Source organism: Phasianus colchicus, chromosome 14, assembly GCF_987193195.1.
Source record: "Phasianus colchicus chromosome 14, bPhaCol1.hap1.1, whole genome shotgun sequence".
Lineage (NCBI taxonomy): Eukaryota > Metazoa > Chordata > Aves > Galliformes > Phasianidae > Phasianus > Phasianus colchicus.
Genome location: NC_143449.1, coordinates 11232687 through 11375899, shown reverse-complemented (window position 1 = coordinate 11375899; position 143213 = coordinate 11232687). Strand labels below are relative to the sequence as shown.

General features: G+C 39.4%; 4 protein-coding genes and 1 long non-coding RNA gene across 22 annotated transcripts; 3 read left to right on the top strand and 2 right to left on the bottom strand.

Annotated features, from left to right (window-relative positions):
• The first annotated feature begins 20945 nt into the window (after positions 1-20945).
• HDX (highly divergent homeobox) lies at positions 20946-64615 on the top strand. 7 transcript variants are annotated; one of them, XM_090150254.1, is made up of 12 exons: positions 21357-21617; positions 21712-21802; positions 23003-23129; positions 25601-25747; positions 29410-30531; positions 34556-34609; positions 42065-42211; positions 46448-46655; positions 49721-49800; positions 52553-52636; positions 55360-55482; positions 56492-64615. In XM_090150254.1, the coding sequence occupies exons 4-12, from the start codon at positions 25601-25603 to the stop codon at positions 56615-56617; spliced, it is 2091 nt and encodes a 696-aa protein (XP_090006380.1). In that variant the 5' UTR covers positions 21357-21617; positions 21712-21802; positions 23003-23129; the 3' UTR covers positions 56618-64615. The 7 variants fall into 7 exon arrangements, with proteins under 7 accessions (XP_090006383.1, XP_031450176.2, XP_031450177.2 ...); XM_031594316.2 differs by lacking the exons at positions 21357-21617; positions 21712-21802 and adding an exon at positions 20947-21098; XM_090150253.1 differs by having other exon boundaries at positions 21357-21802.
• A 15283-nt stretch (positions 64616-79898) lies between these two features.
• On the top strand, positions 79899-120633 carry RPS6KA6 (ribosomal protein S6 kinase A6). Its single transcript, XM_031594319.2, has 22 exons — positions 79899-80217; positions 88545-88604; positions 91949-92065; positions 95610-95691; positions 96359-96439; positions 97387-97466; positions 100252-100358; positions 100616-100653; positions 101679-101821; positions 102606-102676; positions 103707-103795; positions 104274-104338; positions 106247-106349; positions 106847-106971; positions 107274-107399; positions 107886-107975; positions 108625-108783; positions 109189-109350; positions 109820-109896; positions 111539-111656; positions 113799-113939; positions 114961-120633. The coding sequence occupies exons 1-22, from the start codon at positions 80137-80139 to the stop codon at positions 115084-115086; spliced, it is 2241 nt and encodes a 746-aa protein (XP_031450179.1). The 5' UTR covers positions 79899-80136; the 3' UTR covers positions 115087-120633.
• Positions 120634-121860: 1227 nt separating this feature from the next.
• On the bottom strand, positions 121861-128825 carry LOC116229680 (uncharacterized). 4 transcript variants are annotated; one of them, XR_016471076.1, is made up of 5 exons: positions 128742-128825; positions 125665-125820; positions 124464-125262; positions 123630-123995; positions 121861-123157 (listed from the first exon to the last, which is right to left on the bottom strand). XR_016471076.1 is itself a non-coding variant. In XM_031594324.2 (4 exons), the coding sequence occupies exons 2-4, from the start codon at positions 125708-125710 to the stop codon at positions 123963-123965; spliced, it is 891 nt and encodes a 296-aa protein (XP_031450184.2). In that variant the 5' UTR covers positions 125711-125820; positions 128742-128825; the 3' UTR covers positions 123800-123962. The 4 variants fall into 4 exon arrangements, 3 of the variants coding, with proteins under 3 accessions (XP_031450184.2, XP_031450181.2, XP_031450182.2); XM_031594324.2 differs by lacking the exon at positions 121861-123157 and having other exon boundaries at positions 123800-123995; positions 124451-125262; XM_031594321.2 differs by lacking the exon at positions 121861-123157 and having other exon boundaries at positions 123800-123995; positions 128734-128815.
• LOC116229681 (uncharacterized) lies at positions 125832-141139 on the top strand. Of its 8 annotated transcripts, none has more exons than XR_016471078.1 (8): positions 125832-127427; positions 127613-128356; positions 135001-135193; positions 135753-136339; positions 136691-136832; positions 137061-137195; positions 137811-137918; positions 138292-141139. It is a non-coding gene; the product is annotated as an uncharacterized LOC116229681 (long non-coding RNA). The 8 variants fall into 8 exon arrangements; XR_016471080.1 differs by having other exon boundaries at positions 125832-127746; positions 128240-128356; XR_016471084.1 differs by having other exon boundaries at positions 125832-128356; positions 138292-138424; positions 138779-141139.
• On the bottom strand, positions 129164-133414 carry LOC149916017 (uncharacterized). Of its 2 annotated transcripts, none has more exons than XM_090150242.1 (4): positions 133301-133414; positions 132760-132884; positions 131632-131765; positions 129164-130198 (listed from the first exon to the last, which is right to left on the bottom strand). In XM_090150242.1, the coding sequence occupies exons 1-4, from the start codon at positions 133318-133320 to the stop codon at positions 129977-129979; spliced, it is 501 nt and encodes a 166-aa protein (XP_090006368.1). In that variant the 5' UTR covers positions 133321-133414; the 3' UTR covers positions 129164-129976. The 2 variants fall into 2 exon arrangements, with proteins under 2 accessions (XP_090006368.1, XP_090006369.1); XM_090150243.1 differs by having other exon boundaries at positions 129164-130141; positions 133301-133403.
• Positions 141140-143213: the final 2074 nt, after the last annotated feature.

The following is a 143213-nucleotide window of genomic DNA, read 5'->3' as shown; positions in this document are numbered from 1 at the left end:
GCCAAACATAATAACGTTACGCTGTGCAATGCATAATGGAGCCCTGAGACACAAATACTTTATGTCTGCATTTTCCAACAAATGCATTAGATCCCTGCTCTGTTCCCAGCAGAAATTCTGACAACATGCTGTACAGCTTAAACAGCCTTGCTCTTCAGTCGTGCCTCTGAAAACTACTGTGCAAAGCAGCATATGGGTTATTAAAACTGAATAAACTCTTCCCAAAACAAAGAATACAGGAGCAGATACATATTTGCAAGGATCCAAAGTGCAGACAATGCATGATAATAAACAATCATACCTTTCATCCAATCCACTACTTGCTTGGGCATCCACTTGCTAATAGGTTCCATAACGAGAGCCATCATCAGATCACTTATCATTCACACCAAAATCAGAAAAAGGAGAGAAAAAACGTATCAGAGCATGGCTGGGATAAGAGAGCTGTAGGATTTTACAGTGCAGTCCAAAGAGAAGATGATGCTTTGTCCCTCCAGGTTTCTCCTGCACTGATTCAGTAATGTATAAAATTACACTGCTTGATCAGCTCTGGCACCTCCCCCACTGCACACAGCCTGCAACGCTGGAGCACACTGAGCCAGGAAATGGTGCAGTACGTATAGACTTACTTACAAGAGCCTCTACCCAGTGATCTACTTATTAGACTGGCACAAATATAAAATTGTATTACACAGAGAGCAATTGGAGCTGGAGCTATTCCAGGCACCGAGTTTTAAGGAGCTTTATTCCAACAAGCTGTGGGATCTTCATCGGGGAAAATATCACCACTGTAACTTGATAGCAGATTGTCTCAGCTTCATTGTGAATATGCTGACTGTCATTCAATTTAAAGAGAAGATAGAAATATCAGAGTATCACTTGGCATCTGGCAAAATGCTGAGCATCTCCATCTTTACAATGCAAAATGTTGCTGAAGTCTTATCCTATATAATCATGTAATTCAGAATGTCAAACACAGGCTAAAAAGTCTCACCATGAAAAAAACTATTGGAAGAAAATGTTTTCTTTTCAGGCCACATTCAGAGCCAGCCTGTGATCCTCACATTTTGTAGTGAAAAGTGACAGCATAGAAGGTTGGAGTCAATTTTCACTGCTACAGCACCCTTAACAGACACGCGTAGTAAGTATTTTGATTGAAAGAGATGGAACTATTAGACAGCCTCTCCCTTCTGTTAGGAACAAAAATGTTTTCAATATTCCTAATAATGAAGTTTATTACCTTATCAAAAGATGAAGGTGAAGCATCTTAGTGAGATGTGCTGGACAGTACTTGCTGGACCCGTTTATGATTGATTATGCCTCGTGCAGCAGCGTGTGTTCTGCATCATGTGGTTGAAGAGGTGTGTGCTTTCTGTTCAAGCCATTGTCAGAGATACACAGCCCCACCATTTTATCTTTGGAGGGAAAACTCAGCCTCCAGAAGAAAGGCAGAACAAAGCAGTTCCAGCTTTCTTTCCAGTAACCTTCCACCCATGCCTTTTCTTCTGCACTGTTTCAGGCTCCATTAGCATGCTAGAATAAGAAAATGATATTATTGCCATGTCTCACCCCTCACAATAGGATTGTGTTGATTTATCTGTTCTCTCTCTCTTACATGAGGGAACATAAAAGATTTTTTGTGCTATGTGTTTGTGTTACACTGTTTCGGGCTTCTTCTTTAAGTCTATATAACCATGTAGACAAGCATCCTTTTTTCCCCCTGAAACGTCTCCAAAGGGATGCATCATCTCAGTTCAGTGGTGCACTCTATCCTTTTTTATTTTTCGTTTGTGTTGGGAAGTAGTGTGATTAGTATTCCATGATGTATTTTGAGTGCTCAGAGCACAGATCTCCTATTGAAAAGGATTCACATCAATTATCCTTCAAGAAGGCTGTTTGCTGTTTCCAGCTGAACAGCATGTCAGCTTCCTCTGTGAGTTTTGGGAGACCACTTTCAGTAGCTTTAGTTCTAAATAGCTATTTACAATGGACATAATAATAGCAAAGATTTGAAACACAACGTGCTCCTCTTTTTACGTAATAGCGGACCAGAATTGAGATATATGGAACAAATATTTGTTAGCTACTGGAAACTGCGGAAGATGTTTGGTTTAGGTCTATTTCTTTCTTAAAATTATTCTTAGAAAATTATCACCACTACTGGATTCTTCTGAGTTTAATACAAATATGAAAGAATTTGAGTTAAACTATGTTGAGTATGAATTTGGTATTTGGACATAGTATACTGGAAAACGCCTTCATGATTGCTTGGACTGTTTCCCCAATTCCTCTAATTTGACAGACGCTCTGTCAAGGTCCTTTTGTCTCACATTTCCTAACTATGCTTGACTGGGCAGACATTTTTGTATATTTGACATAGTTTTGCAAGAAGATGGAGTCTGAATTCAAAGCTCATCAGTGTCAGTGGGCATACAGTTTTTGTTGTGCTTTGATAACAAAAGAAGCCTCAAACCTATTGTTTTAAAATCAATACTTCCATTTTCAGAACGAGAATTTTCAAAAAACTTTTTAATGTCCTGTTACTGAAAAGCAGGTTTGCATTTTCATTTACTCGTATTATTCACCACCATGCTGTTAGCTCCTTTCCTATGTTCTTTCTTCTGGCTAGTCCCAGTTTCTCTATATTTGGAGATTCTACAAACTTCTGGGCAGCCATCTACTTTTTGTACTACTTTACAGGAATTAAATATTTAAAGTTGTTAAAAGTAGTAACTTTGTTTCTCTCCTTCCTGAGAAAATGATTTATTCATACATTCAGCTTCATTATCTGGTGCATAGATCAGTGAGCACGGCAGAAGCCTGTCAGTAATCAACCCCAAAAGGCTTCACCAACTTCTTTCATGGATATGTACCTTGTGACAGTCCATGGAAAATTGTACCTGGGTGTTTCCTCTGCTTTTTGTTTTGTTACTTTGACACAGATTTATTTCTCACACTCTACCATATGATAAACAGGACATGGGAAGGCCTTCTCTAGGTTAGAAATGGAATCCCTGTGACCAATCACAAAGCTCACTAATGAATGTAACTGAGCAATAGTTTAGGCCAAAAGGAGTCAAGATGTGTTCAAGCTGTTTCAATAAGCACAGCTCAAGTCGGAGCATAGCACTTTATAATATAGATTGTCCAGTGTGCCAGCTGAGGTAATGACTCTAAAATGAGTAAGCATGGAATGAGCCACCCACTAAGCTATCCTTCTTATTACTGACATGGTTCTCAACATGGTGGTGCTGGAGTTAAGTTGGCCAGGGTACACTTATTGGCAGCCATAGGTCAGTGTAATAAGATCAAGTCTGAAAAGTCGCTAAACAAGAAACTTTTAAAAATGTAAGCAAAACTCTCTAATCTCTAAAGTTATTCCGTCTGTTTTTCTGCCCATTTATTGCAAGGCTTCTGCCTGGATCTATCCCTCACTCTCTCTTGTATTGCTTCCTAATATCAACATAAAAGAAACAATGCATTCCCATGATTACGTTTTTCTTCCAGGCTGAACACAGCAAACCAACAGAAAAAAAGATCAAGGAACATCTTTCTCACTATTATTCTATCTAGGTCATGTAAATGAGAAATACTTTCTGACTGAAGTCTGCAAAGGCACTGGAGCAAAGTAAAGCATTTGAAGCAGGGAAAGGAAACAGACCTTTCACTGTATGGTGCACAGTTGTTGTCAAAGGCCTACAGAACATAATCCAGTAATTTCAGGTCACAGTCACTGCTGTTATCTCTGCCAGCAAAGGCCTGAGACATAACAGGCTGGTGGAAAGATTTCAAGTCGCTCCTTCTTCCCCACAATAATGCTGGTTGTTCTTTAGCTCTTCAGCATTGCCTGTATCTCTGGGATTACTAATTAAACCATCAGTCTCTGTGTTTTCATGGTCACCGTGGGAGGCAGTTAAACGTTCTTGTATAGTACATGGCTGGTGATAACTTTCCAATTAATGATTATGCTCAAACACAGTACAGCAGTTAGCTGGCCTAACACATCGAGCAATCATTTCTATTTCTTACATTTTTCATTTAGTAAGAATTATTCTCATCTTCTTTGATGAAGAAATCACCGTATGTTGTGAGATACATTTTTATAGGCAAGTAAGTTCAAGAAAATCTTGTAATAGTATTTGATAGCTGTTATGGAAAACATGAGCATACAGTTTCAGGTTAAATAAATCATGGATGCCCTCAAAAAGTGCAATGTAATACAACTTAGGACATTTACATGGGCTACTCTAAAAGTAATGCCTTCCATTTTATCATGTTGACCCATGATGTCAGAGACAGCCATCAGTAGAATGGCAGTAGAGGTTGAACCTTCCCACCAACATCCATGACATGTTGCTGCTGTGTGACAGGTGGCAGCAGAGGAGCAGTCTGACAGAACAGATCTGACATGGAAGTGTGAGTGAAGCAAAGGGGGGGAATTGAATTCCTCCACGTTGAAAAAAAATGAATCCACTGACATCTATCAGTATTTGCTGATTGTTTATAGAGACCAAACAGTGGGTGCAGCATAGTAAGGTGATGGGTGGTGCGTTTCAACAGTGGTGATGGCAACACGAAAGACAAGCCATGTTCCAGACAGCCAGGCACAGCTGTCACACCACAAAATGAAGAGTGTCTCATCCACGCGAATCAGGTATTAGAGGTGACTATGACAAAAAACAGTGTTTTGTAGCTGAGAATTTGATCTATTATATAGTGTTACTGTGCTCTTTGTATCCCTTGTCTTTTCCGTGGAAATAAATAAGAGGCATTACTTTCAGAGCAACCTACATATATACTTTAAATTATTAATGCAAATATATAGCAAAATCTCTATGGGAATGACTGCTGATCTCTTGGTTATCATTAAACATTTTTTATCGTGTATCATTCACGCATTAGACAGCTCCTTCTTGCTGAAAATAACTTTCTTTAAAAACAAAACAAAGCAAAACAGAATGTATCTAAATATTACTAGTTTTGCTCAGTTCTAAGCCAGTTCTTCCTGACGCTACTTTCACCCAATCTCTTCCCACTGTAACCCTCCAGACTCTCCTAGTTTAAAGTCAGAGGGCAAGAAAACTGCCTTTGGTGCACCTGTAAGACAGCACCAAGGCTTCTATGGAGAACCCCCTCACTTGAAAAATGGGTCAGGTTCCAAGTCGGCGTACTATGCGTCTTCCCCAGCCGATACCCCAGCTGTGCCGGGGGTTCGTTCTGCCCTGCGGAGGCAGCGGCCGAGGATCTGCGGGCAGCCGCCCCGACAGGCCGTGCCAGAGGCTGCGGAGGCCGTTCTGCGCACGGGGCGGCCCGCAGAGCCACGAGCGCTGTGAGCGGCGCTGGCTGCCATCTGCTGGCTCCGCACCCGCCGCTCCGCGCTGGAGATACGGCGGTGTGCCACGCGTGAGCGCGGTGCTGCGAGCGCAGGCAGCGCCGCAACCTGACTGCCGTTCTGCCGTCTCTCTCAAGACTTTTCCCTGCCGATGAAGCCCTAAAAAAGGCGAGAAGCGTTCCCCTGCTGCTTCACCGGCGTTGATTCTCAGCGACGCGAATGTCACCGAAATCTGGAACTTTGAAAGCAAGAAATCTTTTTGCCTTATAAAATAGGAAGAAAGCAGTTAATATATTGAATAATACTATTCTATAATAGTATTATTATATAAACCTGCTGCAGTCTCTTATTTGCTTGGAGGTATTGTATTAATATTCCAGCTTTTACATGGAGCTTCATAACAAATTTATAGTTTCCATGCTCCATTAGGTGACATAAGTGTTTTATTAATGACTGTTAGTGAAAATAAATGATATCTTACATTAATTTAGTATTAAAACACCCTTAAAATAGCTTGAAAATCGGGGCTAGCATTGCAAAAACACACAGAATATCCCGTTCTCAGCACTACGGGAGAATTATTTTATAATCATTTGCTAAAAATATGTCTTGACATTTCTGAGGTGTTTTTGTGCAGTGCTTTTTTCTTAATATATTTTCGAGTTCATGAAAGCTCCTGCTCTGACTGGAGACTGAATCCCTCCATTTAGCCACGAAACAGGTATAGTATGGACAGAGCAGTGCAAATTTCATCCTACCTTACCATCACTTCTATCATAATAAAATCATCTATTTTTCTCAGAAATTGCCCTTCAGGTTTGTTACAATGCTTTGACATCAGTAGTGTTTTATATAAGATGGATTTTCTACACTATACATTCCTGGGGAAAAAACAAAGATAGAAAGGTCACTTTTTGAGGACGTATCCAGAGTTTTGATCATATTCTGAGTGTGTTAATAGCAAAGATAGTTAAAGCCATACAAAAAACAAACAAACAAGCAACAACAACAACAAAACCCATAAAGAATATAATTCTTCATAAGTGTAAATACTTTGACCTTGGTGAAGACACTGTGAAGTTACAGCAGGAATTCTTTTGCCCAAGATGAACTAGCTGTTGCTTGACTAGGATTGCAAATGGTTTTCTGAGCAAAGAATACAGAAATGTTTTCATATTAAGGGAATCAGGATCATTTATTTTATTTTTAGCCAGCTTGATATTATCACCATCACCTTTACAGCCTTCTAAACAGCTGTAAACTGGCACTCTCAAACCTGTGAACCACTGTGACAATCTTCAAAGCATAGACACAAGAAAGAAGGTACCTTGAAGAAGCACATGTCACTTTTTACATGGATGCTTTTATACAGGGACTTGAACCACTGGAAGTAGTCACTTCTACCTCCCTGCAGAACAGAAACTTCATGAGGATACAGATATTTAAGTCTTAACTTTCAGCTGCTGGAAAACAGAGAGGATTGATTATACAGGTACCTCATCTGCATAATTTCTCTCATAAGCTTGCATAATTAATGTATTCAGCTTGCCATCATCAGCTTCATAAAAAGGGAACAAGTACAGAAAGATCATTTCTTGTAATTCTTCTATATACAAAATGACTAGAAAGTTTTGATAAATTCAGAACTGACTGGATACTGTGACTAAAATAATCCAAAACAAGAATATCTTGCAGCAAGTCTATTTGAGTCTCAAATGGCTCTTGTTACATCCAGGGTGGGTCCTACTGCACAAGGTAGACAAGGGGTAGATGATGCAGGGAGCATCAGCAGAGCTGGTTAAGATCCACCCAGTGCAGATGTTTACTAGTGCTGATATTGTGATGCCTGAATGGGAAAGCCTTAGGACCTGCACTTCAGGGTCTTGCAAGGTGCTGTCCCTCAATGAGCGATGGTGAGTGCGTTGTGGTGGGCATGCAAGGAGCCTTCCCAGCCCTGCAGGCCCTGACAGCAATCCTGTGTTCCTTCGTGTCCAGACCGCTTTTCCATATCCTAAAGATTTTCTTCTTCCATTGTTATTATTCCAGTATTAGAATATTTATTAATAATATGTTTCATTCCTTACCAGTATGTCTGTAATCATTTGTATACAATATAATTTATTTCTGTCTTTCCCCTTTTTCTAGTAAATAATTTGAAAATATTTAATTATTAGATAAAAACAGAAAAACCGCTTAATAAACTTCCTCTGCCAGAATCAGGTAACCATTTATAAGCAATAAACCATCTGCTTCTCACTACATTAGGTAAACCATATTACTTTGGAAAAAAAATAGCAATAATGGGAAACTTGACAACAGTAATAAAACTTCCAAACTATTGATACCAGATTCCCTTGTTATTCATTATTTGCTGGCTGGATAGCAGGCTTTGAAATAAAATTTCCTGTTGATTTTCCTATTGCCTTCAGGGAACATGATCTGTAAACTTTTTTGCCTGCATGTATTTTTTGACATTTATTGTCAGAAGAAGGCAGTTCTGTAGCATTGCAATGTGCCTGACTTGCCATTGAGAAACACCAGTGGTAGAGAAGAGAAAAGCTCAAGTTCAAGCATAAAGGAGGGCACTGGAGTATAATCAAGGCAATGATGTGTTGTAGTATTCCACTGAGAAAAGGCATTTTATTATTTTGCTCTTCAGCATCTTCTTCTGTGTCATTCCGTGGTAAAATTTGCCTTACAGAAATATTTGAACATGGGCTTAAATATTAAAAGAGTCATTTGTGCCTTGCAGAGATGTCTGATGGGGTCACTCAGGATGTGCTGGCAAACAGGATGTCAGATTCTTAAAATTATAACAATTATTATTATGCCATCTTTATTTTCCTGTGTGATTCTCAATTTAAGCCTGTCTTTCAAGTTGCCAAGTGAATGGTGACAGGCAAAGCTTTTCTTGAAGGCATTCTCAAGATGGCTTTTGCTTTTTCTTAGCATCTCTGCAAAGCTCTGCTATTATTAGGTCTTTCTAATGCCTTGGTTAAAGCCTCAGAGATTATTCTTCTACTTTATACTCCAATAGCCTCTTCATTCATGATGTTTAGTTAGACTAAATATTTGCCCGCAGGACAGGCTGTGCAGTGAATATGGAGATATTCCCAGCACATGACTAGAGCCTTTCTTTTTTTTTTCTTTTTTTTTTTTTTTTTGCCTTAATATTGTGAACAGAAGAAGAGAAATAATAATCTGAAAGCTAAAAAAAGAAAATTCATGTAGGCTGCTTATACCTGTCAGACTAATCTAATGTCCAGACATTCCCTTCAGCCTTCAGCATGTTTATTTGGGGAAATTCATTATGTGAAGCTTCCTGTACTTCTTTGTGAATGACTGGTGGATAAAACATTAGGTTTAAGTGCATGGTGTTTAAATGCAGAGCTAGAATTTGTTGGACCTTGCTGCAGTAACATAGACACAACACAGACACATAAGAAGGTAAAAGAATCTCTCTCCCTGTCTGTCTCCCCAGATTATATCCCTCTGAAAGAGATCAAGAAGATGGTGGTGGTGTTTCCTGCTGTGGTTTCCAGTACATCCCACCAGCACGCTCTTTGCTCTTAACCAAGAGCCTTTGCATCAGCACCTGTTTTTCCTCCAGTAATTTGTTTGTCAGGACTTTTCCTTTGCTCTTTTCACTTCACACAGCTCTACTCTCTCTTACATGCAAAGGTAGCTTTATTTTTAAAGATCTTGGGAAACAAACAACATCATGTTTTCCTTTTCTTGTAAAAATGCATCTGAGCAACCTTAAACCCTTAGATGGTGACAATACGTGCTCTGATCAGGTGGAAGTAGATTTAAACTAATTATGGAGAACTGAAAAGCTCTGAATCTGCGTTGCTGCCAGCTTTCACTTCTTTTTCTCCTGCAGCTACAAGTTGTGTGAGATCAGCTCCAAATAAAAGATCTGCTCTTCTGAAGTCTCTATACTAAAAGTCTCACATACTAAAAGCTGTATCTGAACTCTGGCCATCTGCATCTCCTCCTCCTCCTCACTTTTCCTCCTCCTGACCCATGGCACTTCCATGAGGTGTCTCAGCAGCCCTCCAGCCAAACAGTCCATTTGTTCCCTTGCAGGATTGTGCTCACAACACAACAAAGAGCAACCATAGTTCTAGTGTTAAAATCTGGGAACAGTCTTTTAATTTTTCTTTGTTTCAGGGGTTTCCAATAGTTACAGCAACCCTTTAAATGCTCTCATTTGTGATGGCAAACTACTGAGTGTTTCCTTAGGACCTGTCCTCCAAGTCCTTGTAAGAACTATTTTCTTTCTGGGTCTGTATGAGGAGTCTGTCTTCTCTTTCACAGGCACTTCAGAATGACAGAAGTCTGCGTTTTAAGCTCTTAGTGGAGATTGTCCCTGGCCTAGGAGAATGATCAGAAATGTACCCTAATGGATGCGAGTAGCACAGATATGTCTGAGACCCAGCCCTGCCCTTGGAGTGCTGCTACGTGTCCATCAGTAATTTCCCGTGTCACTGAGTTTTACTATTTTTGTTCCTCAGACTTTGTTTCATTTCTCAGAAGAATTCAGTCTAACAGCTGCAATACAAAGTTTTTTTTTTTTTTTTTTTTTTTTTTTTTTTTTTCTGTAGGAAAACATCTCCTGCCATTTGTTTTTATTTATTTTATTATTCCATGTGTGTGTGCGGTTTTGTCCTTTTTAGGTCAGGGCAGTAGCAGCAGCAGACATTTCTGCCTATAAAACCTCTCTGCATGTGGTTAGTGCTGCAAGTCAGCGCTGTGAAAAGGTAAGAGAAACAGGAATTCTGCTAAGAACTAACTCTCATTTAATGGTCCCTGTAGAGAAGGCCCTGTGCCTTCCTTCAGGTAGAGCACAGTGATTTTAGTGCCTGTTTCCCCAACTTTCAGAATGGATTCAGACTCCAATGCTTATGGCTTCTTTGGTCTGCTTTTAATTACTAGGGAGGATAAAGGAGGCCATTCTATGATTTAATGATTCTATGATTCTGATTGTAAATATAGCTGAAAACTTCTCCCTGGGTTTAGCTGACATGAGGACTGCTGCTGCCTGACTCCTCAGCTCATCTCTTCCACTGCGACATTGGTCCAAGTCCCCCATTATTTGGAATGGGGACAGTTGTGCAGTTCACAAGCAGACGCTGAAGCACATGGGAGCAGCAGGAATGACTTAAGGCATGGTTACTCACACCTGCAGCACATAGATCAAGTTTAAACACAGACCTAAGCCTTATATCCCACTGTGAGTTGACTTTTCATTATAGTTGCTCCAAGGCTAATCTCAGGATAGCAACCTTCCATCGTACCTGTTTAACATCTTCTCACTGCTCTGATGAAGGGGCATATCTGTGCAGCCAATCTAAATTCATTTGAAAGTGTTAGAAAAAATATTGATTTCGTTCATCTACCTATGGAACTATGAATATTAGTTCCATCTATTATTTATAAATTCATTTTTTCATTCTAAACTAAAACACACCATTGCTTTTGTTTAATGCTGGCTGCAAGCTTTACTCATGAAGTGCCACATTCTCAGCATTTCTGCATCATATCTTTTTAATAAACAGCTACGATTCTACAACTACGCATCTTTCTAAGAAAGCTCTTACACTTTTTTATAGATCACTGATTTTGTTTTATTGCTGCTTTCTCACACTACATCATCATGAAATTTAACAGAATATTTTTCATGTTATAGACATTGAATAATTCAGTATATTTGAATGTTATGCTTATGCATATCGATATTTATATTCTCCTAGGGGGAAAAGCTATTTTGTTGTGGTTTTTTTGTTTGTTTGTTTAAGCACAGTTTACTTTCATATTTCTACTTATTCATGGACAACATGAAGATAAAAAAAGTTTAGGCTGAACATTTTGTTGACAGCTTTCCTCCTAAAATTCTAAATTGCATTATTTTACACAACCAAAAATATACACCAGCCTGAAACATGAAAAGGCAACAGAATGAAAGATGAATTTTGAAATACATATATTTATGGTATAGCAGTGCAAACAAATTGCTAATACATCTTTGATGAAGTGTTCAGGAAGGACATTGACCTGTTCATAACTGTAATATACTCAGAAGGTAAAAGCTAATTTTTTTGCTATTGAAATATCAATGGAATCAAAACTTCCTAGGAATTGTGATGTGTTCTTTGCTATTTTTCCAGTTTTGATCTGAAGAAAAGGGGTGATTTTAAAACTTGCTCTGCTTTTAATTCCATTTTGACTCCAGGCTCAGAGTTTCTTTGCATATTTTGTTTTATTCAAGTGCTTCAGTCAACCGGAAGGTGTTTAGTCTGAGTTTGGTTTACATTCATTCAAATGCTTACATAATTTTTTAGACATCTGAGACTTTTTTTTTAAACTTACCATTTCCAAATAAAATACAGTTGAGATTTTCAAAAAGAACTCTTTACATGAATAACTTCATTTCAGATCAGTTATTGAGGTTACAGGCTGAAGTATTTCTAAGGAGCCTCTCCAGAAAGAAGCAGCCACTTTTGCATAAATACTGAAGTCATCCTGCCAAAAAAAAAAAAATAAATAAATTAAAAAAGTGTTTGAGAGCTACTACTTTGAGTTGTTAAATTAACAGTACAATTTTATATGGCAATTACTTTTATAAATGAATTTTATAGATAATTACAGACTATACTGTCTATGTATTTCATCTAAATGCTGTCCAAGTATTTTAAATAGATATTTTGGAAGCTGGAAGCATGGCGTTCTGTCTACATTTCTTAAACCTTTTTTTTGTGAGCCCTGGATACCAGCGTAAGTGGCCACTGAGGACATTTGCAGAACTGACAGCTAGGCAGAGATACATGGATGTTTTGGCTGAGGCCGCTGACCCAGCTGGCGCAGTGCTGGAGGATGCGCTGTCTGCCTTGAAGAATGTGAAAAGGCCACTGGCTGTCCACCCAGCTGGTGCCCGGTTTTCCAGGCACAAAATCTGATTAGAAACTAGTATTTTGCCAGGATTTGTCATAGAAAAGATTTCAAAGACAAGAGTGCTGTATACTGATTAAATGACATTTTTCTAGAAGTATCAAACCAGCAGACTTAGTTTCCAAAGACTTGCACATCTGCACTCTTAGGATGCCAAAGCAGAAAACTAACTACATTCTCCTGTTATTTAAATGTTTAATTGATGTTCTATTTTAGATTTACTAAAAAAAAACAAGAGAGAGAGAGAGACAAAGGCAAGTCTATGTAGATCCAAAAATAGCAGTTCTGCTGACCTGCTTATCCATTTCTTGTCTCATAAAAAATGCAACACAGGAGGAAAACAAAATTTACTAATGCATTAGAGAACCTCTTAACTTTCTGAAAAGCATTTGTAAGGTTAATCAATGTATTTAATTTTGGGTTAGGCAGATTTATTTCTTTATTTTAGGAAGTCGTTAGCTGGTAATTAGCCAGTCAATGCACTGTTAGACATGAAAAATACTTAAATGCATAAAATCAGGTGAAAATCTGTATAAAATATCACATACAAATGTATGAAATCTGAACAATAAGTAAGAAATTTCTAAAAAATATAATAAAATATATTTCTTTGTACAGTTTATATAAGGTGCAGATGGCAATAACCCTAAATATGTGACTTCATTTGGTACAGACTCAGAAAAAAAGACAAATTTGTGTTTGTGTTGCCAATCTCAGTTCTGCTTGAGAGTGAAACTGAGTGTAAATGGGCTGCCGACAATCTCTCCTATGCACTTGGACACTACCTTCTCTGCACGTGGCTTTGTACTGAAATGTTTTCTTTTTCTATTGTTATGCTTATTACGCTTATTACTTCTGAGTAGTCGTTTTCCAGAGGGAGACCGGGGTGACCATGGGGGCAGGCTGATGGTGACTGGCCTGCAGGACAAGCAGGTTCGGGAGATGGAAAGTCACACAGATTTTCTTCTGATAGTTTGCTGGCTTTCCTCAGAATTTCTTCTATACTGAATTATCATGATTAGCAACTTCCTATGAAAGAAGCATTCATCAGAATTTCTCTGACGTATTCATGTCTATGAAGAATTTTGTTGCCTGAAGTAAAAAATCCTTTGGGCTTTTCACTTCCCCTTTCCTTTCTACAGGAATGAAAATGATGGTCTGTGTCAATTAGAATGTATTCCTGCCTTAATACCACTTAAGGAAAGCATAAGTGCCTGGTTTTACTTGGAAAGTAGTTATGCTAATTATCTTAAATTTGCAAGAATTTGACTCAATAGAAACAACTTGACATTTAGTTTGAAAGGTCTAAATGTTTCTGTACAGTTCAGATAACAACATTGCTGGTAAGATACTCCTTTTTTTAATTTTTTTTTTTTTATTTCCCCCCCCAAATGGCACTACAAATACAAAAAGTTAATTTGCAAATGTTTACCTAAAATAAAATGACTTACATGGTCTATCAGCACAGCTGACACAGATCCTGCACAATCCCAGGCAACAGAGTCTGCCACAGAAGTTGGGCTATTTGCTTTTCTTGAAACCTCCCTAACCAAGTGACAAGCTGACTAAAGAGTGAATCATTAAGTGTTAGTGGTGCAGACCTTACTCTGACCCAAAATTGCAGCATTTGAACATATGGTGTAATGACAGTGGATTCCAAACCGCAGTTCTCAGCAGCAGTTTGTAACAGAGTGGCATGACTATCCCTGTCACTGTGAATGCCACTCAGGAGCAAGCAGTTTGCACATCTTTCACCACACATTATTAACTCTATCTACTCTTGGCATCTTTTGTCACTGTTGTTTGTTTGTTTGTTTGTTTTTGTGTTTTGTTTGTTTGGTTTTGCAGTTTTTCATCTATTTAGGAAAAAAACAGTTTTCAGAACAATGATAAATAAGACTCTCTCATGTTATGTAGGGTTGCCCTGATTTTACTCCCTACAGAATAAAAGAGCATAACTTCTATCACTGCTGAAACTGATACAGCCACTAAAGCAATGCTGCTTGTTTTTGCTATAATTATTACAAATAAAATATTTTCCTAAAATATATCTGATAATTGAAAGGGCATATTATTGAGATTAATATTAATTAAGAAAATCGTAAATGATCCAACAGCAGGAAAGTGAAACATTTTACAAGACTACAGCAGCAACAGAAATCCTGTTTCAGTAAATATGCCACGTTCCATAGCTAGAAGTTCCCTGGCCAGCAGTCATGTGGCAAATACCATTATGTTGATACTGTCAGGAAACTCCATTTCTCACAGCTCATCTGCGGCACGTTAAAATATGATAGAAACTGTACTTCTGTTATCTAAACCACTGATTGTTTGAATTACACATGAGTAGATCACTGCATGTTCTTTAACCCAAATCAACACAGTCAGCCATTGTAAGAGAAAGGATATAGGGCTCAAAAGGCTTTTAATATCATCCAAAATATTTGTCCTCTGCTCCAGTATTCTTATCTTGCTTTTGAAAGGAGAGAACTCCTTTCTGCACCAAATGCTGCTTTCAAGTGCATCACCAGAGTGGCATTGCCTGATGATAACAAGCACTGGTGACAGCGGCTAGGCCTGTATCTAAAGGAGATTTGGCATCCTGTCTTGACCAAAGAGAGATAAAAGGGCATTTTCTAGATACAGTTGTTCAAGAAGAAGGATCTTATAGGAACTCAACAGTACAAATTATATTACCAGTGGATAGTTGCAGTGACTGGTAACCATTTCCTCCTCTTAAAAAGTCCTCCCTTGAATATTACATCATTCCATTTCATCTGGACTGAGATTAAAGAAAACTCTACGTATGAAGTAAAAGAGATCAGAATCGATAATGTAGTTCTACCACAAGTAGGTCTTAAAGAAATTGTTTAAACAAAAAGTGATTGTTGCAAAAGTGCCTGCAGAGCTTTGAAAATGATTGGTTTCTTCCCTGAAACAAGTAATTTGCCTCTAACCAATTCCCTCTGTGTGTAAGTAAAGCAATATGACAGGTTTAGTAGAAAGAGAAAATTATTTGCCATCAAATCATCAGTACTTCAATTTTATTATCTCAAAGACAGAAATAGACTGTTTTGTAAACATGTTTCTTATGAGAATAGGTTTCTAATGAGGGATGACAGTTTCTGATAAGATTTAATCTTACAGATTTTTTGCAAAATATATGCAGTGCTATAGTATTGAACAAAGCAAGAATTTTCTTTACAAAAGACAAGAGTTCTCTCCCACAGAGGATGTCTAGGAACCAGGCTGAGCTTTTAGAAAAATTCACAAGAAATTTTTTTTTGATAAAGCAGTTAAGGATGTGTTGTATTGTAGACCAATAAATATAAAAAAGGAAAAAAAAAAAAAAAAAAGCAAAAAACAAAGCAAACATCTTTAAAAAATAATCAACTGAGGAACTGCCAGTTCAGGAATGCAGCTGATTTTCCACCTCCAAAAATGTCAGGAGGCATATCGGTGTGACATACAATCAGCCTCCTGAAGGTGGCATATGGTGGAGTTAATAAAGACACTGAATGTAACGTGAGGAAGAATTTAAACACTTTCAGTTTGCAGACTAAAAGTTTTAAGACAGTGGCACTCCTTCTTGGGGCACAGTACACGCTGCGTAGAACAGCTGTGCTCTGAGTGCATTGAGAACTGCAGGATTAAGCAGAACAGACTGCAGCTCCACATCTGCAGATTGGACTTACAGTGCTTCAAATAGTGGAAATAAAAACTGTAAAGACTGTAATGTGAGAAAACTGAAAGGAGCAGAGTGTTCTGAAAAGCAGTACGACTGGAGAGTTCCCTCAAACTGAAAACGTACAGCTGCACCCTGGCCTGCAAAGCCAAGAAATGAAGGCATCCAAAGGGGATGGAATAGCTTCAGAAAGATTTTCTGGTTGTGGGGCATTATTGCTTTGGAAAATCAGAGAATCACAGAATGGCCAGGATTGGAAGGGACCTCAAGGATCATGAATCTCCAACCCCCCTGCCACATGCAGGGCCACCAACCTCCACATTTAATGCTAGACCAGGCTGCCCAGGGCCCCATCCAACCTGGTCTTGAACACTTCCAGGGATGGGGCATCCACAACCTCTCTGGGCAGCTGTTCCAGCACCTCACCACCAGTAAAGAACTTCCCCCTGACATCCAACCTAAATCTTCCCTCCCTCAACTCAAAACCATTTCCATTTGTCCTGCTGTTAATATAGAATATAAAATAAATGCCCTTCCTTCCAGGAATTCTGTAGTAATGGTTCACTTGCAAAGGTTTTTAAGAACAGGTCAATTGTATAGGAGTGATAAGAAGGAAAAAAGTATGGGTTTTCTTCCAGTCTTTTTTTCTTCCTGTCCGTACTGTTTTTGTTTTCATATCCATTTAAAAACTTTTTTTTTTTTTCAAATTTGTGCTATTAAAAATGCCTTTGATAAACATAACAATGAATAGAAGACCAATATTAAATTCTTCTTTCTCTTTTCTCTTTCCAGTTTTGGTACATAGCAGTTTTGTGTGTTCCACAAATTCATCTTTCACATGCCTCATCATTAGAAAAACACTCAAAGGTAATAAAAATAAAAAGCAAAGGCATTCTTGATTTTCATAAAAAATATCACAAGGAGTAAAAAAGTGGAACAAATCTCTGCAATACATACACAGCCAGGCTCTTCTGTAGTTGTTTTTTTTGTTTTTTTTTTTTTTCCAGAAGCACCAGCTGTTTTTTGCATACTAGCATAAGGAACACATTTGCAGATGCAATTTATGGGAGTTTTGTTTATGCACTGGGTGGGGATTAACAGTTAATTTTAATTAATGTGGCAACACCAAGTTCAAAGAAGATGGGAAAACTGTAAATCTCCTAAGACCACTACTGCTGGCTGTGGCTGTGGATGCAGAAAAGGTCTGCATGGAATTTTCCACAGCAACATTTTTACTGAGTTTTACATGCTGTAATCATTTCTCCTTCCTTATTTCACAAGAAACCTCCTGATTTAGCAGGTCTTTAATTGCACTCTTGTGCTTTCCAATCTTTGGTGTGTCTTCATAGCATTTCTGTGGATCAGACAAATACCACTGCTGCCATTTCAAGTGACAGTTCATCAAGAAGAGCCTGTGAGAGGGCAGGCACCTGACTGCAAGGTCTGTTTTCTGAGCAGCTGGCACCTGGGCAAAGCCAACCGCATCGACACAAAAAGAATGGCACACTCATTCATGGAAATAAGTAAATGAATAGCAGGCAACTTGGATTCAAAAATAAATCATGTCAAAGCAATCTAAGTTTCCCCTGTGATAAATAATGAGCCTTGTGTAGACAGGAAGCAGTGAATGTCATACTTCTTGGTAAGGCAGTGCTCTTGGTAAGTTTCAGTGCTCTTGCAGTAAAGCTGGGGAAGCGAAGCCTCTGACCTGGTTGAGGAACTGCTCAGAGAATGGTCAGAAAATGGTTTGGACCGAATGAAAGGTGTGAGCAGGTTTTTTACCGTGATCAGTCTTGGGCCTGAAGTTCAATAGATCTGCTCTGTGAATTTAACTTAGCTGACAATTCAGTATGAATATTAGCAAAAATTTTCTAACAAGGACAGTTGAGCACTGGATTAACTGCAGTGTTCAGTGGCGACTCGTTGTTACAGTTCCCCAAGCACAAGTTCAACATTTCTTTTAGGGAAAAGAGGGCAAATTCAGTGATGAGGTCCCATTTTGGCTGATGCTGCACAACCGCATGTTTTAGTGGTGAAACATTTGACTGCTCCTTTCCATCCTGTTTGCACCTTCCACTGAAAGCCCACTGACCTTGTCAGGTCACACCCAGATCTGGCATAGAAATCAATGAATAGAGCAAAGCTGTCCTAGGAGAAGACTCTTCTTACTGGGTTGGTTTTTTGGTTGGGTTGGTTGGCCTTGTTTATTTGTTTGTGTGTTTTTTTCTAGCATTTTTTGTTTGTTTGTCTTTGTCATTGGCTTTCCTGTTCTTCCAGACTCAGCAGAAAGCCAAAAGAATGAGCTTGGGATGGAGGATGAGAAGACTGGGGTGATTTTACAGTTTGGTTCCTGGCTGGGTATGCAACACTGGGCTCTTGACCTACTCTATATCCAATATGGGAACAGTGTGACAGTCACACCCAGTGGCTGCCATTAATGCAGGGACACACAGCCACAGGGCTCACAAATTCAGCCCAATGTACGTCCTGCTGAGAAATTCTTTCTGCCATGCAGAAGTAACAACCCAGACTGAGCCAAGTAAATAACAGTAAGCTGAGCTAATTAGTTTAATGAGCTAATATGAAGTAGCTACATCAGAGTCTCACTTTGATGCTAATTCCCTCATGTACAGAGTCCTTTTATGTCCCAGGCTGCTGTTCAAACCACTGGACCAATTTGCCAGCCTCTGTTAATTTAAGTCTGTTATTAATGAATGAGAAAGTGCATGGATCTGGTTGCAAGAGAAGGATATTTGTTTTATTTCATCCTGTCATAGCTTTTCCCTCAAGGTTTGTCTCGCTGAGAGGGAAGTCTCACTACCAGAGAAGGACATAAATAGTGCAAAGTTTTTTCTGGAGCTCAGCTGCTGTACGCAGTCCCTTTAGGCTCTGCAAAGTTTTAATGCTTTCTGGTAAAAGCATTGACTTCAGGTCTTCTAAACAAAACTCACCAAGATGCTTGCAGCCTGTCCCTGCGCTTTCATAGCAGGAGCCCTTTAGCTTGTTTGTCTCTCTCCTGCCTTTTTTTTTTTCACTTAAATGTTCAGTTTACTTTTCTAAAGTGACTCCTATGTACTACTGAGTGCCCCTCTTTTACCTCACTCTTAACATTAGCATTACAGCATTTTTTGTTTCTTTTCAAATTTCCTTTCCTTTTCTTTTGCTATTCTTCTTGTTGAATATAGATTTTTCTGCTTCAGCTCTTGGTCTCACCTTTCTTACTGAGACAAATGTCTGTTTCTGGGATCTTTTGTGTGGTCACAAATCTGTGTATTATCTTTTGATAATGTAAATACACAGCTGAAGTCTTCTTTAAGAATGATCCCATGGCTTTTTGATATCAGCTGTAGAAAGGAGCACCTGTGAGCCCACTGTTGGCCAGAGAAGAGCCTTTGAAATAGTACTTTCTACTATTTATCATTTAACACGTTTAATAAGCTGTATTTCATCAAATATCACTGTATCTTTTTCAAATGGTTTTTGAGAATGTCTCACCATTTTTGTTTCCTAGATTCCAGATAATGTGAAAATGTTGCATTTTTCTCTGGAATCATCCCATAGCAAATTCCAAATCAATGTCTTCTGTAGAAGTGGTGTAGTGTTTTCACGATTGCACTATTCACTTTTCACAAGCAGAGTGTCGACGGCACCAGAAGGGGAACATATCTAGGGGAAACACCAGCATGATACAAGACTCAGGATTTAAAATACATGGACTATCCCTAAGATCCTGTTATTAAACTGAGGTGTTCAGTGCCACATCGAATTCAGTGTGGTGGGGACTGATGCGCAAGGGATGCTCTAGCCCAGGAAAGCACAATCTTTGCAGCTGGGCCACACAACTGCACCACACAACTACTGCTATGACACAAGCCAAAGACTGATCCTTTGCTGAAAACACTATCAGTAACAAAATCTTTAGCTAAATTAGGCTTTATTAATTGATGGATTGACTTTCCAATGTGGTAAAGGAAATGTAATTACAATGTGGACAGAACATGAGCAACTATTCAACTACTGAAAGGTACTTCAGAAGGACAGCCTGTATTTGTGAGTGAGCACACAGCTGCTTGTTGTGAGATGGAAACACAGACGGAACATTGGTGGCCAGAAGCAGAGTTAAATGCATTAAAAACTGGTTTTAAAAATATGAGTAACAGACTGTAATGCTGAAATAGCCGCACACGCACACTGACTGCTTTCCCGCTCCGCCTGCCAGTGCCAGTCCCTGTGTTTCCACCCCGCACATCTGACGAGACCACATTAACATCACGGCACAAAATTAACTGCATTAGTTTCACACCAGGACTTGTGAACTATTCAGGACAGCAACGGGGGAAGCCTGAAGGTTATTTATTAACACTACAGGGCCTCGCATCCGCGGCTTCTCACATCAGAGCCAATACAAGCGGACTGACGCGCATTCGAGCGTCCGCCACACCGCGCAGCGCACGGCACGGCTGAGCGCGTCGAGCTTCCCGCCCTCGGGGGAAGCTCCCCGCAGACACGGCCGGGCCGCGCAGTGCCGGCAGCGCTGCCTCGTGCCGCGGCTCGGCACAAAGGCGCGGCGTGATGTCGGCGCAGCGCTGGTGGGCGCGAGGGGCATTGTGAGGCGCCCGGCCACGTGCCGCACGCGTGGGCTCCCAGCGAGACGCGTGCGGATCTCGAGCCACGAAAAGTTTATTTCTCCACCGTCGCGGTGCTCGCGTGATCGAAATCCGGCTCCTTTTCCATCTTCTCGATTTTACGGGACGCACGTCCCCGTCTGCCCGGCAGCAAGAAGGCTGCGAAGTGCGGCCGACGCTGTTCAGCCACCGTTCAGCGCTCGCTCCCCCTCCAGCGGCCGCTCCCCGGCGCCCACCGCCGCGCTGGGGGCGGGATGCCGGCGGGCGCGGGGCGCGGAGGGGCTGAGGGCGGCGGCGCCCCCCCGGGCCGGGGGGCGGGGGCGAGCACTGTCCCGGCCGGCGCTGATCTCACGCTCCCATTGGCCGCTGTCTGCGCTGACGTCACGATCATGATGAGAATTAATGATCGGAGGCGCTGATTTCATTGTGTGACGCCGGGACCGACCCAGCCGAAACCGGCTGAATCCGGAGCCCCGAGCCCCCCAGACCGGCCCCGCGCAGCACGGTAAGCGGGGCCGGGCGGCGGCCGGGTCCCGGGGCCGAGGGGTGCGGCCGGGGGCCGGGCCCGTGAGGCGCCGCGGCGGGGCCGGACGGGCGGGAGGCGCCCCGGGGCCGGCGGCCTGGCGGTGGGGGAGGGCGGCCGCGCGGGCTCGCTCTCGCGCGCAGACCCGCCTCGGCCGCGCACGCGCACTGCGCCTCCCCCGGCGGCCCCGCACGGGCAGGCGCTGCGCACCCGCCGCGAGGGAAGCGCGCACGCGCACGGCCGCTCGGCGCGCTCCGTGTGTGCGTCGGGGAAAGGTTCTCCCTGCGCGTGCGCGCACCTCAGCGCGGCGCGAGCGGGTTCGGGCTGCGGCCGGCTGAGGGAGGGCGACTGCGCCTGCGCGCTGCGCTGAGCCGGGTGGGAGAGCGGCGGGGCGGAGTTGCGCATGCGTAGAAGGCGCGTCACCGCCCTCTGCTGCACGGCGGGGTGGGCGTTGCTGTCGTGGTGCCGCTTGCTTGTGTTCCTTCTGTTACTAGAGCTCAGGTTAAAAGCAAGCAAGCAACCCAGAGCACCTGTTTTCTTTTGTCGCTGTGCATTAATCCCTGGCAGCTTTGTAACGTAAATGTGTTTTACACAGGCACTTGTAGCGTCATGTACTCTGAGTGGAAATGTTCCTAAGTACGATTTCAGGTCCGGGGGAATTTCTGTTTGGAATTATAGGGCTACGCGTAAGTTCGTATTTCCCAGCATTCAGGGGAATTGTACTGTCAGTGCAGTGCTCTGCCTCGTGAGGCTGCTCGGCTCAGCACTCTCGGTGCCTCGTGCCTTTCTGATGTCTGCAGATGTTGTAAATGACAAAAAATGTGTATTTCTTTTTCCTTCTGTTGCTGCTTCTCGTTTTATGTATTTCTTTCCCAAAATCTTTAAAGCAGTCATGGCAGAACAGATAAATAGCTGTTGGACACACTTGTTCTTGTTTCTCCACATGGAGCCGTTAGCACAGGGGCATTCCCTCTTTTCTCCCCTTGATGCTCCTTGACACCAGTGTATCTTTGGGCAGCCTGGAGAGCTTCCTAATTCCCTGTGCTGAATGGAGTCGTAATGGCCACCCATGGGGCACAGCTGTTCATGAAGCCTGTGGTTCATAAAGAGAATGCAGTATTACTTCATAAGCCAACCTGGCATTAATTCCTCTGTGTTCCCCCTCTCACTCACGCTTGCTCTTGCCACAAGAAGGCAAAGATGATAAATATTTTTGGGAAAAGTCGCTGAATCGTTGTCTAAAGAAGTTCAGTCGTAGAAATAACCTTGATCTCCTCTGATAAGGAGCAAGTGTGACAGGCTGAAATGTGTTAGTAGGGTTGTCCTTCCCGAGGCTCATATTCAGCAGCCTTGAAGAAACTGAAGGGCATTGCAGTACCCATCTTCATTCTTACTGTTACAAGCTGTAGATCCCCAGGGCCTGATTTCAGCACTCAGAGTACATTTATGTCTCCCTAACCACTGCATTTAGAGAAGAGCTTCTACTGGTAATACATATTTTTTTTTCAATTAGTACTTGGTTTAGAAAGGGAATGAAGTTCAACATCTTCATCTTGGTGGGCTTATTGTAGATTGAGGAGTGGGAGATTACCAGGAATTACTGGAAAGCTGAATGATGCTAATTGGCTTAGGGTTTATAACAATTGTGGAGGAAATTCAGCAAACCTAATTTTTCATTTGTCGTAAATTGTTCCCAGCACTGTCACTTAAACATCAACATGCATGCCAAAACTGCCTCATTTTATTAGCAGAGCAGGCAGGTGTTGAATTGTTACAAGCATGGCTTTGTTACCCCTAGCTCTTATTGAAGATTCTTTTTGCATAGTGCTCAACCTGAATTTCACAAATTTCACAGCGTTCTTTTCTGAAACAAACTCTCATTTCAGTTTCAATGTGTTGCCCACCAGCTGGACGCCTGGTTTTCCAAAAAGCTCCAACGAGTCAAGATTAAAATTGAATTATGATAAGAATCCATGTGGATTTCTAACTTGGAGTCTGCAGCTCAAGATAAAGGTGAGAAATCTAAACAAACTGGTATGCTTTGTAGGTACACAAATTGGGAAACGGAGATTACATCCTTTGGTGTTACAGATTATCCTGAATAATACCAAGTTCATTATGGAGACGTATGAGCTGCTGATTCCCTTGGTACTAATGTGGCTGCATTACTGCTAGGTAATGTGAGCACTTAAGTTATCTCCAATTTGTGTGTATTTCTACTAACAGTCAGGGAACTCTGATATTAAAGAAAATGTGAGAATTAATATCTTGTTCTGTATAGCTATGAAAACTGATGCTAAACAGGTAATACTTCTCAAAGAAATCAGGAAGTCAAAAGGAGGAAAGTAATGACTTAACCACCTGATATTAAGGTAATTGCTGATTTCCTTCCTCTTGCTCTGTGTAATCTAAGGTCTTTGTGAGAATTTCTGTTTCCTGCCCTGCTATGAAGAGCTCATGTGTCACATGAGATTTTGTTAAATATGCAATCTAAATAGTTGAGATTTGTGATTTTTTTTTTTTTTTTTTTTCTAAAACAGAACCACAAGTAGTGGAGGAGTAAGAGACACAGAAGTGTAATGTGGGCCATGCCAATTGCCTTGGGGCCCCAGGCTAAAATTGAATCAAAATCAACTCACATTCAGGTTGCTTGGGGCCCCAGGCTGCCAGAATTCAAGAAGCTTTTGGATAGTGCTTTCAGGCTTAGGGTTTGGATTTTGGGTGATCCTGTGTTGAGCCAGGGTTTGGACTCAGTGGTCTCTGTGGGTCCCTTCCAACTCTGCATACCCTGATTCTGTACTTTAGAGGTAGGATAAATCAGCTGGTGACTGCATCATCACGTGTATCCTCATGGGAGGTTGGAAGATTGATCTTAATGTTAGAAAGTAGATTTTTATGAGCTTTATTGGTTTGTTATTCAACCAGTTCTGTTCAACAGCACGATGTTCAAAGCAAGTCCTTTGCCTGGCTTGAAAATAACTAAAATACAGATTCTGGGAGGTGCATAGCTCTGGCTAAGCCTGACTTTGGTAGTAATGCACTTGACTGAGAATATAAAGTAAGAATTAGGAGCAGAGGTAAAAATGTGATTACAAAATCATCTTTGATTTTTGAGCTGAAAAGAATGCAGTAATTTTTGCTTGTGCTTTTGAACCCTTAATGATTTTCTGTATTTGCTCCATTAGATGTTCTGGAAGAATTAGGCCTATTTCCACTCTACTACTTTCCATCTGAAACTTCCAAAAATAGTAATTAAAAGCTTGGTTACTACAAAGGGTTCCCCCATCCACTTTATTTTCCTGCAAGATTATGGATTCTTCCATTCATTCTGCCTTATTTTGAAGTGAATATATAAAGTATTAAATATAACTTGTAATGGCTTTTTTTTTTCTTTTTTCCCTTCTTCTCCTGAAGCACAAAGTCAGATGTGGGCTATTTTTTGGACAGTGGATTGCATTGTCTCAACTGGCTCCATTTTGTTTAAGACAAAATAAAGGGCCTCTTTTGGAAATGTTGTGGTGATGGGGCTTTACTTGCTGATTTCAGTAATTCTAATCAGAATAGATAACCAGGGGATTGTATGTTATTGGCTTGCCTAGAGCATATAACTAATGTGAAACTTCACTTTGCCACTATGGAATTTCTTCTGTATTAATTTGTTTGTACTTGGTAATATTATGCAGTTTGCAATTTCCAATCTCAGGCCTGATTTTAATGTGCCATGAAGCTGTACCTGATCTAACACAGCCACTGAACTGCTGCTGAAGAGGCTGCCATGGCCCTTGGGCCTCCACCATAGCCCACATAGCTGTGGCTTCCCAGGCAGGGAGCTGGTCTATACTCCCTACAACCTTTCTGTTTGTTTGTGGTTGTTTTTTGAATTGGTCTCCAGTTCTGGTCCCTGATCTTTTTGATGTTGCAGCTGTGAAGTGCTGACACAGCAGGAGGAGTACGAATGACCAGCCATAGTACTGTAGGATTTGCTGGAGCCAGAGTCAGTGGGAACTCCTCATGCCAGACTGTAACCTGCTCTCAGATCATGTATCTCTGTTTGGTAGGGGAGGAGACATCTGCCAATCCTGCTGGAATGGCTGCAATTACTGTTTTACCAAATTCCTTTTTATTTATTTATTTATTTTAAGTGAAAGTAAAAGATTTTTACTTAAATTGGAAGCTGTTGGATTTAGCAATAGAATGTAATACTTTCTTACGGGATTCTGTCAGTGGAGTTCCAAACATGTAGTGCTGGACTTGAGACCGTCACAAAGGAATGCTGACTGACATGTGGTAACAGTGTAATGTGGTAACAGTGGTGCTGTTTTAGGGGGTTTTGTTTGTTTTTGAAAGTAAAAGTATTGGTAAAGGATTGCATAAGGAAAAGATGTCAGTGTGTAACATTATCACAAGCATGAATAAGTGCTTGTGCATTCTGTAAGTGTTACAGTTTGTATTCCAACTTTCAGAGTATCTTCTTTTATTTTTAGATGAATCTGCGTTCTGTATTTACTGTAGAACAACAAAGGATATTACAGCGTTATTATGAAAATGGAATGACAAATCAAAGTAAAAATTGCTTTCAGCTCATATTACAGTGTGCACAAGAAACTAAACTGGACTTCAGTGTAGTCAGGGTAAGTACTGAGGCTTTCCAAATTTGTGTGTGAGTTTGTAAGTTATTTATTTTTAAGTTATACACATTCATTCCTTTAAACCAAATATCTTCAGAGAGCTGAAGTGTCTTCCTGTGTGGCTGTAAGTCAGGCTTCACGCTTGTATGACATGTGCATTTGTATCCAGTGAGCCTGTTTATGAGACTGAAATGTCATGGCATGATTGCTGTATTAAGCAGGTGTTTGGTGGCACAAGGAGTGTTTGTTTTGTTGTTGGTTGTGGTTTATTTTTGTCTTTTTGTTTTTGTCTCTTGTTGATTTCTGTGGTTGTATTTTTTTAATTAAACTACAAATGGAATTGCCCTATAGAAACTTCATGCAGTGTATTTTAACAAAGAAAGGTGATGTTGGTAGAAAACTATTCTTAAGGTAAAGCAATTTCTATGACCTAATGTGTTTTGGGGGAAAATGTCACAGTTTTTCATACAAAACACTGCCACATTAATATTCCATGTCACAATGAGAAATATTGTGTCACATATTATTTACAGTGACTACATTGTTTTCTTATAGAAGAATGTCAGTCGTGCTAACAGGAGCTCTTCCAAAGTCTATGAATCCCATGAGAAGGGAAATAAGAATCCCTTTGTGAAACACTAAACAATAAAATGGCTGCTGGCTTGGAGCAGAAATAGAAATCATGGAGCATAAGCTGAAAGAATAACAGTGGTAGTGAAGCTAGCAGTAGGTGTTGCAACACTGGGCGTTGAGGAGTAGAAAGTGAGACCAGCCTAATTCTTCTTAGACATGTGCCTATGGTAAACTGAAAATAACATCCACTCCTGCCCCTTAATTCTTAAGATTCCCCTCTCTCAGGATACTCTGGAAATACTCAGGTTACTTTCTCAGCTAAGGATGCTCTGAAAGTCACCCATAAATTCTAACTCACTGCCACAGATGGAGAGTTGTAACAGGAGTCTGCTTGCTGGTGGTGTAGTTGTGCCTATTTTTACTCTGATTAAGGACCTAGAGGAGGCAGCCAGTCTCTCCTCTGTTTGCACTCCTCATTCATCTTCCTATTACAATTCCCTTCTCTATTACCCTTACTGCAATAATGTGTCATAGCCTTTTTCTTTAGTTGTCTTCTTTGCTGAGCCCTTCTTTACGTAACATATACTCTTCCTACTTGTGATCTGAAATGGAAACATACCATTTGTCCTGCATTTGTCTTATTTTTTTATGATCTTACCTTTCTCTTCTTCAGACTTCTCCTTTTTGCTTCTTAGTTAGCAGCCTGCTGTTTTGTTTTTCTGTAAGACTTTTGGTCCAGGATTAGTACTTCCTTGGATGCTGTCTAACAGAATGAAGCGTAGGTTGCAGCTGACGCTTGTAGATATGACTAAAAGAGGAACACAAATTACCTAAATGATTATTATAATTCAAATTTCATAACTCTATAAATAAACTAATTCATTTCCCAAGTGAGGATTTCTGTAACACTGTTCCAGAGAACTACATCTGGTTTTCCTAATCTCGAGGTGTATTGGGAAGAAGTCCTGTTATGATTTGGTGGGAACATCTGCAGGTTTTATTACTGCAGTACATAAAAAATGCCTCTGCCTTCCAAAATTAGGAAACATGGAAGATTACTTCTAGGAAAATCGTCTACCCTCTTCAAATTTAATGGAGCTGAATGTTGAAACATGCAGGGTTTGAATGGCATGGTTTTGTTGATTAATATTAGGATATTTCTACTGTTGGTTGGTTGGCTTTGCAGTAAGTATGAGCAGGTATGACTTGTTAAAGTGCAGTAGTTTTCCAATCTTCAGTCTTCATAGCTGTTATCACCAAGTGCTGAGGAGCACTGATCTGGATGGTGGTATGTAGTTCTCCCCTCAGTACAACAGTAAATGTGACTGTAACTGAGCACTTAAAGCTTCATTATTCTTTCATATCTCTTGAAGCAGTTCCTGAGGACATCTTGTTGCCATATTTAGGGTGGAACTGGTTAAAACTAATGGCTGAGTACTACTGATACACACTCTGTGGTGTGTATGTAGATTATGGGACAGTCTGAAATTCAGGGGGGGTGTCTCTTTTCCTGGCTCAGAATCTGCAGTATCCCTAATAGTAATTTCTGGTTTAAAAGTTTGCTGACTGAGAAGAAATAATGAAAAATAAATTTGATCTTCTAAATTTGTTTTAAGCAATAAAAGGAAATAACTTGAGACTTGCAGCTCTAATTTCATGTATTTAAACTTGGTTCTGTAAAGCAGAATTCTAAAACAAGCAGCTGAGATTTGATTGATGCAATAAATCATGCTTCAAATTAGGCATTTTGTAAAATTGAACAAGAAACATGAGTAGAGTGGATCAGGGATTTCAAGATATTTCTTTAAAACAAAGGAGTGTATTTTGCTCTAGAACATCTACTTACTTCCCCAACAGGTGTTAATATGTGAAGAAATCTTGCCTTCTTTCATGTGATGAAGTAGAAATCTGAGATAGGTACTCAGTGCTGTTACCTTGTAGTGGGGTGAAGTGGTTTATTGATTAAATCAACTCGTTTGGGCTGCTCAGTGCTGAGATATGCTGCACACCTGAACCAAACCAGGGCACATGATACCCAGAGTGGTACAGATGACTGTTTCACTGTATCTATATATAATAACCAGCAGGAGCTGATGCTAAAGGATTATTATTATTTTTTTAGTTCTTTGGCCCTTATGTCTGCTTACTTATACTGTCACATTCAGTACAAACATACTGTGGTGAAAGAATGAAGCAAGTCCTGCCTTGCCGATCATGGAAGTTCCCAGGAGCAGTGAGATGGTGCTTATGCTTCTGGTGTTAGAGCTGACGATTCCACCAGGTTAATTCTCTTTATCTTGGAACACTGAAGTTATTATTTCCCCTTAAGTTCCTTTAGTGTATCTTAGTTTGTTACTTGCATGACAAGCTTTCCTCTGTGTTTAGAACAACAGGATCTTGTGCTCAACTCTTACAGCAAAGGAAGAATTACCTACTTGAAAAATGTATCTATGTATGGTCATTGCCACTTTCAAAAATGCCCATCATAGCAAACCTCTGTTGCAGTCTAACCCCAATACTAATCTTGTTTTGTGCAGTTAGCAGAAGAGGAATTACTCTGTAGGTTTGAATATTTTATAAAAGTGTTTTATCAGAAGGAATTGTTCCTGTTCTTCTCTTCTTCCTCTTAAATTCAAGAAGTAACGGTTTCTGGTCAAGACAATTCTGAGAGTTGTGTTTATCAGTTACTTGGTTACAGAATCTTCCTTCTTTTAGAAGTAAATTTAGCTGTATATCTCACTGAAGGTTTGGCATCCCAAAATGCTAAATATAAAAACTGTTATTTAGGAAAAATAGTGATGGGGTGCCAGTGAAATTAATCTTAAGGATGGCCTTGGGATAGGAGGCATGATACAGATTCTGAGATACTGGAGATTTGAAGTCAAGATGGCTTCTTGTGTATTGCTACATGAGTCCCAAGCATGAGAGACATGCATTTCTACCTTGAGTTGTTCAGAATCTGCATAATCTAAACTATAGATCATAATTTATGGTCTCAATTTCAACACTTAACATTTTATCAGATCTGCTTAAAACTGAAATTGTCTAATGTTTTCTGCTTATTTACTGCTTGTGTTTGTTATTGTTTGCAGACGTGGGTTGGCAATAAAAGAAGGAAGATGAGCAGCAAGAGTGCTGTAGAATCTGGAGGTGCTCCCCCAGGGACTGCCCCTGCTGCTCCCTCGGTACCGCCGGAAGCAACAGTTAGAAATGTGGTAAATATTGCTCGGTCCCAAAGTCAGCAGTCTTCTTGGACCTCTTCTAATAACGATGTAATAGTTACTGGTATATACAGTCCTGCTAGTTCATCCAGTAGGCAAGGATCCACCAAGCAAACAAATGCTTCAATGGCAGAAGTACATAAAACCTCTATTCCGAGACTACCAGGAAAAAGTGATGCAGACTTTCAGCAGCAGCACATCCCTATAGGGAGACAAATACCACACTGTAAAAATGCCTCACTATTAGTAGGGGAAAAAACTATTATTTTATCTAGACAAACAAGTGTACTGAATTCTGCGAACTCCATTTATAGTCACACAAAAAAAAGCTATGGTGGTTCATCAGTCCAAACTGCAGAGTTGGTGTTACCTCAGAAACCAATGATATGCCACAGACCCTGCAAAGCTGAACTCATGGGATGTCAGAGGTTACAAAAACCAGAACATGCAGCTCTTGCATCGCATGTGCCCCCTGGACAAAGGGCTAACACTAGGGACCCTTCCTGTAGCACACAAAACCTGGAAATCCGCGAGGTTTTTTCTCTGGCGGTTACAGATCAACCTCAAAGAATTGTGGGAGGAAGTACAGCACAGAAGCATTGCTCAGTGGAAGGCAGCTCTCTGTCCATTGCGATGGAAACTGGAGATGTGGATGATGAATATGCTAGAGAAGAAGAACTAGCATCCATGGGAGCACAAATACAAAGCTATTCAAGATACTGTGAAAGTAGCAGTTCTGTTCGAGTGGAGAACCAAAGTGCAGCCTTGTCTGGGCCAGGAAGAAATGTGAGCTGTAGTTCTCAGATGGTGAATGCCAGGGACGTGCCTGACAGTATGCTGTATCACAGCAGAGACTACCACTTGCCTGCACGGACCTCATTACATACATCCAGTACATTATATAACACTGCTAATACATCAAGAAGTACTTTTTCTCCTCATTTTACATCTTCAAATCAACTGAGGCTGTCACAAAACCAAAATAATTACCAGGTAATCTGTCAATTATCTGTCTGCAAATCTTGAAGACAGGGTCATTGATAAGTACTGTTATCTTTGGAATTTGTTAGCAAGTAAGTGGTAGGTTTGTATTTCTGTAACTGTGCTTAATTTATGTCTTTCAGCAGAAAGGTGGAAGTGAAGGTAGGACTGTGGTATGGTAGTATTTTTATCTTGGTAGCTGAGCCTGTGGCTGCAGTGAGTAGTCACATACTGAAGATCAGCATGGGCTTTGTGTATTCAATAGATAAACTTTGTTTACATGGGGATCATGCCTGTGATTGCTGATACATGCTAAAGCCCTGTGTCCTGACTTGGCTTACCAGTGCATGTCACAGCTGGACCCTTTGGTCCTCTGCAGACATACTTTGCATGTGGCACAGGGTAGAACATGGGATCACATCCTCATCCATGTGCTGTACAGTTGCTTGCCCTTATTAATGTCAGATTGGATTAGCTCTTCCATCAATGTCTTATGACTGACAAGCTGTTATATTACTCATTTCTTTTGCATGCTATTTCTGTTTTAATTTATCCTGAAAATGAACCATATAAAAATATATCATCTTTTAATGTGTGTTGCTCACTAGTATAGGGCACAATAGGATATATGGTGGTTTTTCTCTGTTTTTTTTCTTTTCTCCTCTTCTTTCTGACTTGTTCCTATATCCTGTCAGAATTTGAAAGAAGGATTTTTGAGTCTGTAAGTGCCCCTTCTCACCAGAAATCACCAGAACTACTCTGGTCTGGATTCTATGTAGTAAATAGGACACTGGCTTACTTGTCCTTACTTGTGGCCTTTTGTAAGCTGAATACTTCAAAGGAGCTGTTTTTTCCCCTTTCTCCCTTTTCCTCTCATACAGTCTGTCAGTGTTTGATATTACTGTTCTTGAATTTAAAAAATTTGTTAAATACTGCTTAATATGAGAAGAAAAGCTATAAATATGTACATCCCTTTTGTAAAGGGACTGTAAAACTGCGAAAGTGGATAAAGTACAGTTAAGGAAACTTGTTGAGAACAGTTTCACTTAATGAAATACAGTATGGATACGTTCAGCTGTGTGCTCTTGGTGCTTTATTTCACCTTTGAAAAACTGTCAGTATGTTTTTCTTTCTTTCTTTTCAAATCTCATTACAAATTAAAAGACAACAACAACAACAAAGCTTGGATTTGGAATGCTTTGGGGTAGGCCCTGAATCTCTATAGATAAAACGTCACCTATCATGAACCATTCTATCTGGCCATGTGGTATGGTATAAATCGGATCAAGGATGTCTCTGTAACTTACTTTATTGTTGTTTCTTTGATGCTTTTGTCTCTGTTACAATGATGTACCTATTGTTTGGTAAGTGAGGAATTCTTCTTTACACCGTTTGACTTCCATGAGAGTCTTTCACAAACCCTTTGCCCTTTGGAATTAGGAATATACCTTGGATTGAGGGAAATCCTATTTCCTGTGGCATCCTTTGCCCTTATGCACTCTTAAACCTTGGAAGAACTGGGAAGGTTGCTATTAGTGCATTTGTTGTTGTAGCAATCCACTCTGTGAAAATATTAAGATAGCACTTCTCAGTATCAGAATTTATAGGGGAAGACAAAACCTGTGGTCTTAAGGCATATCGTGGTTCTGTAGAAACTGCAGAGGAGAAGTGTCCTACAAGCTGGGCAGATCCTGTACTGCCTTGAAGGAATGGTGGCTCTGACTTCTGATTGCTGTATTCCTTGGTGAGAGTTCTAGCACATTTCAGAGCAGTGCCAACAGTGAAAACCCTTAAACACAGCGATATCTTCCTCAATTTAAAAACAGATTAAACTTGAGTTACGTGACTGTGAGACTAGTTAAACATCTAAGTAGATGCTTCTTCAAAGGCAGGAACGTGTGATGTGTGTTTTGATGAAGTGGTTACTGTTGTACATTGGTGGGGCATCTAATTAGCAATTAGTTGTAGCTTTCTTACTGGTCTGGTTAATCAAATTAATCTTAGTGTAACCTAGAAATAAATTTAATAAAATGATTGATTTTAATGCCTGAGCAGTTTTGCTAAGCAAATTGTTTAACCTACTAACTTCTGTTTGTTTGGCATTGAGCAGGAGAGGCTGTTTTCACTGGTCCTTAGGGCTGAGTAGGGATTTATCCTTAGTTTCCTTCCCCAACCCTACAAAAATACTGTTGAAAGTATGTGTGTTGTGTTTTTTTTAAATTACTTTGTTATACACACTGAAGCACTGTTAATCTAATTTAGTCCCTTCTCTTCTAAGGAAAATTCCAAGTCTTGCAGCAAGTACGGCAGGGTAGGATATATATAGTATTTATTTCTTTATTACTAAGGTTCACTTTAAGGATGCTTACAGGCTTGCAGAGGTATGATGAAAGAGAGCACGTGGGAATGCTGGGGAGAGCAGCAGGGAGCAGGCTGCAGGAGCACTGCCTGCCACCTCCACTTCCAACAGGGCATGCAGCAGCTGAGGGTGGTGGGGGGCTGCTGAATTGTCCCAGTGCTGAGAGTTCAGGACAGGGAATCCACAGGTGAACTGGGAAAAGGCTGTGCAGGGACCTTGTAGTGCACAATCACTTCTAGCGCCATTTTACATTTCAGTGTATGTTTCCATGTACGTTGCCTTTCAGGCAGTTACACTGAAGTACTGTATTTGATGTCAGATCTGTCAGAATTAGTGTGCGTTCACCTTCCAGTTAACTGTTAATACTCTGCCATACCTTTTACTTGCACAGAAAAGCACTGTTTTCTGTAGCTCCACTTGTGTTGCTCTTTTGAGCTAGAAGAATATACACTAGTGTTAGATGTGATCCAAATCAGCTTCACATTGTAGTTAATTTAGCAGGGGAAAAAACACAAAACAACTGAACAGGAAAGCCTCAGAAAAGCCACCTGTGCGACTACAGAATGCACTGCTGTTGTTTGGGACATCAAATCTTCATAATCGTAACATGGTTCTAAAATGTGTGCTACTAAGAAATGAATAATTTAAATATGAAAGCTGATGCAGACTTCCTTTTAGGAGAGAAAAGTGTTTAATTCTAGCTCTCTTCCTCAACCCTCCTTGTGCTGTAATGAGAGTCTGCCATTAGGTAACTCAGCACTCAGCTAAAAGCTTGGAGAATGAAGTTATTGTATGATAGACAAACTGTACCAGGTATTCTGTATTCAGTCAGACCCATGCTGAAAGATTCATTATTAGAGCATTTCCCTAATACAAAATCTTTAGTGTAGTTGATATAGTCATCAGGAGGAGATTTGTCTTCCTCATGTACAGCGTGAGTAGTGACATGAGATTAATCAATCTCTCGAGCTATGTTTATTCTCTGAAGCATTGCTCGTCTGTAACAGAAGCTGATGTGCAATTCTAAATAAGCCTAAAATATTCCAGGCTATGAAACATTGCACGTGTCCAGGGAAAATAATACAAGATTTTATTTTATTTTTTAACAAGTCTGATGTCTGGGAATGATGGAGAAGTAATGAGAATCAGGGGAGCTAGCCTTCACCTTCATGCCCATTCCTCTTCCTTCATTAGCCTCATGTCCCTAGTTTTTTTCCTACTCTGCAAATTCTTGGTATTTGACATTGAATAATTCAGTTACTGATGTCCTGGTGGATTTCGTTTTTTTTCATTCTGAAAGTTTAAGTGATAAAAATAGAACAGTTCTGTTAAACATCAGGCCTGTGACTAATTCTGGTCTGCTTAATCTTTCAAGCTTTGTGCAGTTGTGAGATGTAAACTTGTATTCTGAACTGTAAGTTTTGAGATAGCAAAAGTCAATAAGTATCTGAATTGCCATTGTGTTGTCATTCTCATGTGAAGAAGCAGTTGTTTTTAGTCCTGTAACAGTAACGCTGAGTGTGGCTTTGTTTTGCTTCTAAATCTCATTTATCTTAAATGTTGTGATCAGAACCAAATGCACAGTATTGAAGTCTTCTGAAAGTTGCTCACTATTTGTTATTGTAGCAACCTAAGCTGCTGTTGTTTTCTGTTCTGTTTTCCCCTTCTTCTCTACAGATTTCAGGAAACCTTACTGTGCCTTGGATTACAGGTTGTTCCAGAAAAAGAGCAGTAAGTATATTTCCATTCGGGTATCTAATACATCAGGTACAGGAACGAGAAGTTTATCTAAATGTATTCTTGGAAATATCAAGTCCTGTTGTAGTACATTCCATCATTTTTTTTTTTTCTTCCATGTACAAGTTTTCTTGAGATTGTAGCCTTTTTCTGGAAGGCACCATCCCACTATCATTTAATGACCTTTTCAAACATCAAGCAGGCAGTCAGTGCCCTCGAGTGCAGTTTCAGTAGCTGGCTGAGGTGGTTTCACAACACTTCACAGTTGAAAAGGAGGAATTTTATTCCACCCACGCTCCCTAAGGTGCACTGCCACCCCAGCCATAACACTGGTGCTGGTATCTAATTGCAAGGTAATCCAAATTAAGCATCTGACCTGTCAGATACATATCTCTTCCACTGAGTTTCTTTCTGCAGAGTTTGTATTTTTCCAGGTTTTAGTGAGCTGAATGTACTTGGGATCAGATGAGCACTAGCTTTAAGTAGGCAGCAGCATCGTGTGGCTGGGAGCAATGAGGAGGGTGGGGCAGCAAGAACTAGCTGTGAGTTTTTACAGTGGCACTCTTATTTCCTTATGACACCATAGTGCCAAAATGCCCCTTCCTGTGTGCTTTCCGTCTCTGTGGGGTGTGAGTAGCACTGGTGCACGAAGGCAGTTACTGATGCTGATTGCAGCCACGTGTGGCACGTTCTGTTGTCCTGGTCCAGTGCAGAGCCCTCAATAACGGCGAGGTTATTGGGAGAAACACCAAATCTACTCTTGTGTCCTTAGTTTAATATCAGTGGATAATGTTTAGGTAAGACGTCTTCAACTTTTGACAGTCAGTAAAATTATAATTTAGGAATGATTCTAAACATGGCATTTCTTTCTGAAAATACTTACCTGTTCTTTGCTATCATTCAGACTTTGTGACACTTCATGTTCAAATCAGACAGACTTAAAATGTTTTTCAGTAGGGAATAACGATTGAGCATGTTACATTTTTTCCTATCAATTTCTTCTTTTCTGTATGTACAAACTGAGACGCAAAACATTTGCATGGACTTTGGGTAATTAGCTTGCCACTTAGGTTTCAGTGTGTATAGTGTGCGTATGATAGGGATGGGTGAGAGAAAACGTGGGTGTGGAATTTCTTGAAGCTTGGGCAGGCACATGAGCAGCTCAGTGAGCAGCTGACATCTTTTCTTGCAGATATTTGGGGCATTTTATCTCCTAATGAGCTACAGATTTGCTGACTGATTCCTTCTGTAGCAGGGGAAGTTACTGTGCCAGTCTGCTCACTGTTTGCAAGTGAGATATCTCCAGGGGTAGAGTCTCCTGGGGAGGGGTTGGTGGATCCACTTCCTTCTGGCATTTCAAGTATAGCTGTCTTTCCCCACAGCATGCCATACTCCCACTCTTATTTTGGAGGTAAGCAGTGCAACTTCTCATTTCTCCAGCCTTAGGTATTTGGACCACTTAAGGGAAGGCTTTTCCATTAGCTTCAGCTGCTGCTTAAGCATTGCCTGTCTCCATAAACTGTAATTTTAATCACCTATTTAACAATGTAAACTATTTTTTTCCAATCGCTCTGAATTCCCTATGTAAAAGAATTTGCTTCTTTTTCTCTTTCCTTCTCCCATTCCTTTTCAACCAGGATGAAGTACAAGACTGATTGATTTTTTTTTTTTGTTTGTTTTGTTTTTTTTTTTAATTATTTTTTCCCCCCTCTTTTTGCTCTATGAAGGCTGCACTGCCATCTGGGGATGAACATAACTGGAAAATGTAGATGTAAGCAATTGCAGTAGATAAAATGCAGTAGATGCTTCAGGGAGGTTATGTTATGACTGAGAAGGCAATGGGTACACTTCCAAAGCAGCCATCTTCACAGCACAAAGTGAACCATAAGCGGAGCTTCTCCTTTGCTGTGCAGGGCAGAAAGCATTCATCTTTCTGTCAGTCATTCCAGATAAATTAGTTCTGATGGCAATATTTACCCTTATCTGATTTAAATTGGGATGTTGGACTTTTCCATAGATAAGTCTATGTAGAGTGAGCTGGATAAGCAATCAAGGAACTGGATGGCTTGTAGGTTGGTATTCAGAAGTTTTATTTCTTTATAGGTGACCAGGAAAATGGTAATGGCCAGGTGTGGGATTGGCACTCCAAAACTGGTACATGTACACAGGTGTAAGGAAATGAAAGAGAGGAAAATCTCCTACTTCTTAAGAAACTTCAGTTTCAAATGTGAAATTCTTCTGAAGAATTTTTTCTGAAGAAAGAACATGAGGAAACAGAAATAGAATGCATGGAGTTGTAGAACTGTGATTATGGCAATTACTACCATTCAAGCAGCAAAAAGGCTGATCTGTATTTTGTTTAAAATAGAGAAGATTGTATTTTAGATGCTCTGAATTTGTTTTAATCTTTTTCCTTGTAATTTGTTTTCTTCCCCTTGTCCTTCAGCTGCATCGAGTCAAATAACTGTGCAGTTCTACAGAAACTCTTGCTGGTCTGCTTAGCTGTGCTCTAGAATGACGTAATCCTGACTGTTAGTGAATATTAGTGTAGAACTATCACTCTGTTATTCATGTGAATGTCTTTCAAATAACATGGAGTTCTGTACTGTGAAGTAAGGGGATGGCTTCTGTCCTGAACGTTTGCATTTTGATTTTAGATCACTGGGCCATTACAGCCAATTTCAATAAAATTCTAGAGACACTGGCATTCAAGTGTTCCGCTCAGAGTTCTGTCTGTCACAGGAGTACAGTCACGCACTTTGGATCAGGTAAAGGACCAGATTCAGCTCTGTTGCTGTGAGTCCTGCCACCAGCTGAACTTGCTCATTTGGGGGAACAGGCCATTGGCAGCTGGTGTATGTGGAGGACACTGGTGGTGTGGGCACGTCAGTACAGCTGCTGAAGAAAGTTCCTTGTTGGAATGTAATCTAAAAACCTCATGAAAACTGCAGCCACAGTAAGCCTATGTGCACTGATGAAAACTATATCTGGGTGGCTTTTAAAGTAAAGAGGGAGCCCACAGGGTTTAAAACCAAGTGCACTTCAGTTAAGCCTTTTTATTTTAAAACTGTATGCCAATATTGAAATATTTATTAGTCCTGCCTCCCTTGGAGCAATCATCAGGCTTACTGAAATAGTGGAACAAGGTGCAAAAAGTCTCTTCCAGAAATCTGAGGTTGCATACTAGTGGTACAAGAGCTGTACATATCCAAACACGTGTCTGTCTGAAGGCTCTGCAGATTGCATTCTTCTCTGTATCTTCTGCTCTATGAATGAGACTTGGTGGTAACAGTTCTAACAGCTCGCTCATAGCCATTTTGCTGGGGGCCTTCTGGTATGTTTCTTTGTCTTAAGATTGGAAGTGTCTTGTGATAGGTACTGATCTGCTCACGTGCTGACAAAGGAAATCTTGAGATGGGGAAAATTTGTGTCCAGAAACCAACACTCCAAATCATTTTAGTAATTATGGCACCAGCTGCATCCTTATTTATTTTAAATTCCCCAGGAAGAAATGTGTATCCTGGGAGTCCTAGTGGGTTGGGTGGATGTGCACATAGGGCACCAGCCCATAGACAACAGGCTCTTAAGGGATACTCTGACTGATATTTCTGCTGATAGTGCTAAGGGAAAAGTCAGTCCAAAATTTTAAAGGTTGTTTTAGTGTCAGGAAAGCAAATTCTATACTCTTGAGTTGTGTGTGGCTGAAGGCTAGCCTGTCAGTTCTATAAAGAGATGCACAGTTGGCCATTGGAAAAGAAATTGCAGTGTTTGCTAGGAAGCAAGACACTCTGTAGTAGTGACTAGTATGTGTTGCAAGAAGTTCATTTGCTAGAAGTAACTGTGGTCTTAGAACACTTAATCACAGAGCATCAGAACTGGCTGCTGAATTCTCTTTGATTTCAGTGAAATTCAAATGTAACTCTTCATGTGGAGCAACATACAGTGTTCAGCTGCATTATAAATGCAACAGTCATATTTATATTAAAGCTCTAGTTCTTTCACTTCAGATAAGATATGCCTAATCTGAACATTTTCAATTGACACATAAAAACTGATCTAAAAAAGGCAGGTGCTAATAAACAACGGGCTGAGGACACTGCACTGAAATGTAATTATTCGTACCAATTACAGAGCCTAGATTTGCACCACAAATATTGCAGACACAGTGGGTGTAATGAGGGGCTTGGCCAAGTGCCAGGGATGCCTATAATAAACTGGGTCATCTCTTACAAGAGTGTTGTTATTACACTTGAGAGGTCAGGGGATAAGCAGGGTTTAACCCTGAGCTTGGCAGAACTGCTGATTCAATTTGCTCACAAGGATTGCTTTTCATTGTGAGTTGATGGGCTATTTTCTGCTGGAAGAAGCTTCTCTCTGCTTTTCAAAGTATGGACAACAGAACTGATAAATGTAAAGTATTCCACAGACAGTTAATGCTCTCAAGGATAAGCTGGGCCTCAAATCAGCAAGTAGGGAGTATGAAAAAAGGACATGAGAATTGTATTCACAGTATTTGTAATGAAGTAAAAAATAGGAACTGAATTGCTGACTTGTCTTCAGTTATAAGAAGTGTTATCCTGAAGATGAAGCTTTTCAGTGTTATCTTTTTTGTTTTATTAATTTTTTCCCCTCCCTATGGTAACTGGTGCATCACCGTCAGTGCTGTGGTATTTCTAGAACTGTACATTTTCTTCTTTGTTTCCCCCATTCCTCTGATGATACTAAATAAGAGGAGGTTATTAACTAAACAGATGGAAGTGTAGATGCATGTTCAATGTAGGAGTTCTGCCCTTTATTTCCTCACAAAAGATACCAACTTTTGTGAGAGTGTTAAGTAATTTTTGAGTAGCATATAATGCAGGAGTCAAACAATATTTGTCAAAGGGATGATAATATAATTGAATGTGGTTTCTGTAAGAAATCCATGCAAAGACACTGCATGGTCACTTACAGAAAACAGCCAGTCCAAATCTGAGTTTTGAACAGGCTTAGGTGTTGTGTACATTTAGTAAGCCTATGGGCTGAGGTGGATCCCAGCAGTGCAAGTAAAGGACAGAATCTTCCTTTGTGCTCCCTGATGCAGTGTAGAGCAAGCATGTGGGCAGGCAGCTTCTGCAGTTTGTTTAATGTGCAGGAACCTGCTACCCACACTGACCTGTTGGTCAGTCTGAGCCCCCAGGTGCCAAATATCTTTCTTTAGAAGGCACTGGTAAGATTTCAAGTCTCAATCCTCCCTTGGAGATACTCAGGCCTGTCAGGCTGGACCAGGCTCTCAACTCCCTGACGGTGATGTTGGTGTCCTTCCTCATTGCAGGGGAGTTGGATTACATGACCTTTAAGGGTCCATCCATTCTCACTCAAACAATTCTATGATTCTATAATTATAGCTTCTGTTTTCTACCTCATGTGTTTCTAAAGAATACAGTCATCTATTTACTTGAACTTCTTTCCTCTCCATTTTGTTTCTGCTTTCTGGACTCTCTCATGCAGTGTGCATTGTAGAGTTTTGTTTTTTTCTTTCATATCAGTTGACTGGAAAAGCTTGTTCTCCATTCGCTTGTCTGACCTGCGATCGGTATCAGCGTGATTCATGCGCTGCTGCACGAGTCCTTCAGCAGAAAGAGGAAGGGTAAAGTACCTGATGTGACAGCAGCTGCAAGAGCAACCAAAAAGCAAAAATACGTGTTGTCATCTTATTCCCCAGTATGAGGAAAGCTAAATCCATGTATTTAGTGTGCAAAAGCTGAGCAACTTCTAAAAGAGGGGAAATTTAGGTTAGATGTTAGGAAGAAATTCTTTTTACTTTTTTAATAAACACTCAATATGCTTCAGAGGATAAAGTTGCCCTAAGCTTCCAGCTCATCACAGAGAGCGGGGGAGGGCAGAGTGACTTGTTTTTCCTTCTGTAGTGGGCATTGCTATCACATTCCTTTCTACCTTCCCTTTTCTCAGTGCTAGGCTGCCTCTCCCTGACCATTCCATGCAGAACGAGAGAATTCATGCAGCCCTTTTTAGAAGTTGCAGTCTGCTTTGCCAACCACTGTAAGAAGAGATATTGTCACAGTGATTTGGGAAATGACCACATCCACCTTGAAAGGTGGCTTGTAGGTAGTCAGAGTGTAGGTCAGGTCAGGATAACCAGCATCTGCTTAGGAGTGAGCGTGCATGAGGGATTTAGTTCAGTTTGGCAGTGTGCTCTCTCGAGGTGAAGTCCACTTACTGCACTTTGCTGCTTGTCCTAGAGCAGCGCTGAGATGCTCCAAGTGGACTCCCAGCTGAAGGCAGGCTGCAGCAGCCACCTGGGCTCAGGCACCTGAGGCACTGCTGGGCTCAGGCACTGGGCACAGGATGGCCGCAGCTCCGGCTGCCTGGCTGCTGCTGGGCTTCTGCCTGGTGTGGTAGCAGCTGGATGGCAAGGTGGGAACAGCTTCTGGTGTTCTGTACTTGGCTGGGTGAAGCCATAGCCACGTTTTGACATCCTTTTTACCAGTGCATTAAGGAGGCTCAGGTGTTTCCAACATTTTGTGTTTTAATGCACTTTAGAGTTATTTTATTCTAACTTTAAACAGTTTTCAAATGGGCAAACGTGGATTTCAGGTGTGAGAGCATGATTATTTCTCTCAAAAATCAGCTGTTGAAATGATGACAAATTTGGCATGTGTGATGACTACTTACTAATGCACTTTATAGTTGCGTTTGTATGCTCCTAATTGCTGGAGAGATGACAAACATGGGCTGATGTAAAGATGCCAGAAATGTTAGAATTCTAGGCTAAAAGCTACTGATAAAGCTTTAAGGTCCTGTTGGCAGACTGAAGCCCATAAAAATGGTAGAAAGAATTAGCAGGAAGTGTAGGCTTTGTTTCTCAGTTTCACTGCTTATTATCAGTAATCTACTATCACCTATTTTGATAAATATACACAGAGTTACGGAACTTGCAAATAAACTGTAGAACCAATTTAAACTCTGAAGCTCACCAAATAAACATTAAAGTATTCCCTTTAGGAACTCAGAATCCTTTGAATTATGCATGTATTGTAGTTTGCAGTAAGATAAAAGAACTTCGGGTGGGGGAGGGTGAGAAACTTGAAAAGCCTTAAGGAATAATTTCCATAAATTGGGTGGAGAGAGTAAACAGCACAAGTGGAAAAAGTTATTTTCAGTAAGGTCTTTTAGAGTAAGATAAAACAAATTTAAAAATCAGGTGGAGTTTGGAACAAAGCTAAAATGCTTTAAACTCACTTCAGCACTGCCACTGCCTTTCAAGCAACTCCCAGGGGGTGCTGTACTGGCCTGGATAAGTAACTGAACTTAAAAAAAAAATTCTTAAAGGTGAGTTAGAAGAAAAGCCACGAAGAGTGCATCATACATCCTACTGTATGCAAGACATTAAATGAACAGGATAAGCGTTTTTAATCTAACAGTATTGTATTTTCTTTTATCTTACAGTTACAGGACCGCACCCAATTTAGTGACCGAGACTTAGCGACCCTAAAGAAATACTGGGACAATGGCATGACCAGCTTGGGCTCAGTCTGCAGAGAGAAAATTGAAGCTGTTGCTGCAGAATTAAATGTTGACTGTGAAATAGTGCGGGTAAGAAATCCAGAGCCTTCCCCTATCTTGTAGCAGAAGCAAAAATAGGACAGATGAAAGCTTTTAAAAATTTCATGAGGAAGCTTGAAATAGATTTCACATATTACATAATGAATGACCATGTTAGGAAGTGTTCTCTTGCTCTTTCTGTAGTCTATATATAGAAAAAAGCCCTCAGGTAAGAGTCCTATTGATCAGGAGTAGGAGTAGCACTCCAAACAGTTTGACATTCTGTTTAGATTTGAGTGAGGTTTTGAATAAGCCCTGCATGTTTTTAGGGATATCCTAGATGAATGAGAAGTGTTATCATTTATATTGTGATTAAGATAGAAAAAAGACCTTCTAGAGATGCAGGGAAAAAGTAATTCTAAACATACAAAAGAAAGCGTTCAAAAATAAAATTTATTTTCCAACGCTGCATTGGAGCTGGATTGAGATGTGATAGAGGGCAAGGGGTACTGTAAAGAATTCTGGGTTCTTTCAACTTGATAGTCCATGCCTTTGAGGAAGGATTGCTTTAGGAAGTACGTGCTTAGTGTGGATACCCTCTTTGCTGAGAGTCATTCTGCATTGTCTGTTCTGAGGTGGGGAAGTTTGGTAAAACATCTGAATATAGTTGCCAGTGTAAACACAATTACCAGATGTATCATCACTCTAAAACCAGAGGTTTCTTCTTCACTCAGTGCTTCCATTCTTCAGAAAATAGCCTGACTGTCTTTGCAGTCAGCACAAAAATATGATTAGAGCTTTCCCATCTTAACGGGCATGACAATTGTCACTGCTCCTTTCAGCCTTCAGACTGCTCTTTTTCCATCTCTCCCTTAAAACCTGACGTCAAAGGAAAAGAGGATGACAGCAATCAAACTCTTGAAAAGTGTACGAAAAATACAAGGAAAAGGCATGACAATTTTTTTATTTAATGGAACATAAAATGATTGTACTTAAAAGATGAAATGCTATCAAAACAGAAGAGAGGAGAGCCTTTATTTGAAACTCTTATGAAGATCTCTGTTGGAGTGACATATCTATATGGTACCAAATTAGTTTCAAATAGTGAGCATTACTTTGGCTATTTACTTGCTTATTTTCCTGAGTGAATCTGAATTAAAAAAAAATGAAGTTGCACTTTTTTGGAGGCTTAAAGGAATTGTTCCTTTCTCTGTAGAAAGAGAATGTCTTCCAAGCTCTTCAGTTCACTTTCTGAAAAGTGAAGCTGTTTCCACTGAAAGCAGCAAAAATCGTCTCCTGGTTAACAGGCAGTCTGACACCCTTACTTAGTCTCCCTTTGTTCCTTTCTTGGCATACAGAGATTGGCAGTATGAAGTTTTGTGCGCATCTTTTAATAGTGTCACCTTGAAATACTTTTGTCTTCAGGACCAGTGTTCCAGGTTCAGATGAGCTCCTTAAAACTCTGCAGTGTGTGTGCACACAAATGGAGCAAACAAAAATTTCTTATTCTTCATGGTAACTATTATTGTTACCAGTATCAGACTAACCTCTGCCCCAGGTTCCTCTATACTGACAGGCTTGACAATTACAGTGAGATTTAGGTTGGTCCTGCTTCATGCTACAATGTTGATAGGCTTGAGTTATTAGTAATTCTGCAGAGATATGCAGCAGAAAGGCTGCTTAACCCTATCTGATGAACAGCTTCTTTTTGGGGGCCAAGGCATAGTATAGATCCAGTTCATGATCAAGAAACAATGTGAAAAAACAGCTTGGAATCTTCAGTCTGTGTTTTTTTCCATTACGTGGGATTTCTGAAGGTTCCAACCTAGAATCTTTCTAGTGTGTTGACACTCTAACCTCAATCACAACAGAGCTACAATCATGCTTTTTAGGTGACTACCTGTCAGCCTGCTTACCTACAGGCATACTCACAGCAAACATACACTGGCTGCTTCTGCCTAGCCTTTGTCCTCTCTTCCGTATCTCCTCCTGGTCATCAGGTGAAGCTGATGCTGAATTTGTTATTGGCTGTTGTAAGTGGGCTTAGTGAGTCTGATCTTTACAGGTGTTTTTGCAGTTTTTAAGGACATAGCATTTTAGGGATATAATTGAAATTACTAAACTGCATACAGGGAAATGCTATTCTGCTCATACTCTCATCACTGTATGGCTCCAGAGTATTCGCATTTAAGCGTAGCATGTACTGTGTGTGGAAGCTTACAACTTCTCTTTCCCATTTTGATATACTGTAAAAATACACTCGTTCTCCATGTCATATTCAGCAGGTTGAATGAAAGAATTTCTGCTTTGAAGAGTACATGAAAAGACTGGTCATATCTATCTTGTCCAGGAGCCTTTTTTTTTTTTTTTTTTTTTTTTTTGCAGAATCTTTTACTAAAAAAAAAAGCATATTGGTTCTTAAACTACATAGCTGTTAACGCTACTTACTGCCACCCCAAATAATATATATTGTACATCAATCTCTACTTAGCTTTTTTGTATCTGTTTTGCATTTGTCACTGAGGAAAATTAGAGCTGGGAAAGCAAGTAGCACCTAGTAAAAATGATTTGCCGAGACTGGTGTTAACCATTCCATCTTCTACCTAGTTAGAGATGCAGCTTAATGTATTTTATTTTACTTTTTCCCAAGGCTGGCACAGCATGGAATTATAATAGTTAGGATTGTAGTTTGCCTTTCTTAATTTTTCTCTTTGATAACTAAGGTATTATAAGCAATAAGTTTTTTAATAATCTTTATTGTGCTGCATGTTGGAACAGTAGTTAAATTGAGTGGATTGGGAAGAAGAAACGTTGCAACTATTTCCAAAATAAGGCCATAGTAATGTTGTTTCATATATCTTTAAAGAAAAAATTCCCGTAACATTCTAATATGTTTGGCAAACTCTGTTGGAGCTCAGACCTTATGGAAGCAATGTACATTTTCCATGCCCTGTTAATGTGCTTTCAATAATAACAATGCACATGCTTTCTAAAGGTATATTTATTTTTTGGAATCCAGAAATTCCAGCATTAACCATGCTTCAGAGCCTACTATTGACTGTATTATACGTACCTAATAATTGTAGTAATCAACTATGCTCTGTATGATTATAGCTTACGTGGCACAGTTCCCTTGTTAGCAGACCTGGCCAGCATGTGGTCAGGTCCTGGAGTGCTGGTGGATGTGCTTCCAGCGCTGGCAGCACTGCTCCTGCCATCTTTTGCAGGGCATGGAAGGGAGGGCCAAGGCAGGAAGACTAGAAGTTATGGTCAGGCAAAGAAGCTGATTCCAGGGTTTTTGGATACCAGTGAGAAACTGATTTTGATGGAACAAAGTGTCTGTGAACAAGAGCTGATAAGTGGAATTGAAATGGGTGAGACTGAAAAGCTTGAGTAATGCAAGGAAAAGAAGAGAGTTGAGATAAAGAGTTGCTGACAATTCTTACTACATCACATTGAACTCTTTTTTGAGTCTTTAAAGATTTTAGCATAATTTTTTCTTTAGAGTTTATCAGAGAAAGCAAGTCAATTAACTGTTAGGAAGCTCTATAATTTCTTTTCCTAAAGGCTCGTCCTGCAACTAAAGATGAGGCAAAGATAATATTGTTTTGAGATTACTTCACTTACTTTACAAAGTATGCTTCCATATCAAAGTGAAGCGATGTAAAGCTACCATCTTGAATATTTTCTCTTGTGCTGTAGGAAATCTTAGAATAGGTGGACTATTTGGGTCACAGGATGGTTTGATCACGTTAGAAGTTGTGAAGCAGGAGAACTTGAATCCAAGATCATATATTGATTTCATATAATAATTTAGGGAGGGATGGACATACAAGATCTCTTAGTTCTTCTCTTTATTCAGAGCAGAGCTGGCTTTATAGTTAGGTCAGGGCCTTGTCCACTGAAATGTTGAATACCTACAAGGCTGGAGATTCCAAAACTCCTGTGGACAAACCATTCCAGTACTTAACTGCCATCACTGTAAAACATCTGCTTTCTTTTTTCTCAGTTCTAATCAGAATTTTTCTCGTTGTAACTTGCAACTCTTGCTTCTGTTCCTTTTGCTCTGCACTTTCCTTCCCTCTTCCCTTGCACTGGGGTCTGAAACTGAACACAGTACTCCAGGAAGCAGCCTCATGAAGGCCAAATACAGAGGAATAGTCACTTCCTTTGGATTGCTGGCTATACTCCTGTTCTTAGAATACACCTGTGCTAATTTGACTTGATTGTGGGTCTGTTGCTTTTGTTATAGTTTCTGCTATAATTCATGTTTATTTCTCTTGCAAGACATGGATTGGGAATCGAAGACGGAAGTACCGTTTAATGGGGATTGAGGTCCCACCCCCTAGAGGAGGTCCTGCTGATTTCTCTGATCAATCTGAATTTGTTTCTAAATCAGCACTTAATCCAGGAGAGGAAACTGCTACTGAAGTGGGGGATGATAATGATAGGAATGATGAAGTATCAATCTGCTTATCTGAAGGAAGCTCACAAGGTATTTGAAAATGCAGTTACCACTGTGCATGTGTTTTTAATTTTGTACTGTGTGCATGCTTCGTGTTCTCTGCTGTACGCGTTCAGAAATGTCTGAAAGAGTGTCGTTTTCTATAGACAGTACTATTTGGTCTCTTACCTCTCTCTGTGAATGCTGCCCATGTTTTTATCACAAAGCTTTCAGAAACTTTCTGTCATAAGATTCTTTTTCTGCCAGATTCCCTAGAAGTTAATTAACAAGTTCAGTTTGCTCGTGCAACTGAGAGATGAACGAGAGACAGTACAAATGGATCAGTCTCCTTTCCCCAGGAAGCTGAGTTTTACAAGTGCTCTCTGGTAACTTACCAGTTCTACTCAGCCAACTTGAACATCAGTTCTGTTAGGGTCACATCAACAATTCTTGGCTAAGCAAGCACTGATGCGTGTGAAGCTTCTAGCTTTGAGGTGACCAGAACTGTGCATTTATGGTTTCCACAATAAACTCAAAATGATAAGTTCAGAAAATGAATTAGCTCAAACTCTGTCTTGAACTAAAAGAGCTTCAGACTGTGTCAGAGCACGGCAGAACTTGTGCCATTAAGCTGCCTGAGGTGTGTGTATGTGCGTTGACAGGCAGATACAGATCTGCAGTAAGAATCAAAGTCAGTAGCTGGGGACTGTTCAGGAAGCCTTAGAACTGCATCTACAGGGTGCATGTTTGTTCACAGTGAATTCCATGCTCTGGAGTGATAAGTGTCTGGAACTTAATTCCCTTTTACTGCACCTTACAGAACCATCTGACCACATGGGACAAACCTCTGCCTTCCCCTCCTGTACACTTATGCTCTGGGCCAAGGGCACGAATTGCCACTCTGCTCCTTTCACCAGCTTTGCAGCCTCGACTAATTGCTCCCAGTGCTTCTGATTAGAAGAGATCAATAAAACTGTTGTTGTCTAAGCTGAAAGAAAGTCTGATCAAGCAGCAGTATTTCAGTTTCATATGCCAGACTTGATCTTGTCATTTTGTCTGAACAATTTAAAGGAAAGAACTAGAGAAATGGAGAACTGCTGGGAATAAATCTGAGATAGCTTTGTCATAACCTACTATAAAGAGAATAAGATGATTAAGAAATGGGTCAAATGACTGAAAGCCAAGTGAGATGCAGAATCAGAGTCCATGATTTGCCTGAGGTATGGAAGGCACTGATTTAGTCAGATCTGTTTGAAAGAAAGTGGTGATGGGGGAAGAATCTGAGTTTTCTGCAGCTTAACGTGAAAAATAACACTGTGTGTATTGAATGAGGCTTTCTTATAGCAGAGTGTAGGACTATGAGTAGATGAGTATAGTCAAAGTGTAAGGAAGTACCAGAAATCTGTGGGTTTGCATAGCAACCAGGAGTCTCTCTTCCATTCTACCACAAGAATTGTTTCTGCTGACTTCTACAGTTGAAACCAGTAGGTTTCACTGCTCAGATTCCTAGGAACTTCCTGAAAATAGTCACACCGACCATCATGTACGCTGCACCACCACAGATGTGATTGTTTTAATGTAACTCAGTCCTAATTAACAACAAAACAAACAAACAAAAAACCTCATAACTCTTAGGATATTTTAAATTGCCAAATTAGAGTGAAAGTGTAGGCATTAGCTTTTAAAAAGTACCATGTAAATATTAGAAAAGAAAAAGAAGCCTATAGTCTCCAAAATTAAGCACTTAGATTCCCACGGTGCCTTGTCTTTTTTGAAATTAGTTTGTGTAAATGAATGCAACATGGAGGCCACTGAACTATGCCAGTTTATGTTAGCTGAGAATGAACATTTAAAGATTTTAAAGTGCTGCAGGGAGTTGGATTCACTGGTGGAATGAGGCAAGTGGTGGCTGCAGGCTGCAGAGTGAGGGAGCTCTGGGCTGCTGGGGGGTGTTGGGGTCCCTGTAAGCAGCACAGGGTGGGTGGTGGTCGCTCCCCACCTCATGCTTTTCCCATTTGGAACCACTTGCTTTTGTTTTTGCAGAAATTTTCCTCTGAAGTGCAGCCAGTGGCAGATTATTTTGCATTGTTTCAGATCAATTTAACATTTGTTCAGTTTAGAGAAATTTACTGGCAGAAAACAATAACTCTCTCACTATGGCCTGGCCTGGATACTATCCTTTCTCTGCAAGCGCTGGTAGTCTCCATTTAAATCCTGTTGTTAAATCCTATTACTGCTCTGCGTGCTTGGAGGAGATATGCCTTGTCCCACTGCTGCCCCTCTGCCCCTCTCTCGTGCTGTGGGCATTGGGCTGCGCAGCACCTGCGTGTTTCCATCAGCATTGGCCTCACTGTTAATGCCCTCACTTAAGTCTTACCAGAGCACTCTTGTCTCTGTTTCTTATTTATTTGCTGTTTCTCTAAACTGCTTCCTTCAGGTCTTTGTATTAAATGTGGACAAATAAAGTAAAACTGAGAAACGTACTTAATCACAGGAACGAGAATATCTTATCTTTCTCTAGCAGTAGTCAGGGCTAATGGAATCGTCTTGTGCTGAGATCTAAGGATAAGACTTGCTCTGTTTTCAGGCATGTACTTTGCTTGTACACAGGGCAGGCCAAGCCTAGATCTATTAGGAATAAATAGTTTGCCATACAAGAAGGAAATAATCTACTTGGTCACTGTTCTGTTCAAAAGTAGGCAGTGCCTGCAAGTAGGAGGATTCTGATATGTACCCTATAATTACAGGGCATGCTGGACTTTTCATGTATTAATTCCTTAAAAAAATGTTCTGGGCACCTCTGACGTGTGAAACACTTCATCATCTTTGAATATTCCAACCTGAACCTAAAACTAGGAACGTTTTGGTACGTGGCAAGAGAGTAACTGATATTTTTTCTGCCTTTTCAACTAGCAATTGGCATGACTTTGGCCTGAGATGCTTGTGGTACAGTGTCTTGTTTAATGAGACATAGGTATTATTTTTTGCTTAGCTTCTGATAATGATTTTCATTTTTTGTATCTAGTAGATGTGACGTATTTAGTCATAGGGGCAACTAATATTCCTTAAGCATAAAATTTGAATGAAATCTGAAAAACTCGTTTATTTTTTTGCAGAAGAAACAAATGAAGCTCTTCAAAATGAAGAAATTCATCACAAAGATGATGAGCGGAATCCAGTATCTGCTGATAATGTGGTATATACACCTGTCCTTTTCCACTGATATGACTTTCTTAATGTCTAATGTTGAAGTTGCTGTCCGACATCATGTTTTTCACTAGGTAAAAACTTCACTTGAGTTCTGGGGGTGTCTTTTCATATTGTTGGAGTGCTGAAAGAAACAGTACTAAAAGTACCAGAGGAGACAATTATGCACATTCAGTAGAAACTGAATACTGGACATTTTTTCCATACTGTAACAGTCCAGTGGTCTTTTCCTGTAGTGCAAGGTGCAATGTTTGGGTAGTGCTCTGTTATACCTACTATATTAAAACAGTAAGAATTAGAAAAAAATTGAAAAATTTCGGTAGCTTTAAGGAAGTCAGGTATTGTTAGTGCTTCCTCTTTGTACCTTGCCCTCAATCTGGGAGATCAGTCCATTCCCTTAATCTCAATAGGACATTATTTAGATGATCATTGTTTTCTCAATTGCATTCACTTTAAGTCAAACACAGTTGTTCTTGCTTTTCTTAGTTGACTGCATTGAGACAAGGAAGGAAAGACAGAGGGAGGAGTCATGGCAAATAATGCAATATGTCCCTTTGTTTAGCCTGCCTTCTCTCAGATTAGAAGAAAGGAGAGGAGGAAGAAGAGAGAAGACCCCAAGTGGTAGGGTGATTTATATCTTAAAAAGTTATCTGGAGAATGAACAGGTCCCAGTTACAGCCATTGCAGCCAGAGGCTACAGCTCTGATTTCACATTTGTTTTTATGTTAATCACACAGAAGCTGAGATGGGCTGATGAACAGGAGATTCTTTTTCCTCTACATGTGTATATATGTAGAGAAGAGAACATTTTTTGTTTTTTTTTCTTTTGTTAGTATATGGTCAGCTTTTGGATAAAATAAATCCCAGGCTGTATGTTCTGTAGCTTGTCTGAATAGAAGCAGCTCCTTTTTCCCCTTTCTGTTTACCATAGCAGCCTGCTATGACCTTAGATATAATCACTCAGGCTGACGTTTTTGCCATGGAGATGCAGAATATAAAATGACAAAGGTAAAAGGTTTGCAAAGGGGATGTCCAAGAGCCTCAGTTCTCCACCTAAACTCCAGCATTATATAATTTGATAAGTGGGAAGGGGGGGAGGCAAAAATGACTTTTTTTTTCATGGTCTGTTTTGTTAGCACTGTAACAGTTCTTAAAATGTGTGCTGTTGCACTTGCACTTGGACTTTGCATAACACTTTTTCTTATTTGAAATTTGGATCTATTCCTTCCCCTGCTATATTAAAATGTATAATTATAAGAAAGATAGTGTGAATGACTGACATTTATTTAGAAATTTTTTCCTCAAAAATATTTTCCTCTGACCCCCAAAATATGTAGATCACAGTGTTGCTCAATGTATGATGCAGCAGCAAATCTTTGTGATACTAAGCCTTTGAAGTGCTATCACTTCAGCTGGGTTGTCAGACACTGAAGGACAGAAAATGTAGTTTCCCCTCCGTCCCTGTGACACGTGCTTGTGGGGTAGTGAGAGTGATAACCAGTCCTTATGGGTTGCTCACGGGGGATTAGAAGGAAGCTTCCAATGGCTGCTCTGCAGGCGGGAAGAAGGCACACACGCAAGCTGTAGTGTAGAAACCTCCTCTAATATAACAGCTTGAGAACTAACCATTAGAATCTATTGTGTCAGTTGCCTACGCTGTATTACATAGTGTACTAAACAGTGGAATAAAACCACTTTGACCTATTATATGCAGTCTCTGTTATATGCTTTCAAATGCCAAAATAGTGAGAAATAGTAAAACCAACCAAACAAAACAGCTAAAACATCCTTTTCTTACCTGACCACTGCTTCCCTCTCAAAAGTAGAGAGAAATTTCTGGTTTTATCAAGTTATCCTTCTGAATTCGTGGGTAGAAGTGCCAGTCTCTTATCATTGTCTAATTCAAAATCATTCCAGCTTTGAGATCTGATTTAGATGTGAATTAAAAAAATGTCATAAGTTTATTAAAGACATGTAATTTCTATAGGAGAAAATACAGAATTTATGTTTTGAGTTGATTTTTTCATGTAAGAAGGCTTTCTGTGGGGAAGAAAAACAGTGTGTGGAAGTTAATATAGTTAAAATTTGTGATATGATTATATGGTATTTCTAAGTCTTAAGCAGCGTTAAAGTTGACCTTAAACACTTAACTTTAGATGGCTTATGAAACTCAGTATAAAAAAATTCCAAGAATTATTATGATTTAAGAGGAAAATGTCAATGTGTATGGAATTAGAGCTGTCTTCATATGCATTTTAGAGCATTTGACTTGCACTATGACCAAAGTAGGCCAAAGGACCTCCTCAGTTCCTTAGGCGAGAAGTAGGTCAGTTTGGACTTGCCTGTCACTTGCTGTAATGTCTTTTTTGTTCCAGAGGAGTAAACTGAGATAATCTTTGCTCTCTAGGAAGTCTTCAATGAGCAGCTTATGGAATAAAATGCAGGCTTTTGTGGGCTGTAATGAGATGCAGTGTGTGATTTAATGCCAAAAGCATGGTGACATGTAAACAGCCTGAGTCACCACAGCAGCAGCTCTTGAGCATAGTTTCAATTCGGTTTCCTCCTGGATCCTATTGCTGAGGTGCATGATTGCCATCTAATGGGTGCTCCACACTTCCAAATTGTTCTCAAGCAAGCACCAGGTCCTCTTACCCTTACTCTGTCATGTCAGTCTGAGATAGGATTGTTTGTCTGATGTACACATTTGCATATTTGGGATGAACCATTTACTTCTGTTTCAGAAAATAGAAATTATAGATGATGAAGAAAGTGATATGATAAGTAATTCTGAAGTGGATCAAATGAGTTCTCTTTTGGATTACAAGGTGAGTAATTCAGACTATGAAATGTTAAGCAGGATAGTCCTTCACAGAACGTTCTGACAGGTCTATCTGTGAGGAATTCAGCAAAGGCAGGTGAGAGCCTGGAACTCCTCTGTTCTTACCAGGAAGTCACAGTGCCACATGTCATCCCTTCAGTCATCCCACTTCAAGAAAGTTTACCCATATTTCAGCGCAGAGGGAAGCAGGAAAAATTCCGTTTCTACAGAGGAGCTGTGTTACTCTAATTGTAGCCATCTGCAGCTCCCACCATGTGTCCCAAGACGAATTTACGTAGTATCTAAAACAAAACTTCATCGTTCTGTGCCAGAATTGTTCTTTGGAATGCTACAGCATGATTTAAAATGCAGCATGATGCTGCCAGCTCTGGAAAGGGATGTAACAGCTGAACTCTTCTAATAAAATGGAGGAACTGAGGAATAAATCATTCTAACAATGTAGCACAGAACTTGTCTGTAAGCGGTAGTTGTGGTTTGGAGGAAAATCAGTTGGATATCTGACAGCTGCTGTCTTCTCCGAAATGGCAAAGGTAATATTTGTTACAGCTCTCATACAAGTTGCCACAGCTCTTTATTGTGTACTGAGCACACTTCTATGTAAGCAGCTAATTTTTTTAGTTAGAAACAGGTATGCTCTTCTAATGATAATCCATTACCAAAATAACGAATAGATCATCTGTTCGGAACAAAAATTACTCCCTCAAGCAGTATTTTCCTGGTAAGGGCAGTACAGAATGAATATGGATAGGGAATGACCTTTTCATAATGTCACCTGTCACCAAACTGAAAGGCTTGTTGTGACAGCGTGCCCTACAGAGTCTTGTTTGTTGCTTTGTTGTTTGACATTAGTGATTAGTCTTTCTGGCTATGTCTTTTGTGCATAAATCTGAATTCCATCTCCGGCTGGCCAAAATCCACTGCTACATAAGCATCTTGTAAGTTTCCATCTAGAAGAAATACATTAAGCTGATTTTCTTATGTAAGCCCCCAAATTGAAGTTTGCTTATGTAACTATTTGCTGCCATCAAAACCAGCCAGCAAGGAATGTTTTATGTGTACCGCTGCCAACCTAATTAGTCATGTGGCTGCCTAATAAGGGTGGTGCTTTTTTTTTTTTAATTCTCTCTGTTATTTATTTTCAAAAGGGAATATTCTGCTACATTATCTGATCTTCTGTCCAAAAACTCTTAATTATTTTATTGGAACATGAAACCTATATAAAATGGCTTCGTACTAGAATCTCATATCTAGATTACCATAACAAATTTGCACATGTACTTCTTAAGGCATTCACAGGAAGTTTTTCCCTTTTCCCCTTCTTTCTTCCAGTTATGTACTCTATAGCAGGGGTTTAGGCTTACAGGAAAGCTAGACTGTGAATTACAGGTGAGGTCTTGTGCAACAGGATGTGTAGTAGGTAAGAACACAGTTTTGTTATGGAACAATCTTCATAAAACTTCAGCTTAGAATTTACTCAGGGTTGTCTGTATTAAATTGTTATCTTCCATTTTCTTGTCTTTGATATCCCCTGGTAAACACAGCACTTGCCATGAAGTCTCTATGAACCTACATGCTTACTTTGTGTGTGTCATGTATAATCTTAATTCTATCCAGTAATAATTTTAATGGGAATTTTTATCATTATTATCGTACAGAGGCTGTGCATTTGGTGCCACTATGCAGATATCTTTTGCAATAATGCACAATGATTTTGTTTCTTAAAAGTGAACTGCATATTTAGGTTATGTGAATCTTTCCAAAGGTTAATAACTAGAGAAGATTAATTTTAGTTGATCAGTAGATAGATTTAGTGTTTGGATCTTACATACCAATCAGTTGGTAAGTTTAAGGGAGAAGAGCTACTTGAAATAAACTGAAGTATGTATCAGTCTAAATTTTTAATGGAGGTGTTTGTTATTTCTGTATTACGGAAGTGATTTGCAGGTACAGTGACATACATTTATACACAGCTTGGAAAAAGCTTCCAACTCCAACAGTTCTGTGACTCTATGAAATGTCTCTTTATTCACTGTATAGATTACTAATATTTCTCTATTCTTATAAATACATTCTTATTTATTCATTAACCTCAGAGATCCTGGGGGGTTGATAGGCTTCTGCTCTGCAACACATGGCAAATTTGGCTGTTGTAAGGATGCTGTGTCTTAATTTTGGTAACTTCGATGAATCCTCAAGTTAGTTTCCCTGCCTTAATGTCAGACTTACTGCTGTAGTAATGGAAGTGAGTTGTTGCTCCGTGTCACAGGTCAGTCTGCCTTTTCAAGATCATCTCTTCTGGGAAGAGACCTAGGCTCCATTTTTCTTTATTTTAAAATGGAAATGCTTCCTTTAAGTTTATGTACTTAGGCTTAATCATTAATTCTTTAATGATAGGAATTTTGAAATTCCCTGTCTGTGTGGAACCTGTTTGGCCATTCCAGTCCTCTTTTGGAGGAGAATGAGAAAGCAGATGGCACGTGTTTGTAGGTTTCGAGCGATGCTCCTGGTAGAACCTCTGTATCCAATGTCTATGTGCTATGTTCAAGATTTCTACAATTGTCGAGTTTTTTTACTTAGTACTGGCTTTGGCAGGAATCATAACATGCTGTTTTACTTATTTACACGAAAAAACTTTGAAGTACTAGTATGTATTAAAGTGGTGCAGTACAATTTATTCCTTGCAAAACTATATGCAATTTTCCCCCTCAGAATGAAGAAGTCAGATTCATTGAAAATGAGTTGGAGAATCACAAACAGAAGTATTTTGAACTGCAGACGTTTACACGGAGTTTGATACTTGCTATTAAATCAGATGATAAGGAACAGCAGCAGGTGAGTGTCAAAGTAGATTTTAATAACAGGGGTACGTGTCGTGTTGTGTTCTGTCATCTCCTTACTTTTATTCTGCAGAGCCCAGAAGCTCAAATTATGATTAGGGACAGCAATGTGCAGAACGTCTTTCAAAGAAAAGTTGAAAGTTAAATAAAAGATCTCACAATTTAGATGAGCAATGACATTAAAAAGTGTTACTTTCACCAAAGGGCAAGCAGTGCAACAGCATGCACTGAGCAAGTTGGATTTGTCTGTTGCGAGGTCCAAGGTGGGTATAGGAAAAAAAGCCAGGCTTCAGTTTTACCATGTTGCATTTAATGCATAGCATTTCCTTGAGAACTTTGTCAGATCGTGTCTTGTATCTGGGTTTTTTTTGGACAGATTTTGTTGCCTCTTTTTTCCTTTCACCTTTAGAGTCTGCAGTATTTCAGGTGTAAAAATAGAAACTATAACTTGCTAAAAAAGAACTTAGAACACTTTTAATTCTGAAACAAATTTTGGCTTCTAGTTTTTTCATAATTTTTTCATAAAACCATGTGAACTAAGTTTTAAAAAAAGTGAACTCGAATATTTAGAGATACATAACGTAACTGCAATGATTCTGTGTGCAGCATCTGGTTCTTTCTAATGCACATTCTCTGTGTAGCACAACTGTAGATACAGTGAAGCTTCTGCGTGTTCACAGTGACCGAATGAAGAAATGGATGTAGGTCATTTGATCTCATCCGGTCTGGGGAAGAATGTTTTGAGTTGCTTCCAGAATAACTGAAAGACCCTGTGGGACTGTTGGTCAGAGGTGCATCATCTTGGTCAACGTTTTTCTTCTCAATATCTATCAGTACTGATCTGTGGGAGTTTTGTTTGTCTATCCAGTCTATCCAGTGTGAACATTGACCAAAAAGCTCAGCAAAGTGTTGTTGTTTTGTTGTGTTCTTTTTGTTTTTTAACTTCAATTGCTGATACAAAAGCTAAACCTAATACCACGTTGTAATACTTCTTTTAATTATAGGCACTGCTCTCAGACTTACCTCCTGAATTAGAAGAAATGGATTTCAATCACACATCACCAGAGCCTGATGATACCTCATTCAGCTTGTCGTCTTTATCGGAGAAAAATGCCTCGGACAGTTTGTGATTTTACTTCATTTTTTTTAATTATTTCTAATTGACAGAAAGAAACCTCACATAATGTGTAAGTTTCAAGAGAACAACATTTTGCTATACGGTGTTCTTCAACCCAAAAAGGAAAGCCCAAGTTGAAGTAGACCTCCCTGAAGAATGACTGTAGTACATAATGGCTGCAGTTTGCAATGTCAAGAAATTTTGAGTGTTGTTTTTGCTAAATGAAAAAACTGTGTGAGGAAATGTTTCACTTTTAGCAGTTTGGCCTTGATTAGGATAACTTCTGACTTTCCAGAATAACACTTGCTCTGTAGCAAAGACTTTTTGAGCAGGGATCCAAGAGTGGAAAACAAATGTCCTGTTACACAAACAGCCAGTTTTTCAGAGTTGCTTGCTCACTATTCCTGGTTTTAATTTTTTCCTCATTTTGACTCAGGTAGGTGGACTAAAAATTGAGAATCCAAATAGAATAATGAGCTTTTTTGAGTTGTGCTTGAACTCTTTGCAAGTCTGAAATTAAACTAAAGTGTTTTCCATCACATGACTTCAGATTGTTTAATCGTAACATTTTGTGACCAAAAGAGTTGAAAACACTTTAAAAGGCTAACTGAATAATTCAAATCATCACTAACCTGTTGATGTACAGAATAACTGTAAGCAATCCGCCCATGAGATCATCTGGTAGCACTGTGTGACTTTTTCTGATGCTCTCACAACAGCAGTGGGTTAGACAGGTTTGCACGGGATTTTATGATTCTATGAATGTAGTTTCTTTTTTTATTTGTTGAGGTGTAGTGCTGAAGTTCTTTGTTGTTTTAAGTACCACTTATATACTTCTAACAAACCTTACTCCCTTTTATCAAGATGCTCTCTTAAATCCATTATGCCCTGAAAGGCTTTTAAGTGTTTAGAATTGAGCGTTAAAGACTTTCTACATGTGACCTGGTTTTGAAGTAGCCTTGTCTGACAAGTTTGTTGGCACTACCATGTCACAGTTGCCATTTTTAAACTATGAGCTTGATTGCAGGCAGTGGCTGAAATGAGTTTCTGCTTTCCCAGCTGTTGGTCACATTGAATCCCTTTTCTCGTCTGAATTAATGGATGTGCAGACACATTCAGATGAATTTAATAGGGTTTGTAAGTGTGTGCCCATGTTACTAATGCTCTATATCTTCTAATCTGTATATTCCTCAACAAGCAATTTTCAAAACCTACTTTCACAGTTTGTTAAAAAGCCTGATCTTTCAATTTTACACTGAGTAATAATACAGTCCGGTTGAGTCTCTGTTCATGCAGTGCAGTAAGTAATCCCATTGATTTCCATGTAGGTCCTAGGTGAGGCTCAGAAAATTCAGGAGTGGTGGCACGTAGGAGATGACCCCAAACATTTTTTTCTTTAATACTGGGATTAACTCACTAATGATTTCAGGTTTTCTCCGTCTGGTCCTCCCTAATCACTCCTGCAGGTTTGTATTCTTAGGATCTGTGCTGAGCTCTGTTCTGCCATCTTTTTTTTTTTTTTTCTGTGTTGTACTTGGGCGTGAGGGATTTTTAACAATATTGCTAAGTGCCAGTTGCATAAAGGTTTAAAAAAAAAAAACATTTCACAGTTCTGAAATTCTGACTACCATATAATTCAGTTAGCATTTAGTCCTCAAAAAACCTCTTACAGAGTAACCCCACAAAAGGAAGCTGTTAGGCCTGCACTTGAGTTAAGATATTAACTCAATAATAGTATCCCAGGAGTGAGAGAGAGAAGGCACTGTGTAAGCAGTGTGTAAGCTGTGGCTTGCTCACACGCTCACTGCCTCCACTAAAGTATCACACCCTGGCTGGGAGGTGAATGCTGATATCCTTACTCAAAGGAGGAGCATTATTTCATGCTGCTGAAATGACCACCGGTTTAAAAGTAATTAAGGTTTGTTAGCAAAGTTCACAGCTCTAGCCTTCAAATGTAAGAAGGAGTTCAACTGTAATTCTGCTCACTCTGGAAAAAAATCTTTTATAAAGGGTTTTCTATACTGAGTTAACAATACTCTGATACTGTTCTCTCTAGATAGGAAACTTGTGCCACTGACAATGAAACCTCTGTGAGCTTTGCTAAAATTAAAATAAATAAATAAAGAAAAGTTATTTACCACTATTTGGACCCTATTTTCCTGCTGCTTTTGCTTGAATTCCCAATGCAAAGGGCAGGATAGACTTGATTTCACAGTCAGTTAAATTATCCACTTTTCTAGAAGAAAATTTTAATTGATAATATCTCATATTTGCTCTGTCTTGCTTTTATTTGATGTGCCCAACAAATTGAAGGAATTACTTTTGAATGAACTACTGTCAGATTCAAGCTCTTATGGAAGTCCCCTTGCTAAAGGGACTGGAATTGCTGTTAAGGAAGTGCAGCTAGAAATCTGGCTGCAGTCAGCACCCACACTGTGCCTCTGGGCATGTTGTTCTTTGGTCCCCTTCTTCTGTATAGTGACAAGCCAAAACATAGTACAGTAGTCCTGTTTTCATACCCTGAAACATTTGGCAATATTACAGCAATTCAGAAAGAAGGTGTGTAAATGATATTCCTCTATAACAAAATAGCATACAGGGGATAATACTGTACAGCGCTTTGTTCAGGTTTTTTTTTCAATATCAGTGTATATTTCCTGTCATAGGTAAAACAAAAATCTTAATGATATACTACCACTGCTGTTGTTTTTTTATTTTATATTGCAGCAACAATAGTTTTGCAGTACAGTGGTTGGAAAGCTACACGTTTGCTTGGACGTTCTGTAACATAAAACATAATGATCCCTGAGAATTACAGACAGTACATATCTAAGTCTTGCAGATCAGACTAGCAGCACGCATGCTTTATGGCTTTGTGATTTAGGGTTTTTTTTTCTTTGCCTGTGTCCCTGACAGACAATTTTCTACACAAATGTGCTGCTCAAATTATGTCCAAATCCAGATATCCTGCATCTTAGAACAGTGTGAGGGAGTTTGGCATTGTTGCCATCCATTTTCCTGGCCAACTTTGTCTTAGCAGCTGTGCTGGCAAGCATCAAATTCTAGTACAGGGTCACCAGGGTACTCATTTCTGCTCTGAAGGTGCTTTAGAAGATGGAAAATTATAGGTGATAGCTGTCTGGCCCAGGACTTGCTTAGGGTTTTGGTTTGTGTTTACCGCCTCTGATCAGTGGATGACCACAGAACACACATTTGTATAGACTGTACATGACAGAGAAAGCTAATATTGTGTTGTGTCATGATGAAAGAAAGAAGCCTTCCTTTACTATCTCACTGATACTGACAACAGCAGACGTGCCATGTATTGATGTACTCATCGTCTTTCTGCTAAGGCTCTCATTTGCTTTGTCCATGGAAGATGACTTTGCAGGTGTTCTTTATTCCTAATGCATCTGGAGGAATATGAATGATTAAGTATGTCTTTCTGAAGAAAGCAAAGTGGAAGAAGGTAGTTCAGAACAGGCACTTAGAAACAGGACGCTTTCCCTTCCTTAGGGAGCACTGAAATTCTTTGATGCTAGCAAGCTTGCTTGTACTTCAGAAAGCTGTTTCCTGAAGCTATGCCTCTTTTCATTTCCCTGCAGATGATGCTTCTGTCAAGTCTTTAGATCTGGCAGGAGTGAGTAATAGTAAATATTCTAATGGGTAAATTTTGGCAGATTTAAAAGTACGTGAACAGATGTACTATACAAGTGTCAATTTTCTTCAGTACTTAGTCCTTGAAGCAACACTGCACTTTAATCTTTCCAAGAATTTCTTTTTTGCGAAGGCAATAAAAAGTCTGAAAATGACAAGCAGATCATGGACTTTGCAGTCTTTGAGGAAAAGGAATGTATTAACTTACAACTTCATCTTCTAACCTCGGGAAGCACCTCATCAGGTCTGCTCACCAAACAGAGGCAGCAATATCTAATGTTGTTGATACAGAGTTGAAATGATAGGACAAATCAACCATATCATGAGCATCTTTATTATAGAAATTATGCTCAGAATTCATCAGCTGTCTGATTTGGGGTCTGTAGCACTGCCCTGTCAGTGATGTTGAAGATGATAATGCACAGCACTAACTTTTCCAGAGGTACTGTAGTCGTAGCTGACTGTTGGTCTCAGGATAGTGATAGAAGATATGCATAAATGGAATAGCACACAGAATATCTGAACCATGAAGAATGAGCAATTTGCAATGTTGCAACCAAAAGCTTAATTTACTACCTCCAGTCCTGCTGCCCAGATCCTTCGGATCAGCTGGGAACTACGAGGCTGCTTTATGTACTGGGGGGACTGGCAGCTGCCTGACGTTCAGCCTTCATTTCAGGACTCTGCCTTTTCTGCCCCAAATCATCCTAACACTTAATATGTTGATCACTTGTCAGATGCCTGGCCAAAGACAAGATGGTTATTAAGGAAAGCTGTTTTATGGTGTAATTAATCTTTTAGCACATTGGCCAAGTGTTGAAAGTTGTGAGCAAAACCAAACAAGTGGTACCACGAAGCGTTTTCAGTGATAGAATAGGGTTCTACTCTTGGCTAAGGAGTGTTTGTCTGTGTAAGATGGTCGCTGACACAGTGGTCAGAAGACAGCAGATGTAAAAGGGCAGAATCAGAAGCTCGGGCTTAGTGGTGGTGGGTGTTGTTTGTAGACAAAAAAGCATTCATTCTCAATAAAAGATGCTTAAGAATGTCTCTGTGAGGAAAACAGTTTCAGGTCAGAGCTTTGGTTATGGTGAACGTTTTACTGTGTTACTGAATGAAGTAAATCTTTTCCAGTTCTGTATTTCATTTTAAACACGCTACCTCTGAAACGTAACACCACCTTTAAAACCACACAGAAAATGTGAATTAAAGAATAAAATAAAAAAGCTTTTATAGGCAATAAATTATTTCCAACACATCCTCCAATTTTGTGCCTGTTTTTTAGTTGTGTGAAACATTCAGTTTGTTTTTTGTTCTGGTACTATTTCATGTATTTGTCTCAACCTATGGACAGGGAAATAATGAAGATGTGATATTTGGGAAAGAAAGATTAGCATATGTTAATGGTAGTGAATATTTCTATTGATGCTCAAGGATGGTACAGTAAATTTTTGCAGTTTTTGGTACTGCTATTATAAGAAATGAATATTATGCTTAGAAATAGTCTGGTACCAAATGACTGATGCGATGTTTCTTAATGCCCCATAGATGAATTGGTCGGAGGGATTGGTTGGATAGTGAGTCTCAGCAATGTGTTGAAAAGGGATAGGATTTTACTTTTTCTGAGGTACAACATCTTGAAAGAACGCTCTCATATTTTAGTTTCTGGTATCTTCATTTTCTTTTTTTTTTTTTTATAGCCATATGTATAAAAACCTATAGGAACAATTTTGATTTGCTTGTAAGCAAGCGTGACATTAAAATGAGTCGGGCAAGCTACAGCTCCCATGTAAACGCAGACCATTTTTGGGTAGCAAAATGTAATTTAAAAAGAAACAAGTCCCTGTCATTTCCCCCACGTCTGTCTGTGTCTATGAAAGATGTGTGGGAGGCAGTGGAACCAACGCACCCTTGGAGCCGTGGCTGTGGGCAGGGAGCTGCAGGCGCCAGGGCAGCCGTGGGGCTGCGGCAGAGGCCTGGGGGGCTGCGAGTGAACAAAGTAAATGGAGATGTTCCCACACCTCGGACAACACGAGCTTCTGCATTGTCTCAGATTTTGTGAAGTACAGCATATGAAATCGTGGCAGAATCAGCTGAATTGTGTGTGGGAAAAATATTGCTCTCTAGTGGGAATGGCACCATGTGTATGAGTTCTAGAATTACTGGGTGCCTGTGTGTGCAGAGTTACAGTGTGCACGGATAGAGCAAATGCGGTAATGTTAGCACCTGCCATTCATACAGAAATACTTGTTTGAGCTCATTTGTGTAAGTTTTACTGCATTGATTTCATAGTTCTGTACATCTGCATAAATGCAGATTATAGTCCAACTGCAAAACTGGTAACGGTTAGGATTGGAAATTAGTTAAAAAGTCCTCAGTAACGATACGTGTAAGTGATCTTGGCATATAAACGAACAGCTGTATTTATGAAGGCGTAGTGACTCTTCTGCCACGATAATTTCTGTTTTAATTTCACAAGAGCTATTAGTTTGATTTAATTTTTCTTTGGAAAGTTTAAACATTAATCTGTACCTTCCATGTTTTCATTAGCCAACAGAAAGCAATGTTAAAACAAGGATGATTTCCTTCTGGGCCGATCTGCCAAGGCGTGCAACCCGAGTGGCTCAATGAATCTCTGTGACATGTCAGTATTTATATTGCATTTCTATTATTTGTATCAGTATGTGTAGCAAAGAAAACTACTATAAATCTTGACCTGATGTACCTCCACTGTAGTCCAGGACGTTTGATCTTGGCTTATTTGAGAGATGGATGCCTAGTGATCCCATGCATTTATATTGATTTTTTCATGTTGTTGTTCTGTATATATAAGGGTATTTATAGTTCTGTATTAACAGAGATGCTCATTTCCTTCTTCAGAAGCCTGCTCAGCTATTTTTATATAAAATGTTGGTCTTTGCCTTAATTTTTTTTTGTGAAAGTTGTGCCATAGATATTTTAACTTATCCACGGATTTTGCTTTGAAGTGTCTTCGGTTAATTATTTTTTTCCTAAAAGTTTCCTAAATTGTTTTCTCCTCCAAGTGTACGATGAGACTTTTTTCTTCTTAATTTTGATTTTGTTCTATTTTGAAAGATAGCCCTGTGTGCATGCTTCGGTTAGAGCCAGCTTCTCCTCCGTAGCTTATTGTTTCTAGTTAGAAATCCTTTCACTGAAAAAGAAAGAAATGAAGTAATGCTTGTACAAATGTATCTATAGTGCCCAGACGGTCAGAGCAAAGGGCTATTTAGCGTTGGTAACTTTGTCTACTAGACTCAAGGATATTTTTCTACATCTGTCAAGTTTGGGACTATGGCAAAATGAAATAAAGGTGAACTGACTCCTTTTCCTACACGACGTTCTCTGTTTGTGTGTTTGTCACCTTAACCCCCACCTGTGTAAAGCTGGACGCTGTTATTCCTGGCACCTCCTTCCTCAGCAACATCTGTGTGCGCAGCTCCGCGTTGTGACGGCGAGGACCCGAAAAGGCACCAATAAATGATTTTGCACTTCTGTGGTAAGATTCTGTTTGCAGGCATCGGTTGCAAGTAAGTAAGCGACTTCTTACTAAGTAAGAACTTGCTCTACTGAGGTTTGTGTTGCTTTTTCAAACAGCATCAGAGCAGGGGCACTTCTGTAGCTCAGCGACTGCTGCAGGCGACAGGAACTTGGCAGACTAAAGCCGCGTCAGTTCCCTGCTTGGAGCTGAGTCTTACTTGGGATAGCTGCAAGTTCAACAGAGATGTGCAGTCAGTAGCTGCGTACCGTGCTAGGTGGCAAAAGGTTATATGTAGTATATTTTAAAATGATTTTCCGCTGCTCTCGCAGTCTTCTGTGTTTATAAGAACAGCTTAGAAAGCAGGACGACGACAGAACCTGTTCGGCTGCAAGCCCGCAGGTGGGAGCCGTGCTTAGCAGCCGGCTCGGCTTGTCTCAGCAGTGCTGCCAGGTGGCAGCAGAGCTCCGGCCGGCTGCGCTCTATGGGCGCACGCGTGCTCACCTCAGTTTTCTTCCTGTAAACTTCAGTTCTGTATAAACACGATTACCAACAAAATCTATGTAAATGAACACTAAAAATTCTGAATCTTTTAGAGCCGACTGAATTCATCCATAAACGTGGCACTAAGACCCAATCCGACCTCACGTGCCCGGCCTTTGGGAGGACACAACTCCGCATAGAAAACGGCAAACACAGCGTTGGTGCAGAGGTGCCGTGCCGCGCGTTTCTGTGACGCCGGTGTGCAGTTATGGGTTGTGTGGGAGGATGAGGAGCAGATTCTGAAAGTCAGAAAAGCAGACAAATGAAAAGGAGGAAAATTCGTCTGACAATAAAGGGTTCGTGGGTGACACTGAAATTGGATTTATGTATGTATTTATTTATTTTATTAGAAGGTGGGAAATGAAACTGGACCCGGGGATGCCGGCTGTGGTTGTATTGCCACCTGGTGGCAGAAAACTCCCAGTAACGGGAAAAATGCCTTCAGCTGTTCCGTTTCACAACGCTTTTCATTTAAACAGTAAATAAATGCTCGATTCCTCAGTTTAATAGTGCTTTCAGAAACCAGGAGACTGAGGTCAGATAGCGGGTAGCCTCACCCCTGTGCTATTCCTGCCTGGCAGCTCTGCTCTGCAACGCGGGTCTGCGTGTCGTAGAGAAAAGGGTTTGGTGGGCAGTGCTGGATCTTCAGGTTTTGCTGCTTCTAATTTTTCACAAGGACCAGTAGCAGTTCAGCAGTGTGTTAAAATAACCAGAACAGTCCTACTTCACATTCTGAAATCCAGTGCTGTGCAGAAGTAGCAAGTGAATGGGATTTTCAGGGTACTGTCTGAAGAGTCTTGATACTAATATTTATACAAAGCCGAGAAACAAAGAGCAGCTTTTGTGTGTATCAGGTGAGCCACGTTTCCTGGATCTGTTCAAACCTGAAAGAAACACTTCTCAGAAATTAAAATGAAGCATCCAGGGACTTGCAATATGATGCTGAGCCCTCCAGCTATTCTGTATTCTTTCCTGTCTGAACATTGTGTTTCTACGTGAAATACCTGCAAAGGAAATGTGATCATAAAGAAGGTACAATATTGTCTGCAGCCATCTGAAGAATCTCTGTGTGTTGTATGGGTACAACAAACTGGCTGAAACCAAGAAAAAGGTCTGGGAAACTTGTGTAAATGCTGGCCTTCAGCAGAGGGGTGCTTTTCCACAGGGAAAGGGGAAGGCAGAGGTGCCTGGGGAGCTGCTCCAGAAGGTGATGCTTTGAAGCTGTGGCTGTGATGCCAGGTGCTGCTCAGGAAGGAAAAAGCCTCCCCACGGCCTCTCGTGCCACCCTCTGGCAAATGGGGCTCTTGCTTTGTGCTGCTGCGAAGCAGAATCTCCTGTGGACATGGGCTGCACTGCCTTTGCTCCTTTTCATCTGGCTGAACAGAAGACATGAAGGCTTTTAAATACTGGTTTGTCCTCCTGCAGGAGCTTAGTCCACGTACAGGCAGTGGGTAAGGAACATCAGAAAGAAACCATTTCCTGGTTATTTACTTGCAGTTCCTTGTTTCATTTTAGCAGGGAAGAAACAGTGAGGGAAGGGGAGGCAGTGTTGTTTCTCCCAAAGAGAACTGAGCATTTCAGGCCTTATCTGAATTTAGGCTGTTTTTCCCTAGAAATCTGAACAATCTTGGATGGAATACGTAACTATTTTTCACTTAAAAAAAAAAAAATCTCATTAGAATTTTTTTTTAAAGGAAGGTTTTTCCTGCTCCCCTGCCTTTCTGCAATTCTGTGCTCCTTTCTGTTCAATGTGAAATTCAGTGGAAGGTCTGTTCTCTCTTCCTTCACAAGTGTTTTGAGTACAGCTGGCCTCAGAACAGGGATGGGGGAGTGGGAGGGATCCTGTGCTGGCACTTGCTAGAACCAGTGCTGTCTTTTGGCCTGGAAGGCCTTGGAAACAAAAGTGCACTGTTAGTATTTGGGCACAAGGCCAGCTGCATCATCTGCCTCCTCCTGAAGGGAAGCACTATTTCAGGGTGAGAGGAGCTGTGCGTAAAGCCCTAACCCAGAAAACAGCATCACTCCCTGGATTTCATCTCTCATGTCTGTGCAAATCAAACAGGAGGTAAATCCTACTTCCCAGCCTGCTGGCTCCTTGCTGCTCCTTTGCCACTTAACTCAGTAGTTACCCAGAGAGCTCTCAGACACACAGCACGCAGAAGCACAAGAGAAGCGAGGCCCACCAGGCGACCACTTCTTGGTCTGTCAGGTTTGCAAAACCATTGTAACAAACTCCCTTCGATGGTGGGCCTTATTTCCAATAATAGCGAGTAAATGGCTCACTGTGGTCTCAACTATAAACACACTTCATGAATTCTGCCAGAAATTTAATATTGAATTATTTCTTTATGCCCACATGTCTTTCCTGGTTTTCTTAATTCTGCCAAATATTTAGCTCAGCAATCTCTTCTCTCAGCAACCCACACTCTCCTAGCTACATAATCCCATTTTTGGACCATTATTTAAAATTTCAGCGTTTTCACAGAGCTGGCCAAAGAATCAAAGCCGATCTGAGAGGAATAAAACAAACAGACTCGGTCAGCTCTTATCTGTGCATCAAGTTGCTCACAGCTCACTCAGAATTTAGACTAGCAGACTGCAGGGTTTGGGCCTGCAATAAAGAAACCTGTGCTCACCATTAACCTTCCCCACAGCCTGCTGAGCCCGGTCCCTGCTGTCCCCAACCAGCTGCACAGACCCACTGCTTACCCTTGTTACTTGCAGTGAAAGCTCAGTGTGCTCTCTTCCATTCGGCTCTGTGTGAGCTTGGGGAATCAGAATAAGGAGCTGGTGACCATCTCTGTATCAGAGGCAGACTCCCTTCTGGGTGTACCTGCTGCCTCCCAGCTGAGCTCAGGGCTGTAAGAAATGAATGGATGTGCTTTTTTGTGCCCCACAGTCACACTTCAGAACTACGGCTTTCTGATTTTAGTTTTGTTTAAATGTTAATTTATCTATATTATAAAACTCCGAGTGCTGCCCTGAAAATGTCATCCCTTGCTGACGTCAGTGGGCTATGAGCTCACCCACTGCCCACTGTGATCTGTTTCCTCATTGGGAAATAGGACAAACACACGTGACTTAATTTTCAGAGTATGTGTTTCTTATTTGTCTGAATGACGTCAGTAGAGAAAATGTGAGGAAAATAATGCTTAGTGATTTGCTTTGGTTTGATTGCTGAACAATCAGGTAATGAAATAATTCAGATTAGTGCAAATACTCATAACAAGGAGTTAAATCACCTTTGCATGCTGCTTAAAGAATTTCTTCCTCTTTGTACCTCTTACTCTTTCCTGAAGAAGCCAGCCGTGGTGTCACACAAGCACTCGCTGCAGCTGCTCATTCTGTGCCCATTGCCCTGTGGCTGCAGTCCTGTCCAGGCTGAGAGTGGGCACCTGGGGGTTGGCAGAGCCCCGCATCCCCCGAGGATGGGGACAGCAGCATCACCAGCTGCTCGCTACTCCCACGCTGAAGCAGTGTGTTGATTCACTCTGTAATTGATTTGGGCAACTTGAAGCAATTGGTTTCCAAGATACCACATCCTTCAGATATTTAAAAAATCATAACTCTGGTGGTATATTATATTTAAATGTCGATGTATAATGTGTGTATGTATATATATATATACACTCATAGGTCTCTGTGTGAATTGGAAATGTGTACATGGGAAGGGAAGCATGTGCATCTGTTGCATCTCACCCAAGGAGGCTGTTGGGTGGAGCCCAGCATCCAGAGGTTCAGTGGGTGGCACCTCTCTGAGTCACTGTGCTGTCAGCATTGCAGCACGGCCTTCGAGTTGCTGCTTTATCTTCTGAGCTGGCTTTCTTGTGTACAGCTCAAGTTAACATCCTGACCACATGCAGTTATTCAAGAGCAATTTCAGATTTTTCATAAAAATAAAGGGGCAGTGACCAACTCCCCCTTGGCAATGTTATTTGCCATTTCTGTGGGAAGCATTGCTGTTCTCATCATCACTTCCTTGCCTGGCACCCCTTCAGAGCTGGGTGTCACTGTCCGGCCACCACTGCTCTCCTGGTGCTGGCTGCTGCCTTTCAGTGGTGCTGGGATGGCCTCCCACCTCAGCAGGTGTGCCAAAGTGGTTTAGATGTGGTTGTGGGGATGCAGTCACTCCTTGGGCTGGCTCTGCTGCTGGAGGAGCTGGGACAAAGTTCTGAGAAAGGGAGATTTTCTGTGCTCCCCACTTGGAGATTCTCATATAGGAGCTGCCCTTTTTGAAATCTGGAAGTCTGGCATGAGCAAATCTTAGGCAACGCAGAGTTGCCTTATTCTGAGGCAAAGAAAAGGTGTAAGATGTATGGAGAATGGAGATAAAACAAAGGGTGGTGACCATCATGATTTAGGTTTGAATTTAAAGCCTGGTTCCAAGATCACCCAAATTCTCATTGTAGCTGCGGTGTAAGTAGTGACACAGAAACTTCAAACAATCAGAATCAACACAGATGGGAACTGCAAGCAACAAACCCAGATTTAACTGATGGACAAAATGTCATTGTACAAAAATGAGAAAGAGGACAATTATGTAAGATATGCAAAGGCAGCTTCAGGAAGGGTTTGAGTACACAAACAGATGTGAAAGAAAGAGCAAGAGAAGAGAAGACAGCTTGTTGACAGCAAAGTCAGAGCACCGTCCATTTCTAAATTATGAGTTCTTGAACCAATCTACCTCATGCTTAGAAGTAAATCGAGTTATACTTCCTCTATCCAAGATCTGTCCTGATAACTTCAATTTACATTTTTCTTTTTTATTTATGACTCCAACAGATTAGTCATTGAAATATAATTGGAGCTTGTAAATATGTATTTTTAATTTGTAGTAAAAGGAAGAAATACAGCTTGGGGTGAAAGGGAAGGGGCGTGGGGGGGATTTTGCAGGAGGCAGCCAGGAGCTGTGCAGAAGCACTGCACCAGAAGCGAGGCTGACCAATGCCCTCACTGGGGCAGGCCGTCCCCAGATGCTGTGTCAGAGAGCTTTCTGGATACACTGCACAAGGGTTCCAGTAACCCACACGTGGTTGTCAGACTGGAGTCTAGAAGTCACCAAAGAGTTGAATCTCACAGGAAATCTTGAGGATCACACAAAAAGGTTTTAGCAGCTCTCTGTGAAATCGATGCCAGCTGAAAGATGGACGGCCTGGAGGCAAAACAGCTGACTTGGTAGCACACAATGTACTTAATTTTCAGCAGACTAGAAAAGAAATTAAAACAAAAATTGAGAAGCATTGCACTCCTATGGAGACAAAGCAGAAGAAAGATGTTTTTACATACAGAGTGGGATGAAGATAAAAGCGTAGAAGTGCTTGGGACTGCATTAGGGCCAATCAGTGTGCTTGTTATTTGGGGGGTTAAGGCAGTCAGTAAAAGCTCAAAATACGACTTCCTGCTCGAAAACAAAACAGAAGCACCCACACTCACCCACACACAGAACAAGAGGCTGAAATGTTCTCCAAATTAACCCTTCCCAGTGTGAGAAGGGTTTGATGATGAAATGAGCTCTCAAACCTTCCACTTTGGTGGTGAACTTGGTGGCCCGTTCAGGCAGGGCCAGGCCCAGCATTCCTGTGTTGCTGTTAGGTGGAGGTTTCCAAGGCACAGAGAAGCCGATGCCATGGAGAAGCTCTTGTTTCTCACAAATATTTAAAGGACTTTGAAGTGAAATGCATTAGCAGCTGTTTCAGCAGGTGCTTCTCAAACTGAACCACCAATCCCTGCAAGTTAATCACCCTCTTTTGCAGCAGTATTTGGTAAAGTGCTGGTTCAGCAGACAGCGTGTGTTGTAAGTGACCTCTCCTTTTCCAGTTACACAGGGTACAATGTAATGCAGTGTCCCTTTTCAATAGCATAGAAAAAGCATTCCCGGAGTCTCAGAGCAACTTGCAGAAAGCCAGAAGTGCTGGCTTAGTGTTCAACAAACAAGTGAACAAACAAGGAGAGACAATTCTCATATCTATCACTGGGTTATGCAGGGCTGTCAGTGTGACTCGGGGAGCTGGGAGGAAATGCTGAGCACTTGATGTGATGGCTCATGAAGGAAAATCTTTTATGTAGAAGACTTTGTGGTAAGATATTCTTCTCTACAGAAAAAGAATGCAATGTTTGCCCCATTGAAATCCTATCTAATTTTGTAATGGATCTGTAGGTGTCTTGTGCCAGTTCTATGTTTAGATAAGCATACTCCTTGCTTGAAAAATGCCATCTCTCTATTTTAAAATGGAGATACAGGTTTATCTGTAGCAGTTAAAACAGATAGAATAATCTCTTAGAGAAAATATCTACCATCCAGTAGGCAAAGTAAGCAATATTAATAGATGGATGTAAAATGTGTGTAAAACCACAAAATTCTTTATAACTGTCTTATAAAAATGCATTAAGCAATGAAGATTTTGTCATAACAGAAGAAGTATGTTACTTCTGTTGCTGCAAGCTTAATAATTGCTCTTAATCACCCATTGTTTGGTAATTCAGATTTTAGAAGGGTGTTTGATTTAAATTTTTAAGAGAGCTCAGAGTTCATGTGCTTTAAAAAGGAATCATTGGGAGGCACTTCTGTGCTCTACAGATACCAATTTAGCATTAAATCTCAAGTTCCAGAACCACCGTCCCGGCCGCATCCTGCCTACAGCCCTTCCTGCTGAGCTCAGCAACTTCAGCTTTCACTTAATGGGGCGGATTTCTTTCTTTGAGTTGATTTGAACTTCAGCCTTTTGTCATCTGCCTCCATTTGTGTGCACTTATACATACTTCAAATTTTTAAATTAATATTTCAAACTGAATATTTAAAGCATTTTAATTCTGACTATCTCTTTCAAATGTTCCCGTAATTACAAGGTACATCATTCATTTTAGATTTAAATATATTCCCTTCCCACACAAACCCAGCATTCTTTCCTTTATTTTTTCCTTATATTACAGTTAACATATTTTAAAAATAAGTATTACTTTTTTTTATATTGAGAGATCAGATCCTTCTCTTTTTAAAAGTCCAGCTCTGGTGCTTTTTGTCGTCCTTCCAAAATTGGCACTAAATAGTGTTGGTTGCAAGAAAAATACCAGCAGCTGTTCTTCTATTACATAAACGTTGATGCTCAGAATTACAAGTTTAAAAACCTGGCATTTAATGAAAGTAGGATTTTGTTTACCCAGCCCTAAGATACACTGATGTTTCTGTAGAGTACTAAGCATCCATCCACATACACACATCTAGCTCGGAAGGGGAAAAGGTGCAAAGCCAGCCCTGGAGCACTTCCATGGCTGCAGCATGGGGACGCAGACTGAAGGTTTTACTCTTACAAGAAAGTGATGCAATCACATCTTGCCTGCACTGCTAGAGTAGGAGCAATCCCGTTTGTGAAACTACTGAAGTTTCACTGAATAGTACTGCCAGATCATTGCTATAGAATTTAATTTTGATGCAGCCTTTGCTTCCTTCCCACCCCCTTTAATATGGTCTGTGTAATAGCAGTGTTTCAGTAGCAAGACTCAATATCCAGCTCCTTCTTTTGAGTCTTGTCGTATCAGCTATTGGGCTCAATTCTAATTTGCTTATTCTTATTGAAGCACCACTGACTGCTTGAATGCTGTAAACCTAAAGCAGGCCAGAACTGGCCTTTTGTAGCCTCCTTAGGGTGTTCATGGTGCCTCCTATTAACATTATTCTTCTTGCTAACAGAAAGTTATTTATTGTTTACTCCGTAGTGACCTGCTGATGTTCTGCTTTGCTGGGTAATAGCCATTCTTTAAAAGTCTGACCTCATTCTATTAGATGCTTCCTTTGTTAAGTGCTCTCATTTCTCACTGAAGCCAATACACAATGTTTGCTGAAAAAAACCCTCTCCCATTAAAGCCAATGAGAATCTGCCTCTCAGATGGTTTGGACTGTATTTTTTCCTTATCATTAAGAAGTCTGTTCATCTGTCATTTTTTACTGCTTTCATCTGTTCTGCCATGGCTACTGATCAATGCCTGTGACAGCCTGTCATTAGAAGGAGAAGCAGCTCTTCCAGTGTCAAAGTCAACTTGTTGAAAACTCTTCATAATTTCTTGTCCTCATAGATTTATGGCAATGAGAAAAAATTACTAAGGACTGAAAATAGTAACAAGTAATGTCCTTTTTTAACTGAGCATTCAGCTGCCCTATGACCACTGTTCTTTATTAAAGTGGTAGAAGAAACAAGATAACAAAATGAACAGTGAAGCATTCTGAGGCATTTCCCCGTATGAAAGATACTGCTCAGAAATAAATTACAGCTGTAATTTTTGCTTCAGATTTGTCTTGGGAAAGTTCAGTGTGAGTGTAGTAAATATCTCTGACTTTGCCAGTAGTGTTGTGTTAGCAGATAGCACTGACAGGACTGAACAGTTAGCTCGTGCAGAGCAGCATGCTAAAGCAGAAGGACAAGTAAAGAGCAGCTAGGAGTTATGGCACGTAGAAATTCTGGATTTAATACAAGTGTGCAATGCCAATTTAGAGTAATGTGAGTTACAGACATGCTAAGGAGAAAAATATGCATCTTCCCTTAGTCTGTTAAACAAACCGTATCTGACTAAAAAGGGGTCTCAGCTTGATGTATAGGCTAGGATAGAGTTTCAGGCAAGTTCTATTCACTTACCTGCTCATCTGCATATAATACTGTTATTTGTCTAATTGTTTCTATTCTTGTCTGTTTGGTATGTAAAAATGCAGTAAAGCCATTATGCAAGGAAAGAAAAGGAAAGTAGTTGAGATGATTATTCTGTTATCAGTCATGACTAAGATGAAGAGAGATATACTAGCAAGACATTATTCCTAAAATAGATACCTTGCAAACAAGACTGTCAGTCAAATGAGGTTTAAATTAAATTCCTGATAGCAATTACTTAGAGAATGATCATGTTATTATGAATACATTCACCATTTTTTCTGGTAAAAGAATTTGGGCTTCAGATACTTGTTCTGAAATACATTTCAGAATGTCCTTGGCTTTTACCATATGTTTATATCCTGTCATCCTTTTGCATAATGGATACTTGTCTTAACTGTACCTTTAAAAAAGACTCTCTGTGCAGGATAATATGAAAATGAATTAAATTAAGAAGTCGGCACTTGAATGAAGTATTGAATGGCCACAAACAAATGACCTCACTGGGAGAAGTGATGAAGTGAAGAAATGTGATGTGTATTCCAAATAAAGAACTGATGAGTCAAGTTGTGTCCCAACTGGGACAGAAGCAAAGTCAAGATTGCTTGAAAATAACCTTGATAACAGTGGAGAAAAAATAGCAATCGATCCCAGTTGTACTGACCAACAGAAGCCAGGAGAACGGCAGTGGGCTGGGAAGGTGTGGTGATTTTCTCCAGGAGTGAATATGCTGAAAGTACGACTGTTGCAGCAATTATCTGAAGACCTAAACTAGTATGACTGAAGTGGTATTCAGCATCCTACTCTGTATTACCAGGAACACAATTACTCATGCAGACAAGTCCTTTTGTTCCACAGCAAGGGGAAAACAATTACTAAATTTAATATTTTAAACGGGTAAATTTATGCCTCAAGACACAAACTGCTACCATGGAATGACTGCTGACAGGTACTAAGTCCCTGTTTAATTTTTCAGGTTGAGACATTATTCTAAGCATGGTTCTTTAATTATAATCTTCCAAAATGGGAACATTTTTTTCACCTGAGATGATTATGATACTAGTTTGTAGTTTGTCTTATCTAAAGGTTCTTATCTAAAGCTAGGGACTGGCAACAGCTTTGGCTCCAGATCATTTTAAAAGTAACACACTCTGCCGTCACAAAACCTGGCATGGATATTGGGATCATGATGATTTTAGGTGCAATCAATTCCTCAAGTATTCATCATTTTTGATACATTTGCATGCTGGGACATGATAATGGTTTGTTCTGTGCTGTGAGGTAAAATTGGCTGTGAATTCAAGCTGGATTTCTTAGGTTTGGCTTCAGCTTCAAGTATTGAACCGGTTTGAAGAAAAATAATTAAGCAAGTTTTGGAAAATACTGAAGTATGTCAGAGTAAGTTTTAAAGAACAGGATCAACTGCTTGTATAGATCTGTCATCTCTTGGTGTGTTCAGACTGTTGTCATAATTCATTTTAATATGTAAATACTTTTTCTGGCCTGCATTTGCCTCAGCTAAGCTTAGGTGTTTATACCATATAGTTGCTCTAGTTTTCTTCTGTAGTACTTGGAAAGGGAACTGAGCTACCCAATAAATTCTGGTTGATGAGTATGGGTTTGATAAAGCTGGTCCTTTTGGTTTTTCCACAGTATGTCTTTAAGTAGAGGCTAGAGTATTTCTGTGGTTTGCTGCTGTGCTTTTCCAAGCACAGACTCCAAAACTATACTCTCTGTCTCTGCAGTGGTGCTCATGGAAGTAAAATAAACTCCCTCTTCACCAGATTGTTGCTTGTCTATCCAATCCTTGTGGAAGTCTGTAATTTGCTTTGAGCTGTTTGTCATTCCCCAGAGGACTTTGATAGCTAATGTCTGCTCATTACTTTCCTTTCCCTTTGTAATTTGTGCACGCTATTGGTAGCTATTTTATATTTACTTCCAGATCACTAGTGAAAATGTGTACTAAGAAACTGGATTCTCCCTACCTTCATTCATGACTGACTAAACAGCTCAGAAATCTTAGCCTGGGCAACAGAGAAGAACACAGCAGGATGGTAAAGGTGGGAGATACACCACACATACAATCATGAACAGTGTGAATGTGAGAGTGATTAATCCCTCTCCTTTGCAATGTACGGCTGGGAAACGTCAGATGAAATTAAGCAGTAGGCTTAAACTGAGAATTTTTTAGATAAGGTACAGATGTGGAACTGATGAGAAGTTATTGTTGCTAAAAATTTAGAGATACAAGGCAGCTTGGGTAAATTCATGGAAGAAATCTCAATCAAGAATAATTATGCATAATATACATCCAGGGTTCAAAAAACCTGAAATGGTGGAGGCTGAAATGAAACTCTGGAGAATTATTGTTAGGTATTGCTCACCCTGTTTATATTTTCTGTCTGGCCTCTGCTTTCTTGGCCATTGTTAGAGACAGAACACTGGATCTCTAACGTGACTGTCTGCAGCTTTTGGTTTGACTGTATACAATTTCTGAGATGTGTCATTTGGCTGGTTTGAAGCACTCACCCAGGTTTGCAAAAAATATATTTATATTTATATATATCTATATATATATATACTGCAAGATATTTGAATTCAAAATGCATTTTGGAATGAAGAACAACTCCAAAGTATTAAGTGAAAAAAAGAAATTTACACAGACGTAAAATGTTTAGCAGAAGTTTCACTTGCTGTGCCTATTTGACTTTTTCCCTATTGTTGATGCAATGTGACCAGCAGAAATACACTGTGTTTTCTGAGAACTTTCTTTAGCTCATTTTGGATAAAAGTGGTAAAATTTGCTACCAGATTTGTCTTGTGGGGCTAGCTCCTATGTAATAGCCTGAGAAATGAGAGTGAGATAGCAAGTAGCAAGGAACTTTCTCAAGGTGCTGAACTATGAATGTCATCACTTAAATTGGTTTGCATTCCTATGCATAAACAGGCTTTTTGAAAACTTGCTACAAAAGTACAAAAGATGTAATTGTAAAAATGTAATCATAAAGCTGAAGCAGGAATTCAGTAAGTGCCTCTTCACTTGTGCTTCATACAGTGAGCATAACCATAACTGAGCAGAAAAGTGGCTCTTGCTGTTTTTCACGTAATTGACTTCTCTCTCCTCAGAAGGGTGGGGCACACTACATAATGAACTGTTTAATAACATCAAGATGTTTATAATATATTTTATATCACTTCTCTATAAGTACATATGTGAGCTTGGCTTTATTTGCATTTTTTAAATATCAGTATAAAAAGAATGGGTTATAGGCTCACATTTATATTATATATTCAGACAAACTCAATATTGATTTAATATTTTCTGATTATACTCTTCCATAACTTTATTAAAATATATAGAAAGTTTGGCATTGTTATATTAGTTTATAGAAATATGAAAGCCTTGCTGTAACATTTACCTTATCAGAACCAGATCAGTTTATGCTGTGTGTAAAGAATCTCCACAGGTTAATCAGCTACAGCTGTTACACTGGACTGAGAATGAAAACACTGCACTCTTTTACATCAGTGTGAGAGCACACCTCCAGAGTACCTGAGCTTTGTGTAGATCAGTTCCTACTCCGGTACAGTTCTGGAATAGACACAAGCACACAACTAAACATTCTGTGTGTCTCAGGACAGTTCTTTTTCCTTCTTTAAGAGGACAAATCTGTTAACAGAAGCATGCTTTGTACCCACGTAAATTCATCCACACAGTAGGAAAGAGTTGTACTGCTCAGACAGTGCAAGTACTGTTGAATTGTACAAAAGATTAAAGGTGAAATAATTATGAATTTGAATAAACTTGCCCTATAAAATTAACAGTACCCACCTCAAAACCACCTTTGCAATCAATAGTAGAGTTCATATCCTGCTTTAAACAGAACCTACCAAAAAAAAAAAAAAAAAATGGTATCTGCTCCCTTTCAGGAGCTTTACCATTGTAGTGAGAACAGAACAAAAACTTCAGCCTTTGCTTGGGCAGTTTCCTCAAACTTTGCTTTTTATATAGTTTCCTTCCTGAGATCTTGCTGAGCTAGATACTCTTCACATATTCCCATAGTCACACTACTTTTTCTGCTTTGCTTTCTAGGGTGGAGCTGCACTGCACTTGCCATGGTTAGCATGGTTCAGATTCCAATATCATTAACTGGCAGGAGGAGGGGAACAGAAGAAACTGACCTGATCATTATATTTTTACTTTTCCTTTGTTGGAAAACTTGCTGGATGAAGGAACACAATGTTTGTAGGAAAGAATCTGCTCTAGGGACAAGGTTGACAAAGACTGATTTTAAATTTGGGAGATAGTGCAGCTCTGTAATATACCTCTCCGAGAGATGTACTGCTAGGAGGGATATACAGAGGATTTGATATGCAGGGATTTTTCATCTCATAAATAATCTGTTATTCATATTTTCAAACGCATGACGGATATTTTCAGGGAAATTGAATAAGCAAACTAAGCGTGGATGATGCTGTGAGTTAGCCACAGTTATGAAGTCTACAAAAAGACAACTGAGTGACTGGAGTTCATATTATTCACACCAAACAAGCTGAATTTTTGCTACAGATCCTGTTTATTATTATTAGAATTTCTAGGTAGAAAAGTGTTCTCAGCAACTTTGCCTTGTCATATAATTAATTTTAAAGTAAATATATTTTTTAGAAACCAATTACTTTCAAACCTTCATCTACTAAATGACAGGAAAAAAGGTTATAATGTCCAGATGACCATATGACATCATGCTGAGGAACATAACAGAAAGAACCTCCTGAACAAATTAAGGTTCTGAAATGTAAAAAATATTCAGCTGAAAATTGCACACCAAATGAGATCCAATATCCTCACCTGAAAGTTGCACACCAAAGGAAATCTGATATTTGTACAGTCATGGACACGAGTGAGATGAGATGATCTAAAGAAAAAAAAAAAAAAAAAACAGGAACAGAAAAAATACATATACAATTTAAATATTCACTTGAAACCTTTTTGGATCTTGCCAACTTTTGAATTTCAGTGATATATTGTTGTCTTTTTAATTAGTATCTTTTGTTTCTTTAGTCGTGAGACAGCCTAAAAGAAATTTTGACTTTACTTTTTCTGAATCAGTCATTACCATATCTACACATCTTATAATTTCCTTTGTATAGTCTTTGTCAGTAAATGAATAACAATCTCAATTGCTTTGATCATTGCTTTCTTCTGAACTTCTCAAACCTAAGGACTTCTTGGGTGCAGAGTAGTTGTTTGCAGCATCTCATTGTTTGAGATGCTAAAAAAAAGCCTTGGGGGCATTAAAGAAAGTCAGATGTGGGGAAATAGCATCTATAGTACAACTTTCAGGTAACAGTTCTTGCTGAGCACTCAAGCATTTTTAAAAAGTCACTTCTCTCTTCCATTCATGTATGTTTAAATTAGGACTTGTCTCAGTCACGGCTCAAGTACAAACATATCTAATCTCACAGAAAAAAATGGTTTGCTCATTTGGATTCTTGAGGATGCATTCCAGTAACACCAACACGGAGTGGCACTGGGGTACGGAGCAGCATGTGAACCAAGGCACACAAAGCTGGGCCTGTCCCTTTTTCTGCAATCACTTAGTTGCCCTGAAAGCTTCATGTACATATTATCCTACTAAAACAAATACAATGCTTACAAGTGACCAAACCTATGCAGTTCCACAGAGCGTAAACTTTCTCTCAATATTAAGTAGTGCGAACTTTGATCCTCCATTTTCCCATATGCTTTTTATTTTCTGAAGAGCATTCCTACTACACATTCCCTGTTTCAGTCTAAAGCATTTGTCTTCCATGGTTGAGTTACAGACCTTTAAAAATAGGTTTGCAATGGAAATGCTGACGTGCCAGCTGGCTGGTGCTGCAGTGACACACTCACAATAGGCAACTCTTCAGCAGGCTGCGGCGGGGGCTGAAGTGGCGAGCTGCGAGGCAGGTTGCTCTCGTTTAACCAAGGCAGCAGGGCAGCATCTGTACCCTTATTCTTGTTTGCTCCGTGCCTGACCTCTGAGTAGAAGATCAGCGAGGGAAAGCGCGCAGGACTCTGACGTGCACCGTCATTTTGTCGGTCATGCTAATTCCTTCACAATTGTTTGGCAGTTAAGAGCAGTTTGAGACTTTCTTTGCTAGCCGTATCAGAAGGGCAGGGCTCACTGAGAAACCGCGCAGTGCCTAAACAGCCACTCAGTGTCACTGAGGCAGCTTGCTGTCCTTAAAGATGGGTGTTTTTGGTAGCGCTACCTAACGTTCCCCAGTTCCTAGCATCAAACAGAGATGGAAAAATGTTATCTTTCATCCACGCTCTTTTATTTACGCCCTCGGTGCGGTGCTGCCGCCCCCTACCCACGCGTGCCCGCAGCCGAAGGCGCCCGCGGTGTGAGCAGGGCGGCCCTGCGGCCGTGCCGCGTCTTCCCGCTCTGCAGCGCCTGCTTCGTTCCCTGCCATCTCTGCATTACGAGGAAAAGAAGGAAAAAAAAAAAGAAGAAGAAGAAAAAGAAAAAAGAATCGGCCCACAGAAAACTTTTCTCCCCTCAGGCTGCGCGCTGGTGCGATCGAGCGCATCCCACAGCCCGCCTTCCCTCAGCGGCGCTGCCCGAGGGGAACGCGGGCGCCTCGAGCTTCGCAGGTGCTGCGGCGTTCCGTGGGCGGAGACAGAAACCCGAGGGGACAACGACCCTCTCGGCCGGGTGACTTCATCGTTAGCACGACGGCTTTGTTCCACACCTTTATTGGCACTACTTTGCTTGCTTTAAAAGCCCTCCCGCCGACCTGGAGGCCTTCGCTCCTCGTCCGTCAGCCCCGGGAGCCGCCACCGCGGCCCTGACGGACGCTCCCCCCGCCCCGCTCCTCAGCGCGGCTCCGCGCGTCACCGCTCCCCCGCCCTTCGCCATGCAGGGATTCTCCGTCCCGCGCTGACGTCACCCCCGTGCCGCGCAGGCCCCGCCCCCGGCGCCCGCCATGTTGGGGGGTGTGCGCGGGGGAGCGCAGAGCGGAGCCGCCCCCGCCGGCCGGCAGCAGCAGTAGCCCGAGCTCCGCCGCGCTGCGTGGGCAGGGGGCCCGCCGCGCCCGCCCGTCTGCCCTCCCTCCAGCCGTCCCTCCGGCAGCCGCGGGGTAATGCGCAGAGGCGGCTGGCGGCGGCGGCTCCCCCGTTGAGGAGGAGAGCGGCGGGCAGGGGAGAGCCGGGACATGGTGCCGTGCGCTCCGCTGGAGGACGTGGAGGAGCCGGAGCCGTGCCGCAAAATGGAGCTGTACGTGAGCGGCGGCGAGGTCAGTGCGGGGCGGGGCGGAGGTTCCCCGCGGGCACCTGCCTGCCTCTGCCCGGCCGCGTGGGAGCCGCCGGGCCGGGGGCGGGCGGAGGAGGTGGAGGAAGGGGTGGAAGAGGAGGAGGAGGAGGAGGAGGAGGAGGAGGAGGAGGAGGAGGGCGGGCGGAGCGCGGCGCACCTCCGCAGCCAGTACCCCTTCTCGCCCCCGCGTACCCGGCACGGCCCCGCCGCTTCCTCCGCCGGCGCCCGCGGCCGACGCCACTTCCTCGCGGCCCGAGCCGTGCCCGGCGCCGGCTGCTGGGCTGGGAAAGTGATGACAAAGCTCCGCTCCCCCGGGGCTGAGCGCTGAGGGGGCACACGCGTGGGGTTGCGATGGGAGCCGGCGTGCTGCGCGTCCCTGTAGTTATGGGTGCCGGGTGCGGCGCGGCTCGGGAGCTTTTGTTGTTATCCGGCTCAGTTTTGTTGGTCGTAGCGACCGTGGAAAGTTGGTCCAACTTCTGGGAATCTGGTTCTGCTAACGTCGTGCTGGTGTCCCTTTGTGCTCGGCTAAGAGCACGGGGTCATAAATAGGAACAGATCCAGAGGTGTTTGCACCTCGGTGTGTGTGTCCAGAAGTGAGAGCCAAATGCAGTCTTTGAGCTGGCACGGCTTTCGTGCTCCAGTCATGTGTTACCTCAAGCAGAAAGCAGCACTCACGTATTGAAACTAAGGCACTTGTAAATCAGAAGCGTGGGATTACATTGCTGTGTTGTCAGGTATGACAAGTGGAAGGTTGCTCCTTGCTGCACTAGACACATGAAAGATGTTATCTAAACAGAGCTGCTCCAAACTGGTCGGACTTGCTTTCTGTGATGCAGGAGTCTTTGTCTTACCATGGGTGAGAGGTCTGTAGCAGTCCTGTGTGCAGCTGTGTGCAAAGTAGACCTGTGTTCCACTTTTGGGACAAGTGACATGATCGCCTTTAAAAGTCTACATTGAAATTTGCTTCTCTGATAGTATCAATGTATATGCATGAAAAGGAAAACACAATAATTCACAATGGGATTAATGCCAGGAAGTTCAAGATTCTGGATTTATTTCGTTAGTTTTTTTACTGCTGTGGCTACAGAATGCCGCTTTCAAGCACTGCAATTACTGGATGCACATTTCTATACTGTGGCTGCTGCACTTTAAATATTCTAATGATCTCATAGTTAACGCAATCCATGTAGCTCAGTAATAGACATCCTAATTGTGTTAGTGAAGCTACAGGTAGGGATTAAAAAGTCTCCAGGAGTATTAAAGCTTATTTGTTACTATTAGGGCTTTGTAAAAATAGCCTCATGCCTGATCTGCAGCATACTTACTGCATATCTGAGAACTTAGTTGGCATGGTCAGCTGCTCTTTAAGAGTACTGCAATACATTCAGGTTTAAACTTCAAGTGCTGTACTTGGAACCTCAAACATGGTTATTGCCCATCTCAGAGTATATTTTGGCTGAACAAACACCTCTGCACCACCATTGGCACTGCTTCCAGAGCACTGTGTTCATGCAGCTCAGGCCCAGGATTTGCCTTGAGTGCAGTGTTGGCAGCTGGCAAAGTGGCAAGAACACCTGACAGGTGGATTGGCGGGCCCACCTAGCGGGGGGAGCATCGAGTGATGGATGTCCAACAAACAGCTCTGTGTTTGCAACAGTTGCTGTTTAAATTGCGCTTTTCTCAAGCCCATACACGAACTGCTTACCTAACAGTATCTTCCTAAAACTGTTTCAGTTGTGCTTGTGATTAAAGTGAGACATCATGTCCTTGTTACATTTGGCTAGTGGTGTTTAAGACTTCATCTATACAAAAAACAGTTTCTTCAGGTTGCATAGGATGTTCCCAAGTTACATTAGAAAATAACCACTATTGTCATAACACTTAATTTCAGGTGGTTCTGAGGGTAGTGCTTCTGACTTGCTGGACTTTTATGTTAGTTGGTTCTGAGGATTTAACAAAGGTGACTTGGTTTGGATTCGTGTTTCAAAAATGAACTATTGCTTACAGTGCTTCATATAACCATATGTTTGCAATTTGATAGGTCCAGGTGACCTTGGATGTGCTGGAGCTATGGTCAAATAGTATTACTGAGAAATTGTTTTATATTTTAAAGACTAACTTACTTTTGTTTACTAGAGCTCTCCTCCATTAGTTTTACCATAGGAGGAAAAACTGGAGAAACAGTGCTCTCCAAGGAATGTTTGTTGACTAAATTTAGGTTTACTTTATTAGAAATAAGTGCATTTCCAGTGAAGAAGCACTTGTGACAACTTGATGAGCTAAAAACAGTTGGCAAGGGAAGAATGTGATCTTGAAGGTAGGAAACAACTTTCATGCTTGAGGGTGTACAAGCAGCATGAACTTTTGGAGGAAGTTTAGGATTGAATTATTTTGTACTTTTTCATGTTGGGTTTCTTTGAAGTGCTGAGGCTGAACTTTGGGACTGCACACCATGGAAGTTCTTGTCTAATGTTCCTTATGTTTCACAGTGCCCCTTGGTGAAGCAATTCCTTAGCTATGGTAATTCCTTAAGCACAGGTAAAAGAGCTAGTGTCATTCAGTTTAAGCTTGAAACATTGAGTGAACTTGTTTCCTTCCAAATAAAGGATTGCTGAGTATTTTCACTGTCATAAGAAAAAATACAACGGAAATGTTGATTATTAACAACTGTAGTGGATTATGAAAATAAGCATAATTTACAAAGAGACAAGAAAGTGTCTGATAACATCTTATTGGTCAAACCAATGAAATGTCAAAGTAGTCAGAACTAAGCAGAATACAGTAATTTTTGAATTTTCCGCTTATTTAATAGAAGTGGTGTTGCATGCATTTAAAATAAGAGATGTGTATATATAGTGTGAATTACATGAAGGCAACCTCATATTCAATTATTTGTTTTTGAAGCAAGTACTTCTAAAGTTAATTGTCTAATTGTCTGCAAGTGACAAGAACGGCAAGGTCTGAAACAGCAAAGTGACTGGAAATAAAAGCATTCAGCTAGAAATCTGGGCTGCATTGGGCTCTGCAGCCTTCTTAAAGGCGAGCTCATGAGTTGAGCGTTGCTGCTGTTGTATGTAGTCTGTCCGTGGCAATTTAAGTCAACATATCTTTGACATGTCCGTGTTCTTAGTTCATCCTTTCAAGCGTGTTCAGATCCTCGTCTGTCAAAGGCCACAGAATTTTGTCAGTGCTAGGAGTTGCATAACTCCTTTGTGAGTAATTACTGGCAGTGACATGGATGACTCAGCTACCTAGTTCTGTGTATCTCTGAAATCTCCACAATTAGGCAGTGTTATGCTAAGGAGAAAAAAAATGTAATCGTAGTTGCACATAACGTGTGTATTGAGGGCCTTCAGCCATTACAGCGGTGTCCAGTCTTCCTACAGATTTACAAGAAAGAAGTGCCTTAAATGAAGATGAGAGAAGTAAGCACAGTAACACTCCTAAATGGAAAACAATTAATGTCTTTCTGCATTGGAAAGTGCTGCGATAGTGTTTGGTATATTGCTTTGGAACATAGCTGTGGACGAGTTCTGAGTCTCCAGAAGGGCTGGGGCTCAGCTGAGGTGGCTCAGCTCATCCCTGCAATCTTTCCCATCCCTCTAGATTTCTGCAACTTGTTAGCTTTGATGAATAGAAGTTCAGTATGTATGTGGATGTTGTGCTTCATTACATCAAGAATAAAACTTGAAATACATTGTTTCCATCAGTGCTCTATCTAAAAATGACTGAGTTGCTGCTTTATGCGCTGGGCTGTGCAGCTGCAGCCTGCTCCCTGCCAGGCAGCGGTGTCAGGGGCTGCAGGCCTTGGTGAACTTGGCAGTCCCTGTGCTCATGGCTGGGGTTTTGGCTTGCCGTGGCGGTAGCAAGTACTGCATCTGATAATGGAGAGAATCAAAATGTTCCCTTAAAATCAGTAATTACATGTTGCTGAAGGTTTGTTAGCCTGTCTGAATGTACATTTCATTCGCCACAGGAGAAGAGCTCTGTAACTTTGCCTAGGAATTATGAAATTAGGAACACTTTTTCTTTTTTTTTTTAATGGTGGATGGCTTTGTCTCCCTGTGCCACTGATATATTTAATGTGGGCGTGAGTTGTCTGGCCTCTGCAGCAGGGCAGGGGAACCCAGGCCTGCTGGCCTTCAGCGCGGCCTGGCCCTGTGCACAACCTGAGGTGTGTGCCTTGTCCCTCCTGCGGGCGTGTGAGCCCTGCTAACAAAGAGCCCTGAATGTAACCCATATGTGTACAGCAATGATGCCTGGCGTTAAAATATAAACAAAAATCTGTAGTAATAATATCTATTGCATTGGGAAGTTGTGGATGTCTTATAGTAAGAATGAGTTACTTTAAACTTCAGTTCCTAAACTTTTCAGACAATGCTTAAAATCAGTATTGAAATATCTATCTGCTTGAGTGTACGTGGAAACCCAAAATTTCTTAGTTCAGACTCATGAAATGCACTTCAGTAACCAGTTTGCTGCTAATTAAATTAGCAATGCAAACTCTTTGCAGATGTAATTCAAAATAAGAGAATAAGGGGCTTGTAACATAAGCTTGTTCTCTTAACATCTTGGCACAAGCATTTCAGGAAATACATCTGTAAATTGGGAGGTGAAGTGTGTCCTATGCCATGCTGTTTTTCACTGCAGTGAGGTGCTTTTGGTGACCGTTTGTCTGGCCTGAATTTACTGGCCTCTCAAACCATGATACATTCAGCATGTAAACAGTTAAAATGTCCTCAGTATGAAAAACATATATTGAGTTAGGTAGTTCAGATCTTTGGTAATTCTGAGATTCCTCTGCCCTGCCATAATTGTCTGAGGGAAAGTATGTGCAATACTATGCGAACCTATTACTAGCCCTCAGAAGTTTAGATATTCTCCTGAGGTAATACGGTGTAGTTCCAACAAGTCATGAGACCATTGCATTAAATTAGAAGGCAGGTTACGCTGAGCTAACTCAGAGAGAAATCGGCACTACAGCATTGGGTCGCAGCCTGCACCTCTGGTAAGCTTCTTACCTGCCACCTTGTCTGACCTCAGCTTTGTTTTCATCTCTCTATGTAGTGACTTCTGTTAATCTTTATACTGATCAGCGATGTGGAGTATTTAATTTTGAAAGTTTCTATTTGGAAAGCGTTGGCGTTGTTTGCCTCAGTGTCTGAGTTTAGTTTTTATCTTAGTGCAAGTTAATCTTCAAAATGCTTGGCTAATTGTAGAAGTTCAGAAATATTGAACAGTAAAATGATTCAAGGATGAAAGCATCTTTCAGAAAACTGGTACTTGCTTCCTTTCGTCTGGCCTCTACAAAGAGGGAGTGTTTTCTAATTCTCAGTAATAAAGTCAATTTCTGTGTTCATAGATGTTCAGGAAGTAATTACACACTTAAAAGTTTAAATAGATCTGTGCTTTGTATGTTTGTTTATAAACATTTGTGTTTAAATCACTAAAGCTGATCTTACTTGGCTGAAGAAGCAGAATTTTGTACTTTTTTTCTGTAAAGGTGGGAATTGAGTATTAGGTTTTTTTTTCTTTTTGTAGAATGTGAGAGGCAGTGAAATCTTCTAGTTACTGAAGCCTGGCCAATAGAAGTAATTAGGCAGAGTAGTAATATTTTGATTTTTGTCATTGAATACTTTTTAACTGAACAACTAACAAATTTGTGATTTCTTTAAACTACTAGCCCTTGGGTTGTGATATGACAGGTGTGTTTAGTTTTTTTCTCCTTTAAATGGATGATGACCAGGATTCACAAACAACTAAGCCAGAAATATAGTTGTCTGTATGTCTGTCAGGCAATGAAAGTAGATTGATGTGCTCGAACATAAAATTCTTTGGACTCAAGGTTGGCAGGCATCCCAGTATTTGTAATTGTAAAGAGACTGGACGAGGGGGGGGAAGCAACAATGAAGGGGGAAAGTGTGTGATAGGAAATTATTAATTAAGATGACATTTGATTACCTGCCATAAAAGTCCAGTAACTTACTGTATTTGATTTGCTATAAAGTTGAAAGTATGCTTGTATGGCATGCTCAGAAACTAAGCAGATCAAATAGCATACGGGTTTTTGATTCATAAGCTTGTTCCAGCAGCAATAGTGAGATTATCTGGAGTTAAGCTACTGTTTTCATTGTGTATCTGCAGTTCTGGTGGCCAATAATATTGGTTCCACAGCTGAAATTTTAGTAACAAAACTTGGAAAAAGTTTACCTTATGTAAAGAGTCAAAATGCACAGTAAATGAAGTGCAAGTCTGAGCGAGGAATTGTCATATTTCTGAATACCTAGAGTGGAATCCCTTTTCCTTGCTGCTTTTTGGGCAACTTTGAAGGGCATCATGTTAGTTTACATTTGAATGTATTCTATGAAAATTGTGAAAATAAATCAGATAGCACTGAGGCATTTGAAATGAGATTGGCATTTGTATCTGGTCTGAACTTTTGCATCTTGCAATTAATTAATTCATTACTAAGTCTAGTGAGTGTTCCTTTCTTTTCAAGTATCTAACTGAAAGAAGGCATGCAAAAAGAAGTTATGCAGCACAAGAAATGCATTGGCTTCTGTAGTGTGTGCAGGGTTTCTGCATCCAGTGAAATAAGTTTGTGAATCCCCTGGAGGGATCGGGGGGCGATGCATGATGCATGTACGTGATCAACAAAAGCTAAATATGCCAGCTCTTGTTCAAGCAGATGGATCTTCTGTTATATACTCATCTGGAATTGTAGTTAATGTGAGTAGTGTGTGCTATCTATGGTTAAGATAAATGGAAATAGAAAGAAGAGCTGGAATAACCAAGGCTTCATACTGTGTACTTCTGTCAGTGAGAATGTAGTCTAAAAATAAGTGCTAGCATCTTGATACAGAAGTTGGAGATCTAGTGTATCAAAGTCATTAATTTAGGACTCTAAAGGCTCTGAAAGGTGTTGAGGTCAAATTTAGGCTCTCAAAGCTATGCTTGAAATGAAGAGCCCTTCTGGGAGGAGCAGTGCAAGTAGTTGAGGGTATGCTTAGATGACGCAACTACAGCGGCATAAACCTGTCCTTTCAGCCTGACTCGTCTGTCAGGTTTTCTGTTCTGTTCTTAAACAGGCAGGGTCTGTACAGTGTTTTGAGATTCTTTGTAATCCTGTGTTTTACCCATCCACATACTGGAAATTATACTGTATTTTGGTATCTTAGGCATTTTAGATAAATTCAGAAGACAAATATGTCATCACCTAGTCAAGAACTTGCTTCAGCTCCTGTTGTCAAGCAAAAGGTAGTTTCGAGTTTGTGTGTCTGATTTCTATTTAGTATTTTCTTATGTGGGATCTGTGCCACATGAAGGCAGTTGTGCTGAGCGTTTAACATAAACAAATTAGCAATTATCACTAGCAAAATCCATAACTGGCTTCACCCATTTTTATCAGGTATTTCTAGTTTATAATTTGGGTGCTGAAACAAGGCATGTCCTTTAATCTTTATATTTTTTTCAGTTGTTAAACACCATCAAATTCTTTGTTACATAAGAAGACCTTAAGCTCAAGAACTCAATTTATAAATAAACTTTTTTTCTACACTGACGATGGGATTGTTTTTTTTTAATGGTGGTTGAAGTAGGGGCATTGTGATTATTCCCATTTAAGACCATGCCACTTATTTGCTTCTCTCCAGAGGCATATCGTACCTTTTGCCACTTGAAGGTATTATTTTGGTAATCAATCAACCAATATTTTAATATACAGATCTGTAGTTTTTAAAGTACTCCACCAAAGTTTGAATACTTTGTTTGCTAGGTATTTAAATTGTCTTTGCTGATACGTTTTTAGAGGAATCATTGTTTTTTAATTACAGAAATAGGTAATATTTTTTCTGCAAAGTAAGAATTCTGGGGTATTCATTCCATTCTACCCTCTCTAGTGCATGTCCTTGCCCCTTAAAATTGCTTCTGGTGTTTTTTTCTGTTTAAACTGGAACTTAATTTTCAGCAGCAGACTGCAGGAGTTTAGGTTTCTGCAAAGCATCCGCGACACAGATTTTGTGCAGAATAGAAGAATTTTGTGTTATCATCATTTTGTATGAATGCAGTTCTTAGAGAAGGAATTTTAAACTAATTCAAGTGATACTTACAAAGGGATCTATAAAAAGTAGTAGTAGTTCTTGTTTAAAACTGAACTTTTAAATTACAGAATGGAGACCAGCAAATTTCTCGTGTTGTAAAATGTGAACTAGTCAAATTATTAACTATGTTTTTTTTTCAAAAGTATTTTATCTTACTGTTTTTTTTTCTTCTTCATCCTCTATCCTCTATCCCTCTCCTTCTCCTCTCCAGCTAAATGGCCTTAAAATGGCAGACGAGCCTATGGAAGAAGGTGAACCATATTCCTACCATGTAAGTATATTTGATAGATGTTCAGCTTAAACACTTGTTAGCATAACTTTCTTTTGAAGAGGAATGTATATGTTGTCTGTTCTGTGGATTTGGAACTTGTCATTTTATTTGACCAGATGTGAAGAGATTCTGTCTCTAAGATTTTGAAAATCAGCATTTGGGTGGAGGCCTAAATGGCTTGTTTGAGAAAGCTGGCAATGTGAGGCAGTGCTTTATGGAGGGCAGTTCCTCTGTACTGAAGAGAGCGTTGATGGATCTCTCAAGCTCAGGAAATACTCAGTCCAGCCTTGAACCTTTAATACACTGTGTGTTTAGTGCTTCTCTTGCTACAGAAGAACAGATAATGGTGTGTTTCTTGTAATGTGGTTGCTAACATTTATTTTGAAGGTAGCAATTCATTTTTGTAACAATATGTTCATTTCACATTTATGTAGAAATATTCTGGCTAATCCTTGTTTAGCAGGACTTCTGACCAGTGCCTCAGTAACTTGCATTTTCAGGAGATGCTGAGGATCGTTGTTCTTTGCATGGAAAACCTGTCTGCCATTTTTGAGCATACTCATCTTGATATTTTTGAACAGGATTGTCGAAGAAAGTATCAAGTAAATCTTGCACGTTGCTTTGTATTGCAGTAATATATTTTTAATAAAGTGATTTGGGGAATAAACTTGGAGATAGAAACATGATGCTTGTTTGTTTTCTGGTACGGAGTAAGCAAATAAACCTTCTGCCTGGTCATCATCTTTCACATAGCAAAGAAAGATGAGCAGTGGGCTGTGTGTCAGTCTTTCACTGCACATGAACCAGAAGGATGTTGCTGAGCTTGTTTGTTAGGTGCTTGGAGCTACATACCAGTCAAGCTGTAACTAATAAGATGGCAGAAAGCCATAACTGATTGTGGCATTTCTTTCAGCGCTTTGTCTTCTGTGTAAGCTGCTGGGAATAGATACCTCTTTTGCAAGGCAGCTCACAGAGGACAGGTACCTGAACCCTGCAGATTTCCTACTTGAGCAGCAGAGCACATCAGAACTGAGTTTGCAGTTGACAGAGACCAAACTAGAAGTGGAAGTGAAACTGGCTTGTATATCTGTTGTATATCTGTTCAATTCTATCTGCTCATTTGTTGTAGATGATGCAGAGATCTTCTTAAACCTCAGTCATGTCAATTTCTAGGGCTTTAATGAGAGTTAAGTAGCTAAAATACTATAGACATCCTTCATAAAGGCAAAGCTACCTATAAAAATAATTCATCTTATACATCTCAAGTTAGTCTTTATTTGCATTGAAAACATTTTTCTCCTCAGTCACGTTTAGAAATACTGTGCCCACAGCAACCAAAATGTGACATCACAGGCTAATGACTGGAGGTGGGTGATAAATGAAAGAATAGAGAAACTCTTAAATATCTTTTCTCACGCAAAAGTTCATGGTATTAAGCAATACAAATTAAGGTGTTGAGCTAAAAAAAAAAAAAGAACTTCTGAGTAGAGAGTTTACATGCTTCATAGAAAGAACTAGCAGTTAATATTCTTGTTCAGCCTGGTATATAACAGGAACTGCTGCTTTCTGTTATCAGGTGATATAAACTGCTAGTATTTTTCCAAGGTTGTGGATTATTAAAGAAAATAATAATAATCTTAATGTAAATAATATCTGCACAGTCAGCAAGATGGATGGATAGAATAAAACTGGGATGTATGCACTGTAACATCAGTGTATGTCAGCTGTTTTTCTGTGAAGTAAGAGGAAGTAAAGTAGCTTAGAGTATTAATTTGAGAGTTCACTTTGTTATGCAGCAGTGCCTTCTGTTAACACCTACCTGTGTCTGGGAAGCAGGCCTTTTCCCTGAGAGTGAAACAAGGACTGCTGGGGGAGGGAAAAGGACTCTAGCAATAACACTGCTCTGTGGTTTGTGAATTTACAGAGACATTGCCCATACTTTTTCTCATTATTGGAGGAAATGCATCCACATCTGGACGTTCAGATTTCTGTCTGGATCTTGTGTATCACGTGACGGAGAGAATTGCATCTTGATATGTTTCAGTCCGATAATGTTGATTGTAAGCTTTCATGAATGGTCTTAAGCTGCAGGCCTTCCTGTAGCCAACCATAGGAAGATGTTTTTTTTAAAGCAGTCATTTGAAGTTTTCTGTCCAGTTGTGTCGGGCAGCAGCTGTATTCCTTTTTGAAGGAAAGCAATGCTCTGTAGATTGGGGGGCGGGGGGTGTTTATTTCTTTTTTCTCCCCTGGTCTGCCTTTACTTAAAAGATTTTGAGGTGAAGAAAAGATAGGTGAACAACTAATAATTGGATACCTTCAAGACATTAAAGTACTGCTGTTTTTCTCTTTGTGGGATTTTCTATTGCGATTGGGTTTTATTTGCTGCACACAAGAGATGTATTGGTATTTTTGTTAGGACCAAGAGGTACTCTTGTGCCCCTTCTGCTTGTAAGCTCAGGTTGCTGTTGCAGGCTTTGGTGTGTAATTTGAAGGGTGCTTATTTTGACATCTCAGTTGTTTGGCTTCCAGAAACTTCTTAGACCCTAAGTTTTACAGAGCTGCAATACCTAATCTGCTTTGTTTTTGTCCTGGGTGATTCTCTTCATGTTTGTAGCTGCTATGCCTTACTTTGCTGAAGACTAAGGCAGCAGGGAAAAGGTCAACAGAACGCTAAATCTGTACCTACCTCTTAGCATTGCCCTCAGCTTTCTGAGGGAGGATGCCACACAGAAGCTTTTCCATGAGCCCTGTACCTTAGAGAGCACTTCTTCTGTTGAGAATCCTTTCATCTGTACGTGAGAATACATGATTCATGTATTATTTATGCTCTTCAAACAACATGGAGTCCTTTAGCTAGAGTACTGGATGACCATATTTATTACTTGCTGCTGCAAAAAATAATTATGTAAAATGACGAAATTCAATTTAGCTTTCATTAAGACTATTTCAGGAAAGGAAAGGATGAGAAGAGCACTCGCTGGGAAAATGAAAGGCAGCTAAAGCAAAGGTAAAGCACGGAAGGGTCATCTCAGACTTAGTTTAAAAATCTTTGTGTTCTTTTTCATGTAGGAAAACTCATGTTTGCTCTAGTTGTAACATTTATGACTAGAGGAAATGTGCTATTCAACTGTATGAGAACTTGATTTCAGTTTAGAAGTTTTAAACGGGCATCTGTTCCAGAAAGTATGGATGGAAGCCTTCCCTTTTGAACAGCTTTCTTTTAGGCCTTATTACAACTTCAAATATTTTAATAAAAGAAAAGCAAGCATTTACTTGCAGTTCGTATAAGAGATGATTAATTTAGGACTTTTCATTGTTGTGTCTTGTTTACTTTGAAATAATAGGATGAAGGAAGTGTGAAAGAGATTCCCATTACCCATCACGTGAAAGAAGGATGTGAGAAAGCAGATCCAGCACAGTTTGAACTACTAAAGGTTCTTGGTCAGGGATCGTTTGGAAAGGTAAGACAACAGATCTTGTTCTCATCTGATGCCCACTTTGAAACCAGTTTGTCTTGTTAGTGGTAATGCTGGTAGGAATGTACGTTACTAGAAAAGGAACATCTTTCTCTAGACCTGTCCAGACTTTGAACCTGGGAAGAATGGGATCAAGTACAGTTCTTGAGGAAGAATGGCAGTGCTACAGCTGAGTCACTGGTAATATTTGAAAAGAAACTGACAAAGCACGTCTTTTTCCGGTGTAAAGAGAGCGCTATTTATAGCAGGGCATCAAATCGTGTCAGATCCAGACAGGCAACAGCATCAGTCTCTAGGCAGAAGGACAAGTAGCAAATCTGTAGGAAGTCTGCCTTGAAAAGTTACGGTTTCTTTGACTGAGCCACAAACATGTCTCTTCATCTCAACTGATGTCTGCAGCTACATGGAAACTATGACACCATAGCAAAAGATTTTAGCACTTGGTTTGAAGGCTTAGGGGTGTTTTTTATGCAACGGCTCTGAGGCGTTCTGTTTGCCCAGTGCAGTGGTTATTTGAAATAAAATCATGGTATCTTCAGCTGTCTTGGGGCTCTTGTGCAGTGTCTAGTTATGGACTGGAATTAATATCTGTTCAGTGGTCTCATGTTCTCTGTAGTCTAATTGATGCTTGGGAGGCACTAGTGGTACAATAAGCACTGATAGACATGTACCAAATAGCATCACTAAAAGACAAATCATCTCCTCTGTACAAGTGTAAATGTTTGATTCTTCCAGAAATGAGAAGGCTATATTGATGCAGATACAGAGGAATGATTGTGGGAGTTTGGAACTTGAACTGAAGTAACAATAAAGTAAATAACCTTGGAAATGTTTCATTTTCTTTATTTCGCTCTATTTGTCAAGAGACCTTCAGTTACAGGCACTATGTGAGAAGTTATTTAAATAGATTATAGAAGAAATGTGGCAATTCTCTTACTGTAATTTTTTGTAATGTACTTCTTGCTGTTACATTGCAGAAATGAAATTAAAAGTGGCTCAAATGCTAATTTGAAACACTAGTTACACTATTAATCCTATTATATAAATAGCTAATTTATTTTAAAATCAGACTTTTAAACTAGATTTCTGCAACGCTTGTCAATTGTATTTTCTTCTTTGGAAAAATACATAGAGATGATTGCTCTTCTGCTGGTTTTTTCTTTTTGTCTTATGGCAAGAACAAACCTCTGAGTTGCATGAGAGGGGAAAAGTAATTCAGATAATTAGGAAGGCGTCCTTTGAATAAGTAAGAGGTTAGAAAATAGCCTTTAAAGTAGTTTCTGTCGAACATTTTTTTTTACCTGAGGGAGTAGGTATTCAACTCCCTCTTGTGCTTTGTCTCTTTAGACATTGTGGCTCCATGCTCTTATTCCTCTGAACTTGAGACATCCAGGCTATCTCAGGGTTCAGCACATTTGGTACCAGACATCCTATCCCTGACTCAGGGAGTTTCTCATTTTACAGTTCTCAGAGTTCGGATAGCTTTAGGAATGCTCTTGCTCAGAACCTCTCCAGCTTGGTGAGATGTCTGTTTGGAAGCTTTTTAAAGCCTGGCAGTAGCTGGTTCAAGAACCAGCTTTAAGAACCAGATGGTTACTGTTACCTTTCAGAACAGGACTAGTTTTATCTAGTGTTTGTTGCTTTCTGTTTAAAAGAGAAACCAATGAAGACAGGTGTCTGCTGCCTTGGTGATACGTGGTTTCTCTCTGCAGTTCATACCTTCCAGGCCTTTTCTTTTGGATTCAGCAAACACAAGGCTTGTTTCCCCTGGCCCAGTGTGTTGCTACAGCATCTGAAATGAAGGATTAAACCTCGTGTCTCTTACTGAGCTTCTCAGTTCAACTTCTGATAATGTTCTGAGACTTCAGTGTCCAGTCTGCTGAAGATGGTCTTTGATTAGCTTATGTGCATTGCTTTGTGCATTGTGTCCATTTTGATTTGCACTTCACAGTTGCACAAGCAGCCATTGCACCTTTGTGAGATGTGGGATTAGGCAAATTTGTGTGTGAATTAAATGGTGCTAAAGGAATTTTCATAATGGCATCTATTTTAGGTCCTTATTAGCTAGTATTTGCATCTAGAACATGAATTCCTTACATGGTCAGAAACTGTTAGTTATTAAGCATTAGAATATTTGTACAGGCTTATTGATGTTTTAATTTGTAATGTATTGTGAGTTTATTAATCTTTGCTGATGTTTGAGTTACTGCCTTGACTATTTGAGCATCAGTGTGGAGCAGTGCTGTAGGTCAATCATTAGGCAAAACATTAATGATAAAAGCCTGATAACCAGGAAATATGATATGACTTCTTATTTCAGGCTCTCAATAGAAAAAAATCATTTCTTCCAGCCCTCCATAACTTAGTCAGTTATGTAGACAGTGTATGAGTTTCTGATACCAGAATGAGACAGCTTACAAGCGTGTCTCTTAATAATGTCTAGATGTTTAATCACTTCAAAAGAAGCATATGTGTAAATAAATGAAAAATCAAGGAAAATCTGAGTATAAGTAATACCAGAGACAATTTGAGGTAGTTCTTCATATTCTGTTTTTATTTGAATATAAAAACTGAGAAGGGGTAAATTGCTCAGAACTAAATTGTTGTTATTATAATAGCAATTATTAAAAACAGAAGCACTTACTAATCAATTTATAAAACTGAAAGACTGATAGAATATTCATTAGAATATTAGTTGGTGGAGATGCATGTATTCGTGCTGCATTTTCTAATTAACATTATAAGTTTCTTAGTGTTAAGTTATATACCATATAGTGTAAAAACCCCTTTGGTAAGAGTGGGAAAACCTGTTGCTGTTTCTTTTTCAGAGGGAGGGATTACTTTGATTACAAATAATGAGGATTCCTTGCCTTTGTCTCGCCATTCTTACAGAATTGATTAACATAACCTGATGTGTACTTGAATCTCAAGTCTTAAACCTCAAAAATCTTAGACTAAGCAGTGGCAGATCAGATAGTCCTGCTATAGTTCTTTTCAAGAAAGTAAAAAAAACCAAAAAAAAAAAACAAACAAAAAAACAAACAAAAAAACAAAACAGAACAAAAAACCCAAAAACCTCATGCTATCCAGGCATTCTATTTGATAAATACTTACTAGCTATAGGAAAGAATATATTGTTGAGGAAAGGTCTGTGTGCTTAAGAGAACTTGGTAGTGTATGTGCCTTTCATTTGACCAAGGTAGTGCAATTTTGTCTTTTCCTTAGAAGTGGATGCTTAGGGAAGAATACCAAAAGTTGTCTGGAATTAGTAAGAAGCCTGCAAATGCTTTGTGGTAGCTTTCTAGTTGCTTATCGATCTTGCTTATGCAAAAAGCCTTGTTGCAAATGTTTCATCTTTTCATCCTATGGTGTTTTTGAGGAGTGGGATGTGGACTAGGGATATGTTCTGTTCTCTGTCAGTATTGATGAAGTTAAAAGTAATGGTGTTTAAAAAAAAAAAAAAAAAAGGTTGATTTTAATATTAAAATATTTCTAGTTGTGATTTTAAAGGCAATGTTTATATTACTAGGTCTTCCTTGTAAGGAAAATAATTGGTCCTGATGCTGGACAACTTTATGCAATGAAAGTATTGAAAAAAGCTTCTTTAAAAGGTATGTCTGTTGTTTTATTTAAACTTTATAAAGTAGGTTTTAGCACCTGTCTCTCTTAAATGTGTCTAAATATTTCTTTGATAAAAGATTTAAGATCAAAAATGTGAGTTCAAATCTGACCAGATGGCTTAATTATGTAGTAAAATGTCCTTTTTTTTCAGAGTTTAAAACTGTATTATATAAATCTGCTTAGTTTTGGAGGGTTTTTTTTTGTATTAATGAACTGAGTAAGTGAACTTAAATACTCAAGTTAAACTCTATTCTGGCTGAAATTTAAGTCATTAATTTTCATAGGTGACCTAGTGAGGTAACTTAGAGATTTTTGGCTTTCAGGAGGTACTTTAATGGAGGCAATCCCACACAAATGGGATGTGTTAGTACTTGAAGAGGGATAAAGTGATCTTAACAGGTGGGACATATGTATTCAGTACAAATAGTTTAGAAGTTAAAGTTAGTTAAAACAGGAAGCTGAGACAGGTAAGAAAGGGAACTAAGTTTTGATGTCTGAAAACATGTCCTACAGAAGACTTAAAAATCAGATATGGTAACAACGCTTTGTGCTGTTAAAAAGGTAAAAGTATTTTGGACAGTACAGATGTTCCAGGTTTCTGTTCCATTCATATTTCACCCATTAAATTTTGCTACTGGTGCTCTTTTTTTTCCTCAGTTCGGGATAGAGTTCGTACGAAAATGGAGAGAGATATATTAGTAGAAGTAAATCACCCATTTATCGTCAAACTGCACTATGGTTGGTATTTATTTTGCTTCAATTTTTTCATTACTTGAAGTGGTTTTAGCAACCTTAAATAGCAAGGCTGAGAAAAGAACTTGTGTGTGTGTTTAGATTTATATATGTATTGTGGGTTTCACCCAGCGAATTGCTAAAAAAAAGAAAAACACCAAAATTTTAAAAGCAAAAAGAACAAACAAAGCAATTAGGGTTGTGCATCAATTGCTCACCACCTCGTGACTAGTGCCCAACCAGGCCCTAAGCAATGTGAGCCCCCTTCTTGGTCAACTCCCCCAGTCTTACTGTTCAGCATGACTCCATGTGCCATCACTTTGGCCAGTTTAAGTCAGCTGTTCTGGCTCTATCCCCTCCCAGCTCCTTCTGCCCCTAGAGCCTTCTTGCTTGTAGGGCCACATGAGAAGCTGAAACATCCTTGGCCTGTGCAAGCACTGCTCAGCAGCTGCTAAACAGAAGTGCATTGTCAACTTTATTTTCATCCTAAGTCAACAACACAACACTAGGAAGAAAATTAACTCTATCACAGATAAAACAAGAACAATATTAATTTTTTGATAAGGTACTTTTGAAATGAAAGACTTCTTTTGAAAACTCTTCTTAAGAGTTCTGCAGAGACTTCTATGTTTGAGCTAGACCAAAACAGCCATTAAAGTTCTTGGTTTCCCTGTTTGGCAAAGCAGAAATTAAACAACAGTGTGTTAACAATCTCTTATGACTAAGGTTGTGTTCTGTGAAGAAGCAAGCAAGGAGTTATTGATTAAAATTAAGCCTTGATTAGCAACTTGTGTAAATTTTCACGTTGGCAACTGAATTATGTCAGTTCCAAAACAAAAGCATTGTTTCACTGAAGTTGAAGTTTTACATGTTGTAAAAACATTCAGATTTGTGTGACAAAGATGATCTACAAAACATAACTGTTGGTTGTTTTTTTTTTTTTTTTTTGAAAGCCTTTCAGACTGAAGGGAAGCTATATTTAATATTGGATTTTCTCAGGGGAGGAGATGTATTCACACGATTATCCAAAGAGGTAAGTACTTACAATTTTATCTTAACTCAGTCTTATAGAAGTTGTCTTTGACAGTATTAGGGTTCCTTTTTTTTTTTCCTTGCTGGTTACCCTCGTTATTCTGGTCATGGTCAAATTTTCAAGAACTTTGTTGGGTTTTCCTTGCATATTGCAGAATAACAAGCTGTAACCTTAAATGTTTTTTAGCTAGCAACCTGAGCTTTTCTCTGGTATCTACAAAGGCCAATTCTTTTGTCTAAAAATGTTTTGTTGCTTGGAAACCCAACTGAAGTAAGTTAAAATTCAACAGTTACTAAAGCAGTTATAGTTTTTTGCTTGTAGTCAGTGTAGATGTTCCTTGAAACCTGCATCTCTAAGAGATTTCTGCTGCATTGTAAAATAAATCCCAGTGTGTAATCTCACAAAGCTTGAGCATTTTTGAAGGCACTCCTCTGCCATCTAACTTTGGCATGTAACTGGAGCTATAATTTTTCATTTACATTGCTTTCTTGAGAGTGAGTTATGGCAGAGGAGATGTGACACAGCCTGCCTCTTACTTTATGACAAGTCTAAAGATTTTTTGTATTATATGTATTTGTATTACCATGCTTAAGATTTTTTCTTTCTACAAACCATCCATAAAGCTCTAAATTTTTAATGGAAAATTTTCCAACAACTTTGCATTTAAAGAGCTTTTCCTGTGTTTTTTTTTTTTTTTTTAAATAAATAAATATGGAAGAAGTTACCCACTTTTTCCTCATCTGGAAAAGTATCTGATTTATTTTTTTAATGGTATAGAGGTGGAGGTGGTTGTCTCCTCAGTACCTAAGTCCATGAACTCCTCTACTCTCTTCAAATTAAAAAAAAAAAAAAATAAAATCAAGTTTTACTAAATGTAAATTTCTAATTTATTTTAAAGAAAGTTGACCTTGGTAGAACATTGGTCATCTCTAAGAAATGAGCACTATTAACTTTAAGTTCTAAAAATAAAGATTAAAAGCTCTGTCAAGGGGGTAGACATACCGTAGAAAGGGTTATTGGAACTCTAGGTAGGAAAGGAGTCTCTCTGCTTTGACATAGGCTGTCTGATTATAGAGGATGTTCTGGTAGAGTACGAAGAACTGTTCTTCTGCACTAATGCAGCGAGGATTACTGACTATACTTAAGTTAAGGGATGCAAGTTTATCCATAATAAAGGTAACTAGATGGCTGAATCAGCTATGTACTCCCCTCAGGTATAAAGAATTAATAATTGTGAGGTTATTCTTACTAATTTTATACTTTTTTGAAGACTTCAGTTACCTGTTAAGATAGCTTTTAAACATTTGCTGTATCTGTATAAGAGGAAATGGTGCCTGTTTTCTGTTATGAAGAAAGGGTGTTTTCAAAAATGCCTGCTAATGCAAAGGCATACACACAAATGTAAATTCCCTACAACATTTCATACTTTCTATATGAGGATTATTTTAAGTTAATTGGGTTTAGTATGAGGTTATTAAAATGCTTTTGTCGGTGTTGAACTTCTAATGCGGGTATGGGAGTTTCAACTGTGGAAATTAAATGAGTAGTTAATGAGGTTTTCGTTGGTAAAATTTAATGACATTGACTTGCATTATATTTAATTTAACGCAAAGTAGTTTTTAAATGAAATTATTATTCCAAGGCTGTGGATTACCACTTAGCATTGTTATATTTTTGAGATTTGCATTTTGGCTGTTCCAAAGAATAATGTTATCTTTCCATTCTGGATATAGATGAAAAAGAATCAACATTGCTCTTAAAAAAAAAAAAAAAAAAAGTGAAATTTCTTGTGTGCTGTTTTTGTCATGTAACAACTTCATCATTCATACAATATGAATAACTGACATGGAAATTGGAAGTATTTTTATTGCTAGTGCAACAGATTACATATTTATTGTGCAATTCAAAGTACTGATCAGTGTATTACTAAATCAGTAAGTCCAATGACTGTAATATTAAGTCTTATTACTTACTGTGCAGTTGATGACTATTCTTGTTGCTAGTTCTTTTGAGAAATAGAGAATAGTTGACTTAATTTTTGGAATTGAATTTGAGGTTTTAAGCTTGAAGATTATTAGTTTATCTCATAATTTCTAGAACTTGACAAAAGCCAAAGCAGATACAATGTTGTAATTTTCACAGTTGTATGTGAAAATTAGAAACAACCAGCTGAGTGTTTTGGACAAAAAAATCATCTCTATAAAGTGCATGTATGCAAGCATGCAAGTTCAGTTAGTTCTTCAATGTCTTTGTAGGGCCTTTTAAATTTTCTTAAGAGGAGATTAGGCTCTTCAGATCCTACTGCTAATTTTCTCATCTGTTATTTTCACAAGATATTTTACTTTACATACTTCTAATTTTTTTCTGAATACTTTTAATGTTAGTTGACACACCTGGTGATAATGCCAGAAAAATAGCTGCTTGTATGTAAACTTAGGATGCAGTGGCAGGCAGTGTGTGTAGGATTGTGGCTGAAGGAATCCTAGAGGTCAGTAACACCAAATACAACAATTAAATTAATTATATTGAAAATTAGCCAATGCTCTGTGGTAACTGCAGTTATTTTTAAATATTGCAGATCGTTCTTTTACTTGATGGTTATCATGATGATTAGTGTGTATTATCATATAATATCTGGTAGGTAAATTGCTGAATTATCATTTCATACAAATTACTGCTAAATCTTGTTTTGAAGGTAGGCAGATAGGAGAATTTTTTTTTTTTAGATTGCAGTTTTAAAAATTGAAGACAAGATCAGAAGGTAAATCTATACAGTTCTTATTAGGTTATGTTTACAGAGGAAGATGTGAAATTCTACCTCGCAGAACTGGCCCTTGCTTTGGATCACCTTCACAGCTTGGGAATTGTATACAGGGACCTGAAGCCAGAAAAGTAAAGTAAAATGTATTTTACCACTATTACATGTATTTTGCTTGTTGCTTTGCCTTTTCTGCTATAGTCATGTAAAAAATTGAAAATATTTTGGTAATTTTTTAAAGTAAAATGCATCTGTAACTTAAATGTAATATTGACTTGTTAATTTAATGATGGATGTTGGAGGAGATAAAAATTATGAACTACTACATTTTAAATGTTACATGAAATATTTCTGTTTATGTCTATTGGTGAATGTGAATTTTAATTTTCAGCATTTTGCTTGATGAAGCAGGACATATCAAGCTAACAGGTAGGCAACATTTATTAGTACAGCGCTTTCTGTGTGTGTGTCTGTGTGAGCTTAGTTAAGAACCTAAGAGATGTATAAGTAATAACTGAGATATGAGGCCAGTCTGGTTAAAAGTTGCTGTTGGAAACTTTTCCTTTTTGTGTTCTTTTTGTAAAAAGGCTTCTAGATTATTATTATTATTGTTACTATGTTTTGGGCTTAACACTGTAAATAAGCATTAGAAATTGCAGTAATATGCTTTATAAGGAACAATGGAAATATATCTAGAATATACTATGTACAGAACTAAAGGATTTGAATATGTGGAAAATATAAATGACTATGCATTTCTAAATATTACATTTAAAGTGAAACTAGTATAAATTTCATTTTATGTTTTGGTCTGTAGATACTGCTGTTAGATTCTGAGTGAAAAAAACTGTTTAAAGTCTCAAAGACTTAAATAATGGTGATGGACAATTATAAAAGGCAGTGTTTTTAAAATTCTACATAATATACTTAAATTCAGTCTTAATTCTTCCTTCCTTCTGAAAGCGAAGACTAATTCATTGGGAATCCTTTCCCTTTTCAGAGAAGGGAATGCTGAGAGCCTTGTCTTGAGAATTGAACTAATGTCAAGGAGACTTTTTAAATCATTCAGTAAATACAGGCTACATTCTACAAAATGCATTTACTTGTAATATTTTTCTGTAAGAATTAAGCAGGTAGTAAGTAGGAAATGAAAATTTGTTTATTGTAAGGCTCTGAGTATGTAATGTTTAAAATATTGAGTTACTAATATTTTGAGTGGTAACACTGATGGCTAATCACTACTTCATAGAATGTCTCTGGCATATGGTAAACTAAATTTCTGATGTCTCTGGATATCTGCAGTATCCTGTTTCATGAAGGATTGGGATAATGACACGATGTTCTTATAAGCAAGCAAACAATCTGTCAACACTTTTATTTTGAAAAACTATTTACAGTGTTGTTTTCTCTTAAAATTCTTTACTGGCTGTGTTCTTGTAATGCTGTTGTTGTAGATTTTGGACTCAGCAAAGAATCAGTAGATCAAGAGAAGAAGGCCTATTCTTTCTGTGGTACTGTAGAATACATGGCACCGGAAGTAGTAAACAGGCGTGGGCACAACCAGAGTGCTGACTGGTGGTCCTTTGGTGTTCTTATGGTACTGTATGCTTTGCTGCTTACCTGGCTTAAGGGTCATAAATATGCTGCTGATGTTTGAAGTGAATGAAATAATGCCTAGAATAGATTTGTCCAGATTGAAGAAAGCTTAAGCAAGGGAGAGAAAAGTTGACAACTGAAGTGCTACTGAAATAAAAACTAATTTGAGTAAAACTTTATAGCTGCATAGCACTGTAAGGAGTACTTGCTAGGAACCTCAAATCATGTACGTGGTCCACTGAGTTGCTCAACAGTTGTCATAGTGTTAAACTCCAGTTTGTGTATTTATTCTCCATGCTACTTAAAAGCATGGAGTAAAAATGGATTATTAATGGTGTTTTTATAAGAGTAGTGCCTAGCAGGCTAATTGTAGTGCAGCATAGCAGTGAGCCAGTAATGCTAGCACTTACATGTTTGCTGTAATGTGTTAGAGCATCAGTGTGAAATATACATATTGACATTAAAAGTAAAGTACTGTTTTAGAACTTGTTCTTCTTGCTGCTTTCATAGTACAGCAGTATCTAACGTAAGGTTACAGAAGGCATTCTATTACTCTAATTAAAGTAGCTTATGTAAGATATTCCAACATTATCGTTACCTTACATTTGCCACTATTATGGAAACTACTGATTAAATGCAATTTTTAGATTTGTAGATTTTTTTTAAATATCTTTAAAAGTTTGTGCCAGTTTGCCTAATGTAGCAATGGGAAGAGTGCAGTACTTAGCACTTTAAGCATCTGGGGGGAAAAAGTGTTGATTTAGATTAACATTTGTTCTTTTCAGTTTGAAATGCTTACTGGTACACTACCATTTCAAGGTAAAGATCGAAATGAAACTATGAATATGATACTGAAGTAAGTATATTTTATTACACTTTCTGACTTTCTAGAGAGTAATTTAAACATGTGCAACAGCTCTTGCTTGAGAGTATTAAAACTGGAACAGAAACACAAAAGCTCCCCGCACCTTCATGCACACAGAAATAAGGTTTAGATCCTAGACTATGGAAATGCTGCTGAGTATCTGCATATCATAGGGATGAACTTGTATTTTCACTGTAGGTGTGTAATAAAAAATAACAACAGTACAGTGTATTAGAACAGCATTACTTGCCACTTCTGGTGTTATATATTGCTACTGTTACAGAATTCCTTGTTTTGTAAGCAATAGTTAATCAGGTGTTTCTTTATGTACATATGTATATGTACAGTGCACTTATACATTCACATTTTCATATTACATTACCTCAGTTGAAACGTAAGTTGTCTGACAGGGCTAACTGGGTAAGCTGGTAACTTCTAAGGGAAGCTGTTAGGTAAATGTTCTCACCTTTGTTTGTGCTTAGTTAAAAAGAATTTCCTTTGGACTACATGCAGAGTCTTGGGCCTTTTGAGGGGGTGATAGTTAAGAAAGGGATGAAGGAGCAGCTCTGTTAACATGGTAGTTTGCATTTGTAGTGTTGCTTACTGTGAAAGGTTTGCTTACTGTGAAAGGTTAGTCACTTCAGGGACTAATAGCTAGTCGAATAATTTGGAATTTGAGTTTCTTCAGACCTTATTTCTAGTAGATGGTTTGGTGACAACATACTGATGACTTGAAGATATTTTTGAACTGTTCACATGTTCCAAGATAATTGCTTTACTTAATTCTAGCATAAAACTTGTTTAGGGGGCTTGGAGAGAGTATTATTTATTCTTAGTGGGTTTTTTTTGTTTGCTTTTGGTAACCATTGATGTATAAGGTGAAAGTGAAAAGCTAATGAGTTAAATGTGTATACAAGAACTTAGAATAAATTCTTAATGCATCATATAATGCAGTGAAGCCTGTATCCACTCTTTTCACTAAGATAAATTTTGTTTTCTTACTTTTTCTGTTTTCTTCTAGAGCAAAACTTGGTATGCCTCAGTTCCTCAGCCCTGAAGCACAAAGTCTTCTTAGGATGTTATTTAAAAGGAACCCATCAAATAGATTAGGTGGGTCAGCTTGTTTGGATCATTGAAATGAAAGTCAATGGGCTGAGTTTGTTACTTAAGGAAAGCAGCTGCTGGGGATTTTTCAAGCTTTGGTGTTGATGATCAGTAAAATTTGACTTCTGGTGACATTTCTTGGCAGCTTAGGTCATGAATTCTTGAATCTGGCTAATGAATGATTATTTTCTTGAACCAATGACTCTTTTAGCAGTGAGAATAAAGCTGACCAAGTATTGACAACTCTATATTTATGGGCTTTGTTTATTCTCATGTACCTCATCAGGGAGGCAAATGTGCTTAGTGATATATTTTGTCTCCTTGAAATATTTCTGATTTTAACAGTTCCTATAAAAAAAAGAAAAAAGCCTTATGTAAGATTAAAAAAAAAAAACTAACTAACTAACTAAGCATCTTTTCATGCAATTTTGTTCAAAGACTTTACCACAAAAGAGTTTTTTAATTGAGTATTTTCTTTATTCAGGAGCTGGTTCAGATGGAGTTGAAGAAATCAAGAGGCATCCTTTTTTTTCTACTGTTGACTGGAATGTAAGTGGAAAATTATCTGAATTATAGATACGATAAATATCTGAATAAAAGATGATACAAAATTATCTTTCAATTTGTGTATTGTTATAGCTTATAGGTATTTGTATCTGAATAGGGTACAGTAAATACTGCAGTACTGCTGACTCTTACATTCTGGCTTCTGCTGTAATCTTGCTTAGCATCTGGAGCTGTAGTGTTTATGGTATACAGTAATTAATTATAAAGTGGGCATTTAATTGTTCAGTAATTAGAGTTGCAACATTCTGAATTTTAAACTGTCTCTTACAACATCTGTAGTTAGTAGAGGGTGTTGGCATTCACTGTGTGCAAGAATCATTCTCTGGAATAAGTGTCTATCCAGTTGAAGCATGTCTCATGCCTTCTGTGCAGGGCACAAAACCTCACTGTGACTGTCGTTTTCTTTGGCTTAGCTGTAGTTAGCTGTAGCACATTCCGGTCTTACTAGTCATATTCCACACAGTTGAAGTATTGACTCTGGTGCTCTGAGTTGATCAGATTGCTGTCCAAGTTCATGGCTGCTTTCTTATGTTTTTATCACCTTGATGTGATGCCTTTTTAGATATGTTGCCCAGAAACATTCGCAACAAGTAAAGATACTCTGTAAACACTCCCTTGCTATAACGCCTATGAAAGGGTAGATGGAACAGTTGCTGTGCTGACTAGATTGCCTGCAATGCTAGTCAATACTGTGCTTAACTGTTTTATAGCCTATTGTCATTATCCTTCTCTTTTACTTCTGAGAAGTTGGCTTTCTAGCTGTGTTTATGCAGCATCTCCATAAAGAGTACAGATTAGCAAGCAGAGTTTTAGGTAATGGGAGTATTTTATGTGAATATACTTAGTGAGAGAAGGCTGTTTTAATATGGTCTTAAGTTAGCTAGTGTTTTTTGGAGAGGGCTGAGCTGGAAATAAACACAAGCAAGCAAATTCAAAAATTCTGCAGTTCTAACTCTTGTATTTATTTGGCTATGGTGATATTGATGAACACTTCAGTGTTTATTTCATTTTCTTTGAGATGAGTACAGGTCTCTCTTTCTCATATGTTCCTGGTTTTGGCTAGGGGGAAGTACATTCGTTACTGAAATATTACCTGCAGAGAGGTCTGACAGTGCAAGACAAATGCCAAGAAAAAATGTTCTCAGAACTTTCTGAGCTTAGCATGGGGTTTTGACATCACTTAATGTTTATAGTTACAGAAAATTTCACTAGACTTATATTGCTGGTTTGTTATCCTTTGGCAAAGCATTTTTCTGAAGCCTATTGAGTGAATGAGAAGAAAATGCAGAGCCTTTTCTTTCTCTCATTTAGGCTTAGTTGAGTAGGTCAGGAAAAACCTGGAATAGTTGCTTTGGGAATTGGCAGTACCTTGCTGAAAGGGATATATATCTGTCAGTTGTGAGAGCTGCTTCTATTCTGGGTCCAAGACAAAAGCAAAGACTGTATCCCATATCTTTCCAGTTTGGATATTTTGGGATGGTAACAACTGTTTGAAATGACAATGAACTAGATCTGAGATAAGGATAAAAGATGCACTATGACTGTTTGTCTGAATAAACGAGAAAAGACCTAGGGATAAGAGGCAGCCTGCTACCCTAAGTGCAGACTTGATAGACAAAACAGATTCAGAAGAGCAAGAAAGGAAGTATTGTTTGACTTGCTGAGTAACATTTCCCATAATGTTTCAAATCGAAGACATGTAAATAAAACTTCATTTTTGCATGCATGTGTGCTTTTTCTGATTACTGTGTGTTACTCACTCTTTCAGAAAACTGTTCCAGTACAAAGGTGACACTTGAGTTGTTTGAGTTGCCTTTAGCTTGGTGAAATTACAGCAACCATGGAAGTTTCATTCACTCTTTAATTATGACTTTTGTCATCCTACTACAGAAACTGTTCAGAAGAGAAATTCAACCCCCATTTAAACCTGCTTCTGGAAAACCAGAAGATACCTTTTGTTTTGATCCAGAATTTACAGCAAAAACACCAAAAGGTAAATATGCATCCACTGTTTTTAAGTTGGTGAGTGTTATGGGTTGATAGGGGTCAAATAAATTTTAATATATTTCCATTCTGTGCTAAATTAGGAGATTGGAGCTGGTGAGATATGCATTTTATGATGTAAAACATAAGTAAACTCAACACCTTCTTAAGTCACTGTAGCATTTATTATTAACATAGTATTTTTTTCTTTCTTTCTTTTAATTACTGTTTCTCTAGATGTGATGACAAGGAAGGTGGAAGGCACGACCAGCTCTGTTATAATGAGAATAGCTGTTAATTTCATCTTAAATCTGTCCAGGCTTCCCTTTTCTTTAGTTTGCTGAAAGAAAGGAAAAAAGACAAAAACAAGACAGATCACAGGATAGGAATCTTATTCAATGCATAATGCTACTTTTGTTTTCCTTTCCTCAGTCTTTCTTCTAACATGCAAACAGTCAAAAATAGCTTTAAGTTTTAGTCATACTAATCAAATGTGTATGCAACTAGATTCTCCAGGAGTTCCACCTAGTGCGAATGCACATCAGCTCTTTAAAGGATTTAGTTTTGTTGCAACAACTACTGTAGAAGATCATAAAATATCACCACTCACCAACATACTGCCAATAGTACAGGTAAAATTTTTTTTGGTAATTTTTCAAATGCCAGAACCTAACATTTGCAGTCTGTTATTTTATGTTGTGGAGTCTATTATAAAATATTCTGTTGAATCACTTTAATAATGCCTATTTTAACTCCAGAATTGGGGATGTGAGGAGGTGAAATTTTCTGGTGTGAGTATTTAAAAAAAAAAAAGCACTGGCAAGCTTAAAAAAAAAAGAAATAAACAAAGACAAAACAAAAAAACCTTTGCTGTTGAAAATAGTACTGTTATAAAGAGTTCTAGGTGACAGCTTGTATGTGTTTGTTTCTAAAGCAACTTCATGGGAACAGTGCGCAGTTTACTGACGTGTATGAACTGAAGGAAGATATTGGTGTTGGTTCCTACTCCGTTTGCAAGCGATGTATACACATAGCTACAAATATGGAGTTTGCTGTAAAGGTATTTGGAGTGACTTCATTGCCTTCTTTTGTAGCAGACATTAAATTAAATGCATGGGTTCTCCAGTTACTGTAGCTGTTAATATACTATGAACGATGAGTATTCTTCATTAAGTGAAATTGCATATAGGCTTCTATAGTTCTTTTTGTTGGTGAAGTTGTGGCATTGAGGAATTGGCTTTTGAAATTATAGCTCTGAAGCTTAAGAATATTGTATTGTGATGAACACACCTGAAATAAAGCAGGTGAGATCCACTAGGTTGGGGCTATGCTGCAGGGAAGTGATGCTTCAGACAGTTACGTCAGTTCCTTTGCCCACTGGAGCAGAATAGACAATGATACAAACCTTAACTGGTAGCAAAGATGTTACAAGAACTGAGTAAACAGAGATGTGAAGCTGGAAGATGAAATTAATAACTATAAATAAGCATTAAACTCTTGCAATTTTTTAAACTTGCCAAGATTTTTTTGTTACTTTATTTTTCAGATAATTGATAAAAGCAAGAGGGATCCCTCAGAAGAAATTGAGATTCTCATGCGTTATGGACAGCATCCAAACATTATAACTTTAAAGGATGTAGGTACCTTTGTCTCCTACTTTGTTACAAAATATACAATAAATAAACATAGATATAGAGAGTTTATTGGGCCTTATAAACTTTCTTTTACATAGCAAAATATATGTATTGATCTTTCTTAATTATAAAGAATTGATTCTTTCTAAATTGTCTGGATACTGATATTTTCTGAAGATTGTTAAATGAACTTAAAATGATAAATGATGTACCTGTTAAAAGTCATATTTTTCTTATTCCAAATGTGTTGGTAATTTAAATCTGAAAATACAGTTGCATGTGTCACGTGTATGCAAAATGTCAGCACTTTAAAAAAAAAATCTATGGGAGGGGAAAAGGAGTAGGGAATGGTAGGGCTAGTTTCCTCTTACAAACAGAAGTTCCTAGACTGAGGAAGCATTATTCTAAGTCATGATTTAATGATTTATTATCTCAACTTCTCACAGAATAACATATAGGCTTTCTTTATACTTCAGACTTTAAAGCTTTTGAATTATGGATTTAAATTTGAGAGTCCCTGCTGTTTGCACTTCATGTTCATGCACATGAATAGGTGAACAGTATAGTCTATAATTTCCAGATTTTTCAGGATCTGTAATTATAGATGATGTGGTTGAATGTGTGTGTATATATGTGCTTGTTCAACTTCAGGTGTATGATGATGGTAGATTCATATACCTCGTCACTGAGCTGATGAAGGGAGGAGAGCTGCTTGATCGAATTCTTAGACAAAAGTTCTTCTCAGAACGAGAGGCTAGCGCTGTATTATATACTATCACTAAGACTGTGGACTACCTGCACTGCCAAGGAGTGAGTGATCTCTCTTTGTCATAGCTTCATCCACGTTGCTTTGAATTAACAAACATATCTTATGTGTTTTTCTTATTGCAGAAAGGAAGACTTGTTTTGTTTTTTAAAGAAGTAATTAGCAACCCATCCCACCTATTATTCTGCAAACCATTTTAACTTGTACAGATAATGAAACAGACAATATTTGTGCACTTATGCTTGTTTGCAAGTTGGTTCTGTTAATTCCATTTGCATTATGAACTAGTAGGCTTTGAGTTTACTTTATGTTACTTGAAAGCTGGGTAATAGTGTAGAAGTGTTAATAGGTATACTAATGTAGAGACTATATTTTGTAAATAACAAAACTGCACGTACATGTGTTTGTATGTCATCTGAATGATGGCTTTTAAAATTTCTTGTTTAAAGGTAGTGCATCGTGACCTTAAACCTAGTAATATTTTATATATGGATGATTCAAATAATGCTGATTCAATCAGGATTTGTGATTTTGGATTTGCAAAACAACTTCGAGGAGAAAATGGGCTACTTCTAACTCCGTGCTACACTGCAAACTTTGTGGCACCAGAGGTATCTTAAGCTGCCATGTGTCTTCTGTGCTTTTTTTGTGCATCAACTTACTTAAAAAAGAATTAAAATTAAAAAAAAAAAAACTTCTAAATAGTTTAAAAAAAAAAAACTGCTAGTTTTTCTTAGATATAATTATGCACCAGTCTTGATTAAGTACTTATATGTTTATAATAACCCACTTTAAAAAGGTTAAATTTAAAATAATTTACCTTCAGGAAATAAGGATGGATTTGAACCTTAAGATAATTTTCTGGAAACAAGAAATATTGTAGATAGTAACTGTAACTTGTATATAGAACAACTAATGATGAAACCTCAACCTATACTAGGACTGACTTATCCATCCATAGCTTGTGTGCGTAGTGGTAGTGGTTTGGGGTTGCATGTGGGGGCTGGAGTTTTTTGCTTTTTCTTGTTGTTTTTTTTTTAATAAATGAAAAGTCTCTTAACACTTCTTTTTCCCCCCAAGGTTCTCATGCGGCAGGGATATGATGCTGCTTGTGACATATGGAGTTTGGGTGTTCTCCTTTACACAATGTTGGCAGGGTAAGGAAATTTTAGCTTTTTTTTTCTTACCTACAACTTCAGCATGCTGCACAAATCCCTGCTTTTCTTAAAATTTTAAGAGATTGCTTCACTGATTTGAATGCAGAACAAAAGACACTTAAGTGGAATAGGAAGCTGCAAGTTAAAAATGCATACAGAAACTAGGTTTATCTTACAGTTAGTTTCAGGACTTCTTTCTTCCCTAGTACATGGCCAGAGGATGCCAAAGACTTGCTGTAGTTTATAAGAGATAATTTAGTCTGTAAAAGTATATCTAGTTCCTGTTTTTAATCCTTCTGCCCCTTCTTTTGCCCACATTGTAATGCCCTTGTAATCAACTCATGTATCATCTTCTGCAGGCTTGGCTCATGACCCTTTTACAGAATTCTCTGACTTGTAAACTTCTAAGTTTTCGAAACTCTAAACATTCATTAAGCACTATAAAGCACTTAAACTAATAGCTTTTATAAATTTGCTTATGAATTCTCCTGACAGGTATAAAAATAAATTTTGTCATACAGATAAATATCTATTGGGAACTGTTCTTGATCATATTGTGCTTTTCTGTGTAAAATCACTACTGCCACTATGATTTTGTCATCAAGCTCAGCTCACTGCATGACTGATGTGCAACCATGCAGATCTTGGGCAGTATGCTGCCTGTGAAGTTAAGAAACATTGTCTGAATAAGAAGATATGGCAGGTAACAAGAACAGGAGAAGAACAGTCCAGCGATTTCTTAGCTTTCTATTTTGTTCCCCTTAATCATATCATTTGAAGTACTAGAATTAAGCTGCTGGGATACTTCCTAAACACTTGCTTATGATGCTGGTTGACCTTTCTTCTATGTAGAGCTTTCAAAGTGCAAAGATATGATGCATTAAGTTTTATTACTTCATCTTGCTGATTTGAAATTTAAGAGGTGTTAAAATTTAATTAATCTGAGTAACATTTGTTATTATTAAAACTAACTTAATATTAGCCTGTGATCATAGAAGATGCCGAAACATTTAATAAAACATTTAATACTTCTGATATTTGCATAAGGTGTGTATTTAAGTCATTCAGCTATTTTTTGAATTCTTTACAGTAGGAATTTTAGGAAAATAACCTGAACTTACAGAAATCCAGTAAGCTATTATAAAAGAAAAATCAAAACCCAATGATCTTGTAGTGTAAGCCTTACTAACTCTTGGTGTTTTTTTGTTTTTTAATCAAGAATATTCTTGCAGTTTTGCCCTAGAGATATGTGCATGTTTTGCTCATTGTGTCTAAATGTACATACATTCCCAACACTATTACTCTAGCCTTACTAGCCCTTCTGTTAGTGGGTTTCAATTGCTTTGAATGCTTATTATATACCATAGTTTTTGTTTTTATGAATCATTCTGTATAATTTCTAAGTCTTCACTAGTTAGAATGCATTATTAAGAAGTTAAAGCATCTTTTCAATCTGCATTTCTCATTTATTCTATGTAACTATAATTATGGGAAAAAGAAAATGTAGTAGCATTTCATCTTTGAAACTGTAAGTATTGATAGTATGTAATGTCTCTGTTAGTGGAATATTTACTCAGAATGATTTATGAGGTTTTATCAATTTCTTAGCTTCTTATGAGGCTTTTTTGCTCCTTTTCAATAGCTATACTCCGTTTGCAAATGGTCCTAATGATACTCCTGAGGAGATCCTGGTACGGATAGGCAGTGGAAAATTCTCATTAAGTGGAGGCAACTGGGACACTGTTTCTGATGCAGCAAAGGTATAAATTTTTTTCTGCTTTTTTTTCCCTTGGTTACTTTGTGGCATTTAAAAGAACATCTATTGAGCTTACTAAAATATATTAGGCTAACACAGTTTGCTATTCTTAACTGCAGTATTACAGTAAAGTCTGCAGGAATCTAGTTGTGTCAGGGGAGGTTTAGTTTAGATATCAGGAAAAACTTCCTGTAAAGAAGGGTGTTAAGCACTGGAATAGGCTCCCCGGAAAGGTGGTTGAGTCACCATCCCTGAATGTGTTTAAAAACAGTTTGGATGTGGTGTTCAGGGATGTGATTTGCTAAAATTAGGGTAGTATGGTTAGGTTCTGGTTGGACTTGATGGTCTTGAAAGTCTTTTCCAACCTGAGGAATTCTGTAATTCTATGATTCAAAAGCAGTGTTTTAGAGCAGGTAGCTCAGGGCTTAAGTCTGATCTTGAAAACCTCCAAGGTTTTTGTACAACTTGTCCAGGCAGCTTTTACTGTGCAAATGAAGAAAAATATCCTCCTGATTTCAAGTAACATGCCTTGTGGAACATCTCTTGATTTTTCTCAGCCTTCATTCTTTTGGCCTCAGTAAAGGTCTTCTGTTACCTCCCTCAACCTACTTCCTGTGTTTCAACCCAAGATGCTGTTGGACTTCCTGAGCATGTTGAGTCATGCTTGGTAGTTCAGCTTGCTGTCCTATCTAGACCTCCACGTTATCTTCAGCAAAGCAATTCCCTCGATAGTCAATCCCCAGCTTGTAGTTGGCAAGTATTTCCTCCATCCCAGGTGGAGGACTTTCAATTTGTTTTTGTTGAATTTTGTAAGGTTCTGGCTGGCTCATAACTCTATCCTGCCTGGATCCCATTGGATAGCTGCCAGCCCTTCAATTTACCAGTTTTTAGTGAGAAGTGAACTAGAAGTATACAGTAAAAACCTGAGTTACACACTGTTACTTCCCACAGGTCACTAACTTGGGATCTATCTTTCTTAAAATCTAATTTTAATCCTAATCTTTTTAGTCATTGTTTTTACTGGACCAAAACCAGATGTATGTGGCATTGCTTAATTGTAAAGTCATTCTTCCATTTATCTTTGTTCTAGTAGCAACTTACTTTGCACTGATATGTTTATTTCTATAGTATAGGTTCAGTTCATGCTTTTAACTTGTTCAGCATGTCATGTTCATGTCACGTCTTTACTGTTTTTGTTGTTACTTCCAAATATTAAACTAATACTTCAGTATGTTTGAATATCTTGCAAATCTTTATCAGCTTGATTATGATGCTGTCCTTTTATTTGAAGACAGAATTACAATTGCAGGATGTGTTCTAGGGGTTTAGTGTTGGCCTGCTCTGTAGGTATCTTAGTCACCGTTTTTTACCTTTTATAAATCTTGGCATTAATACTGTCTCTTCCTGATCTTTTGGAACTGCATAATTTGTGCATTTCAATAGGAGTGATTCAGAATACTTTTTTTGCTAATTCTGTCTTATCCACAAGTAATTAACTTGTATATAGTCATAAATGTTTCATATTTTGTGCCTAAACAAAAGGAACATTGTCAGCTTGTTCACATTTAGTTTTCTTTCAAGTTCTTCCTGTCTTTATTCCTCTGCCTTTCCTATTTCAGTTCACCTTTTGACCAACATTGAATTCATAGCTTATTACTAGTGCTTCTAAACAAAGAAAAATGTCCATTCTTATTTGATTTTACTCTTTATATACCTTGTTGAAAGAAAAATATTTTGCTAATATATAGCTATATATGAATTCAACTGTAATGTGTAGTCAGCAGATCCCAGGTGTGTAGTATTGGTAGATATCCATCCTCATTCATAGTTTTCTTCCATAAAAATCTTTCTGCTAAATTCTAACAGTATTTCTGGTCTTTCATAGAGTGTATTAGTAATGAACAAACTGAAATATGAAGCACAGAAACAACAAGTTTCTTAACAATAAAGGCCTGCTTTGTTAAACTGAAAACAACACATTGTTTTCAGACTTCCGTAGTGTCAGGGCACAAAATGATCCGATTTATCTACTGATGTTTTTGTTTGTATTGTGTTAATCCCTGCCACATTTTTTCATTACTGCCATAATTAAAGTATATATTAAAATTGTTTTAATTAGCATGTATCTTTTTTCATTTTTATTTAGGACTTGTTATCACATATGCTTCATGTAGATCCGCATCAGAGGTATACAGCAGAACAAGTATTAAAACATTCGTGGATAGCCTGTAGAGACCAGTTGCCCCATTATCAACTAAACAGACAAGATGCACCACATCTAGTAAAGGTAAAACAACCTGAGGACTGTATATTGCTTGAGTTAATGGACGTGCAATGATTTGGGATCACTTTGAGAGTTTACTGACAGAACTGATTTTTGAACTTAGTTTTTTTTCTTTGCCAGTATGTACATCTTCATATAAGTTATTTAAGCAAACAGATTTTTTTAACCTGTATGTGAGGGAAGAAATATTTCTGTTCGTTCTTTTTGTGCTTTCATAGATAAAGGTAGCTTTTGGCCATACAAGAACCAGATATCTCAGTTATCTGAAACTTCCACAGATCTATCATTCTTATTTGAGAAATTCAGGCCTTGGAACAGGCTTCCCAGGGCAGTGGGCTCAACATCGAGCTGCTGGAGCTTGAGGAGTAGTTGGACAGTGCTCCAGTGCTCTCAGACATACAGTTTGAATTCAGTATGGAGCCAGGAGTTGGACTCAATAGTCCTTGAAGGTTCCTTCCCACTACAGGTATTCTGTGACATCTTCTGGGATTTGTTTCTGTGACCAGATCGTGTTTCCTAAGTAAATTATCAAGCTACAGTTTTTGCACTTGTTTTATGTGTTCAGTTTGTATCTGTGATTCTGACTTACAACACACAAGCATGTTCTACTGTAAACAGCTTATATAATTTGTTTTTTAATCTAACAAAATTGATTAGGGAGCTGTGAAAGCCAGTCTTAGTAGTGTTGTGTTCATAAGTCAGGACCTGAATAACCACTTAAGGGGCTGTATTTCATAAACTGATGCTATTTGTTGCTTAGAAGGTACCAAGTCTGACTCACGTTAAAAGGTAACCACTATATTTAAGGTATGTTAAATAAATAAATACACAGCAAAGGAAAAGCAATGTTATGTACCTTGCTGAAGGAATCAGTGATAAATGTGTTTTTCATTCAACACAAACTTTAGACAACATATGTGATCTAACATAAATCTTATTCTCTTTATGAACTTAATATTGAATTATTCTATTTGGTGATTAAAAATAACTTCTACAACTTGTTATCCATTTCATTGTTCTCTAGGGAGCCATGGCTGCTACATATTCTGCACTGAATCACAAGACGTTTCAGCCAGTGTTAGAGCCTGTTGCAGCCTCAAGTTTAGCTCAGCGACGGAGCATGAAAAAGCTAACGTCAACAGACTTATAGATCCACTGGGACACCTTAGCAAACAGAAGCAAGGAGAAAATCCAATAAGTGGCTTTACTTTGCCTGACCTGTGATCAAAAGGCATCTATGGTTTCCTGCTACACTACTTGAATTCTGTAGAAGTCCTTTTTTAAAAAAAAGAAAAAAAAAATGCCACAGGTTCATACTGTGTTATTTTACAGGTTGTATCTGTTAGGGTTAATTTAAACATCAGGTACACCATGATGAATTTCTTGACACTGTCCTTTAAGAGATCTGTTGTGAAATATTTCACATTCTGTATAGTTTTGGTGGGTTCATTTAAAAAAAAAAAAAAAAGTTTAGGGGACCGTTGCCACTGACCAAGTTGTGCATAAAGTGTCAGTGTAAATTTTTTCTTTCTCTTTGTGCATTTAGACCCTGTTTTGAAGGACAAATTTTTAATTTTGTAATTGGGCATTTAAATGAATTAAGTTGAATCAATTAACTTGTTCATTCTTTTTTTATAAAAAGATGACTAATGTATTGTGCCAGTATTAAATGCATTAGTGCTAATTTGGCAGGTCTGTGTTTGCATGGTGCCAGTAATTGGTAAGTTTGTGAAAATATAAACAAAAGAAATGGGTAAAGTTCTGCACTTTACCTGGAATCTAAGAAAAAGAACACTTGTGGTTATGGCCGTGAATGTTGTTGTCTGGAGCTGAGCTGAAGAAGGTAAATACATGTATAAACTGTCAAAAATAAGGACTGAAATAATATTGGTACTACAACATCATGTCATCCAATTTTGTTAAAAAATTTTATTATTGCGTATCTGTTTGTACAACAGCTGTTCTATTTCCTTAGCAGTTGTTTCCACTGAATATAACTAACCTTAAGTTTGTTTGGCACATAAGGCAAACTGACACTTTGTTATATCAAACTTGGCATGTGGATTTTTTTATTTATTTGTTTTTTCTTATAGAATATTGCTTCTACCTGAATCTCTAGCTGCATGTACAAATACTACAGAAACAAAATTCAATTTGCCTAACTGTAGGGGTAGCTTGGGAAAAATAAATAAGCCTTGCAGTGTGCCCAGATAAGAGAATAATGACCCAGAAATCTCATAGTTATGGGCAAGTTACTGACCATATCCTTTTGCCAGCACTCACTCTTACTGTCTGTCGTCATGTTACGACTTCAGCTCTTTCTAAAAAATGTTGTGATAGAAAGGAAACAAATCTCAGGGCCAGAATTGTCTTGGAGTTTTCTGACTCAAAACCAGTGCTGGCTTGCATTTGCTAGTAAACTAGGAATAAATACATTCAGAGATAATAAGCTTAAAGTATTTTCACATGTTGTAGACATCATGTCAGTAAAATTGTGCAGTGGTACGATGGTATGAATTTTAAATATTAGGAAGCATATTATCGATCAACAGTTTGACTATTCACTCACTGAGAATACAAGTGACCAAAAATTGCACTTCTGTCCATCTTACTTGTTCCAGATACTTTTGGTAGCCAGTTATAAGACATTTGTGATGGCAGAAAGGGGGGGAAAAAAAAGCTTTCAGGAAAATTCTGGCCTAACTTCCAAAAGTGACAATAGTAACTCAGATTTTAAAATGCAAAGGGTGCTGGCTGATTTTTGCTTATACCTGTGAAGTACTTGAGATTGAAGTACTATTAGATAAGCTGCTTTCTCCTGATGCGGTAAGGGAAGATGGAAATTTTGTGGCCCAATCGTTAGGTATGAGTATAATAGATTTGAGACTTTATGAATATAGGAGGTGTGCTATTTGTATCATGCAGAGTATATCCCATACTAAATTTCTTGAGTGTTTGATAGATGATGGAAGCTTACTGGGGCCATTTGTGCCTGATTTTGAGGTGCCTGTTTGAAATGCTTGAAAGCTATCAAAGAACGTGACTGCTTCCTAGAAAGTTTATTATTTAGTACCGGATCTGTCCCTTGTGCAATTGGCTCATCCTTTTCTCTATTAGAGACCTTTGTCCAAAAGAATACGTGTGAAATTCTCATCTACAGCCTGTAATTGTCTGCAATTTTTGTCTGCAAATTTACAAGTGACTACCAGAACAATCTGAGTTCACACTATGGAGGGGAAAAATAGTGGTAGAAATAAGCTGTCTTGGCTGAGGTCCAGGTATAATATGGGTTGAAACACAACTGTAAAACCCGTTGGTCTAGAGGGTAACACAAGGAATGGAACACAAATGTCAAATTTGAATCGTCTTCAGCTTTCCTGCAAGGTAGCAGCTGGTCTTTAATGGCTTTATTCATTAATCATTTAACAGTGTTTATATTGGCATTTTCTTTTAGCTTGCTTAGAAGCACCACATTATAAGCACCTTAAAAGCATTTTGCACAAAAGCAGTTGTAAGCAGCTGAAGATAATTTAAGTTCTTCTCAATGTGCAAAACAAAGGTAATAAGAGGAAGAATGTGCAAATGAGGTTGAATTCTGATTCTTAGCAAAGATTTTTAAACATCTGTAAGGTTATCCTTTCTAGTTATTTTTTTAAAATCATTACTAGCCTGTAGTGCTAACAGTACTCCTGGGGCAAAAGCAAGGTTTTAGTGACTACAGCATTATAAATTCGTCTTATCACAAGGAAATCACATGGAGAAACATCTTTGTTGTATTTAATGAGACCTGTGTACTCTAGTATGCTGATTTTAATCCTTAAATCATTTGGGGGGAGGGGGAAGGGAACTTGCTGTGAATATTTCAGCATATCAGTTTTGAAACGTCAGATATGCAGGGATGCAGGAGAGTTTACTTCAATTTTGATATTTCTTTTGGAATTTTTCATACTTTTCAAACTTTTGTTCAATTACTAATGCTCATAAACAGACTGCATTGTCAGTTCAGTGTGAAATGGAATAATGCTTGAACATGCTCTTGGAGTGAAAGGTCAGTAATGTTTTGCTGGGTCTCTGCACAGTTCAAGATTACAAGCTATTTATCATCTAATACAGACTTTGTAAAAGAGTGACATTTTTTATTTTTTATAAAGAAATATGGATACTACTTAAAAGAATTTCTGGAGAACTAATTACTATCAAGTGATCTTATATTTTGGGTGTGGTGTTTTTCTGCCAGCAAGATAAGTTCTACTCTGGCTTTGATAATAGCAGTTAAGTTCTAGATCTTACGAGCACAGAGTCTGATACAGTTCTTGCTGAAGGGAGTAGACAACCCTTGCACATAAACTGTAGCTGGAGCACGTACCTGATGTACCTGCTTCTCTTCACCTCACCCCTCCAATATTGCAATTATTATCTTCAGTTTTCCTTTTGATGAAAAGTAAGGAACTCTGTTGTATTCCTGTATTGTGTTCAAAAGCTGTGCAGTGGCATCAACATCCACCAGTGGTGCATAATGAAGAGTGTCCAAACCAGAGAGAATCAGTGTGGGCAGACTGATTTAAGCCACTGTTTTGTGGCTTGCCTAAATGCTGTTGTTAGCATGGTGTATAGTTTTCCTATTATGCCTGAAACTACTAAATTATTTCTGACCCTGTAAAAGCCTAAGTAGATGGTCTAAGCATACTATCTAGCTGAGGCCAATGTTCTATGGTTTTAAAAGTTATTCTAGCATTCAGAGAAGGCATCCAAAACCTCACACACATCACTCATGCAGAGCTTGAGTAGTCTTCCATATTTTAATTCACTTTCCAAAGCTAACTTTCATGTATGTATTGGAGAAATTAACTGAAATGTCCAGTAGTTAAAATTGCATCTAGCCACTTTAACAATTGGAAGTTACTTGCAATATGCACTGGTCATTTGCAGTGACACATCTATCTCTGCCCTCAAATTTTGCAATTGAAAAAGCTGGGGAGCTTGTGAGGATTGAGTAAGATAGACAGTAATATAGTAAGTATATTGGTTTGTATCAATGCAATTAGAATAAAACATCAATGCAATTAAGGGGAGTTCATGTACTTGTGTAGCACTTACATTTTTTAGACCCATCTAGTCTAAAACTTTGCTAATGCTTGTGGGAGGGAAGGGAGGAGCAGGTTTCTCATAAAGTTTTCAAATGGCTTCTTAAGTTATTATGAGTCCTTATGTAATGCTATCAGAGCTCTTTTTTTTTTTTTTAATGCTGCTCTGTGACAGCTCACTCAGTTTTCTTGAGTATGTACTGATACCTACGGGTAACATACATACACCGTTGTTATGTACCATCCTTCTGCATCAATGCCTCTTTAGTTACATATCCTCAGTGTCTTTTCTTAAATGTACTTCCCTAAATTAATTTGTTATTATGCCTATATTTTCCTTTGGGAATAAAAGAATGAAAGCAAGTTAAAGAAAATAAAATCCTAGGGTATAGCTGTAGTTGACTTGAATATTGTAGTAACTTATGTAACTAGAAGTCCCTTCTCCAATTGGCTTTCTTGAGATTTTTCTATGTAAAGAAAGCAACTTTTCTTTGAAAGCTTTAAATGATCTTTAATGGTTAAGATTTGGGAGATAGCTTATTACCAGTAATGAGTTTAAAAACATTGGATCCTGGTTTGGGTTTTTTGTGTGTGAGAACTAAAAATGCTCAAGGTGGATCTCCTTTGCAGGACAAAGTGTTCTTATTTTGTGTGTTTTGCATTAGGCTTATAAGCAGCATTGGCTAAGAATTGTGTTGTCATAATATCCCAAGCACTTTGGCATCTTGCACTGATACTCTGATTAGAGCTAAAAACTATTCTGGCACATGACTGGCTATAAATCTCAATATATGAAAGGGCATTAATTGAAAATGGTGTGCAATGAATCACATGCTCTCTGAGGTACTTAAAAGATGAAACTATACAAAAGGTCCCCGTTATCAGATATTGTAACTGTCATTTCTTTCTCTAAGCATATTGTGGATTTTGTATCATATTGTATTTATTTCTTTTAATTTTAAAAGTTTTTCTTTAAAGCTCTGTATATATTGACATTAAAGTTTGCATTGTACTACGTTCTCTTCTCTTTGTAAGGCTGAATCTAGTAGTGCATTGTATGGTATGTTGTTTTTCTTTGCACTGTGCTGCTAAAAGATACAATTGCCTTGAATTCCAACATGCCAAAGACAACCTCAAAATTGTATTTATTTTTGTTAGACATTGTGAACAATGATAAAGGTACAGTTTTAAATAGCTGGCAGTTTCTCAAGTACTAGAGTGAAAAAGTTGCAAGTTCATGATTTTTATAATTGACAAAAAATGATCACTTTGAAAGTTCAACAACTCTTTTTTTAAAATGATATAAAATTAATGAGCACACACAGTAAATCAAATGTACTCTGAATTGCATTATTTGGTAAGCCCTGCCAAAAACCTCACATCAAGAGCTGTTTATAAATTTATATTCACAGTAAAGTGTTTTATGCCACACTTTCAATAAAACATACATTTATTGATAGGATTGATGTATTAATTTAGGGTGGGATGATCTACCTTCCACATGTTTTTGCATGTAGTCGAAGCTGAATACCTGAAAAGAGGAAATCATTTTCTTTCCAGATGCAGGCATTTAGATTGCAAGTGAGAGCAGTCAAATTAAAAGCAGTGACCTGCACAGGCAGTCAAAGATAAATAAGTGCATCAGCATTTGCCACATGAGGTCATAAAGCTGTAGTAGAAAGCTCTGCCTCCTAACATTCTTTTCTGCTGTAGATGAGCTATTGCTGCAAAGCCGAGCAGTGCTGCCCTCGCTATATGTGGTAGAGCAATTAGCTCACTGTGTACCAAATAATCCCCATTGCAGCACAATAGTGAGAGATCCCTGAACCTCCAGGCAGCGAGTTCCTTGCACGCCTACTGGGCACTGGCTGCTGCTGGCAAAAGAGACAAGGCCTGTATTAAGAAAAACTTGGACTGCTGATGAGATCTAGGGTTGCAATGAAATAGGCGTATTCTGTATTGTTTTGCTTTCTTGCAAGCACTGGCTCTCAGGAAAGAGCTCAGTCTTACCTATGACTCATCTGAAGCTATAAGGTGCCTTCCCACTTCTTTCTTTTATGGGGTAGAAAGATGATGGGGGGGAGAAGCTCTCAGAAGCACTTAAGAGATGAGCTTGCTTTAGCTGTGTAGCTTTCTTTATGTCGCCACTAAAGTTGGCATCCTAGCTAGCACGGCGCTGGACGCTGAGGAACCAGAACGCTGAGAAGACCGCCACGCGTGTCTGTGAGCTCGGTGCCGGGCCGTGCGGGCAGAAGCAAGCAGGGAAAGCGCGGCTCCGTGCCCCGCTGACCCGCACTGCTGAACCGAGAGCTGCCCGCGGCACCGCTCCTCGTCTGCGGTGTCTGCGCTGCTGCGCACGGCTTTACCGGGCTTAAGGAAGGCTCTTTTCCTAAGTGTCAAAAGTACGGGTGGCTGCACAGAAAGTAGCTTGCTTTTCCCCCTTTTCGCATGCGTTCTGCTTGCGCAACATCAGCACCCCGCCGTACGGTCGCAGCGCTGAGGCGCCGTACCGCGGTGCGCAACGGCCGCGAGATGGCGGCAGTGGCGCGCCGAGCCGCGTGGCGGGGCGGCCGCTCGGCCCTTCGTCGCTGCTTCCCTCGTTTCACCTGAGCGCGGTGTGGAGTTCATCGTCACAGATAAACATTGGAAGTGCTGCGGGCCGAATTAATATTTCAGGATTCTTCGCTATTTATTACTGTGCTTAATTTTCTTTCTTAAACGTATTTTGGGCCTTGGGCTGTTAAGAATTTTAATTTTTGAGGTGGTTTAATGAATTATAAAAGATGCTTTAAACAGGAATGAATATCTAATAGATGCCAAAAGTGATTAATTTTCTGAAACGTGAAAAGGCGTCTGTATTTAATTAAAAAGAACGGCCCTAAATTGTTGGAAAGAAGCAGCAGCACTCCCATTGACGGCTTTGTGTTCGATGGCTGTGCTGTGCCCTTGCTGGGCTGCCCGTGCTGCACCCTGCACCTACACACGGTCTGCCCTCCAGGCCTTTGTGCAGTGTTTGTTGCTTAACAGAAAGGAGTTTTAGAGAGACGTTGCTTTTATTAAGGGCTGTTGTTGCTGATTTCTTAGCCTCAAGAGTGTAGCTGCAGCTGCTTTTAGGAGAACACTCAATTTTCAGAACTGTTGCTTTAGGAATGACTGTAAAACGCTCGCTAGTTGGACACGACCTAAATTGCATGGTTAAATTACTTCCTAATTTTATTAGCTTGATATGTAACTCGTTTTCAAGCGTGTTTTATGCCTGCTGTTGGGAACTGCTGTTTGGCTCCAACGTTGCTTAAACCGAGCTAAAAACGAGGCCTGTCGGAAGGCTGATTTGGGATGGCTTTAAAGGAGTGGTTCTGGTTTAGTGGAGTTGTGAATTGTTGTTTTGCATGTTTTCTGTTTTTAAGGAGTGTAAGTATCCCTTAAAACTCTTTCCATGTTCTTGAGAAGTATTTGCAAGCACTTGCTGGTATAACAGAAGCTAACCAGCAAGGGGCTTGAGATCTCCTGGATGAGACAGGACTTATTTTTCCCAAGCGTATCAAAGTTAAGGTTTTATTTTAATTAAATGTTCAGTACACCCATCCCAGATGCTAAATACATTCCAGTAAGCTATAGTATGAAACTAGCTGAGCAAAACATTCCTGTTGTTTAAGTCACTTGCCTTGTTCCTAGCTGGATTTGAGTGATGTGAGGTGTTGCCTCTATAGAATCAGTCTTTGTATCTTACAAGCAGTCCATGGGTTTGTACAGCCCTGCTGGATGGTCTGGGCACGTTATGGGTATTGAGGCTTCTCTTCAGCAAACTATACTGAAAGCTTGATTACTAGGGAAAAAAGCTATAGAGCTCTAAGGAAGCAGCAGTGACTGCATTACCAGCTATTGGACCCAGCCTATCCCAGCAGGGTGACTTGCAGCAGCAGAACCAGGGCAGTAAGGGGAGTGGCAGGAGCTGTGGCAACTGCATGAAAATAATCATTTCTGCAGGTCATTTTGCATTTGCTATTAGTAAATACAATCATTTTCAATAGTATTTTACCATCCGTTCTTTTTCCCAAAGCCCTGAATTAACTGTCATCACCAGCAGCCATCAAAGAAAGCAAGCAGGAGCCTCTGCCAAACTGCCAGTGCTGTGTGCTGTCAGGAGAGAGGCAAATAAAGAATGTCATATTCATTATGTGGTATTCAAAATACCATGCACAAACCATGTGAAAATGTTAGCATTTATTCTCTGAATGACCAGAGAGTCTCATTTTTATAATTCATCCTGTGTGAGGTGCTGGTAGATTTCAAGAAAGGAGACTTCTGTTTTTGTAGGAGACTTATTGAAAACAAATTAGAGGAGATGGTTTTTAGCCAGAGCTGCACAGTTTTTTAAGGTGTATTGTTAAGGATGAATTTTAAAATCCTGTCCTGTATCAGACTTTGGTGCAGTGTATTCTGATGAGTTCTGATGGACTGTTGGAGAGGATATAGCCAAAATAACCAAATCCTTGAAAAAAAAACAATATGTGATCCTGAGGAAAGGCAGTATGTGCTCTAAAATGAAAACAGCAACAAAAGCCCAACCAAACAAAACCCTCTTTCCAGATTTCTCAGAACTTCATACCCAGTGGGCAAAACATGCATCTGCTTCCTCTTGACAGCTGGAGCTCCTCCTTCTTCCTTCTCCTCCTCCTGGCTTACCTGGGCCACTTCTACAGGAAGGGGCGCTATCGGCGTTGGTGCTGTTTAACAGTCTGGATAAATGGATTTAACCAGGTGACAGACATTTCAACCTTTACACTGAATGAACATTGTGTTTATTAATTTCTTGCACATGGTTTGAGGGTGTGTATAGGTGGAAAGCATCCTTAAAATGTGAACTCACTGGGGCAGAGCTGCTGTGTGCTTCAAGATGCACCATCCTCACAGGAACCAAGTGCTTGGGGAAGATTGCTCACTACAGGATTTTGTGTACCCACTTGGCGCCAGGCTGTAAAAGAAGTGCCAGTTTTTTTAAATTACATTAATATTTGGGTTGGTACATATGCATTATTTCAAGAATAGATTATGTGCTGTGGGATTAACCATTGTTAGTGCCTGCTGGAGTTTGTGGAAGAGAAATGACAAGTGTGTCCAGGTTTTTAAGCAGCTAGATGGTCCAGTGTCACCACTTGTCTTGCCCCTTGCTTCCAGCAAAGGAGAGGAGAAGGAGCTGAACCTCACCAAGCTTGGAATCAGCTCTCAATTAACACTGACATTTGATGACACTTAAAGATATCATCTGGGGTAACCTTGGAGCTGGCATCTGGGAGTCTCTGGGATGTGGTTCCCTGGGTAAGGGATCTGGGGGCACATGTCACCCTCCCACCCAGGTACCACTGCAGTAGGTGAGGGTTGTTCCTGGGGAAACCCAGATGTCATTCAAACCCAATTTTCATTCCTTACCAGGGGCACAGACCTCGGTGCTCGGCTTCTCACAGGAACGCCCCGTGCCTTGGCAGCCCTTGGCAGGGGCTCAGTGCGGGCCTTGTTGGGATCTGCAGGCAAACAGCTTTGGCTGCACCTGGGAAAGGTCTTGATGGCAAAGCCTTCCTTCAGCGAGATGATCTCCAGGCAGGGAGGGGAAACACTGGTTCCCACTGGCGCTTGCCTGACCTTGGGGGGCTGGCAGGTGACTGGAGCCGACTTGCCCCTGTGCAGAGCTGGAGGCTGTGAACGCTGCTGGACAAAATTCCCTTGTGGGGTCAGCTGCATGGAGATGGGTGCTGGCTGGGTGCACTGAGGCACTATTTCCATTTCTAAAGATGCCGAGCGACTCAGCTCTGCGGGACCCCGAGCAGCCATAGCAAGGGGGGGCATTTTCTGCTTGAAGACAAAGAGCAGCGGCTGTTGTTCACCAGTGTCAGGCTGGTCTAGCTGTGGGCTCGCTGCCAGAGGCCTTTGTGGGCCTATGAGGCCCCGCGCTTGGGACGGGAACGCTGGTGCAGCAGGGTCTGCTCTGCTGGCCCAAGGCTCGGCCTGTTCCTGGTGGCGGGAGATGGAAATCATTGTGTTACCAATCATCTCTGTTCCTCCTGTGGACACCTGGAGCCGCTGCCTTCCCTGTGGTTCTGCAGGTGTTGGGTTCTGAGCCTTGGGCTTATTTGCCTGTAGTTCTGATGGCTTTGATCGGGGTTTTGTCCCTGGCCGGCGTGGCTTGAGGAACTTCAAGGAAAAATTCTTCCATATCTGTTGCGTTGCATTAGAACTTTTGGTATCTGAAATTCAGACAGGGACAATTATAGAGGAAGAAAGCTTTACATAGTGATTAGGCCTAGGCATGTTCGAGTGCTGAGATGTTTCTTGTTGCTTTTAGAATCAGTGACAAAAAAAAACCAACAAAACAACCAAACAATATTTGATCTAAACTTTTCTATGTGCTCTAAACATGTAGCAAGTCATTTACTGCTAATGACAGTTATGCATGCGTAATATTGTAAGCAAATCTAACAGCCCTTAAACATGCTTTGTTGGCATAGAATTGTATTTTTGGTTAAGCCATCACACTGTCCTGCTCCAAACCAGTTAACAGCAGTGCCCAGGGCGCAGCCTGGTGCGAAGAGGAGCCTTTGCAGTGGATGTTTATATTGATGGTTTATGGGCAAAGGGAAGACACTTGCCTTCATGCTGGACTGAGGCTGGCTGGGTCTGGGTGCCCGCATCCATCCTGCCTGCTTCTGTGAGGCCACGCTGCCAGCCGAGATGCTCCTCTGCCCCGTGTCCTTGCTTCCTCTGATGCTAATCTTTTCTCTTAGCCACCAGCTTATTCATCAGATCTTTCAGATAAAGCAGAAGAAAGCAATACAGAGACTGATACAGTTTTGTGCTGAATCCCAGCTGGCTGCTTGGGTGACAGCTTTTAGTGTAGCACCTCAACTCAAAACTGATATAACCAAACACTTCCTGGAATAGTACAATTTCAGGGATAAATGATTTAATGCTTAGAATTATATGAACCTCATCTTGACATGTGGATTTATGTGCGTCGCTTCCTGCATCTTGAGATGAGAATACCTATCATTAATTTTTGTGGCTTGAAACCAAGTTTGATTTAGATGCTTTCTTTCCAAGGGAAGAGGCGTTTTATAAAATCACTGCAGTGGTAATTGTTTTGAGTTTAGAGTGAACTAACTTAAATTTCACATGAATCAATTGTGTACTGTAAATGATTTGTGCCCTACTCGTTCTTTCAAACGTCCTTACAAATTACATGGAGCTAGGAAGGAGTTGTACAGTTTGATACCAGTGTTTTGTAGAACATTCAACAGAAGTGTTTCCTTGCGGATCTTGTTATAGGAACATCCTGCTAATCAGTAGGGCCCAGAAAACAAATTCCTGCCAATTTTTTCCTTTCTTGTGTGTGCAGAAATACAGATGCGCATGTACAAATTCAGCATCTCTCCTACAAGGTGTTACCTCATTAATAGGGATTGGTTTACACACTACAGGTACATTTTCTACTTAATAGAAGAGGAAAAACTTTGAGAAATGCAGGTGCTCAGCAGGGCTAGAGGTCTGTTGAAGGTATCCTTGCTAGCAGGTGTCCAAAGGTGTGAGCATTGTAAAGAGATGATTATTATTAGGGATGCAAAGATAAAAAGCTGTTGCAATTTAGTACTTGGATGAAACTAAGAAAGGGAAACTTAATTTGGAAGATCAAACAGTTTCTTAATGGCTTGTCGGATAAAGCTGTCAGAGAAGAAACAGGCATCATCAGGGAAGGAACACTATAAAAATCCAGTGCAAGAGTATACTTCAATATATCTAACTTGGCAAGTTTCTTGGCGAGTCTCTTTAATCTGCTGTATTTTCTTCCATACCTTATCTGTTTTCCATAAATCCTAGTTTAAAAAGTCCTTTTACACTCTGTGTTTTGAAATTTCCTAAATTCTTTTTACTTTGAAATTATTTTGCTTCAGAGCCTTTTGAATGCTTGAATCGATTTCTGTTTCCTTTCTTATTAATGAAACTATTCATCCAAGAAAAGTTTGGAGAAGAGAGATCTAATTTACAGACCTACCCTAGTGAAAAGAAATAAGGTGAACAATCAGCTGGACCATCCAAAGGATTATTACTATTTCAACGGAAGCTGTTTAAGAAAACGTCTATGGGGAAATATCTGGAAATGTAATAACTTAATCCTAAATATCACGAAAACAAAGCAAATAACTAAATATATTGCAGAGACTGAGAACATGAGCAGAGACAGATGCTCATCAAGGAGGTTGGTTTTAGGCAGGCAAGCAGATTTTGTTGTGCTGCAGAATGATTCTGAAACAACAAGGCTGTCCTGAAGCTTGCTGTGATGGCACACAGCCTGCTGTTTGACAGGTGGAAAGCTCTTCCAAATGTCAAAATACGAACAACGAGGGGTGCACAGGAGGTAAGTTACCTTCAATTTTAGAAACACGAATGTCTAGATTTAGTTGTACTATGTCAAGCAAGTCAACATCTGTAATCTGTTAAAAATGACTTAAGCCTGTGATTTATTTTCTTTTTACACTGAAGCAACTGTTTTCATTCTCCTTTTGCTATCTCTGCCAAAAAAAAAATGGCTTTCTTTTGTAGCCACTCTTGGAGAAGAGACATAAAACTGATTACAGAAGAAGAATTTGGGGATTGAATTGGATGGAGATGGTGAACACAACTGGATTCACTGTGTCAGCATCTGAGTTTTTTCCAGCACATAAAAGTGGCTGCAGGTCAGATAGACACGAGGTTGCTGAGATGTTGGGCAGTTTCTGGGTCCCTTATCAGAGCTTTGCCACAGGACAGAGGAGTCCCGGCAGTAAGATTTGCTGTGGGATTGTGTGTTACTGATAGCAAATTTCTGTTGACTTAATACCTGTGTATTCTGCCACCTACAACTTGAAAAATTCCAGGCTCATCAGAAGCACTTTGTACTTCATACAGAGATGTCAAGAAAACCTGCACTCTGCCCATGCCAGGTCTGTGCACAGTAATTGTTCATGTTGAAGACCCAGTGCTAGGAAACATGGGTTCAGAGAGAGGAAATGTTTAGTACTGGTAGGATGAGATCATTGTACTGCAGCCTGAATGAAAGAGTGTTTTTTTGGTTTTTTGATTTTTTTTTTTTCATAACAAAGATAAGATGGGCCATGAAAGATGCACTTTCTTCATGTAGGAGGAAAGCATTATCCTGCTTAAATGATTCAGACAGACTTTATTTTCCAGGAAAGCCATGAGTCTTTTCATGGAGCACTGTTCCTAAGCTTAGCTGCTCATTGAGACCTTTCATCTGCGGTAAAGAAACCCGAATAGAGAGAGCAGAGCCCATAACCTTCTACCACTGTAAGTCAGGAGCCATTGAAATGTTTGATAATGCTTTGAAAAGAAATGGTTGTACTTGAGATGCTTTCCTAGGAGAAAGCCTTCAATGTGGAGCCACAACGAGGCTAGATTTTAGCACTGATCTGCCGGTACACACAGATTTATCTTCCCTTTTGCAGTAAGGTACAGAAGTAAGCTGTGGTAACTGGGTTATTTGTAAGGGGAAAAAAAATGACGTTACCATAGACTGAACTATGTGCTAAGATTAGTGAGTATTGTATTTTTGGCCAACAAGATTCCTGCTTGGCATTTGCAATACTCAGTAATTGCTGTTTTGTCCCAAACTTGTTTTTTCTCCCTTTCTTCTCCTAAAGCAGGGCTCGTGAGTACTTACTTACTTACTTACATTTTCAGTGTCGCTTCTCAACACGCAGGTGCCTGTGATGTCACAGTGTTGTCATGGCAGATGACATCATAAAGAGAACATAGGTGCAGAACAGAGTGCTTGGGCATCATAGTTATTTAAATGCTGCCTATTAGGGGATATGAAACAATTTAAAGACAAACCACCATTTAAGTAGGTTTTTCCATAATACAGTATTTTGTTAACACATGAAATATTCAGTGTGGGGAGACTTATAAACACAGTTCACTTATTTATCTTACATCAATATGGATAATATGAGAAAATGGGTATTTTTCTTCATCACTAAATTAAGATGAAGAAAAATACCCATTTTCTCATATTATAGTGATTATCTCATATATTAGTGATGGGCTTTACATTTTTTTCCCAATGAATTCATATTTTTGTTCTGTTGACAGAAATGAATGAAGGGGAGATGGACGTTGGTTTGCCTGGTGCTGAGATGCCGCTGCTGCCAGGCAGCCAAGCCTCTTTGACAGCACCCTGTACACTGAGGCTGCCCTGATTTGTATGCGAGACTGCAGCTGGGGAAAGGGTGAACAGTTGCCCATGGGATGTCTGAGAAATGGCTTTTCAAGAAAATGTGTATGAAAATGCAGGAAATACGCTGCTTTTATATAGAAGGCCCTTTTCTGTGTGAGATAATGTGATTTTTTTTCAGAAATGACTGGACCTACTTAGTGACTTATTTGGGTTTGTAGGGTAGAATATCATTTACTCATGTTTCCTCCACTCATCCACTGAAGAGAGAAGGTGGAAGCTGCCTGCATTTAAATGCAGAGTTTACGCAGATTGAGGCAGTTCCAACCATTTTATGTTGACAGTAGGTGTTTCTTGCTTTCTCCACTGCTGGCCACTCAGTGAGCACAAATAGAAGTTTCCATTCATCGAGTAGCTGTAATCCATGTGGGTAGCAATCATCCCTCCCCAGCAAGGATCAAGCTGGAAGAGATTACCTGCACATTGCTGGCACTGCTTATTGGTATTGTATGCAAATCTCATGTACCTCATACAAAGCCACATATGGTTAATACTTCCCATCATAGCACAAAAATATCATTCACAAAGGAAAGTTATTTCCTTTATTCAGACACTTTCGTAGAATTCTCATCAGAGTATCCCAGCAGGTGGTATTTCTGGGAGTCTGCAGCGGTGAGACGGTGCAATACAGTTAATGTTCTCCTCCCGGCTGTTGTTGCTCAGCCTGTGTGCTATCACAAGTGATTTTTGTGGTTGTGACGAGCAGCTCTTGAGCTGGTGCTGGAGGAAGGAGCATTCCCGTGTCTCACTGCACGTTTCTGTGCCAGATGGCTCTTGTGGGGAGATTTCAGGGTTCTCACTGTCACATCCTGGTCTCTTTTTTCATCAGCCACAACAGTCTTCAATTTCAGAAAATATAAGTCTATCACAAGTGTTGTAATATACTGAAACTTGAGCTGTCATGAATTTAAAATTCAAGGGATTATTTTCCTAGTGCCATACAAAGAAAATTGCAGAGACACTTAAGAATGCATGTGTATTATAGGACCACAATGGTATTATCCAGGAGGCTCCTAGTACAATATTTTCACTTAAAGAGAACAGTGACTGCTGGGATATGTGCCTCAAGACAGTTTAATGAGTCTCTTTTCACCATTAGTGATCAAGTATTTGACAGTTGCAAAATGTTTACTACAACTACACAAGCACAGGCTCTAAACATGTCTGAGACAACGATGAGCCTAATGAGACTCATGGATCAAAAACTCTGTTGCCTGTTGCTAGGGAGAGAATTCCAGCAGCACAAGGAGTTTGTGTGTTGGGCCCTGTGAAACGTGTCCTTCAACAGTGCAGAGTGGGAGATGGGTCTAAGGGCAGCCACCTGCACTGTCCCCCTTCCTCCAAATGCCTCCTTTCATAGAATCAACAAGGTTGGAAAAGACCTCCAAGATCTTCCAGTCCAACTGTCCCCCTACCAGCTATATTTCCTCAGTATGACTCAGGACAACATCTACAAGTTTCTTGAACACCTCCAGGGACAGTGACTCCACCACCTGCCTGGGCAGCCTGTTCCAGCACCTGACCATTCTTTCAGAGAAGAAATTTACCCTACTGTGCAACCTGAACCTCTCCTGGTGTAACTTGAGGCCACTCCCTCTCGTCCTGTTGCTAGTTATGTGGGAGAAGAGTCTGACCCCCAGCTCACTGCAACCTCCTTTCAGGGAGTTGTAGAAAGTGATGACTTGTCCCTGAGCCTTCTCTTTTCCAGACTAAATCCTTGTTCCCTCAGCTGCTCCTCATCAGGCTTGTGCTCCATACCCCTCACAGCTTCGTTGCCCTTCTCTTTGCTGCCCTTGGTGACCTTTTATGAGCATCTTTACAAGAATTTCCAGTAAAATTTTGTCCACATGATTTTGATTGTATTTTACTTTTTTAGTAACAAATAGAGTTTTTGTTTGGTAAGACATTGCTGTTTAGGAAAATGTACGTGTTCAGTGTTAAATTTATTGCAGGAAAAGGGGATAGCTATTTCTATGCAAATAGCTATTTGCCCTGAAATATGTTCTCTCACATCAAAGTTATGGTATTGTGTTATATACTTGAAAATGCATCTTTGGTGTTTCTTATAGCAGGAGACCTGGATTACCATTAGTGATATTTCTGACTGTCCTCAGTGCTTATTTGAAAGCTGCAAATGAAGGTGATTTTTCTGAAGGTATTTCTCCATGGTGGAGCGAGAGGCTTGATTAGTGATTTTAAAACTACTCTTGTATTTTATTTAATCTTTCTACTGATTTGCACATCAAGATCAGCTTTAGAGGAAAACAAAACAAGCAAACCCAAATAGCATTCCTCTGCATAGTATACCAGGCCTATGTTGGATGCTTACCTGTTTGTTAATCGAAAGGGGATGATGTCTTCCTGATGTCTTGTATGATGCCATGGGACAAGGAGGCTTTGGGAAGAGGAGGTTGGTCTTGATCAGTGACTTTGGTGGCAACTTCCCGAAAATTAAATCTAGGTCTAGAAAAGAGGAAATGTCTGCATTTGTTTCACTGTCGCTGCTCGACTGCCTTTTTATAAAATACATCTCAATTTCAGAGGCTTATAAAAAGTGTTAATTACTAGAGAAATTTCCATGCTGTGTTGCAGAGAATGGATTTAGAAGCCCCAGAGGAATCCAGAAGGAACTTGTCCCATTGCAGAGGAAGCTGCTGTCAGCCCTAAGTCTGTACTGTGATGGTTATTGAGCTGGCATTTGAACACTCTTGGAAGTTCAGATTTATAACTGAGACAAAAGTAAGCATTTCAAACAAAGAGCAAAGCCAAACTTATTTGTGGCCTTTTCTGGAATGCATTTTTGCAGTCCATCTCCTCTTTCATTTTTTCTTCACCATAGATTTTTCCCAATAATTCAACCAAAAGAGCCATTTGCTTCAGGCTGTGGAAAGGGAGAAAACTGAGACAGGGAAATCTAGAATGGTTTTGCCTTATTTATATTAATTTACCTGTCCCTGTGCTTGGAGTTATATTTTCTAATTGCACTGTTTTACAAATCATTAAAATGATGATAAAAAGTCAGTTATTAGCAAAACTAAAGTAGAAAAAGTGCTTTAGATAAAATACCTGCATTACTGCCAAGATGAATTTGATGGGTTCTTATTTATCCTTGTTGAGTTTTGAGCCAGGTTCCCCAAGATATTGCAGTCCAGTGGGAGAGGTTACAAGGATTTGTTGCATATTGAGTAATTCTAATAAATAACAGAAGGTTTAACAAAATAGGATGTGGTATTTTATACATACAATTGCATAAAATATGTATGCAGAATGTGTTCTGTCTCACGTGGTCTAAACCTATAGTGCTTTGCAACAGAATTGATCTCTGAAAGAGTCCAGATTCTATTTCTTACATTTTAGGTCAGACTGTAGTATGTTAGTTATAGTGTATTACATGACTTTTTTTTTCTGCCATTCCCTGCTGTATGGTTAGCTCTTCAGAATATATAATTGCTCTTGCCTGTGGAAGGTGAATTACTGCCAGCATCTAAGTCGTCGAGTTCCTTCTCTGCTTTTTTGTCTTTTTTTGTTGCTACATCCAGGATCGTGTCTTCTGGAAGAGTTTCATAAATTTCCTCATCATATCTGTGCAGAAAAAAACGTAGACTGTGACTGAAGTTATGGATTCCCCATCTGTGGATGCATTCAAGGCAGGATTATATGAGGCTTTGGGCAGCCTGATCTGGTGGGAGATGTCCCTGCCCACGGCAAGATGTTGGGTCTTTGTGGTCTTTTAAAGTCCTTTTCAACCTAAGCCATCTCTAGGATTCCGTCATTCAGTTCATTACTGAAACAGTAGCAGAGTCCTAAGTGATACGCACACAGCCTCAGAGGGAAGGATGCCTACCTAGCCTTTCCTGAAACTGGTAATGTTTTGAAAAAATAATTTCAGCATATGGACATATGTTTTCTTACCTCTTATAAAAAGAAATTTTGTTTTCCTAGGTGCAAACTTAGATCTATAAGCAGAGTGAGGAAAGTTATTTCTTGTTGTAACTTACTTTTTTAGATCCTCCATCATATAGGCGTTTTGTTCAGTCAACGGAATTCTATCCTGCGGACTTGAAGCCAAGAGTGCTGTGATTGGATATGCAGCATTATTGCGTCATTACACGACAAAGCATTGGTTTTATGACACGGGATGTAATTTTTCTGGCTTTTAGAGAGCTGTAGTCGATCCCTAGATATTCTTTAAATTCACAAGGGCTTTGCCACCTATTATAAAGCAATGGAATATATGTTGACACCAAATTTTGTCAGGTTCATTGTTTTTCTATAAGAAGGCTCGGGATTTTTCAGAGAAAGCATGTTCAGACTTGCATGGAGAGAGGCTTTAGTTGTACAATGTAAAATACTGACGATTTTTCATTGTTGGGTATTATTTGGACAATGTTTAGCTACTTAAGATATTATAGTTAATCATGATATTTTGTTAGGAAGTTTTTGGTAATGCCTATTTTTAATTTTTTTAATGAAATTCCTTCTTCAAAGGCTGCACAAGGCTTTGATGTTCACAGAGATCATAGCAGCTAAAGGATCTTCTTTCAAAGCATTGCTGCTGTTTTAGGTTTGCCTTCTGTAAATCTACATCCCCAAGAGGAAATATTCAGAAGTTGCTTTCTGTAGGTGGGTGGCTCCCTGCAAACATTTTGCATTTGGCTGGAGAGACTCCCTGGTTTGAGCAGCTATTTGCTTCTTTCCTCGTTTCTCGTTTATGAGGAAAACATAAAAATGCTTACTGCACTTAAAGTCATTCTGGTAATGCTCTAAATTCTATGCTTAAGGATGCATTTAATTAAAGATTGACTATGGCATAAAGTGTAGTTTAATTAAATACCAATCAATTTCTATATAAAATACATATAAAAGGGCTTTGACTCAGAACATAAAATGAATTTCCAAGAGGAAATTCTCCTCTTCCACACTGTGCAACTGAGAAATGACTTCCTGCTGCATTTGCCAGTCAAAATACTGAACTACCTGTATAACAGTTTGTGGAAGCAGGACTCTGACCTGCTTAGAGATTTCTCCTTTATCCTTTCCCTTTGCTGCTTGGAGATTTCCCTTTTTTATTTGCCACTGGGATGGTCATCACCATTACTTTGTCACAGTGCTATTGGTAGAATAGAGGATGTTCAGGTCTCGGTGGGATGTTGGCCTGACCCTCTGCAGCTTCTGCCATGGGATACAGCTGGTGTTAATGCTGGAATTTCAGAATGATGTGTGGAGTTCCTGCTCTTAGATGTTATGCAGTGAGTCAAGGTGAAGTTTCTATTCTGAGTCTGCTTCTCAGGAGGAGTTAATGTGGCTGTTTTTAAGATGCATGCTGCTCTCCATGCTCTGTGGTACTTCAGCAGTGTTTACGTGGTGGAAAGCAAAGTTATCCAACTTCAGAGTAGTGCCTTAAAAGTGAAGAGATTAAAATCAAGGATTTTTTATAAAATATTGTGAGATCATTTTTTGCTGGCTGTTCTTAAGTTTAACCTAATAAAAAATGGAGTTTAAATGTTGGTTTATACGGGAAGAAACTTATTAATACAGTTTTAAAATATTTTCATTTTCAAGTATATCAAGAATCACCACTGTTCTTTTATTTCCCATAAATCCCCTTTCCTTCCAAAAGTTCTTCTGTGCTACTGGAGCACTGCTCAGGGCAGCTGGTCAGTATGACAGGACAAGTTCAGTATTTTCTGTTCTGCAGAAGGAGAGACAAGACCTACAATCAATCTCATCTTTTGCATTTGCTCCCTGGCACTCAACAGAAGACCATTGTGACATGCCCCTGCATCGCTGGATTGGAGCCAGCAAAGCTGAAGCTTGTAGAGCTGAAGTCCCTCAGACCCAACAACTCTGCTTTACTTAGTGCTGTGTTGTGTCTGACACATGCATATGAGGTATGGGTTGCAAAAATGAAGTTGCCAGTTAATTGTTCTCCTTGCTGAAAGGCCTGGGTTAGTTGGTGTCATTACACTAATTTTTGCACTGTCTTAGTGACCTTCATATCATATTAACAGTTTTATATTATGTTAGCAAATTGCTCAGCGAGAGCTGCTAGTCTGATTGCATTCTGAAGGTCATTAATATGATATGAAAATCTTATTGTATTCTCTGCTTTCATATTTTATTAGTGATATGGAAAGCAATAAAGAGGCTGATTTTTGCTGGGAGGTTCCCCGGGGAAAGAGGCTCTACAGCAATGGTGTCCCACATTGGCTCCTAATCCAATCTCAATGGGAAGTTCAATTTCCTCATCATTAATTATTTAGCTGTATTTAACCGCTGTAAATTCTCAGATTAATTTTTTTAACTGTTGAGTTTGATGACCTCTAAAGACATTGGCATTAACCAATGCAATGTGAAATATAGTTGCTTAATGCAAATAGAAGCTAACTTTTCCACGAGGATTTGTGTGAATGCATAATAATGGCAAATTTAATTTTTCTCCTATAACAGTGAAGGCTCATTGCATTACCACCTTTGGTGCAATTCGGTATCACAAAATGAAGGATGGAGGTGGCTGCAGCGTTCCTTTATGGTGAATATGGCTGGGACTGGTGCTGCCAACGCTCATCCGTATCTTCCATCAGCGATCTTGGCTCACTCAGGTCATGGTTTGGATTCCTAAAAATTGTATTTCACAAGTAACGAAGGGCAATGAAGCCTTTGTGTGTAGTGATAGGTTAAATTGTTTTCAGTCACCTGAAAGAGTCAAAGATGAGGGTAATAACCTTTGGGCAGTTTCCATCAACAACAAAGCTTTCATCTTGAAGAAAGTTAGAAACAGTGAAGACTTAACAGACAAAAAGGTCATCTCTTGCAAAGAGAAATGATTTTTAAAAATAACAACATGCTGTATTAAAATGACTTCAGTCAAAAAGATCACTTTATTCCTAAGAGCAACAGTTACATGTTTTGTGCTTTAACAGTGTTGTGACTCCTGAATCACCAGACTGATGGTGGAAAGGAGATTCCCCTGGTGGCTGCCATGGGTGAGAGTTTGTAGGAGTTGTGCCAACTGATAAAAGCTGAACATCTACAAGGTGAGGTTTTTTGTTTTTTTGTTTTTTTTTTCCAATATACATGTCCTGCCCAAGTGTTTTCTTCCAAAACCACATTGCTAGTGTGTTGGAGCCAGGACATGGGCAAGTTGTACATTTAAGTGTTAAACGCTTCGATGACTTGTGTAAGAGTGAGGCCAGGCTTATCATATCCAAATGCTGTTTTCTAACATGATTTTGCCAAATAGTACATTTGTGTTTGATTTCAGCTTTTTTTTTTCCTGCCACCATATAAGACTATTCCAAGTTCTTTGGCTTCAGTGATGTGACAGCTGCAACCTTAGCTCATGGAATGTGCTTCCAAAACTAATTGAGAATTGATTCATTTGGTAGGAGCTACAGGACAGTTAGGCTGGAGATTCCTGCAGCCTGGTGGAAGTCCCATTGGCTTTCTCCATTGTCTTTCTCTATTGGCTTTCTGCACATACTGGAACACAGTGCTTTGGTGGTGGCAAAAAAACACATGATACAGCTGGTGAGTATCAGTGCTGAGGGAAATGATCTGAATTTATAGCTAGTGACTCTGTGCCTGCCTGAACTATGGAAAAATAAAACCTAAACGAAATTTCATAGCTCGATGAAAGTTTGAGCAAGGACTGAGTTATAAAACCCCAAACCTGGCCAGTATACTTTTAGGCACATCTGATACGGAACGTGTGTGTCACCCACAAATCTTCACTGCGTTGTTATTGTGGCTTTGCAGTGCTGCCGACCGTGCTGCAGGTGGCGATGCTGCACCAGGACTGTGCCGAGATTCAGCTCCAGAAAATCAAGAATTTTACGAAAATAGCAAAGCCTTTTGGCCTCTTATACAGGAGATAGGAGTGCACCCAGCATGGTACCGGTTAATATTGTCTTAGATGATGGTTTGGGAATACTAATGGGAGGTAAGAGCTGTGGACTGAGCTGTATTTCAGCACAAGCAGAGCCCTTTAACCAGCAAACTTGTTCTGGGAAAGTTTCCAGCTCCAACCATCTCTTGCGTTGTGGGGTGTGGGATCTCATGCTAGGAGCATCAAAGAAGTCTCGGGAGACGTTTCAAAAGAGGACAGGAGCCTGGGAGGGAGACTTAAAAATCCTGGCTCCGGTACAAATAAAATACACTTCAGTCTCAAATTAATGTAAAATATTAGGGAACTGTCTCTCAGAGATTATTCCCAATGTGGAGTTAAAATACAAACATCCAAACAAAAAGGAAAAGCTGGCTGGTGTCCACAAAGAACAAGTGGTCTGGTTCTGAACCCCTGAGCGATGATAATTCTCCAAAACTCACCTCTTTGGGTAGATTCCACTTTGCAGGTTTTATCTGCATTGTCTGTTTAAAGAAAATAAAATAAATAGGGCTGCTTTGAAATATTACAGGTATCTGAGAAGAACAAGAACTTCTCCTTTGACCTAGAACACCACTTCATGGAAGGGAGGCTTTGTTTAGAAACTTTGTTTTTCCTTCCAGAAATTGGACAAATGTATGTTGCCAAGAGTGGTCAGCTGGAGATATTTGGACACTTGAAAAGATCCTCAGAAACTGCTTTTGGAGGACTTTGAGCCCGTGCTGCAAGGGGTGAGCATCTCTGGGAGAGCTTTCCTCTTGCTGGCACAAATCGTTGCATCCTGAGCTGCTGTGCATTGCTGGCTCTGCTGGGCTGCCCCTGCTATCTGCACCCTCTCTGCTGCTTTAGCTGCTGCTGCTGTGCAGTAGCTGAGCTGAGCCCTAAGAGCTGATCTGGCTTGGAATGGGCCAGGCCAGGAAGCAAATGCAAAAAGGTAAAACAAGAGGTGGGGAAAAAAAAAAAAAAAGAGAGGCCTGAGCAGAAAAGACGTTAAAAGAAATGATGATAATAATTATATTATTAATGACAAAATGTAATTAATTGGCTGCTAATGAATTTTATAAGCACCATAAAATTGCCATAACAGCCTAATTGCTTTGCTAGTCTTGCCAGCAGCCAATAAGAACATCAAGTGCTCTAATCCCCTTTACCTCGGCGTGGGAGGCAGCAGTGCGGGAGGTGCCGGCTCTGCAGGCAGCATCACGGTGATGTGCCCTTGCTCCCAGTCCATGTGCAGGTAGAGTGGCAACAGCTGATTTCCAAATTGGGCATAGATTCTGGAAGAAGTAGAGGGAAGTCTCTCAACTCTTCACTTTAGCCACCCTACAATGTGTTTCTTACTTTGTGACGTGCACAAAATGAATGGGAAAAGCAGTTTTACTGGATAGAAATGGTAACTGAGTGAGATTTGTTATAATCATATTGCTAGACGTTTCATCTCTTCCTTCTCTTTTTAAGAGAAAAATGAACTGCTGTTTTTGGGGCAATGTGGGGTCTGTGTGGCACAGCAAAAATTCCTCAGCTATTATTTCAGACAGTTTGTACTGCTGTCTTTTCTGTCCTTACATATTTATACTTCTTCTTTTCTTAGCAAACATGTTCTTTCAGTGCTTCTTTGTCAGGAGGATGATGAGGGCTAACTAAATGCATCTAAACACAACCACAGAAAAGGGGGAAAATATGCTGTGTGAGTAAACCTGATGCTCTTCCTACTTCATTAGAATTTAATGAAGAAATACTCAGTGCCCAACAGGGGAATCCTAATTCATTATGTCCTTTGAATTCTCATTAAGCATATGTACAGTGACTACCAGAAAACAGCACACTTTCAACTCTGTTGTCTATTACTCTGCCTAATAGCTCTGTTGTCCATTACACTTAAATGCTGATAACAGGAGAAACCTATGCAAGTTTTATTCCAGTAATTAATTTTCACTGGTTAATTCCTGATGACTTTCCAATGTTGTACTGGTGCAGTGAATCAGAATTGTTGCACGAGTGAGATTAAAGCTGTCTTGGTGATGCTCTGAGAAAAGGGACAGACCCCACTGCACCTCTTGTGCCCAGCACGAGGTTCTGCCTTGGAACTGCTCTGTTATGTGGAACTCTATTCTGCACATAAGTGGTGTAAACTGAAGGGCTGAATGATGACAGAAGCTGTCTGGAGCTATCCAGGAGGTGTAATGCTCTGTGTAGCTTTGCACTACTTGGGTGAGCGCTTTGGAAGGAGGCATGTGCCAGAAAACATGGCATTGCTAAATGTTTCTGACGTATTATTTAGCTTCAGGCAATGTTTAAAAGCTGCTTAATCGCTCACAGCTATATTTAAGTTGTATTATTGCAATTGTCAAAGGAGACAGATATTCATTCCTATATTTCTTCACAGTCATTAATACTCCCATTTTTTACCTTTATTACTCAAAATGGTTAATGTTTCTGAAATAAAGAATCTTTAAGAGCATCACAGTGGAGAAACGGCTGGTTCTGTTACAGCTGCTTTCCAGAGATCTTCTCACCCCTGTTTCTTGCAGTTCAGCTTCAGTCTCCTGATGGCAAATCTTGAAAATCCAAGAAGGGTTTTCTGGATGGGAGAGGAGCTGATGGCAGGGAGTGAAGGCTCAGCAGCAGGGATGTCCTGGGGCGCTGCGTGGTGCTCCAGGCTGGAATGGGAGCAGGGTAGGCACTGCAGTGGCACTGCACAGGGATACAACCTCCCAGGAATGTGGGGCGAAGCCACCCACAGCTCTGACTGCAAAAGATGTGAAGGCTGAGCTCATGGTGGTGCTCAGATAGCTTGTTGGTGATGGTTGCTGCTTTGGTGTTATTTTCTCAACAGATTTCTGCTTGATAATCTTGTGTTTCCTAATTCCGATAGGAAGGTGATACCAGCCTTCAGAAGCTCTGATTGAATCCTTTATGAGATAGCCTTAAGTCAGTTAATATCTTCACAGTGGTGATAACTGTTGAAACAACGTGCTCTTTGGTGCGTGTGAAACGATCTGCATATTCAATCTGAGATTTGTGTGAGTAATTAGAAAGTCGATCCAAAGTGGAAACTCTTGGATGTCTCTTGATCAACCTCAGCAGCTCTCCACAAGCTGTCTGCCACGAAGAAAGGAAGGGGACATCTCACTGGTGGTGGCAGACCTGTGTGCCCATACGGTGCCTGGTACTTTCCATGCATCCCCCTAAGGTGAACATGCTTTACTGCACCAAATGATATCTGCTTTCCCAAGTCATGTGTATTTTCTCTGATTTTTATTGCTTTATATTGGATTTGATTTTTTCCTTACAGGGGTGAAAATAAATATAGTAAATATCTCTATAAAGATAGGCTGCATTTGTTGGTGTCTTTTAACCTATTGACTGCTCTTGAAATGCCCTAAATGCACACAGCCCTGCTCCCAGACGGCTCTGCATGGTTAGGCTTTAGAAATTGTTCATTATTTGTGTCATTCCTATGACAAATCTCCTCTGTAATGAGGTTTTATCCTTTTAAAACAAAATAACTTTTATTAATTCCTTGAAATAATAATCGAAGGCTTGACTTTCAAGGAGGGGAAGGCATTTGTTGTGATTAATAGCATGCATTCACTGTGCTTCACGTAACTTTGCTAAATCTTAGTAATGGTGTGGAGGTCAGTTTCACTGTTATTAATAGTAATGATAATTATATCTTTTGGAAGCTGTCAGAAAAGTATCTTTTGTACAAGTCAGAACAGTGTAAACAGACTGTACAGGCAGGCACTACCCTTTCCATCAATAGGTAAACAATCTTTGTTAAGCTCATCTTGATAGTCTTATTTTGTTGCCACATTTTAATTACTCATCCTGTCTGTTTATATTCCATTGCGTTTTGCTGAAGATACAAGCTTTAAAAATCATTGGTATTTAGGAAAATCCAAAGCTGGGGTGATGCATGCTCAGGTGCTAATTTATTTACATCAATTAATTTCAGGCCCCTGATGTAAACCAATTAGTATTCAACACTTAATGGAGTCATTATCTGTCAGATTAGCTTTTAGAAATGCTTGTCACTGCTACAGGACCAGGCAGCAGAACTTTGCTAATAAAACTAGCAGAATTAATGGAGTGAACAGCATAGATAATGACTTAATGTGGAACATACAGTATAGAAAAGAGACTGAACAACTGTCTTCAAGAAATGAAGATATCATTGAGCTAGCTACTTTATTCCAAAAACAAGCTTAGGCGGTGCTCTTCAGAAACATCAAAGGTGTCTAGGTAAGCCTTTGCAAAGTTGTGTTTCCTGATAAATAATTTACCACCTTTGTGCCCTCACAAATGCATAATCTACCTCCTGTGCTTGATGCAGCACACAAATAAATAAGTGCTTCACCTTGCACCAAAGCGTGGAGCCAATGGTGGGGACAGCATCCCAGGCTATTGAGCTGTTCTGTGGGTATCATCTCCCCACAGCAACTTCTCTACATGGAACCTACACTCCAAAAAGCACTGATGACCCAACCTCAGCACTGAGGGGCACTGCAAAATAAATTGTATTTGAGAAGATCACCTGGGAGATTTAATTCTACAGGCAAGCAAGACTGACACTGCACCTTCAATAATCTGGCAAGATCTGCAAGCAGCAATAAATCTCCAAAAAGAATTGCTGCTGCTATGAAGATTTTCAGAAGCTTTTCTCACAGGTGCAAGATAACCATTTGTTGTCTTGTTCTCCTAAGCTGCTGCCTTTTTTGTGTTTCACTAAGGCATTCTTTGTAAAGTCTTTCTTTGAGATTTTTAGCTGGGCCAGTCATTCCAGCATGCTCCATGTCAGCCACTGTCCCTGCATGGAGGAGAACCACAGAATTGAGTTCCAAATGAAAATTTTAGAGACAACTACAAGTGCAGCTTAAAATGCATAGTATTTTTGCATTGTAAACAGGAACACTGTCATGTACCTGCTCATGTGTTTGTGATAAGGGTGACCACGCTGGATATAACGGGTTAATGCTACACTTTGGGATGCAGACTGGTTTGGGGGCCCTCTGGCCCTTCTTGTCTTTGGGAGGTAAATCTACAGCTAAACTCCAGCCCTTCACCTCTGAGAAAGCTTATCACTTCTGAGAATTTCTAAAATTATTTTATATAGTTAGTTTCATGTTTAACAATGTCAAAACTCTTGAGGAAAGAGAGAGGCAATAAACATGAAAACATCAGAAGCTGGTTTTTGAGGCTAATGTAATTGCATATGTTCTATATAACGTGTGGAACTCCTTGTTTCAAGAGCTCAGCGGGGTTTAAAACTAAGGGAGAAGTCAAAGAAAGATTAAGCATAGATTTGAGTCATTAATATGTTCTTAATTGCATGAGAATGTAATATGGTTATGGCTGCATTTGAAGAAGTCGCTACAGCTTAGTACCAAAGCCAAGGCAACACCACCTGCATTCCCCAGAACCTTTGCTTTCAGAAGTTTCGTTGTCACAGTGCCAAGACCTCAACACCACCATACGATGAGAAGTAGTAAGGATATTACTGTTATTTACTGTTCTTGATATAGCTCATAGTCTCTTGCCAGCTTTCTTCCTGCAATGCTCACTTGAGCCTGAATGATCTCTTCTTCTTGTCAAGAAACCAGATTAGTTTTTATAGTTTTAGGTTATGCACCATTTAGGGAAATATGGGAGAGCTGTCTTCAGCCTCAGAGATAATACTATGTCAGATGTGTTTAAATCTTCATCCTTGTAGAAACTGTACCTTGTAAACAGCCTACCACTGCACAGGTTTTGTAGACAAGTACTGTTGTATATATGTTGCACTGTATATATGTTGGCTATATTCTGCATTGGTTCTGCTCTTCTCAATAGCCATTTTACACCACCCCAAAAGGACTCTGCTTCTGGCACAAAATAACATGTATGTTTGGTTCTCTATGTGGCATATGGTTGTTTTTCTATGGTCTGAAACATTTCCTTCCAAGAGTGGCCCTGAGAGAAGGAAGACCGCTTCTTTCGCTGTCTTTTGGTGATGTTATAATTCCCTAACTTCCAATATTTTTGAA

Coding starts and splice junctions, on each gene's coding strand:
- LOC116229680 (XM_031594321.2), bottom strand. CDS start 125,710: ATGGATGCGGGCACCCAGACCCAGCCAGCCTCAGTCCAGCATGAAG. Junction 125,263..125,664: donor AGCCTCAGTCCAGCATGAAG/GCAAGTGTCTTC, acceptor TCTGAATTTCAG/ATACCAAAAGTTCTAATGCA. Junction 123,996..124,463: donor GTGAGAAGCCGAGCACCGAG/GTCTGTGCCCCT, acceptor CTTCTTTTACAG/CCTGGCGCCAAGTGGGTACA.
- HDX (XM_031594316.2), top strand. CDS start 25,601: ATGAATCTGCGTTCTGTATTTACTGTAGAACAACAAAGGATATTACAG. Junction 42,212..46,447: donor TTGACTGTGAAATAGTGCGG/GTAAGAAATCCA, acceptor TTCTCTTGCAAG/ACATGGATTGGGAATCGAAG. Junction 55,483..56,491: donor ATGATAAGGAACAGCAGCAG/GTGAGTGTCAAA, acceptor TTTTAATTATAG/GCACTGCTCTCAGACTTACC.
- RPS6KA6 (XM_031594319.2), top strand. CDS start 80,137: ATGGTGCCGTGCGCTCCGCTGGAGGACGTGGAGGAGCCGGAGCCGTGC. Junction 80,218..88,544: donor TGTACGTGAGCGGCGGCGAG/GTCAGTGCGGGG, acceptor TCTCCTCTCCAG/CTAAATGGCCTTAAAATGGC. Junction 113,940..114,960: donor ATGCACCACATCTAGTAAAG/GTAAAACAACCT, acceptor ATTGTTCTCTAG/GGAGCCATGGCTGCTACATA.
- LOC149916017 (XM_090150242.1), bottom strand. CDS start 133,320: ATGATGGAGGATCTAAAAAA. Junction 132,885..133,300: donor ATGATGGAGGATCTAAAAAA/GTAAGTTACAAC, acceptor TTTTCTGCACAG/ATATGATGAGGAAATTTATG. Junction 130,199..131,631: donor CCCTTTCGATTAACAAACAG/GTAAGCATCCAA, acceptor AATTCATGACAG/CTCAAGTTTCAGTATATTAC.